Source organism: Cyprinodon tularosa, unplaced genomic scaffold (assembly GCF_016077235.1).
Source record: "Cyprinodon tularosa strain WSP-4 unplaced genomic scaffold, ASM1607723v1 ctg666, whole genome shotgun sequence".
In the NCBI taxonomy this organism is placed as follows: domain Eukaryota; kingdom Metazoa; phylum Chordata; class Actinopteri; order Cyprinodontiformes; family Cyprinodontidae; genus Cyprinodon; species Cyprinodon tularosa.
The window spans coordinates 1-143,676 of NW_024039414.1; the positions used below are offsets into that span (position 1 = coordinate 1).

The window sequence follows — 143,676 nt, forward strand, 5'->3', positions numbered from 1 at the left end:
CTATGCACCTGCCAAATCTCAAATCTCTGTGACTTACGGTTTTCCCCAACTCACGTTAGGCGGCGCTGTAGAGCCATTTGGCCACGCCCATTTTGGATTCCATTATCATACGTAAATTTCACTAGGGGGACAATTTACTGCCAAGTTTGGTGAGTTTTTGAACATGCTAAAGCCTCCAAAATGCTGTTTCTTTTACGCGGAGAAAAATAATAAATAATAATAATAATAACAAACGATACAGGAACAATAGGCTCTCGCAGCGGTGAGCTGCTCGGGCCTAATAACAAACGATACAGGAACAATAGGCTCTCGCAGCGGTGAGCTGCTCGGGCCTAATAACAAACGATACAGGAACAATAGGCTCTCGCAGCGGTGAGCTGCTCGGGCCTAATAATAATAATAATAATAAGAAACTTTCGAAATACAATAGGCCTTCGCAGCGCTTTGCTGCTCGGGCCTAATAAGAAACTTTCGAAATACAATAGGCCTTCGCAGCGCTTTGCTGCTCGGGCCTAATAATAATAATAATAAGAAACTTTCGAAATACAATAGGCCTTCGCAGCGCTATGCTGCTCGGGCCTAATAATAATAAGATTATTATTTTTCTTTCCTAATTTCTGTAGTGTTGATTTACATCACATTGAATGAGATGTAAATCAACAGAAATTTTACAAAGCAACAAAAAACCAACAAAAAAATAATTCACAATGAACTGAATGCATTTAAGTAATAAATCTATCCGTTTATTTCCTGGTACAGTTTAAAATGTTGTTATAACGTTCATTTAGGAATAAAAGAGTGTGCATCACCTTTGCTGATAAGCTGATAGTGTCCCAGTCTGGAGATGGGAACTCCAGTTTCCCTCTGAGGATCTGGTCAAACAGCTCCTCCTGGACATTATTCTCACTGAGAAAAGTTAAATGAATTCCTTAAAGGACTAACAGTTAAAAAACAAACAGTCTATAAAATTTATAATCCAAGCAATGTTTTTATTAAAGTGTCAAATTTCCATAAATAGTACTGAGTCAACTATGAACTGTAACATTTGTTCAAACTGTTTAACAGACAATAAAAACAGACAATTTAATCAAAGATCCTACATAATTATCTAGACAGTATAAAAAGTCGATATATTTTTTCAAAATTTCCTGACTGAATTACAGCTGACCTTCTGAAAGGAGGGAATCCACAGAGCAGGATGTAGGCGATGACTCCTGCAGCCCAGATGTCCACCTTCAGACCGTAGCTACACACAAAGGAAAACAACATCAACCTAACTGTGTATTAACCCAAAATAACTAATTTAATTACAAATTAAAGGAAATAAAACATTTAACAAAACAGAGAGTTCAAGGTAAACCATTTCATCCAAGTTACATTAAATAAAACATTAAAAAAATGACTGTATTGTCTTGGAGCAGATTATATAAAATAAAATCTTCCCCAAAAGAAATCTACACCAGATGTTATCTGTGGCTGATCATGTTTTAATACATCTGCATAAAAATATTTCCATTTCTGCATTTTTATTAACAAAACAAACAACCAGAGAAACATAGACTAGTTTTCATTTCTTCCAGTGAAGAGAAACATTTAATCTCCAACCTAAAAAATATAATTCAGTTCAAATAAGACCATATCTGATTTTCAGTTGCTTAGCAAAAGCAAAGCTGAATAATTTCACTTAGGTACATATTTTGACCGTGTGTAAGCTTTTAGTTTTAATAGTTTTGCACTAAATTTGCCAGAAGTTTAATATTTTAATTTAGCCTTAGATCTTGTAAAAAATGCTGCTAGTTCAGTTCAGTAGCTTTTATTTGTCCCAGTATGGGCAATTTTGTGAAGTAGTAGTACACCTTTCACACATCACATTTCACATATCACAGATAAAGAATAAAAGAAGAAGAACAAGAGACACATAAATATTTAAAAAGATAAAAGTAAGGTGGATAAAAGAGACAGAAATGTAAAAAAAAAAAAAAAAAAAAAAAAAAGTGCAAATGAGAGCATAGGCCTGAATGCATGCAACTAGTTAAGCCAACTCTTTAAAAAATGAAATATCTTTAAATAAATATATCTAAATATATATAACTAAACTTTTAAGGATTATTAGTGATTCATTTTCATGTGTGTGAGAAAATAACTCAGTGAATTAAGTTTTATTTTCAAGCAGATTCATAAATGACTGTTGCTTTTCTGCTTTGTATAAAAGAAATTCAATAGAAATCTTTGTTTAAATACAACTAATTTGTAATATTTTCATAAAACCTATTATTGTCTAAAAAATAGAGTACTTGCATGAACAGAACTATGGAAACAAATCCTTTTACTGTCTCACCCAGTCTCAGCGATGATCTCTGGTGCGACATACGTCGGCGTGCCACAGACGGTGTACAGCGGACCTTCCACCACCGTCGCCAAACCAAAATCTCCCAGCTTCAGGGACTTGGTGCCGTCAGGATACTCACACACCTGTAGAAAAAAACGATTAGTGTTTTATATATACAGTATATATATATATATATATATATATTTATATATATATATATATATAGATATATATATATCTTTAACAGTGATTCACAGGAAAATGGGTTGATGAAAAAGTTTCTGTACCAACAGGTTCTCTGGTTTGATGTCTCTGTGGACGATGTTCATCCTGTGCAGGTACTTGATGGCTCCGGCCAGGTTGAACACCATGGCGCTGGCGTCACGCTCACTGTACTTTGTGGAGGAGGTAATGGCGTCAAAAAGATCGCCTCCCTGAAGGAAAGAGCATGACAAATTATCGCTATAAAAAACATCAGCGCAGTATTTTCCCTTCAAACACAGCAAAAACACAGCAACAGTTCAGGTTAAATAACAGTGTTTTTGAAGGAGGCTTAAAAACTAGAGTTAAAGTAGCCGGTCTTATCTGCAGGGAGCATTCTAGAGTTGGAACCACAACTAAAAAAACAAAATCGCAATTATGCAAAAAAAACAAACAAAAAGAAGGGATCTAATGCTATTGGTTAACAGGAAGTAAGGCTGCGAAGCATCAGAGAGATATAGGGTCCATTTAGGCAGCTATAGTAGGTCCAGTTTAGCATCTTTCCTTTAGTGGCTCCTTGTGAGTCAGAGGGAGAAAAGAAGAGATAAAACTGGTGAAACATATCTAAATTTAAATTTGAAAGGGAAATCTGCTCAACCCAAACATACTGCAATAATCTAGATGGGTTGTAATGACGTCATGGGCCTGTTTCTTTAATTCAGGTCTGTTTAGCACTGAATTAATATTAGATATTTATCTGCGGGGCAAAAAAAGCTTTTATTTACAGTAGAATTAATCTGCTTCTTATATCTAAAGTGTCTAAAATCACACTCAGATTTAGCAAAAGCAACACGACGACTTCAGTTTTTCCTTCATTCAAACAATTTAAAGCCGTCCAAACTTTAATAGCATCTAAGCATGCATGTTTTCCCTATTTAGAAAAAGCTCTGATTTATTTTATTAGGTTTAATCAATGGACCTTAACGAGCTCCATGACCAGGAACAGCTGAGTGGGCGTCTCATCCACCTCGATTAACTGAATGATGCTGGGATGTCGGACCCTCCTCAGGACCGCCACCTCGTTTTCTATTAGGTGTTCCTGTTGGTGTAAAACACATGGTCAGGTTTCCATCAATTCAGAGATGTATATCACTGCCAGTTTTGATGATTGTTGCCTAAAGGTGATGATAATAAATACATTTTTTGTTTCTTAGAAAGATGTAGTATTACGTAGGAGCAATGAAGAATACTGGGCTACCTTCCCACAGCAGCGAGCTTTGTCGATGATCTTCAGCGCGTACTCCTGTCCAGTCGCCCTGCAGGTAAAACCAAATGAGGCAAGTTAAAAACCTTAATTTAATTAGTCAGTTTAATGGAAACACAACATTGTTATAGCCTGTTGTGATAAATTATTAGTATATTTGATCTTTGAGCTTTCTCCCCAATAGGATATTGCAATAAAAAGTTATTTGAAAGAGAAAATTGATTGAAAATATCAGCCCTGTTTGACAAATGTGCAGCAAAGTTTTTTTCTAATCAATGATTTTGATAAAAAGCGATTTGATAGATTTTCTATCTCTTAGCAGGGCGGTTTACCTTTCCACACATTCTTTCACCACAGCAAAGTTCCCATCTCCGATCACTTTCCCCACCTTGTATTTCTCGTTGATGATGGAGGAGGAGACGGACCGGTTTCCGTTCACTGAAAGAAAGAAGAAACTTTGATCTTTACATTTATTACACAGGCTTTATGAATAATTAGGGTTTCCCCATGAAGCTCAAAATTAGAGGAAAGGTTATTAATGATGTTTCCTTTCATAGCGTTTCCTGGATCCTTGTGGGTTTATGTCTGAATAAAAGAAGCTAAAAACTGTTTCATTCTGCTGAACTCGGAGCTTTTAAGCCTCCAAAATCAATCCTTAAGAAAAGCAGATCAAATTCCTTAATAGGAAATTTGCTTGTAAGCAAAAAAATACAATCAGAACCACCAACCTTCCTCAGCGTCGTCTGGCTGCTCGGCTTCCCCGTTCACGTCCGTGGAAGAGGCCCGGCGAGGAGAGATCTGAGGGGTGATGATTGTTAGAAAGAGAAAACAGATGTAAGGAATTAAAATGGCTCATTAATTATAATTTATTAGAGCCCATGTCTGTGATGGTGATGTTAACATAGACATCTTCATCAAAATGTTTTAAATATAAAAAAACGTGTCTAGTTTGAATAGTTTTCCACTGAAACAATGAGACAAAGATTCTTAGTGAAAAATATCTGCTACCTTTTTAAAGGCCTTAATGAGGTGATATTCCTGTAGCTTTATAAACTATTAAAATATCATCAACTTTGTAATAAAACAACTGAGGGCTCAGAAGTTTTATTAGCAGTAATATGATATCATATCAGATTTGCAAAGAATATTTCGCATAAAAGTTTTATTTTATACTTTTTATTATACTTTTATGCTTTATTTTAATGCACCTGTTTTTCTGTCAGGAGGTAAAGTAGCCATCTAGGGTGAAAACTGCAGTAACGCACTGCCGCCACCAGGAGGCACAACTACTCAGAGTTTGAGCTTCCTAACTGTAATTATTTGATTTTATATCTTTTAATTAGGCAACATGTTTCTTAAACGTTTCCCTTATTGTGACTCAGGCGCAGCAGCAGTGAAATATATTACTTTGCATGCTGTTTGTTCTATGTGACTCAACAGGAACAAACAGTTTGCTTTAGTATAATTAAGCTTTTCAGACAAAAACATCTCAAAAGAATTTAGTTTTAGGACATGTTTTTCATTATGCTTTTTATTATATTAAATAAACTATAAAGAGATTATGAAGAGATCACACATCATCCTGACCTTTAAGTTGCGTCGTGCTCCAGGACTGGTAGGAGATGGACTGGATCTGTTTGACTTTCCAGCTGACTGGGATCCTGACGCCTCGTTCCCTACGAGAAGGAAAAACAAGAAAAACTCTAATCTCTTCCGCTAAAATATCAGCTAGATAATGGATGGATGGATGGATGGATGGATGGATGGATGGATGGATGGATGGATGGATGGATGGATGGATGGAGGGAGGGAGGGTTGGACGGATGCACGGACGGATGGAGGGAGGGATGGATGGATGGATGGACGGATTATTAAAATAACCACATTTAAGGCTAGAAAAGAATCTCATTCAGCTTTCTACCTTCCAAACATCTAAAAAAAACTAAAAACACAAAGAGCCCTGCAGCTTCTAAGATAAAGCCCCATTCATGAGAAGGAAACCCAGACAGATAGAAACATCTACTATAACAAGGCTTCCTACCTGAACCAGGTGACTTGGTCCTGGACAGACCTTTAGGAGGAGTCCTGGAGGAGGTAAAGCCGGAGCTGCTGGGAGTCTTTGGAGTTTTCTGAGGAGCCGCTGGACGAGTCGATTTGGTCCTGCATTCTGCAGGGGAATTATATTAGTATAATGCAATAGCAGAGATCTGTGAAAGATAAACGTCTGGCAGCAAACAGATTCTGCTCTGTTGGCTGCAGCTGCTGGGAGTATTTTTGGTATAAACACACAAAGATATTCTACAGATGATCAGGTCAGCAGATTTACATGTGTAGCTAGCTCTTTTTGATTAAGAATACTTCTGGGCTTTTAAGCATTTATTATTTGTAAATACATATGAAAAATATTGTCTTTATGCTTCTTATTTTTGCACATTTAATCTCCCCTGTTTAAATAAGACTTTAAGGCAACAATAAAATTAACCTGGGTTCTCATCCAGGCTTGTTTCTCACGGTTCCAGCTGATTTAAACTTATATACCTGTTGCTCTGGCTGCAGATCCACATCTTTAGTTCCGTTATTTATGGTCAACATTTCTTTTTTTTTTACTGTATTTTAACTCGTCTTTCCCATTTTGTACATTGGCAAGAAGTAGATGTATGTCAGGATCAATTACACCCAGAGAAACAGGAAGGGATGGATCAAATACTCTATACATGTTGAGCATCTTAGAAATGCAAAAACTAAATAAAAAATAGGACGTTGATACTGTTGATTTTGTGGAAAAGAATAATTTTTTTAAATTCCTTTGAATTAAAAGGGGACATTTTCAGAATTAAACTGTTGCAGTAAAACATATTTCTCTTAAATGTGAACAATCACAGCAGAACGATGATGTTTTGGACACTTTGGCACTAATTCAGAAACTAAATCTTTTAAGGTATCATTTAAAGTGTAAATAATGATCCTGTTTGCAGAAAATCTTGTTTTTTTAGTATAATATCTGAGAAATGTATTGAAGTTTAGAGGTTCCCATAATGGATGTGTTGTGGAATTTCTGGGAGGATTATGGTACAAATGGAGGGTATTTATTTTTAAATTTACTGATAGCAATATTAAATGATATTGCACGGTACAAAAAAAATGATAAATTGAAAATGAATACCATTTTATTGGAGGATGTTTTGTGATTTAAAGGATATTGGCTTTTTGTTGTTTAACTGCTGGAAAAATTGTGAAACTTTCTTGTAATCCAAAGAGCGGCTAACAAAAAAAATGGGATAAAAATGGGAACAACTGCAATAATATAAAAAAAAAGTTTGATGCATTTTAAGCTGCAGTTTATATGCGCCTTACTATACTTCCCACTGTGCACTTTCCACAGAGCAACACTGAGACACAACCATATTTTCAGCAGAAGATGCATTCAAAGACATTAAAAAAAGTAGTAAAAGTGGAGGAGAAAATGTTCCACTGAACTTCTGTTATGTCCTCTTACCGCTGACGAAGGCTGCCGTTTTCCCAGAATGCGTGAGCACAAAGTCGTCCTGAGCGTACCGAAACTTCTCCGGACCGCACGCCATGAACACGTCGTCATCCCCGAAGAAATCCTGCAGACAGGTCAGCTGCACAAAAAGAGAAACCCACAGATGTTTATTCAGTGACTGAGGGGTGTTTGTGAGTGTGGAGAGGACAGATGGGAATATTTAAACCATGTCTGCAGCTGACAGCTCCTCAGCAGCCTCTGACAGGCAGCAACAAACACAAAGGGATGTCTGAGAACTGTCTTGAGGATTAAGTACAAAGTGTTCATCAACATGTCCCACATTTATGCAGAGACGAAGCAAACAGGGAGGGAGAGAGAAAAGCTGGGAGAGATGAGGAGAACAGCGGGATCAGCAGATGAATGAAAGAAGGGATTAAACAGGTGGATGTGAAGCTGCTGCACAGTTCATTCACTGCTGTATAAAACTAATCAGGCCTTTTGAAGTGTAGGGCTGCACCTATTAATCATTTTAGTATCAATTAATCTACTGAATATATTTCTATTAATCAATTAGTCTATGAGGTACACTGAAAGAAATAATGCAACCGCTTTTGACATTTACTTACTCATATTTAGTTACTTTAACACAATTGTCCTACCCTGCTAGCATGAAACAATTGTGTTAAAGTAACTAAATATGATTAAGTAAATGCCAAAAACGTTGCATTCTTTTTTTCAGTGTATTTTTAGAGAATTAACATTTCAAAATAAGTGGAAAAGACACTTCTTAGAGCATTCTAAATCAAGTAAAATAAATATATGGGAGTGATCTATATAAGTATACTGTAATCAAGTTTTTCTCTAAAGAAATGTCGTGTTTTAGAGCCTGTGTCCCATTAATCTAGCCGGTTCGGTTTAATTATCAAGTTAGAAGTCGACCTTTTCCACTAATCTATTGATTAATTGTTTCAGATTTTTCTTCCATTTATTTTGTCACTTTAAAACCACAAATTGTATTTCCTCTGGATTTCTCATGACAAAAACAAAAATGTGCATGATTGAGATTGAACAAAACTAAAAAAGTGCACTTGTTATAAAACCCCTTTAATGTGCTACCTAGAAATAAAGTCTAAAAAACGAAACATTTTGGCCAAAATATGAAACATTATTGATAGAGGAAGGTACACTGCAAAAAAATAAAATCTAAATGTTATTTTTTCTTAAAATGAGTGCATGTTTTCTTGAATTAAGGATTGAAGTGAGACACTTTGCCAATGGAACAAGACAATTTACACTTTAAACAAGAAAGAAAAAACAATTGCATTGTCTTATTTCAAGTGTATAATATCTAGATAGCTTATTTTAAGAGTAAAAATACTAATTCCATTGGCAAAACATCTTATTTACCTGCTCAAATTAAGGGTAAATACACTTAATTTAAGAAATTTGCAGTGTAGATGGTAAAACCTAGACTTTGAGATACAATAGAAGGGCTCAGATCACAGCTCATTCACATGATAGATCAGAGTCCAGTCCTAAATCACATAGATGAGCTCTGCATCCAATCTGACTCAGCTTTAATGAGTCAAAATGTCCTTCTATGGGTATGAAAAACTGGAAAAGGCATACCTTAAAGATCAACAGTATACATATACATGTATATATACTGTGTGCATGTGTATATAGACCTACTGTATGCGATAAATACCCCCTTTCCACAAATTACATCTAATTTTGATTCCAATACTTCAAAAATTATGACTAAAAACAATTTTTTCAATAAACAGACTACAGCTCTGTGCTCAGTTAGACAGTTAATTGTGAAATGAGTCCTTTTGAGGTTTTCCAACATAAAAGCCTTAGTATAAATGAGCCAAACTCTTCCTCCTTTGCTTGAGATATTATTATTAGATCAGCTTCTAAAGTAAATTGTTATGTAGTTAAAAAAAACTATTATTCCCAATGTTTAAAATAGAAGCTAACCTTAAACTTCCCCAGAGAATAAAGGGATTATATTAGTCTCCAGTCTATACAGCAGCCCTTCCAAAAGAACTTAATTATAACCCAGGTTCAGTTTTCAAAGCTGTGGATTAAAGTTTCCATGTTTGGTACTTTGATCCGACTGCATTTCAGTTAAAACATTAACCTCACAGCATCTCTGGGGATGAAATAAACCTGTCAAAACATAAACATCTCTTGTCTGGCATCATGTGAGGAGTTATTCTGGGTTGTGGATTTTAGCGGAGACTTGGCAGTGTTTGCAGAAGTACAATGAGATGCTTTTAGACGTGAAGATATGGATGCAAACACCCTCAGAGCTACAATAAGAACTCAGGTTATTTGCTCCCAGGCCTCCATGAGAAGGAGGGCCACAATTGATCCTAAAGCTGTACTTCTTCCTCACTCTTATTATTAAATGTATGCTCTTACATGTATGTGTGCATAAGTTTCTGTATAAAATTGTGGGTTCAAACGTTGTGCATCAGATTTCTTTGGATTTGCAGCGTCTCCTTTCACTGCTTTGCTGTGACCTTAAATTACCCTTTGGAGGCAAATAAAGTTTTCATTGAATTGGAATGGATGTTAAAGCAGTTGTTTCCATGGAAACAGGAACACCCAACAATGCCGGAACTGGAGCTGACATCCATGTTCGGCTGTTACAAGAGGAGTGGTTACTATGGTGACCGTGCCGCAGGGCGAGAGATGGCTTTCCTCTCCAAACAAACCTAACAATCACACACACACTCACTTTGCCCTTGTAGCACCCATCTGAGACCGACAGAATAAAAGCTTCAATAGGTCCTAAGACCTTCAAAATAAAAATCCCACATTAAAATAGAGAAAACCTTTGTATGAATTTTTCCTTCCGTTTGGCTGATTATGCAAAAAAAAAAAAAGAGTGGGATTAACGTGAGAGGAGAATATTTTGGTTTACATTTAGAATAAAACTAAATGATCAAAGAAATTTGTTTAAGGTTTTAATTTGAAAGGTAAAAGCCTTCCTTTTAAAACAAGGAAAACCAAACTATGGTTGATTAGGATTTTAACCCAACTTTGATCAATTAGCTGCTGCAATAGTTTCATTCAACTGATTTTGCTTGGACTGCTTTTGTATTAATTTGCTAAAATACAAAAAAATAGACAACTTCTAGGGAGACCAGATGTCCAGATTTGCATTTTTAATTTGACTTGGTCAAATAAAATAAAAAATTTCTAAAAAAGAAAGAAGAGCTGCATTTATGATGCTTTTCAAACTGGATATTAAACGGCTTTTTGTACAAAATATGATGGAAACTATCATCGAAGAAAAAAAAATGAAGCCACAACAAAGACTGGAAGCGTTTATAACTGGGTGAGGTAAGTGGAAGGTGATTCTCAGGGAGCTTTTTGTAAAGCAACACCAAAAAGAGATGAAAAAGCTGTGTCTGTCCCGCATTGTCCCTCATAACCATCCCAGTTGTCCCATACATATTTGTTTTTGTTCCCTAAGTATAGGGGTTACAGTTTTATATTAATTATTTCTGATTTAAATCCATTTTATATATAACAGTACAGATCCGGTTAAACCCCTAGCAGCAAAATGACATCATGAGAGGAACATTGAATTCTGTACAAAGTAAATCCTACCAAATCCATATTAATTCAAAGCAACTCCATCTACAATCATTCTCTAGCTTTGCATGTCAAATATTTCCATTTCAGAAAGCCTCCATTAAGATTTAAATACATGCAAAACTGCAAGCTGCACAAAAAACTTTAACAGCTGAATTGTACTTTTTATTGCATGCAGGGGTATGAGAGCTTCTACAGCAAGGTTTTAATTTGAACAGAGATTTTATAGCTGAAACCAAACGACTGCTGCAAGACTGTAGCCACTGATGCTTTTATTTTGAAGGCAGTAAAACTTGTTTTTACTATCCTTTTAAGTGGAGGTTGCATCGACATCAACAGTCAGAGCGGCGCCCTGATGAGCTTTCTGCTGTCTCTGCTTTCCTTCAGCTCTCTGCTCTGATTGTCTCGTCCGACTCGTTGATGTGACTTCAAAAAAATAAAAACTGGTGTGTCGGTTAAAAATAGCTCTGCCAGTCGGTGTGTGATAAGTTTAAATCCTCAAACCAATACAAGTAGTCAGAAGAGCTGCAGAGCGGATCAGAGCATATTCAGAGTGTGTTTAACACCTAAACTTTAGCTGACTGCTGCAGTTCTCAAACTCTAAGCTCCAAACTCCACAGCTTGACCTTAAACTGTAAATTAGAGCCACAGCCTTCTGCCGCTTCTTTAGAGAACTAATCTCTGTAATGTCCTCTAATTTGATTTCTGCGCTCTGATTGATAGAACTTAGCTACTGTTGTTCGATTTCACTTCATCTAAGCTTCTTTATCGCCGTCATCTTTCTTAATAAGGACTAAAACACGACAGAAACAGTGAAATTACTTTAATCAGGCCGCAGTTATTCATTTGGAGGACAGGATTTAAATACAATAATAAAATACTGTCATTTAATAGGCTGGAAGTTTGCACAATAAAAGAAAATATGAGATAATTAAATCATTTTTCTGCTTAATTGGTTTTGAGAAATGCAGTACAGATGTTGGTAAATTATGCAAATCTAACAAGTCTGAGTGTTGATTCATTAATTTCTAATCAAGTTCTGTTTGATTTTACAATGTTTTACTCTGCTGAGTTAGATAAGTCGCTGTTTTATGGGTAAAGGGTTTAGAAAATAACGGCCCAATAAGCACTGAATGAGAAATAACTGATGAGTTCATCCTTCTGAGGCTGAGCACCGAGGTGAGGAGGTTAGAAAGGCACTGCTAAGCAGAGGCCGCTGCTGCAGAGCAGGTTATAGCTGATCTCATTTCTCATGTGGGGGGAACTAATTGGTTATTAACGAACAAATAAATCATCTATCGGATGTGAAAATGATCAAACCTGACAGAATACGAGGGAAAGTGGTCAGCATCCACTGTGCTTTTCAGTCATTTGATTTGTAAAGATGACCAAACTTTTTATAAAGTACAATAATAACTAAGAAACATAATTTAGAAAAGACTTGAAATTGGTTGACTCTTCTAAGGCTACTAGAGACCAGGGCTGCAACTAATGATTATTTTGCAAATAAATTAATCTGTCAATAATTTTTTCAATTAATTGATTCATAATTGGATAGCAAAAGATTCCTTAAAGAAGACTTTTTACCTAATTAACCAGATGAAACTAAAACTTTTCTACTTGAGAAGTTGTGGATAGAACATACTTTATTGACAGACAAAAAACTATTTGTCATCTTAAATGCAAAATGTTTATATATTTCCTTTTACAATTTTGCTATAATTACTTCTCTATGTGGGTAACTCTGTCAGCTAAAGACATGTTTTAGAGTCCTACACTCCAGTTAACAATTAACCGATTACTGAATTAGTTGACGATTATTTCAATATTCAAATTAATTGCGATTAATCCGATTACTTTTTTCAGCCCTACTAAAGACACAAACTTAGCATTTTTAAAAAACGGCTACAGTAATACAGCGTGTTACAGAATGATCCACACTAGATAAAGCTCTGAAATATTTTATCAGTTTCTAACAACATTCAGTTCAATCCATTGATTTTATTGGAACAATTAGTGAAGGCCAACATTTAATAGTACATTTTTGAGAGTTAGGATGTAAGTTTTCAAAGGTTAAACAAACAAAGATTTAAAAAGAAGGGCCTCCATAACTATTCAGTCTCTAAGTCTTCAAACCACTTTCTCTGAGAGCTCATTCAGCCAAACTAAGGTCCGCAGACTAAATATGGCCCTCAGTGTTAATATATCTGCCTCACAGGAGAACTCTAAATGTTTAGAGTTGGATTACTGGTAGACAAAACATTCACCAATAATTCTACCTGAATGCTCTCCTATTCCGCGGAGGTACTGCATGGGGGTCGCGAAACTTTTGGTTGATTCATTTTTTTTTTTTTTATATTCCCTCCTGAATTGAAATGTCTTTAAATCCACATTAACAAATTCAACACACTGTAGTAAACAGATAAATGGAGGCAGAAGATGCCTTTCAGTCATCAATGCTCACATTCAGAGACACACAGGAGCTCTTTCAAGCTGGGCACCGTTTCATTCACAACACCTGTCCCATCAACCAGGAATCAGAATCAGAAATACTTTAATAATCCCAGGGAGGAATGACTTTCCTTACATTACTCCATCTGTAATAGAGTCACTATAGGACCAGGTTGATATACTGTAACACAATTTCATACAATATATACAGTATAACTAGGGGGTCCTCGCTCCATCTTGTCATCAGTTTGGGGGTCCTTGGCCTGGAAAACGTTGAAGACCCCTGCCTTAGGCTAATGTTTCTCTTACTCCATTTAAACCAAAAAAAAAATAAAAAATTAGGGCAAATTTTAGTCTTAATTTAGACAGAAAGAAACCTTTATTAACAAATCAAAGAAAATGTTAACTAATATTAACCTTGAGATCACTAATTAATTGTAATTAGTGATCTCAAGGCATGGCTGCTAAATTGATAAAAAAAAATTCCAAGCATGCAATGAAAAAACTATCTAAAAATAAGTTAAAATTTCTTAAAATTAGTGCATTCACCCTTAATTTGAGTAGGTAGATAACATGATCTGCCAATTGAATCATTATTTTTACCCTTAAAATAAGATAATTAGATATTATAGACTTGAAATAGGACAATACAATTGTTATTTTTTCTAATTTTTTCCAAGTGTGAGCTAATCCGCCAACAACATACAAGAAAAAAAATGCTAATATCTGGATTTGTAGCCGTCTATCCTTATCTATTACTGTAGGTATGTCTATCAGTACCACCTAAACCACCTTCCTCTGTTCACTTTCTCTAGTGACCTCAGGTAGAGAAAGATGGATGAAGAGTGCATGAAGAAAACTGTGCTTTAATGTTTAACATTCCTCTCCCTGCTGGTTTAAAGGCAAGTTAAACTTAGCCTGTAACTATAGAGGACTGTTGGAAAACTTACACATTCATCTTAATATTTGAAGAGGGAAAAAAAGCTTTGAATTGTAGACATGTTTCTGTAATAGTCAAGGCTGACCATGACTTTGTCCATGGTTTTGATTTTGGCAGCTCATGCATTTGGCCTCCATGACCTGAAGCATTGCAAGAACTTACTTAGATTGCTTCTAGAATGAGAAAATCATGATAGCAACAAGACCGGCAATGCTTTGAATTCTTAACTGTTCTTGTAAAATGCACTTCATACAATTCATTCCTAATAGATTCCTGAATACCAACAATATCCATCCCCTCCTTTGTTTTAGTTTTGTTTTTTTACATCAGGCCTGTTTTGTTTTTTTGTTCAGTGTTATGAGACTCTTAGGATTCAACACAATGTCCTGGTTGAGGTAAGAAAACAAAAATAAACCCTTAAAATATCCTTTAAAACAAAAGTCCAGGACCCTGTATTCATTAAACATGCTGAGGAGTGAAACTAAAGTCCATCTCATGCATTAATTAGAGACTCTCTCCTTTTACAAACCTTAAAGCAAACAAGAATAAACTATTCTTTACATGTTCACCTAAACTCTAGTCAACAGTATGTTTGCATGACTGTCACTATTGATGTAAAATTTAAAAAGATCAATACTCCTGATCCACAGAAATCAATGAGAGGGAGGATAATATGAGTCTGAAACTGTGAACAAGTAAAACCAGCTGACAGTTTTATCTGACATCAATGCCTGCATCCATCAGTGGATGATACTCACCTAAACAAAGAGTCTATTTTTAGGAACTTCTCACTTTTGCTTTCTTTATTTTAGATTTATTGCTTATGGCGAGATATTTTCCCACCTGGTGAAATGAGAAAGCAACCAGCATCCTACCTGTTTTCCATCCAGTGTGTAGAGCCTCTTCACAGCCCCAGAGTCCAGTTTGATGGCCTCCGTGATGTCGGCCAGCACTTGATCGAAGGAATGCGCCGTCTTCTTGTTGAGCAGGATCCTTACGGCCTTGCGAGGCTTTACGCCGCTACGGATCACCGTCACCAGCTTGGGTTTGATGAAGTCTTTGCTCTCTCTGCTCTCTCGACCCTCAGGCCGATCTTTGGAGACGGCGCTGGTGCTCGTCGACACTCCGGTTGAAGCCGTTGACGTCCGGCTAGTGGTGGACGCGCCGGTCCCAGACCCGGCGCCGGGTTTCCAGCTCGGGACGGAGATCTTTGTGTAGTCGACCTTCCGGTAAGGCTCGTTTGAGGCACAAACGTAGCACTCACCTTAACAGATGGAGAAAAACATATAGATTCAACAAACATAGATAGCATCTAGAAAAACTAACAGTTCAGAGACTATATGACAGCAACTGTCAGGCTAGAGATTGTAATACATGACATGTAGAGTTGGAAGGACAAACTGAAGGTGACAGCAGATGTCAGATCCTTTCCTCTTTAGTCATCAACTCAAGTTTAAGATCCAAAGAAACCAGCAGGCCTCATTGTTTCATGTCTTATGAGATTATTGATCTGACAGGAGAATACTTCTAGACTCTAGATAAATACCCAATATATTGTTCAGTTTCCTCATTAGCTCTTATTCTTATCTTCTGTGTTCTCTAGATATTCTTAAACCCTCTAAGGAAAGACATGGTGTCTCTCCTCTTATAGCGCCGCAGCTTTAATGTCTAAGAAATCTATTGTTTCAGGGTTGAACCCCTGAAGCTGTGCTTCATGGCAGATTAATAGTAGGGTACATATAACAGGCTGACTACAGCAATTATGTGTGGCTTTGTTTGGTTGACCGAATAGCTATAATATTAACCACTGCCACCAGAGCAAGTGGCACAGTGGTGGCCTTCCCAAAGAGGATTTAATGATGGCATGGGGTCCAACTGCAAGTGGCTATTAGATCAGTTCAAGGAAACAGTTAAAATAAGGGAATTCAAACCTGCAGTTGGTCTAGTTTGCTTTGGCAGTTCTAGTAATGGACTGCCTACCGAGCAAAAACTAGTTGAGAGGACATTAAAAATATGACATGATCTACGTCCAAATGACGTCTACATTTCGTTGAAAAGAGAAAGATGAAAAGATTTAATTTTCAGATCATTGAAAACTGGGTTTGCAACGTCTTTTATTGGACTAAAGTGGGAAAAAATGAGACCGTCCAAACAGCCCAATTTTCAATACCTATTTCTGGACAAGACTATGACGGACCGACCGGATTGGCCTAAATACCAATGTAAATGACGTCTGGTGTTTGGTCGAGTAGAACAAATCCATGAAGAAGAAAGTCTGTCTGTTTGGGGGTTTCTGCCGGTACTTTGGTGTTCAAATGTCCAGCTGTACCTCTTCACAATTGCTTTGTCTTTGTACTGGAAGTTTAACTTTATTTTTCCTCTTATTCTTCTACTCAAATCAGCTGGTTCAAAGTCAAATTCTCTCCTGCTATTGATACGCCGACCTGGCAGGCACTCCCAAAGTCCTCCAGGGTCCAGACAAACTCTTCAGTGACTGGGATTATAATCTGGCCAGGGTACCAATCCAGGATCCATATCAATGATCTGCACCAGAAATCTGCTGTGATTAAGGCCCCGTCCACACGAAGTCAAAACGAACACAAAACGAACAGAACGTTTGTCGTAAAGACGGAGACGTAAAATAAATGTGATCGTCTGTAAGTGGCGCTGTCGTGCCACAGCAAAAATAGGCGACGAAATGTTGGGCATGCGCACTAATATTTATACATGGTTGCCCTGCGGGACCATTTTCGTGGTTCAGTCAAATTCAGGTGCTGAACTTTGTCGTCGATATTGCTCTGTTCTTCCTGGAGATATTCCAGAAGAAGAAGATTCTGTTGTAAGCCCGACAGCAGGGTGAGTAGCATTAGCAGCAACGGCGCCATTGTTGTTGTGATACTGTGTCGCGCATGCGTGTTTAGAGGCGACGCTATGACGCATGCGTGTAAGAAAAAAAATGCGGTTAGAGCTTAAAGATGGAAACACGAAAACAGCTTTTCAAAATCTTCCCACTCTGAAGGCTGAATAAAAAAAAGATTGTTTACAGACCCCGAAACGCCGGCTTCGTGTGGATGAGAGGCTGGTTTGGTGAAAAATGTGTGCGTTTAGGCCAGGGTTTGGCTTCGTGTGGACGGGGCCTAAAACCCCTCCAAACATTTGGTATTAAAACATCCTAAGAGGGGCCTTTACTCCACGTAAATAATATGAGGTATGTTGACAAAATTCCTAAAAGATTTGAAAAAAAAAAAAAAAACTGCAAATGCATCTGAAGGAGCACTAAAATACCACCTGAAATAAGCCACACAAAATAAGCCAATATCAGTTATGTTGGCCGAATAAATGAATAAAGCTGCAGGAGTTGCGCAACTTACATTCTAGAGTAAAACACATTTACATTAAAACTCCAAAACATCTGTAGCCACAAATTACCAAAGAATTAACAGTTCAATCTGATCCGTTTATAGAAACAATATCAGACTATTAGGTTTGTAGAAATATTGCACCGTTCATCAGGTTCATCAAACTATCTTATTGTAAGAAAACTTTATCAATAAATGCAAATAAATACTCTAGCTATACTTGCTTGCTTAGAAATAACAGAAAATTAAATTCAAGATAATTTAAAGGAAGTGCCAAGGAGCCTTACTGTTTCAGTATCTTGTGCTGTTAAACAATTTAATAGCAGACAGAATGAATTCAGAAGGCTGTGATCTACTCCTTTTACAAATAACCAGGTTAGGTTGGTGCTGCCGTCATTAATACACTAGAGACTAAGAAATTAGTTCAAGTCGTCAAGCCTCACTAAATAGCTCTGTTATGTCTCCACTGTTATAAACATATATGATAAGATGACAAGAACTAGACAGAAGAAAAACTAAGTCTGCAACCTGCGGCTCCAGAGCCAAAGGTGGCTTTTAAGGTCCCTCAGTTAGGCTACTGATTAAATGAGATAAACTATTATTGTCGTTGTATCAACCCTACAGTGTGTGACAGAACAATATAATTGGTCCTGAACCATGTGACACGAATAGAGAGAAAATATAAAAAAAAGTGCAGAGCAAAACTACAGAGCATCAAAGAAGCAATTATGAATCAGAAAAATAACATTTACACTAGTGTACAACTAATGTAAAGTAGTGAGGCATTAATTTCCCATTTTGGTAAAAACTGTCCCTAAGTTCATTAGTCTATGACCTCTGCACTCTGCATATGCAACCCGGGGACAGCATGGCCATCACGTTTTGGTCAAAAATTGCAAAGAAGGCAGGTTTTAAATATAAGGCTTATAATTTGAAGGGTTATGTTTAAAGGTTTTAATGACTAATATGGGATTGGGACATCCCTAGACTACAGTAGTACAATAAAGGTTTTTGTCACAATTTTTTAGTGTTATAAACTCTGTATTTTGAGTGTTCAAGATAAATGTATTTTACTTTTTTTCTTCTTTATTATAAAATCTAAAAGTAAAGCATTTCATTTCATCAAAATGTATTTTTCTACAGCAGGTTTAACAGGACTACTTCTTTAAATGGTTGTTGAGCTTTTTTTGCAGATTTAACAGATTTTATTCATTATAATCAAAGGGATAAAGGGCCATTTTTTCGGTTACTATAAATTAAATCTAACCCAACATGGGGAAATATATGAATATCAGAAACCATATTTTTATGTTAGCTGATAGTAACTGGAGGACTGAAGAAAACCAGAATGATGAAAAAGGGATGAAATTAAAATGAGCTCAACAAAGCTTTACAGAAGAGTCTAACCAGTGGACTATGACAGATTTATCTTCTAGAAACTTTCCTCCTCCTCCTCTCTGTATCTCCCTCTTATATTTCCGCCTCCAGACATAAAAAAAGCAACTTTCCATATCAGAGTCCTCCTCCTCTCCCCAGGCTTTGTTCAGTGACCTTGTCTCTCCACATGCTGACTTTCACTTTGTGATTCAAACGAGCTGGACAGGCCTGCTCTCAGTTTTTATGTTATTACGCAAACACCTGAGTGACTAAACACAAAAACACTCTCAGTGTTATTGTGTACTTTTATTACTTCAGTCTGTATTTTCATTATGTCTACTGTTGTCCTTTTCACCGCAGTTATTGGGATTTATATATATCCATGGATGCTGTTAATGAAGATAGGTTTCTCTTAATGGGGCTAATGTCTATTTGAAGGAAATGTATCTCGGTTTGACTGTTTCCTCCATCAATAATCCCTGGAACTTAACAGCCTGTTTGCTTTGTGTAGGTGAAATGTTAATTTATGTTATATATATAATAGGGATGCACGATATTGGGATTTTGGCCGATATCCGATATGCCGATATTTTAAAACTCATGTAGCCGATAACCGATATCGATACCGATGTTAAAGCTGGACAAAAATAAGTAGTCATTGAAAATAGCAGTTTTGTTATCCATTTCTGACACTTTGAGAAATAATATACTCAAATATATTTTCATATGCTGATATCAAATAGATTTTTAAAAACGCGGTATCGATCTATTTTACTTTCAAAATCTTGTGAAATTTCATCGTTCTGTTACAAACTCTCGTGATATTTTGCAAATTCTTGTGAGATTTTGTTAGTAAAATAGATCGATATATAAAAATATGGCAAAATTTCGTGGATTTTCGGGGGATTTCGTAGCATAACGATGACATATAGCAATATTTCATTAGTAAAAGAGATTGATATGGTGTTTTTAAATGGCAATATATCAGCATATGAAGATATTGGGATATTTTAATGTATCAATATTTTTTCCCTCGTCTTTAGATGTTTTTAAGTCTGAAAAAAAGAAGTTTTTGAGGAAGAAGAAGAAGTAGTTTTTTTTTTTTTTAGACTTTAGAAACTCAGAAGCGATCAAATATCGGGTTAAATATCGGTGTGGTGGCCGATGTCCGATATTCAGTTTTAAGGCCGATACCGATAGGGGGCCGATTATATCGTGCATCCGTAATATATATATAAAAAAACACTATTAGAGTTGAATCAGATATCAGCACACCCTGCTTTTCATCAGTCTTTAACAAAAAAAAATGAAAGAATCAATGAGAATCTTGACATTTGGATTATTCTGTAATGTTCCCTTTTGTTCCTGCCCACTCATTTCATAAGAAAAGATGCAGGCATTTATCTATTTACCTCTTACATCATTGTGATTCACTACAGAAAAAGCGTTTGGTGTTACAGCAGCTCATGGTTCTTATCATTCATGAATACCAGAGAGCTGACAAAACGGTTCGTTTTGCAACTTTTTCCTCCATTAAATCCACACTTTCTTACAGGAAAGCAGCGTAAGGTGGGAAGCAGCCAATCATTCATTCATGAGAGAAGTTGTAAATGATGAGTTTCCCACTGTGGACACTCAAAATTAAATCCGTCACGGTCCATCCTGTGTGTTAAGTGCTTCAGAGTGACGCATCTGTCTTTTAGAGCATCTCTGGTTGAAGGGCTTCCTGCCACTAATGTTCATTAGAGGATCTTAGAACCAGTCCAACATCAATATTGATGATAAACTGCTGATACTCCACTGCAGCTCAGTTTCTCTCTACATCACTTTATGCCAGAGAGGACGAGCAAACAGACTGGACATTAGAGACACTGGTAAATTACCCAGAAATATGATTTAATGGCTGCCTCAAAACTGAAAGAGGAGACCATTCCTGATGTTTACAGATTAATGTTGGATTTTTATGGTTTAGTTTGCTGCAAAAAAAAACTAGAAATGTTTTTTTAAATGGAAATACTTGAAGATGGGGAAGATTTTGAAACAGCCAGTTTGAGGTCAGATGTGGAATAACTGACTGCATGCATGCGGTGTGAATGTTTTACGTCCCTTAGGAGGTTCTGTATTGATTAGGAAGTACTTCTTCCATGTTTGATGTACACAGATATAAATAATGCATAATGTGTTTCCAAAACAAATCCAGGTGAGGAGGAGAATGACAGCTGAAGGCTTTTAGACAATGGAGAGACCGCATGGACAGTTTAACTGAAGATTACAGTCTAGAAATTTGGCAAAAAAAAAAAAAGTTTCACAGATGTTTACATAGATGAAAAAGAAAAAACCCCCACTGCAATCCAGAAACAAAACTGTATCAACTTCTTTATTGAATGAGGATTAAATGATAATTTTGCAGTTTTTTTCCTGTTTTTTTTTTTTTTTTTACAAATTCAAATTTTTTTTTTCTTTTTCAGATTGACTTTCACAAACTCTATTATTTTCGAATCATATTCTCTTCATTTCAATCCCAATACAAAAACTCACTCTTGACGCAAATATTGACCGATAAAGATTTTATTGCTAAAGTCCATACTGACCAATAGAAATGCGTCTTTGCTCCTCTGTCCAGAGGAAATTAAAGAGAATGGCTCAATCCAAATACCTCAAATTAGAGCTCCTACCTCCTGCTTATAGTTCCTAGCCCTTCACTTTTTCTGGGGTCAACAGTAACTCATCTAACCAGGGTCAGAAATTTGATTTTTGGTGAATCCAAACAAGCCACAGCCTCAAGTGTATAATCATACACAGACGTCGTATCGGGACTACAGGCGGCCAAAGACACAAAGGATTGTGTGCAATTTTATAATTTCTAGCAGCAGCTAGAGACATGAAAAGCTCCCTATGCTAACTGCAGTGGCACTAGGATGCATAATGCTTCCTGGTCCTAGCTCCTTCCTAAGCACTATTCGGATAGCACTTATTGGCAACAGCAAACGCTTTCCTGGCATGGTTTTAGTGTCCTTTCAGATTTGAGGTATTCAGATTAAGCCAGTGTGATTAATACAACTAAATCTGAAAAAAAGATATTTGAAGAAACAAAAAGACAAAAAAAACATGAAAAAAGGAAATAAATTTTTATTAGTTTGAGAGAAATTATGATAAAAAACCTTTTGCGGATTTTGTTGATTAAGACACTTTTCTGTTTTTTTCTGGATTTTTAATTTTTTGTTTCGTTTGTCGTTTTCAAATTTCTATTTACAAAAATGCTTTTTTTGTTTTTGTTTTGTAATAATAATGGAACAAAATTCCCTCCATAGAATACCGTCAGACTAATATTAATTCATGCAGTAATATGTCATCTAAAACCTCAGATTACGATTGTCACGTCTTGGTTGTAGTTAAGAGGACCCAAAATGCAGAGGCAGAGAGGCTGAGGTGAATTCTTGTAGTTTTAATGAAAACACTAATAACAGAGGCAAAATCCAAAAATCCAACTAAAATGTAACTCAAACCAGAAACACGGAGAATCAAGGGAAACGCGCACAAGGAGCCAGGGAGAGACGAGGTGTGAGGGCGACGACAGGACCAGCAACAAAAAGGAACCAACAAGGAGTGACTGCAGAGGAAGAAAATACAGGTGCTGGTCATAAAATTAGAATATCATGAAAAAGTAGATTGATTTCAGTAATTCCATTTAAAAAGTGAAACTTGTATATTATATTCATACATTACATACAAACTCATATATTTCAGATGTTTATTTTGTTTAATTTTGATGATTACAAATGACAACAAATGAAAATCTCAAATTCATCATATCAGAAAATTAGAATATTGTGAAAAGGTTCAAAATTGATGGCCCCTGGTGCCACACTCTAATCAGCTAATTAACTCAAACCACCTGCAAAAGCCTTTAAATGGTCTTTCAGTCTAGTTCTATAGGCTACACAATCATGGGGAAGACTGCTGACTTGACAGTTGTCCAAAAGACGACCATCGACACCTTGCACAAGGAGGGCAAGACACAAAAGGTCATCGCTAAAGAGGCTGGCTGTTCACAGAGCTCAGTGTCCAAGCACATTAATAGAGAGGCGAAGGGAAGGAAAAGATGTGGTCGAAAAAAGTGTACAAGCAAGAGAGATAACCGCACCCTGGAGAGGATTGTGAAACAAAACCCATTCAAAAATGTGGGGGAGATTCACAAAGAGTGGACTGCAGCTGGAGTGAGTGCTTCAAGAACCACCACACACAGACGTATGAAAGACATGGGTTTCTGCTGTCGCATTCCTTGTGTCAAGCCACTCTTGAACCACAGACAGCGTCAGAAGTGTCTTGCCTGGGCTAAAGAGAAACAGGACTGGACTGCTGGTGAGTGGTCCAAAGTCATGTTCTCTGATGAAAGTAAATTTTGCATTTCCTTTGGAAATCAAGGTCCCAGAGTCTGGAGGAAAAGAAGAGAGGCACTTCATCCACGTTGCTTGAAGTCCAGTGTAAAGTTTCCACAGTCAGTGATGGTTTGGGGTGCCATGTCATCTGCTGGTGTTGGTCCATTGTGTTTTCTGAGGTCCAGGGTCAACGCAGCCACATACCAGGAAGTTTTAGAGCACTTCATGCTTCCTGCAGCTGACCAACTTTTTGGAGATGCAGATTTCATTTTCCAACAGGACTTGGCACCTGCACACAGTGCCAAAGCTACCAGTACCTGGTTGAAGGACCATGGTATCCCTGTTCTTAATTGGCCAGCAAACTCTCCTGACCTTACCCCATAGAAAATCTATGGGGTATTGTGAAGAAGAAGATGCAATACACCAGACCCAACAATTCAGAAGAGCTAAAAGCCACTATTAGAGCAACCTGGGCTATCATAACACCTGAGCAGTGCCACAGACTGATCGACTCCATGCCACGCCGCATTGCTGCAGTAATACAGGCCAAAGGAGGCCCAACTAAATACTGAGTGCTGTACATGCTCATACTTTTCATGTTCATACTTTTCAGTTGGCCAACATTTCTATAAATCCTTTGTTTTTATTGGTCTTCAGTAATATTCTAATTTTCTGATATGATGAATTTGAGATTTTCATTTGTTGTCATTTGTAATCATCAAAATTAAACAAAATAAACATCTGAAATATATGAGTTTGTATGTAATGTATGAATATAATATACAAGTTTCACTTTTTAAATGGAATTACTGAAATCAATCTACTTTTTCATGATATTCTAATTTTATGACCAGCACCTGTATGTAGCTGACAGACAATGGCAGGGCTAACAAGCTGATAAGGAGCAGGTGTGAGGAGACAACGAGGGAGCCAAGGGGAAACACACAAGAGGGCAACAGAGGAAAACAGAAATAACTAGAGAACTAAAATAAATCTAGAAACTACAACAAAATAGGAATTAAACCAATAAAACTAGGAAACATGGAGCAAAGTAAAGCACAACAGAACCAAAACCATGACAACGATTCTTCAAATATGCCTACCCGCTACATTAAGCATAACTTCCTACACTGACATTAATGTCTAATTATGTTTTCATGGTCTGTCAACTTTGTTGGTTTCTTTGCTTTTTTAAATTGTGTTTTTAATGCAAATAATATAATATCTAGATTTCTTTTTACCGGCGGGGGGGTTATTTTTTTGGTTTTAAGAGATACAATAGGAAATTGAAAAATTTTGCACTTGACCGGCCAACAACAGCTGAAAAAAAGAATACATATTTATATGTATATATATATATATATATATATATATATATATATATATATATATATATATATATATATATATATATATAGTTTTGCAGCGGGAGCATGACTTTCAGCAGATAACAGGAGCAATGAGGGTTTTACGGCAGTGTTGCTAGGATATTATCTTGATCTCTGTACATTTATACCAGGAAATGTTCAGGATTTAGGCATGTTGGAAATTTCCCCCATTAGTTAAGAGTCTACAGTCTCTAGGAAATAAGCAAACAGGATATTTACAGATAATAAAGTTAGAAATCTCTGACATAAGATGCTTGAAATGTGGTGATACAACCTTCTGCTTTGCATTATGTTCCTTTCAAGCAGCATCCTGTCGCCTGTAATGTTGCTATGTTGGAAAAATGTATAAGTCGTGTTAAATAGGATTCTTTAAGACAAATCTAAATTATCTATTTCAAACTTTGAAAACAGCCATTACAATCAACAGACAGAAAATTAGCTTTTATACATTACTAGTCAAAGGCAAGTCATTTAGTTCTGGTTTGGTACCACCTTTCTTTTTTTTATATGAGTTAAACTGGATACTACTGATATCAAAATACTCTTCATTTATGGGCCAAAAGGGCTAAAATACAACATTCCTGTTTACTGTACAATTCCTTGTGGATGTTCAGTTAACAAATATGACATATTTCAGAGAGTTTATCTTGGTCTCTTCATGACAATAATCCCATTAGATGCTAAATTTTTTAAAGTTCTATTTTTTTTTTTTATGAGAGGCCGCTTTGACCTCCGGGTAGTTATTTCCTACCAGACTCTCTCAGTTAGGAACTACTAGAGTAATGTGTCTGTGCTTGAGCCTTACTCTGGATGTGCTGCTTCTGGCATAGACAGCACATGTTACACTATGTTTGTGCAATGTTGCAGTTTTATGCAGCATTATATTAACCCTATACTACATATAAATTTGTTTTTTCTTGTGCATTTCACCAAATAATAAACATGTTGTCAATCAATAGAAGCATTAAAATGGAAGAGATTGTCCTTCTGAGCAAACAAATACAGGTGCAACAAAGATGTTAGAGAAACAGAGAATCTGGCAGAGAAGTGGCATTCTTTTTCAGCTACTAAAATCAGTAAAATGTTTGCAGGAACCGACATTAATCAGTCATTGGGGTTCATATGACTGTTTAGGATGAAAACATTTATTTGATGTAAGTTGAACTTATCCATTCTGGAAAGTATAAATTTTATGTTCTTGGTGAGAGTAAAACTAAGTAGAAGATGCACTCATCATCGCTATATAAAGTGCGAATCACAGGACAGCTTACATGCAACATCTGGTAGGCTTTCAGATCTAAAGTGAAATGCATTTAGATTATGTTATCAAAACGAATATGGCCGTCTGAATGCACTCACACTCTCTTTGATGGCCACATCTGATGGTAATGACAGCGGCTGCACTGTAGCAAACTCTTCAGCTAGTGAAGTCCCTACAGGCTGTCCTACAACTTGCTAGAAGTCGCTAGATTACATCATCATCTAATTTGTGGTGTTAATTTGCATAATGCCTTGGTCTGATAAGCATAAAGTTGCTAACGTGATGAGTGGGACATTGCTCCTCCCCAAATGCAGGACCAACAGACTGCTGAACTCCTTTGTTCCTCAAGCAATCAAGGGCTCTGTTCGAAAACCTAGGACGCATCCTTAGAAGACCGGACTGGAAGGCCGATTACGTCATTGCGCGGCGCCGAGGTCTGGTCGGATTCCAAGAGTCCTCGTTATGCGGCCTTAAAATGCGTCCTTCTTTTTGCCCAATTTGAAGGATGGGTCCGATATATCCTCGGTATTCTTGGATATCCCAGGATTCATTGCGAGACCAAGCAAGCCGTGATCAGAGGAAAGGTTACTTGGCGCCGAACAGTGGTGAAAATTGGAAGTTCAGTTTAATATAATACAACTCTGTGAATAGTTCCGTCTGAAATGAATGAAAATAGTTGTTTTAATGGTTATTGAGTCAGATATGTGGCTGTAATGTTTGGTTTATCTAAAGGTTTTTATCTGTTACTGTGTAAATGAGTTTGGCTGTAATTTAAGGACAGATTCTAATATATTTGCAGGGGACTATAAATCTGATAGGATTTTTATCTTTTTATTGCTGTTTTGCACAATATGCTTAACTTTGTATTTTTTGTTGTTGAATATTAGAGATTTTGCAGATATATTTTTTGTAAATATATTGTTTAGATTTACTTATATCTTTCTACCCCTTTTATAGAATAGAATAGAAAATCCCTTTATTGTCCCACAATGGGAAGATTTACAGCAGCAGAAAGATTATTGAAAATGGTCACACAAATGTGGACCTTAGAAAAAAGTATAAGAATAACATAATAGGGAAGAGTTAAAATATAAACAATAAAATACTGTAAAGTGTTTTAACAATATAAAACTGGAGAATTAATAACCAATATGCAGCTATGGACATTTTTACAGTAATGGATATTTGAAAATAGCAGCAGCATCAGAGATGTGCAGAATGACAGCAGCAGGTTATTTAACTGACTAAGGTTTCTATCATTACATTTGATTTGATTTGTTCCTGCTCCCGCTGGTTGGAACCTTTATTCCACTCTGGTTCTTGTGAGTGTAGTCTTTGTTCACTTCACAATAACAAATAAATAAATAAACAGTTTTGAAAACTTCTGTATTCATTCTTTTCCTGCTTTGTGTGTCAACGTTCACGGTTGCTAAGCAACCGTGCATACGGCGGTAAAACCCGCTAAAGGGTAGACCTGGTCGAATTTACAGCCAAAACTCTTCCGGTCTCCTTATTTTCAAGGACTTCGAAGGATCCAGTCTAGGTAGACCGCGTCCTTGGAGGACCCGTCCTAGGTTTTCGAACAGAGCCATGCTGTACAACTCCTCACTCGGTGGAAGGAGGAGGTGATAGGAAGAGGGGCAAGGGTCAGCCCCGCCTCTCATTGGACGTGTCATGCCAAACATTACCTAATGTCACTCGTGCAAGATTCTTCTCTCTCACTGTGCAATAAAACATGCCAACTACTGTGTAACCTGTGTAATTTTTTACTTATTTATAAGGTCAGTACTTTTCTGAAGTTCAAGTGCAATAACCTTAATCAACTACTAAATAGTCTTCCTTTAGCTCTCTACTGTGCAGATATTTTTATATCTAAGGGAAACATATTCAAGGACATTACAACTTTTTATTTTTTATTTTTTTGTTGCTTTTTTTGTACTATATACACTCTTTTTATATTGTCTGTAGCATTTTATCTATAATGGCATTTTGCTCTTTGTACTCTAAATTAGCTACTGGAACTAGAATTTCCCTGAAGGAGTAATCCCAAGGGATAAATCACGTTGAATCTAAGTCTAACTTGTCAACGGTGGCTAGCTGAGAAGCTACAGATCAAATGGAATCATAAAGAATGTCGAAAATGTTATTAAAATCACTTGATATTGTCATTGTAATCGCAAGCATTGATCACTCCTCACAAAATGCTAAAACCAACCAGTTTATCTGACCTTAGCCTTAGTATAAACAGCGGTGGCTTCTCAGTAGGGGTTGCTATAGTGCCGCCCCATCAAATTGCAGGTAAATAGGATAGACAAGTAGCCTGACGTAGTCCGACTCAATTCTAGTCAGAATATGAGTCTGATACTGCTCCATAGAGCTGTGATTATGGGGCGTGTTTCGAACGAACCAGGAAAAAAATGCCTCTGTACTCAATTGGATAGACCTACAACCAATAAGAGCAACGGAGTGCGTGACGTATGTTAAGCGAGGCATAGTTGTTGTCCACAAAAATCAAAGCGTGCAGTTTCACGCCTAGAATAAGAAGATGAGCCTTGATCGCGTTTCTCTGTTCCTCTTTTAAAATTAATTTGCTGTCGATATCTTCTAGAACAGACCTAATAGCAGAATCTACTCACCCAAACTCTCCAGCGGCAGCCATTATTGTTGTCACCCAAGCGCGCTTTGGTCACATGGTTGATAACGTTACTCTTGATCATCTGTCCATCATCGTATAAAGCCCGCCCTGACAATTTGATTGGATTGCCTGACAGTGGGCTTTAATACTCACGCTACTATGGAGCAGAGCCAGACCGAACTTCCCCGAACTCAAACCTTGTGGGCGGGACTAAGTTCGGACTGGCACCCAGGCTAATAGACAAGGTCATTATAAAATAAAAAGAAATAAATAATACAAAAAGAAATTAATTTATCTGTTCACCCATAAATATTTATTTATATTTCTTTGTTTATTTGGGGCTTCGAATTTATGTTTTTCGCTTACTTAAAGCAGTATCGGGCGGTCTAAAATGCTCTAAAATGGTGGTATCGGTATCGGAGAGTACCAATAGGACTCTGCATTTGGAGGAAAAGAAGACTTTTCTATTTTAACAATAATCCTGTTAAAGTAAATCATTACCTCTGCCATAACACTCAAGCTTTTGCTGCTAAATACATGTTTTGAACATGAATTCACAGGTTAGAAATTCTGTAAAGGTTGAAAATATGTGTAAAAACAGACATGAAGCCCAAACTAAAAAAAAACATATTTCAATATTTTGAAAAAAAAAAAAAAAAACATCACATAAGTAATATATTGGACTTCATTAACTTTCTTAATGCTAAGTTTTAAAAAGAAATCGCTAAATCTTATATCTTGAAAACAGTAAATCTAAATCTTTTAAATCGTTTTATAGCTTGACAAAGCCATGATGGTAATTATTTTATATCCAAGTAGTATGCAGTTCTTCATTTATACACACACACATCAATTTCAAACAGATGGTATCGATATGATATCGGCCAATACTGCACAGCCAGGTATCGGGGCCAGAAAATGGCATCAAATATTCTAAACTTTTTATTTTTCAGCATTCTTGTCATATTTCTTAGTTTATTTGGAGATTCGATTTTGTGTTTTTTGCTTACTTAAACCAATACTCATAATAGAAGTAATGAACATGAGCTGGGAGCCACAAATTGAGATATTTTAATCATTCCTAGGTGTTTATGGGACCACTAAGGGCTTTGTCATTCCCCTACTGGCTTTGGACGGAAAACTGCACTTGTAACGTTCTGCACCACTGACCACTGTTCTTGCTCTAATGGTAAGAAAAACAGCTTTACTGCAACGTAATGTAAGGCCATTGGAATCCCTTCATTCGCTTCTGACAGGCAATTATAGAATAATGGGAATTTGGAGGTTTATGTGTTGGAGCCGTCAAAAAAGGCCACCGTACAGTAGTTTACAACAGTGCTATATTCAAATGTTGGGGAAACGCCACCCAACAGTTCGTATTGATTGAAAGATTCTTACCAAGGTGCAGAAAGCTTGGCTAATGTGCACTTTTTGTCATTCTTTATCCAATCATATTTATCTATATCTGTCAATAAAAGTAACTCCTGGCAGCTCTGATGCAGAGCTCAGAGACACAGGCATAAATGGAAGAGTCGGATAATAAGAAGACAGAAAAAAAATGGCTTAAAACTCCACAAACCCCACAACCTCCTATTTCCAATAATAGGAAACCTAATTTTAAACCAAGAAGTAGTTACCTTCCACAAGCTCGTCCATACTGGTGATCTTCTTGCTGCCATCTAGGGTGTAGATTGTACGAACTCCTTGCGGCAGATGAAGGTTGTCTGACAATGATCGGGTGAGCTCCATCAGCAGAGCGTCGTACGACCGGAACCTGTCGCTAGAAACGGCGTACACCAGGCCCTTAAAGTACCGGTCCCCGTTGCGAAAGAACCGGACCTTCTTGGCTCTCTTCTCCGAGGTGAGGGCCTGCAGTGTCCGGGTCCTGTAGTAGCTACAGTTGGCGCTGTGGGCAGGACTGGGAACCAGGCTGCTGCCTCTGGAACTGGGGCCGGATCCCCCACCGCTGGCGGTGGAGTCATCTCTTTTAGGTCGGGTAGAGCGTCCCCGGCGGACCTTGTTCCGTTCGTCGAAATGCTCCAACTCAAGGGTCTTACTCAGAGACATGATGAAGGAGCTTCCAGTCGCACTGAGAGTTAATCCAATCAGAGAGCCATATTCAAATGGAAGAAAGATACTTAGGTCCTCAAAATGTATCAGGAAGAACACATTCCAGTTATAATTAAGAGTCTATAATGTGGTCTATAGAGTTTTAATGTAGTTCAGAGTAGATCCACTGGTCCTCTACTAAATAGGGACAATTAGACCTTAAAGCGTCCCTTACTTTACTATATCTTGTTGCTAATTCAAGGTAGATTCAGATTTGTAGAAGAATACTAAGACCTGTAAGAGTTTCAGACCTTCTATAGTAATCCTCTGCTTTATAATTTAGCCCTGTCCCTGAGGCTACTACACTGCAGTGACCCCACCACAACCTCACTTGTCTGGTTTTTCGAAGGCAGACCAAGGGAAACAAGTCCAGCTTTAAACCCAAATCAATAAACCATTATCCCTGTGATCCGGTCCATTTTGGGGATTTTTGTTCCAGGCAACAGTTTAATCCTCCACAGTCATCAGCAGTCCATCCATCCCTGAAAATACAAACCCCCCCAAAAAAAAAAACAATCACATGGTTGGTACTGACAAGGCAGACCTACAGGATTCAGAGATGACACAAGGGGAACAGTCAGCCTTCCTTCATGCAGGAAATATATTTAAATCAGTCAGTGAGGGATGCAGAAGTGCCAGATTTGCATCCAGTTAATTGCACAACATAGTATTTGATCTTTTTGTGGGTTTTTTAACAGTAATGGTGCAAAAGAGGTTGTTTTAAACACCAGACACGTTTTAGAAGGGCATTCTGCAGAGCCTGTGGGGAAAACCATTCAAATGTAGATGATCTGCATAAGAAGAAATGCTGACATGATTATAAAACCTGAGCAGTTTGTCTCTCTCTCTTCATCACATTGACTTTATCCATCAATCCGCCCTGCTGCTGCTGCTGCTGCTGCTGCTGCTAAGCTCTGCTCACATTGACAGACACAGAGGGAGGTACCTACCAATAATGCCGGGTAACCGGTTTGTTGCTAAGGAGGAATTCTCCTCTTCCTCCCCCTCCTCTCTCTCCTCTCACCCCCGCCGCGTTCCGGACAGTACCGGCGGATCCAAATGGGGCGAACCGCTACGGCCGAGCCTAACCGCAGCGGGCCTGTGCGTTAACCCGGGCTGCGGGGAAGCGGTGGCGGCCGGTTTCACCTGCGGAGGAAGGGGATGCGCGGCGGACAGCAGCAGCGGAGACACCGGCTGGATTCACCCCGCCCTCCCCGTCCTCTCCTGGGCTGAACGGGAACAAACGTCCCTCCTCCCTCTCTCTCTCCGCTCCATTGTCTACCTCTCTCTACCGCCTCTCGCATTTATGTCCTTTTTCCGACTCTTATTTCAAATGTTTATTTAAAAAAAAAAATTATATTTTTTTTAAATAAACACATTATTTTAAAAAAATCAAAAGTATAAAAATATTTTTTGACCAAACTTAGTGAATAACCAAAAAAAAAAAAAAAAAAAACACTCAATCATATACGTCACATTAAACTTGACTGACTTTTATACAATAGAATAATAAAATAAAATGTATTTTAAATATAAGACAAAAGGAGAAAGAGACGGTTTAGTATAACAGCTCTCCCTGCTGGCCATTACTCGGCACAGCACTGATGATGGGTCTGTGATACAGCCGCCGGCTGGAGACAAGATTCAGCTCAATTACCTTGAAATAAAAACCTGATTATCATTCAAATTGGATGAAATGCATATTTAATTGTAAGTAATCTATTCCAGCTGTAGGATCAAAGGAATTTTGTGGTTTACAAAGAAATTTAATATAAGAAAAGAAAATTATAATTCTACAAGCTGAACAGTTTTTCTAATATTTTTTTATTTAAACCCTTAAAAAATAGAATAACATTAGATTTAATAACACAATCATGTAATCTTTTGATGTTTATCTAATGAAAAATGATAAAATAATAACTATTGATTACATTATAATTAGTAAATTTAATAATAATTTATTATATTTTTATCTGGAGCTTATATTGTCTAAACAATGAGGTAAAAAAATGCGGCTCTCTATGTATTACATCTTTGCTTCTATTTCATATGTTTTCTATCAGGATAATTAAACTACAATTTTTTTTCTTGTAAATTCCCTTAGTTAAATATGAGAACCATCCTTTATGTACAAGGGGATAAAACTGTTAAATATTAATGAAATTACATTTTTTAACAGATATTCTGTAACTTTAATGTTCTATCTTTGTCAAACAGGGACAGTATGACAGTTATACCCGTATTAACTAATGTTCTGTCTATAATGTTATGTTTAAAAGATGGATAAGATGTAAAGATGTGATGTTCAAAGACTTTTTATCGTTCTTTTACATCAGTTGGTTAAGATTCTTCTAAAATGCATCATTGCAAAGTTTGGAAAAGTACTGTGTATCACAGAAAACAACAAAAATAAGTCTTCACATAAAAACTATTCCAATTAATTAAGCTGACTATCATTAGTTAAGAAAAAAGTGATTTTGATGCAGATGTTTCTGGATGAAAATTCACCTTTTATATTGTTGGCCTTGATTTCTTTAACTATAGTAAAAATACCTAAAACTCAACCTGATAGAGTTTTTAAAATTGATCTTATAACTATTGGCAATCCAACAATATAACTGTATAAAACAAATGTGTTGTGGTTGTTTTTTTTATATAAAAGATAGAATTTCCAGCAAAGTATATTTTATTAGTTTAGAAAATAGAAATAAAAGGCATCAATGATGGACAGCTGTACATAATTTTGCTATATTAAAAAGGGTGGTTGTAGGTTTTATTAATTTTTTATATATTATTTTTTATATATTATATATATATATATATTATTTTAATGAGTGTTCTTATTAATCAGGCTAATTTACCAATCAGGTCTCAGCTACAGCTGCTCACTGTGTTTAACACTGTATCTGGATCACACCTGCTTCTTTTGTCTCATTTATGCTTTTTTTCTGAGTACTTTTTTTCTTTGTTTGGTTGCCCTACTGGATGGAGGCCTGTAGGCCCCACCCTGATCTGAGGATTTGGGGAGAGGTGGGGGGGTTGACAGCTGGGACCCGAGGCAGACAGAAGGGACACACCCTTCACTGTCAGCCAAAGCACTGAACCATTCATGACAAGGTGAACAACAATGATGTTGTTCTACAGCAGAAAGAAAACCTTATCATTTAAACAAACCAGCCATCAGGTTTATCTTTAGTCTGGGTCTAACTGGTATGTATTCACACCTTTTAAAGACCAGTTAAACTCTCATGATCAGTTATGTTGGAAGAAAATCACTCTTTAATTTTCAGAAACAGCAGCATTAGAGAAAAAATCCTGGAAACAGAATGGAGTTACTGTACTGTTGTGATATAAATAAAACGTCTTCCAGAGGAGAAATAACCCAAACATAAGGAATCAGATATTTAGCTTTTTCAAAACTTATATTTCGCTCATTTTGCAAATAATTTCCTTATAATTACCCTTATTGTTTATTTACCAAAGGGGACGTCTTAAAGCAGATTTTTTTATATATATCTCAAATTCTAATTTAATCATTGATTAATCTGACTGCAAGATATTGAGTATAACTTTTGATGCATTTAAAACCAAAACAAGTGTTCAATTTAGCTAAATCTCTAATTTGACCTTTATTTTGTTTCCAGACAACAATGCACTGTGATTGCCTCTAGGCCATACTCATGTAATCCAATGCATTTTTGTTTACTTTTATTGTCTCCTTACTGATTTTAAAAGACATTTTTAATGTAATAAGGCCATAATTATATCTCATAATGCAAAATAACATTTTCAGAAGATCTTAAAAAATGCTTTATTTACATCAAGTGTGAATGTTTTCCTCTGGCTGATCCAGTTGATCCCAATAAAATGTGACAGATTAAGACTAAGAAAGCCAAACTACTCAGAGCTGCCCCCTGCTGGTAATAGATATGTATTGACTGGATATGTTCCTATACAATACAATGGAGATTTCTGCCTTCATTTAACTGTTATCCATGACAAATGAAAGTCAGAAATTATAATGCTATTCATGAAAATGCTAAAAAAGAAAATTACAGAATGAAAGAAAATGAAAAAAAAAAATCAAATGATGAAACATACATTTTATTTTTTCATATTTATTATCAAAACTTTAAAACACAAATGGTAAATTATAAAAACACAAATGGGATTCCAAAAAAAAAAACACAGAGCACTAATAAAGCTGTTTAAAAATAACTTTTACAATCTTTTATTCCCTGAAAAATGCCTCCTCTCCAAGGTTATGCTAACAGATGTTTATATAGAAAATAAAAACCAACAATGGAGAAAATAATCAACACAAAGCAGCACCTCAGAGCCTCTGTAAAGCTGCCTTTTATCACTCAGACAGCAGTCAGAGAAGATGCATGATACGGAGTCAAATGTGTTGAAAGAAGACCCCCAACCGTCCCTTTAGGTTCGATTGATTTCAGGAGCGCTCATTAATATTAAGCACCACAGAGTTAAACACACTGGTTGACATTATTTGATCAGATGTAGCACCAATTATCTTTCACAAAATAACACCAGTTGGTTTTGAACACATTTGAACACAAAAAAACACATTAAAATGTGTTAAAAGCACCTTGTTACATTATAAAACAAACCATACAAAGAAAAATAACATTTGATCCTCTGTGACTGATTTCTGCCCTACTTGTTAATTTTCAATACAGTCCTGAAGTTAGATGTAAAACAGAGATGCTGTATGACACAAATGTTATAATTAAAAAAAAAAAACTCACTAAAAATAATGTTAATAAGTCTCCATTTTGTTTTGTGCAAATAATTGTTTGTTTCATAGATGCTTTATAAAACAATCAGTCAGAAGAAATGCTGCAGAAGTTGTAAGATGAGCTTCAATGTAAATTATAATTTCTTTAATGAGACTCGTATGTACAAATGCTCTAATTCGCTTCACATCAATAAAACACATAATGAGAATTTCAGATCAAATGACATCATTTGCACTAACAGAAGCATGTTGCATAGAAATACTGTGATCATAATCCCCAAAATATCCAGAGCTGCCATTTTCAGTGCTAAACAATTAAAAAACAGCTGCTTGGACCTTAATTGTTTTTCTAAAATTTAGTGATAAATATCTGGAGAGTTTTTTTTTTCTTAGCTGTATGGCTTCATCCATTAAATTCAACAAAAAAACAAAACAAAAGGTAAAGCAAAAATCACACAGAAACCAACAAGATACTTAAATCTAACTGAACCAAGCATTTTCTCAAAAATCTTTAACAGCTAAAAGCAATAACCTTAATATATGAAAATGGAAGCACTCCTTTAAGTTGAAATATAGATTTAATCTGACAAACATGCAGCTTTTGTGTATTAATGCTTTCATATAGGAGAGATGTTTGCTGCATTTTGCAACATGTTAGATGTAGATTACCAAATTCTGAAAAATGATATTGCAGCTTCTGTTGAACTGGTTGCTGTTAAACATGTTAAACATGTTAAACATACAACCTCTACATCTGCTGATCTCAAATAATTACTCTTAAATACTGTCAGATGATTCAGGAGCTGCCTGTAGCTCCACTGCATCAACAAAGTCACCATTTAGGCCCTCTGGAGTCAGTTCTAGATGCTTCAATTTAATTTAAATGTAATAGTTTTCCACAGAGCTGCATGAGCGCCAACTTACATCCAAACTGAACTACTTGCAATACTTTAAAAACCAGAAAAATGTTAAAAGCAAACCAAAACATGTACCCACCTGCTACCTTAATATGTATCCCCACTGCCGACACTGCACACCTAAAAACCAAGCCCACCTCCCACCAATAAACCCAACTCCACTGAACTCCACGCATAATTAAGTTGTCTTTCAGAAAAGAAAAGAAAAAAAAGTCAAACTGAATTTTCATTAGTATTGATACATTTCATTCCGGCTTATAGGCTAAGTATGTAATTCGAAATTAAGATTAAAAGCAATTCAAGGTGCAGTAACACTGAGAAGCAGTTTCAAATAATAGTAAACATCTAAATTAAAAACCAAATCTTTTTCAAATGATCGCCCTGATAATTGAGAACACACACAGGCATATGTAAAGTGGCCCATTTAGTTTAATTTAGATGACAAAATACGGCGGATGACAGGATGTTAAGTTCCACTGCAGGATAAAGAGGCTCACTGAAAGCCCCTTTGAAAGTATATAGATGGATCAAACTGTCAGAGGAAACTCTGTAGAAAGACAAAGTACCATTAGGCCAGTCAAGATACACCCCCAACCGACTGGTGCGCCATCCAAGGGAAGGCACGTCTAGTCTGTGGCTGTGGTGCAAAACATAGAAACCATCATAGGAACAAACCAAACACCAGGAATCCTTATCATGCCCCATCCTGAAATCCCCCATCTTCCCTTTCTTTAACGCATCCTCATGTGTGACCCCAATGCTTAAAGTTCCACAGACCTCCACCTCCCAGTAATGGCGCCCTGTTAGCGCCTGATTACAAAGCACCTGTTGGCGACGATCAGAGTGTTCTATGGGATGAAGATGAGGCGGATCATCCTCCAACCAAGTCACCTTTCTGTTTCCCTCAGACAGAACCAGGTTCTGGTGGGCTGCATCAGAGCTAAAAGTGAGTTCACAGGCATCTGGGAAAAAAAATATTATTAAAACACAAACTTTTAGAAGAAATAAAAATAGTAGAATGTTCATTATGGTCATAATAGAATATATTTTTGTACAGAGATTACATACATTTTTTAAAGCCAGCCTTTAATCTGTGAGTCCCAGCATAGTGAAGGCTGTAAAGGTAGAGAGTAACACATTAAATGGATTTAAAGCCAGTTTAAGTTTTTAGTTCTAGTGTTTTCTGACTGATAATTACTTGAGCTTGCTGAGCTTGTACTGTGGATCATCCTTCAGCTCAGACAGCAGCTTAGCTCCAGAATCTCCTGGATGGTTGTAGCTCAGGTCCAGCTCCATCAGGTGGGAGGGGTTGGACCGAAGGGCCAGAACCAGATGTTTGCAGCCATTTTCTGTGACCAAACAACCAGACAGCCTAAAAAAAGTGCATGAAGATGAAAATATTGTCTGGTTTCAGAAGAGTATACACACAGCCAACATGTCCCATTGTAATTTAAGACTTTTGAAGACGTATTCTTTTTCTTACAACATGTAATTAATGACAAAATAATTAAGCACCAAAAATAAGTGGGATACAAATAATAAAACTGCATGTATTGAAGTTCAAGAGTCTGCGGAGCAAAGATTACAATATCTGATGAAATGGTTGGTGAACTCTGTGTCAGGAATCCAGTTTTTGTTGGTTGTTTTTGTGTTTCCTTTTCTCCTCCACCAGGTGGTGCCCCATCCTCATTGGGCCCCCCTGCACATCTGCAGCTCTTTGGACCACTACCTGAAGACTCTTAAGCTGCTGGCTGCCACTACCTTGACGCCAGAGTGTCTGCCAGTTTGGGGTACTCTAGCCAAGCTGAGTTTTGCTGAGTCAAACTGAGTTTTTGTCAACCTGAGTTTTAATCTTGCTGTTTTTTTGTCATCCTGCAAAACTGGATGTTTTGGACCTTCTCCCCCCTGGAAGGATTCTCTGAGCTCCAAACTGAGCTGAGGAATCGAGCTTGTGGTTTGGATCAACTTTTGCCCCAAGGATTGTTTGGGCGTCTCTCTGAGCAGGGGATTCATCTTCACAAGTATCGTTCAAGTACCACAGGAAAATTAAGTGGCAGTCAGCTCCTCCGTTCCTCAAGGAAAAAAACGCATCTGGGTAAACCCTGTCCGCCCTCCAACGAGCAAGTCATTCACTGCAACAACCCACACCGACTGGATTCAACAACTTTTCCTGGAAACGTGAGTCCTGCTGCCTTAATTCCCTTCTTCATCAAGAAACACAAATTTCCCACTGAGCCTGAACTAACCGCAGAATCTTCCCCTTCACTTTTCAGTCCCCGTTCGACAGTGTTCAGAGCAGCACTGGACTCCTCTCTACTTGCTCTAAATAAAACCTGTTAAACTTTTCCCTGGTCTCTCTGTTTGGTCTTCTGCATTTGGGTCAGAGCTCTAGATAAAATCATGACACTCTGCAGTATAGGCACACTGAGGATTCAGGGTAAGCTGAGTACGGATATTCTGTTGGCATGGATACCAGTTTTAACTTGATTGGTTTATTTTCTCTATCCTTCTGCTTCAGAAAGTGGCTGTCAACATACTGGTCTGGTTTGGACTGGAATCAAACACAAAGGTGTTCTCAAACATCTTTGACTGAGAGAAGATGGGGTGACCTCTTTACCACAATGCAGGAAGTCAACAGATACAATATATTGCCAATAGTCATTGTCTAAATGACTTAAGATCGGGTGTTTCAGTCACTTCTATGGCAACATGTCTATAAAATCAAACGCCTAGATATGTAGACTGTTTCTACAAACATTTGTGAAAGAACAGTTCATTTGCAGGAGTTCAGCGAATACCAGCCTGGTTCTGTGATAGGATCCTGCTTTCTAAATACCCCCTAATCTGGGGTAATAAAATAACGTTTTTTGATGTTTTCTTTTCTTTTTGCTGCTTGTTCTCGCCATATCTGTGCAGAGCTCTTTTTTTCTTGCACTGTGTCTGAAAACAGCTGTGCTATTGATCAGGATATGGAGACGGACTGTTAAGTATGAAAATAAGGTGAACACCATTGGTTCTTGGCACTCTGTTTTTAACGTGTGATATTCAAGATCTAAATAGTTCAAGTAAAACATTATCATTTCACTTTACATTTGTTACCTTAGTATCTCCAGTTTGCAGGACTTACTGGAGAGCCCATGACAAAGCTGCTCCACTCCTGAATCCCTCAGGTCATTGTTGCTCAAGTCGAGATCACGCAGAGCTGAGTAGGAGAAGCTAAGAGCATTGGCCAGGTGTTCCATCCAATGGGCCGTAACTTTGCAATTTGCAAGCCTGAGGAAAGGTGTTACAAGATGATTAGTATCAGTATTGATACTGCTAATATCTCAGTGTATCTTAAGGTTACATGGGAGAAATAAGACATGTTATTTTACTTGAGAACCACTTTGGTTTCTCATCTCAAGGCTTAATTAAATGGTTTGTTAAAAACTTTCTCAGTAGTAGATAGTATGCATTTGGATCAGACTTGCTGAATCAAAGAAATGTCTAAAAATGTAGGACTTGAGTCCCTGAGGCTCAGTGTTGAGCAAATTTTCAACAAACCCAGAATCATACCCACTGACATTTGAGGAATATTGTAAACAACATTAAGACAAGAGATGGGCTTACACTGCTTTTTTGCTGCTCGTCACAGCTGGTATCAATCTCCTTCTACCATCATCTGATGCTTTGTAGCTCTTTAGATCTAGTAATTCCAGATCATTCTTGGACACCTGAAGCATGTAGGCCAAAGCGGAGCAGTGCAAAGGAGCCAGTTCCATGTCTGAATGGTCAGAAAGTTGAAGATATTCCTGAATCTCATCTTTGACCCTGTGATCTCTCATTTCAATCATGGTCTGGAAGATGTTGATACAGCTGTCTGGAGAGAGAGTTTTTCTTCGAATAGATCTCAGGTAAGTTAGGATTTTCTTGTCAATGTCATCCCATTGGTCAAGTGGAGTCAACAGACCCTGGAGGAATATCTGGTTGGGTTCAACCATTAGGCCAAGAAGAAATCGCAGGAAAAAGTCTAAGTGGCCGTTCCTCTTCTCCAGAACTTTGACAACGGTCATCTTCAATAAATCAAGTACAGATGGGTCTTTTTCTTCTATAGAAAGGAAATCCTTAAGTTCATTGTTTTTCTTGTTTTTCAAACACTCATAGACATGTAGAGCGGCAAAGAACTCTTGAAGAGTAAGATGGACAAAGAAAAAGACCTTTCTCTGGGAGAAGACTTCCTCTTCCCGGAGAACAGTGTTGCATAAACCGGAGTAGATCGATGCTTCTGCAACGTCAATGCCACAGTCTTCCAGGTCTTCCTCGTAGAAGATGAGTTTGTTTTCTAAAAGCTGGACAAATGCAAGCTTTCCAAGTTTCAGAAGGAACTCTCTATGAGTCTTTAGGAGCTTCTCTCTGTTTTTCTCTGGGTTCTGATCATATTTTCTGCTTCTACGTTTTGTCTGTGCAAACACAAAATGTGACATCAACTCTGTCAGAGTTTGGGGAACTTGTGTTTCTTCATTTTTGCCAAAGACTTCTTCAAATAAGACAGCGGTAATCCAACAGAATACTGGGATCTGGCACATGTTGTCAAGGTTTTGTGACGACTGAATATATGATGTTATTCTGTTAGCAACAGAATTATCCCTAAATCTCCTTTGAAAATATTCACCTTTCTGAGCATCAGTGAATCCTCTTATCTCTGTCACCATGTCAATGTATTCTGCAGGGATCTGACTGGCTGCTGCTGGACGGGAAGTTATCCAGATGTTTGCATCAGGAAGGAGGTTACCCTTGATGAGGTTTACAAGAAGGTTACCTACAGATGTGACATCCTTTAGAGAGGTAACTTTGGTTGAGGAACCAAAGTCCAGCTGGTGTTTGATCTCATCTAGACCATCGAGGATCACTATAACCTTTGCTTTGGCATATTCTTGATGATCTTTTAATGGTTGCAGTTCTGGGTGAGACTCAGTCAGCAGCTCATGGAGGCTTTTTTCTCCTGTAATCAAGTTCAATTCTCTGAAGGCAAGGCAGAGAATAAAATCAGTCTCTTGGTTTGCTTCCCCTTCAGCCCAGTCAAGGATAAACTTTTGGACTGCAAATGATTTTCCAATACCAGCAACTCCCTTTGTAAGGACTGTTCTGTGGGGTTTCTGTTGTTCAGGCATCAGTTTGAAGATCTCATTAAGATTGACTAAACAATCAGATGAAGGTTGTTCTCTCCGAGCATGTTTGAGCCGTTTGTATTCATGTTCTTCATTTTGTATATCATTCTCTCCTGTGGTGATGAACAGTGTTGTGTAGATGCTTTTAAGGGGATTGCGTTGATCACCGTTGCCTTCTGATGTTAATGTGAATTTATTTTTCAATGCATTTTGGAGATTTCTCTTTGCTTCCAAAATGACATTGTTTCCTGAAATCAAATGCAGATCACATGAGTTTTAAACAAAGGAAAAAATGTCCTAAAATACAGCCGCTGGTGAATATTTCCAGTCATCCAGGTCGTAGCCATTCCAAAAAAAAAAAAAAAAAATATCCACAGGACTTTTTTCCCCCCAAGTTTAAAGATGTTTTGCCTCCCATCCAGGAAGCTTTTTCGATTCAAAATGTCTGGATTAGCGCTGAGTTATAAGCGTAGACCAAAAACAAAGCCTTGATATAGCTTAGAAAACATGCAAATTGAATTTGAAGAACAGGTCCGCCCCTTATGAATGAGGAGTCGTTGAGGTCTTTGTTAGCCTGCAATACCCCATACTGGCCTGTGCCTCTGAAAAGGGGGGAGTCGTTAGCGGCATTTTTTGCCTGGCTGACCAGGCGAGATGTCTTAGTTCTCTGCATGGCAATGAGGATTATGATGGCTGGAAGGAATCAACTCCATCGCTGTGTCGTAGGTTTTTGAGAGCTGAAACCTGAGTCCACCCCCTCTGTGTAGGTTCAATTAGAAAAGCTTCCTGGATGGGAAGCGAAACATCCTCAAACTTGGAAAACAAAGTCCAGTGGTTTGGGTTTTTTTTTTTTTACTTTTTTTTTTTTGGAATGACTAAAATACAACCGTTTCAGGAAAGCAATGAACTTTCAACTAAGCCCAAAGCCCGCTTAAGGATACACATTAAGTGAAAGAAATGAAGTAATCATTAGGATCACTATTCAGCATTAAATAAATAATATTCATGGATATATTATCAGACAGCACCAAGTTATGAATTTCCATGTGATAATATCAGATGACAACAACTTAATGAAAATCGGAGAAGGACAAGAAGCAAGCAAATACCCTCAGAACTTGGCTACTACAACAGTATCAAAGCCTGACTCATGCTCTGTGTAAATATAACTCCAAGTATTTTATATTGCAAGACCATTTTTGACTCTGATCTTGGTCTGTGGGTGTTGCAGATGTATGAATTATCTCAACAAACAGTTTTTTTAGTTTTTTTAAGTCATTTCAAAATTAAACAAATGTATTAGAGTTTCATTAATCACAAATCTAAAACATATACACATTACTGATAAAAGTATTAAACTGGGCCTGTGTGCTTTCTGCCTATAAAAAAAAAAACTTTGAATATTTTTGTTTGGTATTGCTTATACAGTAAAACATCCAATGAATTCTAATATAAGTCTGTAATTGGCTTTTTAAACTTACCTGTGTCTTTATCTGTGTCTTTTGATAATTTCTCACCAGACTTCAAGCAGGAGGAACCTTTTGGTGATTCAACCTGTTCCAATACCAAAGTGCCACAATGCCCACATGACAGGTGTCCACACATAGAGTTCGCTGAATCTGTTAGTGGATCTTTAGATAATGCACAGCCTGTAAGCTCTTCCCTGGGTTTCTCACTGTAAAAAAAAAAAAAAAAGCAGGAATGGCCAGATCAGTAGAAGATTTATATTACTTTTAAGTTATTATTGTAGTTATGATTGAAAATGTAAAACAAAATGCTTATATCATTAATCAGCATTTCCTTTACTTAAATCTGTGCTTTAGTTAAATAATGTTTAAATATTACCTTTTTTTCTTTTTTGACTGTGTCGTGCATTTTTACAAAGTAAAATTATATTCTAAACCAAAATAAGCACTATTTTTACTATTCTATGGTGGGGTTCATAATTATCTCCAAACCTCCTGTTTGCCCTTGTTTCTTTAGTCCCCTGGTTTAAATTAAAAAAGAGTCATACATGACAGACTTATGCATTTAAAATAATCTTTAATAATCTTAAAATCCAAGAATTGAAAACATGTTTCTGTAACACCTAAGTATTCTTTCTTAAAGAAAAGTCAAAAATCTTCATCACCTTTGCACCATTGTGTAGCAGAGGAGTATAAATTGTATCTTGCACATGTGTATTTTTTAATCACTTGTTTTCCTAAAGTTGAATACATAGATATGATAACATACAGAAAGGATTTATTGTTTTTTCACAAACTTTCCTGAACTATTAGATTTTACATGTCAATAAAAAAGGACATTTAAAAATTTTCCTCTTTGTCTTGGGTTTGTCTTGGAGCATTCCTGTCAGAAAGTGACGTCTTTTGCCTAAATTAAAAACAATTATTTTAAAACTAAAGCAGTAAAATCTAAAGCCTTAACTGCACATATCTGCACAAGCAACCCCCTAAAAAACTAAACCTGCTTTCGCAAATTCCCCCTAAAATTCATATTTTCAACTTCAGTGGTTACTGCTCAGCTCTCACCGCATGCTGATTGATGGCACTGTGATGTTGTCAAGCAGCGGTACCACGAAGAGAGAGCGGATTGGGGAATCCTCTCATCGTATCGATGTCACTGTTGGCCCTGTGGCTGCTCTTGCCCCTGTAGTTTGCATTGGGATGCCATGTAAATCCACTGTCCTTGCCAAGGACCTTGCGCTCAGTGTTAATGCACCCTAAGAGTTGGAAGTAAAAACTATGCTATTTAGCACACACTGACAAGTTTCTTAACTACGGTAGTTAATTTCATTGTTTCCCTGTTACACTAACGTGACATTTTTCTTGGTACTTTTATCATGGTCCTTATTTCAGTTTTCTTTTAATCAGCAATTTCAATTTTAGACTTCTTTTCTCTATTAGCTTTTACTTACCTTTTTAACCTGCCTTCCCTGAAGTCAAATGGCAAAAACATGGAAGTGGCGCTCTTAAGAGAGACACAGCTTGGGCTCGTTGAGCTCTCAGCATCCTTCTGAGGACTAGAAACAGATTTTATTTTCATATTATTCACACACAGATTAAAATTATGCAACAGGAGCAGAATCATAAAATTCTTGCTAAACACACATGACAACTCTAAATCTGTTCTAGAAAAATACCTGCTGGCATGGTAAAGCACATTAATCAATTATTACCAAACTGTTGACTCATCAGAGGCCGTGCTCTCTGTTGCAGACGTCTTTCGCCTCTTCTTGTCAGACATTGTTGATGCTGCAGAGACACAAGGAAAACTATATGTTTGTCTTTTGTTTGGAACCGTATTTTAATGCAGGTTTGGAAAGAAATACATGTTGTAAAGGATTGCTGTAGTAAAGCTTTGATAATATGAATTATAATTGTGCCTGTCTGTGTATGTGCACTGCAGTGCACAGACTCTGCTACACTGCAGTAGAGCCTTACACCTGGTTAGTTGTGTCTCAATCTTAAATATCTTTCTCATTCTGTTACAGAATTGGAATTGTATTAAAAAGTAAATTTTAAATCATACGTCATTATATTTTGTTTTTTTAAGTTGTGTGTCATTACAAAAATGTAAGATTATTGAATTTTGAATAGTTGTTTCCTTTCTGTTAGCTGTTGTTCTGCTTTTTTATTAAGGGAACCTTTAAAATCAGTGTCATTGCCACATATACCGTCTGTTAAGCCATCTGCTTCCTTTTTATATATAAAGGAAGTAAAACTGAGAACTTTTACTCAACAATAGTACAGGGAAAGATTGGACCATGGTATACCTTTCTTGTCCAAAGAAATCTACATTAAGCTCCTTGTGACCCTGAAGCGTTAGTGCTGGGGGAGGAGTGTGATAATAGATTGGATTATCAACTGCTATTAGAAGCATATAGTTGATTTATATAGAGGACTGGACAGTAAAAAAAATAAATATTAGCAGTTACTCACCAGTGGTATTGTTAAATAGTCTTGATGATAATATGGCCTTGTGTTGTTCTGTTGATGATAATTTAACAATAGAAAAACAATTGGGATTTATTTTTTTCAGCTTGCGGCTAATTCTTAATTCAGGTATTTCTGGGGATATGATATAAAACATTTGTTCACTGTTTGGAAATCTCAATTTTATTTATTTAATAAAAATGACCCTCATCTAAGGATCTCAAAATAATTTAGAGTGTAAACTGGAAAAAGCAGCCAGAAAAAAATCAATCAGATAGGATGTTAACCCTAGTTCAATTTGAAATTAATTTGAAAAATATTATTGAGATATCTGAACTCATTTTGCTTTCCTTCTTTAAAACAGGTCCAAGGTGAAATTTAGTTTTGCTTACAGCCTTACTGAGTTATTGTCCAGCCACTGGGTCCGCTTGAATTGTTAAAATAAAATGCACATGGTTATACTCTTGGGTCTTTAGCACAGGATCACAGTCTTGAAAATAGCTTTTTAATTGTTGGCAAAATCTGTAAAATGTGTAAAAAGGTACTTTCACTATTGTTTTATTGTCCTTTCATACTGCATCCAACTTTCAAATTCTGTCCACTAAACACATTTTATCATAAGTGAATATTAGTTATGCATCTGAAGGATGATCAGTTAAACACAATGCATTAATGTCAGATTGGAGCTGCATAACAAAGGGCTATCAACTAAAATCAGTCTTTAAAAAAATGCAGTTTAAACAGAAGGGTAGTGACATGAAACACTGTTATTTATTTTCTATCTTTGTATTTTTAATCAAATAAATGTCAGTTTGCAAGACAGGCATTTATACAAATACATTGAAATTCAGAAACAAAACTTTATCAATCTATTGTTTCATTTCTTACAATTAACTTTATTTAATTTATACGGAGCCCCTAAAGGGACATGGAGGGAAAAAATAAACTTTTGCAAGATCCAGCAATACTTTTGCGACATCTCGCAAAACTATTGCGGGATCTTGCAAAAGTATTGTGGGATCTCACAAAAGTATTGCAGGATCTTGCAAAAGCATTGCGAGATCTCGCAAAAGTATTGCGGGATCTTGCAAAAGTATTGCAGGATCTTGCAAAAGTATTGCTAGATCTCGCAAAAAATTAACTTTTGCGAGATCCCGCAATACTTTTTCAAAATCTCGCAAAACTATTGCGGGATCTTGCAAAAGTATTGCAGGATCTTGACAGGCATTTATACAAATACATTGAAATTCAAAAACAAAACTTTATCAATCTATTGTTTCATTTCTTACAATTAACTTTATTTAATTTATACGGAGCCCCTAAAGGGACATGGAGGGAAAAAATAAACTTTTGCAAGATCCAGCAATACTTTTGCGACATCTCGCAAAAGTATTGCGAGATCTTGCGAAAGTAACGCGGGATCTTGCAAAAGTATTGCAGGATCTTGCAAAAGCATTGCGAGATCTCGCAAAAGTATTGCGGGATCTTGCAAAAGTATTGCAGGATCTTGCAAAAGTATTGCTAGATCTCGCAAAAAATTAACTTTTGCGAGATCCCGCAATACTTTTTCAAGATCTCGCAAAACTATTGCGGGATCTTGCAAAAGTATTGCAGGATCCCGCAAAAGTCCTTTTTTCCCTCCATGTCCCTTTAGGGGCTCCGTAAGTTTAGACCAAGCCACTGACTTAACGCAGCAAAAATGTTTTCATGTATCAAAAAAAAAAGGCTCTCTTTGAGATAAAATTTTAATATGTTGATGATCGACACCAATTTAGGAGCAGTTTCATTACTTGTGAACAACAAAGAAAAAATCCAATCAATGAAAAAAACGACAATAGAAAGGATACAAAGTAAGAAAAAATAAGATGAACTGTTCAAAACATACTTACATGGTTAAAATATGTTTTAGCTGCTTCTTCCTTTCATTTCCTTTAATAAAAAATAATTCATATCAGCCTCAGGTCCGTTGGTGATCATCCCTCCATGAGCCACGAGGTTACTGCATGCTGCAACTTTGTTGAATGAGCAAAAAAACTGGTTCAGCCTGATATATGGCGACCACACAAACACAGTCTTTACTAAGTAGAGCAGATGGCAGATGTGGGTGGGGTCAAACCGGAACAGATGCAACTTTTTTTGGCCCCATTTCTACGGATCAGTGTAAATATCTAAAACAGGGAAAACTTTCCTGTCTTCCAGGCAGTTCTTTTAAACTACAAGCATTTTCTTTACTTCTATTCATCTTGGACTGTGAAAATAATAAAGGGTAACCTGAGAAATGATTTAATCTTTTATGCCATGTCAGTTTGAATTTGATTAAAAACCTAATCCTTTGTTTGAACAAAAACCAGATAAGCAGGTGTAGTTGGGTTTATCAACAGACCATTAAAGTCAGACTTTTTCTTTGCTCTCAGACTAAAGACTTTAATTCTATTTACAAAGGATCCTTTAAAAAAAAATCTGGTAATTTTTAACTAGTATTAAACAGGAACTGGTTGTCCATTTCAACAGTTTGGATTACCTAAAGTTATAAAGTAAATAGTGAATTAAAAGGAACACAATGGAAACACAACCAACAGATGTTTCCTCCTGGGCTTTATGGAGCTGCAGATGCAAATTATGTTCATTTAGGCGACTCATCCTGAAAGTTGTACTGATAGAGGAAAGTCTCTTCCATTGATCCTTTAGAGATATGCTCCCTGATCCCCAGTTATTAGAGACCTGAGCTGAGAAACAGCAGGCTAACAGAGTAACAGAGGCAACATAAATCTTTCTCAGTGGTCATACATTTTTTATTCTGTGCCTATTAGGTTAACAGAGTAAAATGTATTAAGAAAAACTTTTCAATAAATATTAAACCTGCTTTAATTAATGCACCTTTTCCTCACACAGTAGCAGACAATTATATATTTCTTTATATGCTTATTTACAGTGGTGTCAAAAGTACCCACATTTGCTACTTAAGTAGAAGTATAGATACTGCAGTTTAAAAACACTCTGGTAAAAGTTGAAGTATCAACTTGACCTCTTTACTTAAGTAAAAGTGAAAAAGTATGTGCACCAAAAACTACTTAAATTATAAAAGTATAAAGTAACCTTTAAAAAAACAGCTAGATGTCGCTATATGAACTAAAAGCTCAATTTTTCGACTATTTCTAAAAATTCTTTGAGATAGGGCCAAGGATGAGGGAGGTCTTGTTGGTCTCCGTCTCCGTCTCCCGATACGCTCTCGCCTATGTCCGACCTTTCAGACATTTCAACATCTTTTTCTGAATCCAACATTGTAGCATGGCATAGACAATTCACGTTTACAGTTTGAAGAACACCTGCTTGCTTCTGATGATTTCCTTTAGCTAACTATAGCTAACCTGCGTTATATGACTCATCTAATTACACTAGTTTTCACTAGATGTGGGTGGAGCCAATGATCTGCATTGGATGGCGCACATGACGTGAAATGAATATTTATAAACATTAAACCTGGGTTAACCAATTAAAAATCAGTGGGGTACGAATAAAGAAAATCAACAACCAGTAAAGGTCCTGAGACACTTTTAATGATCTGTTACTTCAAACATAATTTAACAGTGAAATAAAATTAGGTTTTATGCATTCATGTTACACATTGAATTTTGAAAAAAAAATAAAATAAAATAATAGAAATTGCCAAAAATTGCATCCCGTGCTATCTTAGAGGAGTTGACACTTTATTCCTGTTCATCCATCAGTAGTTAAAGGACAAGGATTAGCAAATGCTAATTCTGCCCTGTAAAACAATGACAGCGCAATTGTCACCGTATGATCTGAAGCCTCATTTGGAGCTTTTAAACAGGCTTTTGAAAAACGTTGATAATTTGCTGCTGTAATATTATAGATTTTTTGAATAAAAAGCTAGCAGATGTGCATAATCAAAAAATAACAGAAATACAATTATAGATAATTCAGTATTGTAAGAAAGCCCACAATGTTTCTGAATACATTATTGTATGAGTAAAGTTCTGCTCTGTTTTTGTCTCTTTTCTTGTAAGTGTCGAAATGTCCTATGCTCCTGAATGCACCATAGCTATCTGACGCTCGTGAATGCATCACACTGGTCTGTGAAAGTTGTGATGCGTCTTTGATTTTCCGCTTAAGACAAAGCTTTGCAGTTTCAAACCTTACGTCGGCTATCACCGTTTATTGTTATGTGTGAATAACAAGAGACTACAACAATTAAATCAGCCGTACCTCGAACAAAATCTTTGGATTTAATGTTGTTCATAACACCCTTACTGGGCATGCATATGTCAGCAGGGAGGCACTTTTCAGCATAACACAGGACCACGGTCCGCTAATTTGGACCTCTGCATTAAACCAAAACCAAGAGTAACGAGTAACGTTTGTTTTAAAAATGTAAGGAATAAAAAGTACAGATACTTGTGTGAAAATGTAATGAGTAGAAGTCAAAAGTAGGAGGAAAATAAGTAATGGAGTAAAGTATTGATACCTAAAAAGTGTACTTAAGTACAGTAACGAAGTATTTGTATTTCGTTGCTTGACACCTCTGCTTATTTAAAAGAAATACATTCCCGATTTCCTTGAAGACATAAGAAGGAAACTAATTTTATTTTTATTATATTAATCCTCTCTCTGAATCTTCTGATACAGAGGACAGCTGTTTATGAGGCTAAGACTCATACTTGACCTTCAGCATGTACTGCTAAGATTATAAGGCCACGAATAAGGATATATAAGGCAGTACAGCTGCTTCTATATTTGGCGAGCCAGCCAGAATATTCTACATTCCCCCTGTAGCTTAGATGGATTTGCTCCGCATATCCATCTGGAAACCTTCTGTAGAAGTAATTTTTGGAAGGGGCGAAAATACTGGTTAGCTAATTGGCCTATGTTGGTGATAGACGGGCCAAATAAACCAATCAGATCAACGAAGCATATGACGTAACAGAGGGACGACGAAGAGGAGCCAATTGATAGATCAAACTCTTGCCGAAACCAGTCGGGAGAAGAGCAAAAACATATTTTCCTCTGAGAAAAGCCTCCAGAGCAGTGCTTTGCTCTTCTTTCAGTGAAGAAATTCTCTGTAATTCCGATAAAACTTGTTCGATAGCCACGCTAACGCTAGTTTCATCGGTTGAAGCCGCCATGTTCTTTAGACTGAACCGTCGCGCTTCTCGTTGCGTCATACCTCAACCCGCCTCAAAGCCAACGCTGATTGGACGTTCGTTTGGTGAACGGCTCCAACGGAGAGTCTCCAGACTGATTAGCGAGTGAAACCTTGAAAGTTCGCAAGATCAGGATGGTCTCACGAGGCTAGTAGCTCATTGCAAATGAAATACTTTGTGATGTTACATGGTGATGTGAATACTACGCGACTAAGTGCACTTACGTGTGTGTTAAGTTTAAATGTAAAACAAAATTTTAATGTTATCGACACAGCCTGATATCGATGTAAGTTGGGAGATATAACCTTTAAATGAAACCATTAACTAACCGTTACTGAGTGTCATGATTAGTAATAAAAGTTAATCATAAGTCAGTCAGTCAGTAGTCCTCTAAACAGCCAGCTATGGATGGTTTACAATGTGAAATAATAAGATAGTAATACAGGTTATTATGCAAATTAATGGCATGTTACAATCATCAGGATTATATTAGCTGCATACAAGAATAATCAATACTTGTGTTGTCTTCTTTCCTGTTGAAAAAAATATATCGTTTTTTCACTTCAGGGCTCTGTCCTTTGCTTTTAAAAGGCATGAACCAAGGAGCAGATGTTCCTGCCTTCAGTATTTTGCAGGCGAGAGTTGAAGCTTTGCAGTCTTATGCCTGGTGTCACAGGTCTTTACAATCCATCCCCTCAAAATGAGTAAGACGGAAAAACCACAATTACTGTTCTTATCAGCAAATACCAGCTAATCATAGACAATAATATTGATATTATTCCAATCCTTCCATTGGAGTATGTAGTGTTTGACTTATCTAATTCAAGTAGAGAAGGATCCCATTCCCCCCTGTGATGCTTTGACCACATCTGGTCCTCTCGGTCGCTCCTCAGAGTTGCATTCCTTCGACGTGTAGCTAGTGTTTGCTGGTCCTCTTGTCCTTTCATTACTCTTTGATGTACCTCCCTTATTATTTGAGTTCAGTCAGTCTGCTCCTATGTTGTCCTGGTCCCCTGGGCCTCGCATATTCTTCTTGTGTCCATGGCTTATGTGGATCCAAAGTGAGGGCAGTCCTTGTCCCAGTGTCCTTAAATCTCCCTGTCAGTTGTGATCCTGAGAGTATCTTGAAACCAAATCTAGAGATGTATCACATCTTCACTTGTTTTTTCATGAGTCCAGTTTTTGTATTCAAGGTTCAAATTAAAATAATACAATTTTTGATTGTCACAGTAATGTCCCATTGTCTCTTGGTTTACGTTCTCTCTGATCTGCAATTATTAATATTTCCAAATAACCTTTCAATAATCTGGAAAACTCAAACCTCAGAGAATTAAGCTTTCTGATAATGATGAAATAAAACATGTAACACAATTGTAGGACTTCAGATCGGACCTCAGGCCAAAACAACAAATAAAATAGTCTATCTTTTGTTGAATCATCTTACCTGTTCAAAGAAACATGAAAGAAATTACAATCATCTTACCTTCCTAAGATAACAAAAACAGTAGAAAACTTTACTCAAAGAAAATGGCGGTCCAATCCTACTGCACAATTGGTATTACAGCTTCAAATCGCTCCACAATTATTTCAGAAATCTTGTATTTTAAATATTTGTTAACAGCTGAGTGTGAGATAAATAAAATCAAACTTCATCACCTTTTCTATTTCTCTGTAAGGTCCTTTTCATCACAGAGTTCCTGGGTCCTTTTTTACTCGAAGTGCATCAATCACCCAATTAGATGTTAATGACACAAGGAAAGAAAAACATGAGTAAAATAATAATTTGAATTTACAACGCAACCCTTAAACAGGTTCCACTCACATGGGAAATAAATTATAAAAGAAAAGACAATAAATAATATGGTCAAACCACTCTCGACTCTCAGGCGTTCTTCTCAGACTCCATAGCGTACCTAGGCTCAACCATTTTGTCACAGAGTGGAGGCATCATCTAGGGGCAATTTGGTGCTCTTTGCCCTGAATTTAAAAACACTGAAAATATTGTCTCCTATTATGTTAGACTTCTGTTCCAATTTTGTTAATCAGGATTTTCATGCACAAGAATAGTAAGAAAGAGTAAAGATTATAGCAGTATAGTAAAAGGAGAATATAAGCAAAAAAAAAATAGAAATCCTTTTCCTCTGGAAGCAAGTTGAGCGCCATCCTACATTATTTGTAAAGACAATCTGCATTTTGACTTTCTGTGCTTTATAAGAACATTTATAAAGACATCTAGATCTAGAATTTATTGGACATTTATGCACTTGGATCACATAATCTCACATTTACATAATATTCAAAGAGAGACAGACAAAAAAACGTCTTTCGAAACACAAAGATATTTGTGTAAGTATTAACATACTTTATTTATCGGGCTCTGAGCTAGAAGTGTTGGTGTTTCAAGTTTTTTGTCATCTGATTTTGAATTCTGATCTGTTTCTATATTAATCTTTAATGCAGTAAACAGTTTTCATTTTACGCTTCTCGTAGAATCATCTAACATAATCCAAAATATAACTAACCTCTTACGTCTCTTAATATAATCGGTTCTTCACTTCTTGAACCAGATCTTTTGCTTTTGTTCTGTTTCAAGCATTAGTTATTAGTTGCCTCAAAAACTTAACTTGCTCATATATTGTGGCAAATATGTGTTACTTTCACTTTTAGGATATCAGAGTTAAGCTAAAATTCAAGTAAAATTTGTACAAAACATTTCAAACATTACTCTCTACTTCTGTATCTTATCGTTAAGTAAATAGCTAGTCCTTACGCTGGGGAAGAGCAAATCCCACTTCAATAAACATCCTGAATTATTATTGCGAAACCAGTCTGAATACCGATGTCTTAGTTTCACAACGTTTTTACTTTATTATTTTAGGATTCATAGAATCTCTAATTTATGGAAATGTATTGTCTTTAAATCCTGCAAAAGCTTCTGTAGATTTCATCCTTTATAAATTATTTTATGTTGAAGACAGTTTCAAGTTAAGTTTTTCTGATGTATTTACTTTTAGCAGCTTCCTTTGCATCCTATAATAGTTGTATCCCATATAGTTAAGGGGTAAACATGTTAATTTTTATGTGCTACTTTGTGGCTAGATAATCACTAGGAGGTTCTTTTTAAATGGTTATATTTAATTAGTTTGAATAATGACCTATTCTAACATAGTCACATAATTTTCATATGTCTCCATCTTCTGATTTAGTACTTAATATTATAGACTGTTTCAAATCACTAAATTTGGGAACATTTCCATAGTATTAGCAGTTGAGCTCTAAATAATCATCAAATGTAATATCCATTTATAGTTTTCCTACCTTACTATGATATTTGGCACAGACCATGAGTCTTCCTTCAGAAAAGGTTTCAAGGCAGGTTTAGCAGCATCTGTGAAGAGAAACTTAAAGCAAGGTAATTAGTACATTGTTAAAGCAGAGTATGCAATTAAAATCTGTCCTGTCCTGTAGTGTTGAGGCTGAGCCTATGTACTTAAATAAAAACTGGTCTGGAAATGTTTGATCTTTTCCATTCAAAGCTTTGATCGATTAATACATTGTGTTTATCAACCTTAACGGAGAATGTAGTGATAATAAAGAAAAGGGATTTCTGATATATAAAATAAACCTGTAGATCCACTGTTGGGCTGAATCTTTACAAATCATAGCTGGTGGTTCTTCAACTTAACTGTTCAAAATTTAAAGTAGCAATAAAATAAAAGTTCTGACAACATCCCATAGGATTCAGGATGTAACCGTTGCAATTATTTACATTGTGGCTATTGGTAACATATTCTGAAATTTTTTTAGCTTATTAGTTAGTGCTTATACATTTCACAATACTAATTCAGTCTTTCTGAAGTAAACATCAGCTAGTGTGCAAAGTATTTCAGTGTGAGTTCTGTCTCCCAAAGCTGGAAACGAATTTTTCTAAAATGAACAAAGAAAAAGAAAAGAAACAACAAAATCTTACTCTGTTATTAACTTATCTAAATATCAGTGTTATTTAATTCTAATTGCAAGAACTGATAAGCATGTTCTCTCTAAGTCCTAACCTATCTCTGCTAAATGTGATATGAGATATTCTGCCTCATGCTGGTTCTAAGTCTAATAATGTGCTCAGAACCAGAACGTAATGCATTATAATGTTACAAAATAGTTTTGCTATAAAGAAAACCATGAAATTCAGTACAGTTTGAAGGAGGTCTGAATTTAAACAGATTGTTTTTTAGTGTACGATTAGATTTCAAACACACACACTTCAAACAGCACTGATCATACATAATTACACATCTCAGAGCTCTTCAAGCATACAAAATTAATACTGTTAAGGCCATGACAACTAGTTTCATGTGCACATCATCATATCTTCATAGACCCAAGCAGCCAATTTAACTAATTTGCACGCAATTGTTAACTATTTTTAACAACTTTTTGTCTAGCAACATCAACACAGAGCCAACCTGCTCTCTGTTTCTTTCTCCGGAGACAATAACAACAAGATCTCAATATAGTCCCTCAACAACACAGCCCTTCAGGCTCAGCCGAACTGTAACTCGGCAACATGTAATTAAAGGCGGTCCCTTAACATATAAGTACTTATTTATCTTAGTTGCATCATTCATAATCAATTATAATCCGTGACCGAGAGTTTCCACCAATTTCTAACATTATCCTGCAACCTCACTTCAGCAGGTTACTCTTAATGATTCCATAACCAACCCAGCTCTGACAGCTCCTTTTTTATCTCAAGATGCCAATTTATGCTGCAGCACAATCCGGTGACAAAAAGGTGAATCGCTTAAATTAATTCAGTGACCAGCGCAAGCTTTCTGCCTATACTGATTAATGCACCAATTGTGAAAGCTCATTGGTAGAATTCACTTATGACACAAAGAAGAACACCTGAACACGATTCACATCATTTTGTCCTCCGGAGGGGGGAAACATTTATTTACAATTCAAATTCCTACAGCTGTCTTCAACAGCTAAGTTCAGCGCCACATCGTCAGACATCTGAGTTTTCCCCCCCAACTCTCATTTTATCTCAGGCTTCATCTCAATGCACATGCACAACGGAATATTATGTCGAAATCTTACCAGAATTCACGTGTGCTGGTGAAAGCCAGAGGTTGCTCTGACACTGGAAAGAATGTTTATACAGACGTTCTCTGTTTATGCCAAAACATCTTAGCCATTAGGGACCTTATTATTGCTAAGACTCATACTTGACCTTCAGCATGTACTGCTAGGATTATAAGGGCATGGATAAGGAAATATAAGGCAGTACAGCTGCTTCTATATTTGGCGAGCCAGCCAGAATATTCTACAATATATAAATTTTTTAGTCGTAATATTGGATATATAGGCAGATCCCTTTCTTACTTTGGAATATTACAGCACCAAAATTAAAGAAACTCGTCACTCTCTACTCCCGCCGGTGCTTTGCACTTTCCTAATGTAATGTTAGCTAACAAAAAGAAGCAGAAGAATGACGATGAAGTTGAACGGCGGGATAGAGGGCCTCACTGAACCTCAGATCTTTGAAGGTGTGAAGACAACTGCGGCTGTCATTAGAAACTTTGTAGAAAGATATGCTGCCAGCCTCATAATCCAGGTACACTCCAACACGAGAGCAGCGCAAAGAGGAGACAAAAGTACTATTGTTGTTATGCCATATGTAGGAACCATGTCCTGAGCAACTCTGGGACCACGACTTTTCATTCATCCCAAACCTGCAGTTCACTGTGTCTCCTTTTCTTTCAATGCTTTTGTATGCTAGGCCAACGGTGCAGGGCTCCACCACATCCACCTCAAAGTAGCAGCGCTCCTGTAGGCCCTGTTCACACAGGACCTGAGCGTAGTGCTCAAACCTTTCTGTGTGATCAGGATAGGGCTGCTCTTTCTCTACCCAGGTCACCTTTCTGTTCCCATCAGATAGAAGCAGATTCTTGTGTGCAGCTTTGGAGTCCAGAGTAAGTTTGCAGGCATCTGGAAAAACAAAAATAAAATCCACATTAGAGTGTAGAGCCTGACCGATTAAGTGGCGGACCAATTTATCAGGCCTATTTTAGCGTCTGGCTCAATATCAGGCATCGATATCAGGCAACATCTGGCTGATATAGAAATATTTTTACTGCAAATAGCCAAAAAAAAACTTTTTCCGCTCAGTTTTACTGATTGGATAAAATTTTTATACCTCATATATATATATATATAAATTAGGGATGGGACGATTTATGAAAACCGTCCGAACCGTTCGTTTCGACTGTCTCGGTTCGATTCGTGTGTGTTACGTTCGGTTCATGCGCTGCTCCTTTTTCTCATAGGCGAAGCGTTTACACTCCCGAGCAGAAGGTGGCGGTACTGCGACCAAAGCCAACCACCAGTAGTAAACAAGAAGAAGAAGAAGCGAAGCAGCTTAGCAGGGAAAAAAAGTCAGTTGGTATGGAGAATTGTGTGGGTATGGCGAGTGGGAAAGAACAGGAGTTGTAAGACTGAGTCCCTTGGAGATGGTAGAGAGCATGCGCGAGATGATTAAATTCAAAGCAGCAAAACATACGGAAATGATCCAGGGTTTCCGCGGATCATTTAAAATAATTACAATCCATTAATTTTGGGGGGATTTTTTCATTAATTTCATACATTTTTATGGGATTTCGGTGTAACAATCAACATATACCGAATCGAACCGAACCGAAAACCGTGACCACGAAACCGTGAATCGAACCCAACCGTGGATTTTGTGAACCATTCCACCCCTAATATATATATATATATATATATATATATATATATATATATATATATATATATATTTATTAAGGGTGGAGGGTTCACAAAATCCAAAATCCACGGTTCGGTGTGAGCCTGACATGTTGGTCATGTTGCTGTTAGCATAAACAAAACGTGTTGCACAATGCTTGCACACTGTTGCACTTTTATCCACAACTTTCTTTCCGCCGTCATCGTAGGTCACTCTAAATGCAAAGCGCTCCCATACAGCAGACCTATAAAGTGCTGCTGGCGCGTCTTCCAACTCCTGTTCTTTCCCACTCGCCATACCCACACAATTCTCCACAACAACTGATTTTTTTCTGCTACACCTGGATACGCTGTTTCGCTTCTTCTTCTTGCTTACTACTGGTGGTTGGCTTTGGTCGCAGTACCGCCACCTTCTGCTCTGGAGTGTACACGCTTCGCCTATGAGCAAAAGGAGCCGCGCATGAACCGAACGCAACACACGCGAACCAAACCGGACGGTTTTCATAAACCGTTCCATCCCTAATATATATATTCAAAATTGCTATTATATGTTCCCCATTTTGTTTCATTCTCATTCTTAGATTATTTACTTTATAAAAAAGTTTTTCATGTCAAACAACTTGTACAGGTTTACAGCACCATTCCTTACATGCTGCACTACTGGGGCTACTCCATTACCTTAATAAATCTACCTATCATTAATACTGAATGAACTGTGTGTTTGGCAATGCTGCAAAATAGCTGGAGCTCCAAACACATAACTTTTTCTATTGTATTTATCTATTTTTTTGATGGGGGGATGAATCCAATAATAATCATTGCACTTTTTCATTCTCTAAAAGCCTTTTTTTTGTGATTTATCTTTGGGTTCAATAGCTGTTTGACACTAAGGTTGGTCTTGGTTTTATTTATGGTTCAAGTCCAACCACATAAGGGCAATATGACATTAGTGATATTGTATTGTTTTTTTTTTTTGTTTGTTTTGTTTTTTTTTTACTCCCCAGAAAAAAAAAGGAACTAAAAATAGAAAGTTATCTACTTACACTTTTCGAATCCTGGTTTTGTCCGATTACTTCCATCGTGTTTAAAGCTTTAAAGAGAGATCAGAGTTAGAAACCAACTTTATTTAATCTACTATATATGGGCATTTTGGACTGGTTTCGGGAATTCAAAGGAGTAGCATTGCAATTACTTGAGTTTTTGTTGTTTAAATTGCTCAGAAATCAGCTTGATTCCTGTTTCCCCCAGATGGTTGTAGCTTAGGTCCAGTTCCACCAGGTGGGAGGGGTTGGACTTGAGAGCTGAGACCAGATATTCACACCCCGTCCATGTGATACAGCAGCCAGATAACCTGAGAACATCCAAGGGTTGATACAACTCTTAGACTGATTGCCACAGACTCTTGTTATTGGTAATTTGTAGAAAATATCTAAACAATGAATACTGAATAAAGTTGCTCTAACACCAAAGGAAGAAATAACATTATTATGGTAGGATTAAGAAAATAGATTGTATTTAGATCTGTATAAATACCTCAATATTTTGAGTTTGCAGCAGGGACTCGACAGCCCGTCACAGAGCAACTTCACACCTGAATCCATCAGATCGTTGTTGCTCAGGTCCAGATCTCGGAGCGGGGAAAATGGGAACTTAAAGCCAAAGACCAGGTGTTCAATCCACTTTGCAGTCACCTTGCAGTCTTTTAATCTATAAGAAATTTACAACCTGATGTTAGTTACAAGTGCATTACACATGTACAGCCCTAATTTAAAACCTGCTACATATCTATCACTATTTTACTATAAAAAAGAACAAAATTGTAGTCATTGTTTGTTTCCCAAAACAAATTCAAGTTTAAATACTATATGTAAAACCAATCAAAGAAAAAGTGACAACTATTGTTTTTTGATAATCTTTCCCACTGAAAATAGCGGGTTAATAACGTTTCTTTTTTTTTTTTTTAAATGGGTTGACTCCTTTGGCGTCTGGGCTCATTTCCCATTGGCGGGGCTCTAACCACTAGCTGGCAAGCTGCATCGCCTCTGTCCTCCTCCGCTGCATGTCTGGTAACACCATCACAAAGGGGGAGTCTTGATTATGTCACCAGTGTAACAGAAATCAGGAAAATAAACAATGGAGAGGAGAGCAACATGTAAGGAAACCAGGGCATAATTTGTGTGCTTTATTGTTTCGTTCTTTTATCTGGCTGAATATCTCTCACCAGTGCCTCTCCATCTTTTAACAAATGTAAACAGAGTTGTTTCGGCTTGTTAGATCAGAAGAAAATGGGCAGTGTTAAAGTCCGTACGTTGCGCTCCCTGGTATTGGGTAATTTAGCGGGTCAACCCTGGTCTGGAGTTCCAACCGCATGCCGGTCAGAGCTGATGAGTTTTTAATATGGATCGGTTGCTGAGTCATTGACTACAACCTTTGGACCCGGCGTTCCCCACTCTGAAGCCAGGCCTGGAGGGGGGGGCACGATGGCGAGCGCCTGGTGGCCGGGCTTTTACCCATGGGGCCCGGCCAGGCTCAGCCCGAAGAGTTAACATGGGTCCCCCCTTACATGGGCCCACCACCCGTGAGAGGGGCCATAGGGGTCGGGTGCAGTGTGTGTTGGGTGGCGGCCGAGGGAGGGGACCCTGGCGGTCCGATCCTCGGCTGCAGAAGCTGGCTCTTGGGACGTGGAATGTCACCTCGCTGGTTGGGAAGGAACCGGAGCTAGTGTGTGAGGCTGAGAGGTTCCGGCTAGAAATAGTCGGTCTCACCTCGACGCATGGTTCTGGTTCTGGAACCAGTCTCCTTGAGAGGGGCTGGACATACTTCAGCTCTGGATTTGCCCATGGTGAGAGGCGCCGGGCAGGAGTGGGCATACTTGTTGCCCCCCATCTCGGCGCCTGCACGTTGGGGTTCACCCCGGTGAACGAGAGGGTAGCCTCCCTCCGCCTACGGGTAGGGGGACGGGTTCTGACTGTTGTCTGTGCTTACGGGCCGAACAACAGTTCAGATTACCCACCCTTCTTGGAGTCCTTAGGGGGGGTACTGGAGGGTGCCCCTCCTGGGGACTCCCTTGTTCTGCTGGGAGACTTCAACGCTCACATGGGAAATGACAGTGAGACCTGGTGGGGTGTGGTTGGGAGGAATGGCCGCTCCGATCTGAACTTGAGTGGTGTTCTGTTGTTGGACTTCTGTGCTCGTCATGGATTGTCCATAACAAACACCATGTTCAAGCATAAGGGTGTCCATATGTTCACTTGGCACCAGGACACCCTAGGCCGCAGTTCGATGATCGACTTTGTCATTGTTTCATCGGACTTGCGGCCGTATGTCTTGGACACTCGGGTGAAGAGAGGTGCAGAGCTTTCCACTGACCACTACCTGGTGGTGAGTTGGCTCTGGTGGTGGTGGTGGTGGACCTGGCAGGCCCAAACATGTTGTGAGGGTCTGCTGGGAACGTCTGGCGGAGTCTCCTGTTAGGCGGGGCTTTAACTCCCATCTCCGGCTGAACTTCGAACACATCACGGGCGAGGTGGGGGACATTGAGTCCGAGTGGACCATGTTCCGTTCCTCCATTGTCGAGGCGGCTTATCTGAGCTGCGGCCGCAAGGTTGTCGGTGCCTGTCGTGGCGGCAACCCTCGAACCCACTAGTGGACACCTCTGGTGAGGGATGCTGTCAGGTTGAAGAAGGAGTCCTATCGGGCCTTCTTGGCCTGTGGGACTCCGGAATCAGCTGATGGGTACCGGCGGGCGAAGTCACATGCGGCTCGGGTGGTTGCTGAGGCAAAAACTCGGGTGTGGGAGGAGTTTGGAGAGGCCATGGAGAAAGACTTCCATATGGCTCCGAAGCGATTCTGGTCCACCATCCGGCGTCTCAGGAGGGGGAAGCGGTGCAGCACCAAGACTGTTTATAGTGGGGGCGGTGTGCTGCTGACCTCGACTCGGGAAGTTGTGGGTCGGTGGGCGGAATACTTCGAAGACCTCCTCAACACCACCAACATGCCTTCCATTGAGGAAGCTGGGCCTGGGGACTCTGGGCTGGGCTCTCCAATCTCTGTGGGCGAGGTCGCCGAGGTGGTTAAAAAGCTCCTCGGTGGCAGGGCCCCGGGGATGGATGAGATCCGCCCGGAGTTCCTCAAGGTCCTGGATATTGTAGGGCTGTGTTGGCTGACGCGACTCTGCAACGTTGCATGGACATCGGGGGCAGTTCCCCTGGATTGGCAGACTGGGGTGGTGGTCCCCCTATTTAAAAAGGGGGACCGGAGGGTGTGCTCCAATTACAGGGGAGTCACACTCTTAAGCCTCCCCAGCAAGGTCTATTCGGGGGTGCTGGAGAGGAGGGTCCGTCGGATAGTCGAACCTTGGATTCAGGAAGAGCAGTGTGGTTTTCTTCCTGGTCGTGGAATGCTGGACCAGCTCTACACCCTCAGCAGGGTCCTGGAGGGTGCATGGGAGTTCGCCCAACCAGTCTATATGTGCTTTGTGGACTTGGAGAAGGCGTTCGACCGTGTCCTTTGGGGAGCCCTGTGGGGGGTTCTCCGGGAGTACGGGGTGCCGGGCCCTTTGATACGGGCTGTCAGGTCCCTGTATGACCGGTGTCAGAGTCTGGTCCGCATTGCCGGCAGTAAGTCGGGCTCGTTTCCGGTGAGAGTTGGGCTGCCTTTTGTCACCGATTCTGTTCATTACCTTCATGGACAGAATTTCTAGGCACAGCCAAGGTATTGAGGGGATCCGTTTTGGTGGCCTTAGGATTGCATCTCTGCTTTTTGCAGATGCTGAGGTCTTATTGGCTTCATCAGGTCGTGATCTGCAGCTCTCGCTGGATCGGTTCGCAGCCGAGTGTGAAGCGGCCGGGATGGGGATCAGTGCCTCCAAATCCGAGGCCATGGTCTTGAGCCGGAAAAGGGTAGAGTGCCTTCTCCGGGTCAGGGGGGTGTCCTGCTCCAAGTGGATGAGTTTAAGTATCTCGGGATCTTGTTCACGAATGAGGGAAGAAGGGAGCGGGAGATCGACAGGCGGATTGGCGCAGCGTCTGCTGTGAAGCGGGCGCTGTACCGGTCCGTCGTGGTGAAGAGAGAGCTGAGTCAAAAAGCGAAGCTCTTGTTTTACCGGTCGATCTACGTTCCTACCCTCATCTATGGTCATGAACTCTGGGTCATGACCGAAAGAACGAGATCGCGGATACAAGCGGCCGAAATGGGTTTCCTCCGTAGGGTGGCTGGGCTCTCCCTTAGAGAAAGGGTGAGAAGCTCGGTCATCCGGGACGTCGGGACATCTCGGACGTCGAGAGGAGCCAGTTGAGGTGGCTCGGGCATCTGTTTAGGATGCCTCCTGGACGCCTCCCTGGTGAGGTGTTCCGGGCACGTCCCACCAGGGAAGACCCAGGACACGCTGGAGAGACTATGTTTCTCGGCTGGCCTGGGAACACCTTGGGGTTCCTCCTGAGGGGCTAGAAGAAGTGGCTGGGGAGAGGGAAGTCTGGGCCTCCCTTCTTAGGCTGCTGCCCCCATGACCCGACCCCGGATAAGCGGGCGGGCGGGCGGGCGGGCGGGCGGACGGACGGACGGACGGACGGATGGATGGATGGATGGATGCTCAGTCATTTGACCTGGTAGACACGTCTGAGTTAGCTGTTCCCACTCTCACTAAAAGTCGACTGTTCCGGAGTTTAAACAGGTCTTTCGACCAGTGGGAAAGGGGTATTAGTGTAGCTACTCTTTATTGTTGACACAAGGTGTTCAACTGTGTGATACCTTTGAAAAAAAGTATATATGTAGAGAACCTGTCCATGGCAAAACTTTTGCTAAGAAGCAACTGGTGAACGGATGGATGAATGTGTCATGCTATAAGCTATGATATAAATTTTGGACAGTGGACACCAATGTCTAGGCTGATTTTAACTACCGTATTTTCACGACTATAAGGCGCACTTAAACGTCTTTTTTTCCCCCTCAAAATGTGCGGTGCGCCCTTTAGTGCAGTGTGCCCTATGTGTGTTGTAACTGCGACTTTTGAGACCACCTCATTGAGGAGATGATGAAAGAGTGGCTGAATGTAAGGAGACCAGGTGTTTTTTTCAACTCATCACTATCGCTGTTAATATGTGACTCCATGCGTGCCCATCTCACAGCTGATGTGAAAAACATGGTGAAACAAATTAACGCTGTGCTCGCTGTTATTCAACCGCTCGACATCGGTGTGAACCGGACCCAGCAGGTGCAGCAGAAGCAGCGAGTTTACATGCAAAGTCAATGGTTGTTGCACGTATAAGTGCAGCAAAAGGTCCCGCGGGGCGTTTGGAGCAGCAGGCGCAGTGCGTCAGGAGCGTTTAAGCATCTGCCAACGCGCTGCTGCTGCTTGAGATGGAAAAATTGAAGTTTTGCTGCTGGACGCGCCGCATCAACCAATCAGAGAAGCTGATCTGGGAGCTGACAGCGAGACAGACATATCGCTCTGATGACATGATATTAAGGCAAATGAAAAAGGCTGGATGGATGAGGAGATGATGAAAGCATGGCTGAGGTGTATGTGAGGAGACCAGGTGGTTTTTTCCACGCATCATCATCGCTGTTAATCTGTGACTGCGTGCGTGCCCATCTCACAGCCGATGTGAAAAAAAAGGTGAATCAAATGAATGCTGTTATCCCGGGGGTCTGACAAATTAACTTCAACCGCTCGACGTCGGTGTGAACCTGCTGTTCAAAGTAAGGCTGCGAGCGGCATGGGAGCGATGGATGACTGATGGAGACCACAGTTTAACGATAAGTGGAAGGCAGCGCCGGGCAATTAACGCCACAGTTTGTGGATGGATTGTTGATGCTTGGGCTAACGTGTCTGCTGGCACTGTTGTTCTAGCTTTCGCAAAAGCCGGCATTATTTCTGAGGAGCCACGCGGCACGGAAAGTGACTCTGACAGCGAAGAAGGGGAAATTGGCATTTCTGATTTAGCGCAGCTGTTTAATTCAGAAACAGAGGATGATGACTTTGATGGGTTTGATTAATACTTTGTAATAAATACATGAATAAAGCACAATCATACTCAGTTTTGCTCCCGCTCTATTTTTCTACCTGAAAACTTAATTCAACAGCAGGCTCTGGGCCGGGTCTCCTCCGGTTTCACCGCGGCGGCTGACAGGTGTTTTTCATCTAAATAATCTAAATCTTGCAGCTATATTTGCAGTGATCAGTGGGAATAAAGTAGTTTTAATATGTTTTTAAGTGAGAATGTCCACCTGAAAACTTAATAATTGCAGTCAGTTCATCCAGATTATTATCCTGCCTATACTATTTCTGTCGGAGGAGCTCAGACCCCCACATACCAGCGGTGCGCTGACAGTAGAAATCCCTTCATCAGCAGCCTCTAGGCTGCGCAGCCTCCGGGTTCACCGCGGTGGCTGGCAGGTGTTTTTCATCTAAATAATTTAAACTGCAGGCACCAGGATACCGGTAATAAAAGCGAACATATTCCGTCGTCAGGTTTCAGGATTTTAAGTTAATTTAGGAGTGATCACTGTCATCTGCGATGTGTCTGTCTCACGGCCAGCTCCCAGGTTTGATTAATACTTTGTAATAAATACATGAATAAAGCACAGTCATACTCAGTTTTGCCCCCGCTGTATTTTTAAATACGCAGTAGAGGTATTTAAAGGTAGTAGAGGACATGTACCTGTATATAAAAAACGCGCCCTATAGTCCGGTGCGCCTTATGTGTGTGTTAAATACAGAAATGGCACACATAACTGAGACTGCGCCTTTTAGTACGGTGCGCCTTATGGTCGTGAAAATACGGTAAAATTGCCAATCAACATAGTTCTAAGTCACTTTTCCCTGTCCTAAGCAATACCATTGAACCACAGGACTCTTTCCCCCTACAGCTGTATACAGCCTTTTTCTGCAATGACATCACATCATATTGAATGCAGTTTCGCATTCAAAATAAAATCCTTATGGTGACTTTTAAGGCCCTTCACCACCTTGCCCCCCCATATTTGTCAGGCCTCCCGCATGTTCCCACCCCCTCCCATGCTCTCAGATCCTCATAGAGTATCTAAGAGGAAAGCACATTAGCTTTCCTCCAGCAGGCCTGAAATGCTAAGCTGCCGAACACTGGAAACAACTGCTTGTTCCAATAGAGCTTACAGAGGTCTCAGTTCAGGCAAAGTTAGGGAAAGATTAAAGTTAAACAAATTTAGGTTTTTGATTATTTTTTTATCATTTCATGTGCTTACTGTTGTGTAAAACAAGCTACCCTATGCCAAAAAATACCTGGCTGCCGAGAATTACCTCCACTCTCGCACATTGATGAGAAAATTGAATTGAAAATTAATGAATTATGACCGAAAATGGAACTCTTAAACACATTCTTAATGTTTTCATATTTCTTATGAAAGGATGCCCTAAAATTGAGAATTTTGGGGAAAGATCGAACAAATACGATTTTTACTTGTATAGAGACAAGCTTTAGAATTTTTTTTTTTGCCAATGGGAAGGGAGCCAAAGGCCAGTTGTTTTTGTCGAGAATTAGGCTTAACTTTTACCAAACCCCTTGGATTTGAAAAACATTCATATTCAACATGCATCTCAAAACAGATATATTTCCTTGATTATAAAAAGTAAACTTACACAGCCTTTTTGCTGCTCCTCACTGCTGGTATGAGCCTCCTTCTGCCTTCATCTGTTGTGTTGTAACTTTTTAGGTCCAACTCCTCCAGTTCATTCTTGGACACCTGCAGCATGTAGGCCAGGGCAGAGCAATGTAGGGGAGTTAACTCTTTATTCGAACGATTGTCCAGTTGAAGATATTCTTGGATCTCATCTTTGAGTTTATGATCTCTCATCTCAACCAAAGCCTGGAAGATATTGATGCAGCTATCTGGAGACAGGTTCTTTCTTCGGAGAGATCTCAGGTAAGTTAAGACTTTCTTGTCTGCATCTTCACTTGGGTCAACAGATGTCAACATGCCCTGAAGAGGTCTTCGGTTGGGTTCAATCATCAGGCCAAGAAGGAACCGCAAGAAAAAGTCAAAGTGACCATTCTTCTTTTCGAAAACTTTGTCAACAGTCATCTTTATGAGGTTAGCTAAAGCATAATCTTTATCCTCCAACTTAAGGAATTCCACAAGCTCTTTGGTTTTCTTGGTTGTGAAACATTCATAGACATACAGTGCAGCAAAGAACTCTTGGAGGGTCAGATGCACAAAGAAGAAGATCTTTCTCTGGTAGAAAACTTTTTCTTCTCTAAGAACTGTGTTGCAAAAACCAGAAAAGACAGAAGCTTCTTTTGTGTCGATTCCATTGTCTTTCAGGTCTTCCTCGTAAAATATTAGATTATTATCTAGAAGTTGGAAAAATGCAAGCCTCCCAAGTTTTAAAAGAAACTCTTTGTGTGTCTGCAGAAGCTTCTCCATGTGGGTCTTACTCTTCTTTTCATATTTTCTGCTTCTACGTTTTGTTTGGGCTAAAACAAAATGTGCCATCATCTCTGTCAGAGTCTGAGGGATTTCAGCTTTCTCATCTCCACCAAAGACCTCTGAGAATAAGACCGAACAAAGCCAGCAGAAGATCGGAATCTGGCACATCATATCGAGACACTGAGAGGACTGAATATGTGATGTTATGCTCTCTGTGACACTTGACTTATTACCAAATCTCCTTCGGAAATATTCCACTTTCTGATCATCGGTAAACCCTCTTATTTCTGTCATCAAGTCAATGTACTCTGCAGGGATCTGACTGTCTGCTGCTGGACGGGACGTTATCCAGATGTTTGCCTCAGGAAGGAGGCTACCCTGGATAAGGTTTACAAGCAGGTTATCTACAGATGTTACTTCTGATAGAGACAACACGGTCTTATTGCTCTCAAAGTTTAACTTAATTCTGCTTTCATCCAGACCATCAAGGATTATTACTATCTTTGCTTTAGTATAAGCTGGAGGATCTTTTAGAGATTGAAGAGCTGGATGAAAATCACTCAGAAGCTCGTTGAGGCTTTTTTTCCTTCCTAACAAGGTTCAATTCTCGAAAAGCAAGACAGAAAACAAAGTCAATGTGTTGGTTTGCTTCCTCCTCAGCCCAGTCAACAATGAACTTCTGAACAGCAAATGATTTCCCAATGCCTGCAACTCCCTTTGTCAGGACCCTTCTGTGGGGTTTCCCTTGGTCCTCTAAAGATTTAAACATTTCAGTTAGGTTCACTGAGGAATCTTCTGAGGACTGCTTTTTAAGACTGCCTTTCAGGTGTCTAAACTCATGCTCATGCTCATCAGAAAGACTCTGTCCTTTGGTTATGTAGAGGGTTGTGTAAATACTTTTCAGTAAAATGTTTGGGTCACCATTGCCCTCAGCTGTAACCGAGAATTTCTTTTGCATTTCTTTTTGAAGTTTCTTCTTCAGTTTTAAATCAGGTTCTTCACCTGTGAAAAAAAAAAAATCAAACTGACATTGATGGAATCATATCAAATGTAATCATCATCTAAAACTCTTATGGCTGCTTAAGCTTTCAAATGTGTTTAGGAAAACTGGGATTTCTTTAACACAGCATGTATAAGCAGTTATGAGCAATAAAAAGTGATAAAAACCTTTTAAAACTTTACCATGTGTTTTTGGGGTTGTTTTTTGGCACTTTGAACACCACTCTCGATCCGTTAAAACCTCTTTACAGACTGAACATTGCTTTGGATGGCTAAAAAGACAACAACAAAAATATCATTCATTTTATAGTATGCATTATATTACACCATATATGAGGATTGGATGGATACCTATAGCTTCCAAGACATGGTAGCGCCAGCTACCATTCATTCATCCTGTCAGCTGAACTGCAGCTAGTTTTACTTACATGCCTGGAGGGTGTCTAGTGCTACTACCACAGATGATGGTAGATTATCACGTCTCCTTCTGCAAACTTGCTGCGTGCACTTAGTTAGCGTAGCCGTCTGTGGCCCGCACTGCCTATTACAACTACAGTCCGGCGCGCGGATGACGTCGTACACAAAAATATAACTGCAGATGTCTGGGAGCAGGGCCGGCGATTGCTACAGGCGAGCTAGGCAATTGCCTAGGGCGACAAATGTGTTGGGGGCGCCCTCTAGCGTCGCCCTTAGGCTTACTTCCCATTAATCATAGAATTAGAAAAAAAAGCGAATTAAACCGGTTATGAAGCGTCCGTCAGTTTCACTTAACCTTACGTATATATAAATAAATAGCAAAATATGAACAAATAAATATACCACCGTTTTTTTATTTATTTTTTCACATTTAAGAGAAAATCGGAAAAGATTCTGATCACTTTTCAAGCGCCCTCCAACCCGGAAGTCGTGACGTCAATCACTGCAGCATGTACACCAATATTTTGTAATGAAATTGTAAGCAAACAGATATTAAAAGTAAAACAAGTGAATTCTGACACTTAACTTTGCTCGCGACTCGAGAATGGCTGAACGGAAAAGACTCCCCTCTCCTCCTCCTGCAGCCGCAGTCGGGCCCGTCTTAATCATCCACTCAGAGTACCACTGGTAAGCGCACACAGACTTTGTAGCTTGTCCGGTCAGTTAAAAATATTAATTGTGAAATCCGTGTTGTAATCGGAAGCATACAAGCTAGTTAGCTTGAAAAGTAAATAACGTTTCAGACGTGCTGCGTGATGATGTGTTCAGATTGGCTCAGTAAAACGACAATTAGGTTATCATGATGCATTCAAGTGTAACGTAAAGAAAACGGGAAATTTTGTTTTTGGCGAGAAACATGAGTAATACAGTTGTATATTGCTCTATATATAATTAAACTACTGATGCCAACATTTATTAAAAATTACATTTAATTTAAAATACAATTATTTATTTGTTAAATATTTTCCTAATCACTAAAAACATGATGAAAAGTGACAGTAGACAATACATCAACCAACAATTGTGAAAATATATTCTAGTTAGTTTTATGTCATTTCCAAGTGGCCTATTACATTAGCCATGTTTATTGAAGGCTAGAAACGTTTTTGTTATGCTCACTTAACTTAGTTCTGTTAAAAAAAATTTGTTGCATCGTCTTTCCACCAAATAACAGAAAAGTATCGATAGTGGTATCGATAAAGACTCAGATAAATAAGGAGTATCGATAAAGGTATCGATATCATTAAATATTAACGATCCCCATCCCTAATGTTGACATCATTTTTTTTCTCAGTATATATGCAGCAGAATTATGTGCTATATTATTAGCTTGAGAATGGGTAGAAGATACTAATATAAATAAAATATTTTGTAGTGATTATCTGCATTGAGTATTCAAAAGGGATGTACAAATAATCATCAAAATATATGAAGTTATGGCTGTTCATCATAGAATATGTGAACAAAAAAAAACAACAACTTCAAACTTTACCATTACAAATTTTGTAATGGTATTCATAAAAGCACTTTTGTTTGTAGAGGGTTAATCCTTTCTTTAATCACTAATCAATGTCAGAAATCAGGTTAAATATAACTGATATATTTTATTTAGAGGAAATTTTTGTTTATCTCATTTCTATTTATGTTCAAATGATTTAATTGAACTGGAACAGAAAATGTAATTTAATGTTTATCAATTACTTTTTTATGTAGTCCTTGGTTGAAGAATTTCTTAAATTTATTATTTTTTATTGTTATTTGGTAATTTCTGAAATTGATTTATTTAATATGTGTTTAATGTGTGTTAAATTTGTTAATTGTCTGAAATAAATTCATTCAATGATTCAATCCAGTTTTTTAGTTATACTTTACCTAAGTGTCCTTACAGATGGTTAAAAGTGTTTTTGCACAGTCCTAACTTTGAGTGTGTAATAAATTATTTAAAATAATAAAAAAGAAAAGGTACTGCAACCTATTCTGGTATTTGTCTATGCATCACTCCATGCTAAGTTAGTTGCTAAGTTACAGTTTTTTCTGAATGCTTAAACACAACCTTGATTCTTATAGCACAATTTCTAAAACTATTAATACTTATAGCAAATCCACTCATTGAGTTCACAAAACTAAAAGAACAAACACTGCTTTGCACTCAATTTGCAATTTTGTAACACACACTTTGCACAACTGTAGGCAGAATTCACCGCACAGGGGGGCGCAAAACTCAATCTCGCCTAGGGCAACCAAAGGGCTAGAACCGGCCCTGTCTGGGAGACAGTGATTCGCCTACATGTTATGAATGCTAGCGTACCATAAAGAATAAATTATGAACAGTTTAGTTTGTGCCTTCAAGTCCTTGCCCATAGGAAGACGTTACTTGAATATAACCCAACGGAATATCTTCCGAACGGCTCCAAATGACACAAAACTAATACGGGTGAGTAGAACATGATGTAATATCGTAAAATCAAGGGCCCAATGTAAAAAAAAACGGTGTTCCCCTTTAAAGCTCTCCCTCCTCTTTCGGTTGTCTCATGACATTGTGTGAGAGCACTTCCTGTTTGGATTAATTGAGTGTGCCGCTGTTGCAGCTGGCCAGAGGAACTCCATCTGAAGATAAGTTATTTTCTCTGTGATATCTCTGTATCTAAGTAACTCTAACTGACTACTTTAAAACATAGCACCTTCTGCTACCCTTTTCTACTGAGCACTTGTCAGTTTCACACGGTTTTATTTCTGATAGCAAGGAGTAGCTAGCCTAGGCTAGCGCTAGCTTAGCATTGCTATGGCTTCTCTCTCTCCCTCCCTTGACTCTTTTCCAACTGTTCCTTCTTCCTCTCCTCTCTACTGCTCTCTGTGTCAGATGTTCAGTTATTCCTCTGCCTCCTTTAGTGATAATGGGATGTGTAATAAGTAGTGCTGTCAAAATTATCGCGTTATTATCGCGTTAACGCGAGGCCATTTTAACGGCGATAATTTTTTTAACGTGAGATTAACGCTATGTGGTTTTATGGTACAATTTTCCAAGTACATCCCGCTGCAGCCTGCGGGAAGGCGGGGCTATTTTCCCCCAGTCTGTGCATTTCTCATAGGCTTCAAGAGCGGAGCTCCTCAAGGGAAAAAGACGCTCATACACTGGGTGACGCTAGTGCCTTTTCTTTAAGCCCCACCACCAACAAACAAGTTGAGTGTCTGGTAACTAGTAGCAACCTGAAATACGCTGAGAAAACAGATTACTGAGGTGAAATGGAATCTGCTACGGCACTCTTGCCGTCTGTGTACGCAACAGGTCGGTATCGTGTGTGTGTGTGTGTGTCTGTGTGTGTGTGTGTGTGTGTGTGTGTGTGTGTGTGTGTGTGGGTGAGTGTGTGTGTGTGTGTGTGTGTGTGTGGGTGGGTGGGTGTGTGTGTGTTCTCATTTTTGTTAAGAGGCTGAAAAGTAACTTTCTAGAGCATAGACTGCCTCCATCTAGTGATGTCGGTCTATTGATTTTGATGTATTGATTGAAAATTGTTCATTATTACCTTGGTTAATTAACATCTAATGTTAACTGTACTACATTTTATAGCAGTAGGGTAAAATGCTTGTCTTTGTTCAAAAGACTGTATTAACTGTAAAGACTGTCTTTTACATCAGCCTGTTTTCAGGGCCTTTTTTTTGCCTACGTATTTGTTATTTTTGGCATAAATCAGTATCTGTGACCTGTTTTCATTTTAAAAAAAGAACATTGGCACAAACCTAGCCTGTATGTATTTTTTTGTATGTCATCGAGAGTATTTAAATGATTTTCAATCAGGAAAAAAATGTGCGATTAAAATGCGATTAATCGCGAGTTAACTCAGGCATTGATGCGATTAATCGCGATTAAAAAAATTTAATCGATTGACAGCACTAGTAATAAGTGTAGGATTTTTGTAGCTTTGGAGGCAAAGGGTGTCAGAGTTAGGGCGTTTCTCAATTCACGAGTCAAGTCCGTTCTTGGCGAGAACGCAGGAAGATCAGACTTGACGAGAACGCGAGCACGCAAGCACGTATGTGTATTGGAGCAGAAGCGTACTCGTGACGTCATCACGTGCAACGTTCTTTAGCATTTCTTTAACAGTCAAAACTATTTATTCCCTACACAAAACATTTTGAAAACAATATTTTTAATTTCTAAAGCTTAAAAAACATTTAAAAAAATTACCGAACCGCAAAAAACCGCCATCAGAACGAGCGGTAGTTCACACATAACTAGACCGAGAGAAGTGCACTACAGACGGGGTAAATTTAGCCCTGGCTGCGCTTACCCTCGGAGGTCTGCTGGTCACTCTGGTCCGTTCAACGTCGGACTTTTTTTAAAATTTCGCACTAACTCTGTAAACAGACCACACAGGGAGGCTTCAATGTATAATGTTATCGCCTCAAACGATTTCAAAACGTACTTTTGAAGAACAACAGCAGCAGAAAAGGGAATGTTTAACTTAACACTGTGAGCGCTGTCTCGAATCAAGCTGCGGCCGTGGGGCATTCTGGGGAAGCGGTCAGTCAGAAGAACGCACAAGTCTGCTCTGATGCGTGCTCGATAAAGAGGGCGGGGTGAGAACAACATCCGGGGATTTGATGCGTTCTCGATCTGGCGTTCTCGAGAATTGGAACGGTACTCGGGCTGAGGCTGATGACGTGTCACAAGTACACGAGCACACGACAATGCTCAAGAACGCATATTGAGAAATGCCCTTAGAATCCAGGCTTCAGGCGGTTGAACATCCAGGAGTTAAAGTAGCCCCCCACGTAGCTGTCCTCCAAAAGTGCCTGAGCAGCCAGGCGATTGGGTAACTGTACGCAGAAAGCGTAGTCGTGGATCTCTGCCCACTGGTCACCACCAACCCGTTCACGTTTCTAACCGGTTTTCCCCACTCAGTGACACACCCACTGAGAAGCCCACTCTGGTGATTGACAGCTCCATATTTAGAAACGTGGCATTAGAGACACCAGGGACCATAGTCAAATGTTTGCCGGGGGCCAGAACGGGCGACATCAAATCCTACCTGAAACTACTGGCTAAGGATAAGGTTAAATACAGTAAGATTGTTATTCACGCTGGTGGTAATGACACCCGGTTACGCCGATCGGAGGTCACTAAAATTAGTGTTGCTTCGGTGTGTAAGTTTGCCAGAAAAATGTCGGACTCCGTAATTTTCTCTGGTCCCCTCCCTGATCTGACCAGTGATGACATGTTTAGCCGCATGTCGTCATTCAACCGCTGGTTGTCTAGGTGGTGTCCTGAAAACAACGTGGGCTACATTAATAATTGGCAATCCTTTTGGGGAAAGCCTGGTCTGATTCGGAGAGACGGCATCCATCCCACTTTGGATGGTGCAGCTCTTCTTTCTAGGAATCTGGCCACATTTATTAGTCCTCCAGAACCCTGTCCACCCAGGGTGCAGACCAGGAAGCAGAGTTGTAGTTTAACACACATCTCTGCAGCTTCTCTACTGTTACCCACTCTTTACTCTATCCAGACAGTGTCTTGCCCACAACCAAAATCTAATAAATTAGCAAATATTCCCAAAGGAGTAAATCATGATAATCTATTTAAAATCAAAATAACTCCAATTGGGGAAAAAGTTAAAACAATTAAATGCGGTCTGTTTAACATAAGATCTCTTTCCTCTAAAAGTCTGCTAGTTAATGACTTGATTTGTGATAATCACATTGACTTATGTTGCCTTACAGAAACCTGGCTGCAGCAAGAGGATTATGTGAGCATAAATGAGGCAACTCCTTCAAGCTATTTAAATTTTCACATACCCAGAAGTTCTGGGCGAGGAGGAGGAGTAGCAACAATCTTCCAGTCTGACTTACTGATTACTCCCAAAACAGTTAATACCTACAACTCTTTTGAACATTTAACCCTTAATTTCCCTGATCCAAATTTCAAGGCAAGAAAACCTTCTCTTTTTGTAACTTTGTATCGTCCACCAGGTCCTTACTCTGAATTTTTAGATGAGTTTTCAGAGTTCCTTTCTGATTTGGTATTAAATACTGACAGGGTCATCATAGTGGGAGATTTTAACATCCATGCTGACATTGAAGGCGATAGCTTAAGAGCAGCCTTTAATGCTATCTTAGACACTATTGGCTTTGTTCAAAATGTGAATAGTCCCACACATTCTCATCTTCATACTTTGGATCTTGTGCTGACATATGGCATAGAATGTGAAGAAATAACAGTATTTCCTCACAACCCTGTCCTCTCTGACCACTTTCTAATAACCTTCAGGATTACTTTAACAGAGTTCTCCTTCCCAAAAAGAAGGTTACATTTTAGTAGATCTTTATCAGATAGTGCAGTAATAAATTTTAAAGAATATGCTTCACTTTCTCTCTCCTCTGTGTCGCTGAGCAGTGCTGCAGAGTGCAAAAGCATAGCTTATTCCCCTTCACAGGTTGATGATTTTGTTGATGGGGTTGCTAGTTCTCTGCGTGCTGCCTTAGACAATACAGCTCCTTTGAAAATGAAAACCATTAAAAATAGAAAGCTTGCTCCTTGGTTTAATGCAGAGCTGCGTACTTTGAAGCAAAATGCTAGGAAACTGGAGAGAAAATATCGCTCAACAGGCCTGCGGGAGTCCTTCCTAGTCTGGAAAAATGGTTTACTGCTGTATAAGAGGACCCTTTGTAAAGCAAGAGCAGCATTCTTCTCCTCATTAATAGAGGAGAATAAGAATAATCCTAGATTTCTTTTTAATACAGTTGCCAAACTCACCCAGAGCCATAGCTCTGTTGAACCGTCCATTCCACCTGCTCTTAGCAGCAATGATTTTATGGGATTCTTTATAAATAAGATTGATCTTATTAAAAATAAGATCATAAGCACTCCTCTATCCGCGATTGAACCTGAGGTAGTCATGGAATCTGAACCGGGTTTAGACTGCTTTGATCCAGTTGAACTTTCTGAATTAGCAAAATTATTGTCTTCATCTAAGCCTTCAACTTGTATGTTAGATCCTGTTCCAACCAGGTTATTTAAGGAGGTATTCCCTTTGATCTCCTCCTCCATTTTAGATGGGATTAATCTATCTCTGTTACAGGGATATATACCTAAAGCTTTTAAGGTTGCTGTAATTAAACCTCTGCTTAAGAAACCGTCTCTTGACCCAGATGACTTGGTCAATTATAGACCTATATCCAATCTTCCTTTCTTATCCAAAATTCTTGAGAAAGTAGTTGCCAAACAAGTTTGCGATCACTTACACCATAATTAACTTTTTGAAGAGTTTCAGTCTGACTTTAGAGCTCATCATAGCACTGAAACAGCTCTGGTGAAAGTCACTAATGATATTCTCATGGCCTCAGATAATGGACTTGTATCTGTGCTCGTCCTGTTGGATCTTAGTGCTGCATTTGATACAGTTGACCATAATATTCTTTTAGAAAGACTTGAATATTTTGTTGGAATTAAAGGAACAGCACTAGACTGGTTTAAATCTTATCTATCTGATCGAATCCAGTTTGTTCATGTTAATGATAGATCTTCAACATGCTCAAAGGTTACCTGTGGAGTACCACAGGGATCAGTGCTAGGACCAATTCTCTTTACTTTATACATGCTCCCAATTGGTAGAATTATTAGACAGCATGGGATTAATTTTCACTGTTATGCTGATGATACCCAGCTATATCTGTCTATAAATCCAGATGAAGCTAACCCATTACATAAATTACAGGCATGTCTTGAAGACATAAAAACTTGGATGACTCTTAACTTTCTGCTTCTGAATGCAGACAAAACAAAAGTTATAGTCTTTGGACCAGAGTCTCTGAAAAAGAAGCTGATTAGTCAGTCACTTCATTTGGATGGGATTAAACTGATTTCAGATAATAAAGTAAAATCTTGGTGTTATTTTTGATCAGGACCTGTCATTTAAATCCCATATCAAAGAGGTTTCTAGAATTTCCTTCTTTCATCTGAGGAACATTGCAAAAATGAGAAATCTCCTGTCCGGGGGTGATGCTGAGAAACTAGTCCATGCATTTGTTACTTCAAGGCTGGACTATTGTAATTCTTTACTATCAGGAAGTCCACAAACTGTAGTTAAAAGCCTTCAGCTGATCCAAAATGCTGCAGCCAGAGTTCTGATGGAAATTAAAAAGAGAGATCATATCTCTCCTATCCTGGCTTCTCTTCATTGGCTTCCTGTTAAATCCAGAATAGAATTTAAAATCCTCCTTCTCACATATAAAGCCTTAAATGGCCAAGCTCCATCTGATATCAGAGATCTGATTGTTCCTTATGTTCCTAACAGAGCACTTCGCTCTCCATCTGCAGGTTTACTAATGGTTCCTAGAATTTCTAAAAGTAGAATGGGAGGCAGATCTTTTAGTTATCAGGCTCCTCTCCTGTGGAACCAACTACCAGTTTTAGTCCGTGAGGCAGACACCCTGTCTACTTTTAAGGCTAGGCTTAAAACTTTCCTTTTTGATAAAGCTTATAGTTAGAGTGGCTCAGGTTATCCTGAGCTATCTCTATAGTTATGCTGCTATAGGTTTAGACTTCTGGAGGACATAGGGACCCCCATTTCATCATTCTGCTTCATTCTCTCTCTGTTCTCCTATTCTGCAGAATCTGTTAGTTCAATCTCTAATGTTCTGCTCTATCTGCTTTTCCTCAGAGTAGCTTTGCCTCGTCTGTTCCTGTTTGGCTGTGACGTCATCCTGGAGAGAAACATCAGCTGTGCTGCTTCCATCAACACCCTTGTTTATAGATGTTGGAGATCGGCCTGTTTTCCAGTGTGGTCCTGTTTCTCTGACCGTGACTGAGTGGATGCGTTCTCTTCATCCTCTGACATGGGAGCTGCCTTGGAGCTCGTCTGCCTGGCTGTGTGTTTCCTGGACGGGGCCGCCTTTTACAACTGCTTTTTTTGTCTCTGCTTCCGTCTCCCTGAACCCTAGTCGGCCTCGGCAGATGGCCGCTCACACTGAGCTTGTTCTGCTAGAGGTTTCTTTACTGTTAAAAGGGAGTTTTTCCTCTCCACTGTCGCTACAAGCATGCTTAGTGTGAGGGATTGCATTCGAGTCAATGCAATCAACTGGTTTTCCTTAGATAGAAAACTTTGTATCAATTTGACTGGATGATCTGGTTGAACTGTAAAGTGCCTTGAGATGACATGTGTTGTGAATTTGCCGCTATATAAATAAACTGAATTGAAATCAATTGAAATTATAGACTAATATTTAAACATTTACAGATACAGACTTTAAAAACATATGTATTTATTTAGTTCAATTGTTTATGTAATTATTCATTTATTTATCTGAATGTTCATTGCAATTCAAGTGTAAAGATATACTGCACTGCAGTGCTATCTAGGTGAGGTTTAAATGTCTACATTGTTTATTTATTAACCTTGAATAAACTTTCTTCAAGCATAATAAAAAAAATGGTCAAACTTACCTTGGAGCAGTTTCACCAGAATAATCAGGCACCCATTCCTTGGATCGATCACTCCTCGTGGACACATTACTGGGAGCTGGAGATCTGCTTCCTGTTACCTGTGGACTACAAAAAAAAGAGTTTTCAATAAACAACTGAGTTAATTTCCAGCTTTTGACAAATTTCAAATGCAAACAACAATCAAAATAGTTTAGTGCTTTCTAGGAAATGAAGAATAATTCTTGCCCAGCCCAGCCTGATGGAGGTGTACAATTTAGTCTCTAGTAGTGATGTTATGAGATGAGCCGAGGCTTCGAGGCGTGTGTCGAGTAATGGAGGGGGCGTTTCCCCGAAGCGCGTGTCGAGGCGTGATTCATTTAGAGGAGGGGCCAAAATTGATGACGTCCGAGGCCTCGCTACCGTGATACCACGTGACCGCTTCGGTAAGCGGTTCGGGAAGCGCAAGAATTTTGACAGGCATCTAGACAGCCTCAGTGTTCAGTCAAGATGTGGGAGTTTGGAGGAGAGATGCTCTCAGCTGGATAAAGTTTGGATAGATTCTAAGAATAAATTGGTTGTCTTTCCAACCAATCTAGTTGCTTAAAGCTAATTTGGTTTGAATAAACAATATAATGATCAAAATTTGAGCAAAACCACCAGACAAAGCCAGTGTTAATACGTCAGGGTTAAGAAGTATTTTCTCCCAGATCAGAATATCTACATGAGTGGCGTCCTCAGTAAGAGGAAGACTCTCACCCTAGAGGTTGATGGTTCAAGACCAGTCTGTCTCTTTTGAAAGTTGCGATTAAACTTAATTATTTTGGCTGATGAGACTAATTTGCATTGTTTTGCCCGAGTAAAAATATAGATTGGGTAAATTAGGTTGGCTTAGCCAAAAGATTGGTTGAACATAACTTCCAACCTGATTAAAACCAAAAAACATGGAAAAACTATCATGTTTGAATAAAAATGACTAACACCATTCATTTTGTTCATCATGCCCAATTTGCACAAATACTTTCACTGTCTGCTTGAGTTTATTTCACTAAAATAGCAGAAAAACTGTGTACCTTAAATGATTGTTATAAGAAATTTTACACTTAAAAAAAAACTTACAAAAGATTTTATTATACACACCAACCATTAACAATTTCAAGGGAACTGAAAAGGGGGGAAAAAAAGAAAAACAATTGCAAAAGAATTCACAGATTTTATTACAAACTGTAGTTCTGCTGTCCACCAGTAGGTGGTGACATGTTCACATGAAGCCTCATGAACTGTGGGGATCGTTGAAGCAATTTGGCCAAACGGTTCAATGCCTCATGAGGCTTCATCTCACCATCACTAGTCTCTAGTATCTTTGGACAGCTCTTTGGTCTTGACCATGTTAGTAGTTGGATTCTTTCTGATTGTATGGGGTGGACAGGTGTCTTTATGCAGCTAACGACCTGAAACAAGTGCATCTAATTTAGGATAATAAGCAGAGTGTAGGTGGACTTTTCATTGACAGACTTTTCATTGTTGGAGGGCCAGTCTCTTTTCTGATTGGCAAATATGTTCAAATATTTATTTGCAACTGTAAATAAAGTAAAAAAAAAAAAAAAAAAATATATATATATATATATATATATATATATATATATATATATATATATATATATATATATATATATTGTGATCTCCGGGTTTTTTTTTTTTTCATTACATTATGTCTCTCACAGTGAACAGACACCTATGATGTAAATGTCACACCTCCATATTTTGTAAGTGGGAGAATTTGCAGAATCAAATGGGAATCAGAGATTTTTTTCTTCTTAAATGTAAACTGCTTCTTGATGGGGTGGAAAATACATCTTTTAGTAAGCCTTTGGGGAATTTATTACATGTAATAACCTTATATGTTATTTGTCAGGTCATTGTAAAAAAGTCTTAATAGATCTTGGACTAATATTTTCTTAAAGTTCTGCAACATTTTTACAAACACTAAGAGGTTATTTTTTTTATCTATTATTTAATTTGTCTGAATGAATATATGAAATAATTGAAATTCAAATAAAGGTTTTCTCATAGTAGATTTGCCTCGTCTGTTCCTGTTTGGCTGTGACTCAATCCTGGAGAGAAATATCAGCTGTGCTGCTGCCATCAACACCTTTGTTTATAAATGTTGAACAATGGCCTGTTTTTCAGTGTAGTCCTGTTTCTCTGACTGTGACTGGCTGGATGTGCTCTCTTCATCCTCTAATATGGGAGCTGGCTCAGAGCTCGTCTGCCTGGCTGTGTGTTTCCTGGACGGGGCCGCCTTTTACAGCTGCTTTTTATATCTCTGCTTCTGTCTCCTTGAACCCCAGTCGGCCTCGGCAGATGGCCGCTCACACTGAGCCTGGTTCTGCTGGAGGTTTCTTCATGTTAAAAGGGAGTTTTTCCTCTCCACTGTCGCTACAAGCATACTTAGTGTGAGGGATTGCATTCGAGTCAATGAGTCCATGCAATCAACTGGTTTTCCTTAAATAGAAAACTTCGAATTAATTTGACTGTATGATCTGGTGAACTGTAAAGTTCCAAGTTGTGAATTGGAGCTATAGAAATAAACTGAACTGAAACTGAACAGATGAAAAATAGTTTAAAATATATCATCACTGCAAAGTTATCTAGGTGATGTTTAAAGGTCTACATACTTTATGTATTAACCATGAATAAACTTTCTTCAAGCTTAATAAAAATGGTGAAACATACCTTGGAGCCTTTTCACCAGCAAAATCAGGCACCGCCTCTATAGATCGATCGCTCCTCATGGACACATTGCTGGGAGCTGGAGATCTGCTTCCTGTTGCCTCTGAACTACAAACAGAAGAGTTTTCAATAAACAGCTGAGTTAATTTGTAGCTTTTGACAAGTTTGGTATGCAAACAACAATCAAAATAGTTCAGTGCTGTCTAGGAAATGAAGCATAATTCTAAATGGCAAATTAAGTCTTTTGTGTTGTTCTCCCTTCCACCAGCAGGAGGCGCCTGGTTCCGGTCCGCCTCCTCACACACCTGCTGACGGTTACCTCATTATCGGAGTGCTCTTAAGCTGCTGGTTGCCACTACCTCGACGCCAGAGTGTTTGCCAGTTTTTGGTACTCTAGCCAAGCTGAGTTTTCATTGAGTAAGACTGAGAACTTAGTTCTCCCTAAGTTTTAACTTTGTTTTTTGTCTTTGCCTCTCAACAGGAAGTCATCCTGCAAACTGGACCTTTTCAGACCTCCTCTCCCAGGAGGGATCAACTGAGTCTTAAACTGAGCGAGGGATTCAAACAGGAGGTTTGGATCCAGTCTCCTTTTGAGGACGTTACAATTACTCTCTGAGCAAGGGAATCATTCTCACCACGACCCTTTCAAGTACAGTAGGAAATCTGAGTGGCAATCAGCGTCTCCGTCCATCTACACCATCCGAGTTCTGGGTAAACCCTGTTCGGCCCTCCACTGAATCAGACATTCTCTGGAAAACCAACACACAGATTGGAGTCAAGGATCCTTCACTTCTCTGGAAACATGAGTCAACAATCAGACCCTCTCCTTAAAGATGAACAAAGCAAATTTCCCACTGAGCCTGGATTAACAGTCTGTCTTCCCCTCGCCTTCCAGTTCCGGCTGAGCACAGTTCAGAGAGACTCTGCACCGAGCTTAAACCTCTTCAATAAAACCCGTTGAACTTTTCATCTGTGTCTCTCTGTTTGGTTTCACTGCATGTGGGTCCGAGCCTTAGATAGAATCATGACAACTGATAGAAAGACAGAAAACAGTTATGCTTATCTTTATTATCACATTCTTGCCACTGGTGAAAGTGGGCAACAGTGGTGTTAGATGCAGTTAGCATTGCAACGAAAGGGTTGTAGGTTACTAATAGGACTGAAATTATTGTTTTTAAAGCTTTTTTTATGTAATTATTAACATCGGTAAAATACAATAAAAAAAATAGTTTAATTGAGTTGTTGATTGTCAGATCAGGCCTAAAAAATGGCCAAAGTCTAAGTCAGTTTAGGGGCCTTAATCGGATTTTTTTTTCTTTGAGTTTTGTTGCAGAACTGTAATCTTTAGAAGTTTCAAAACTGTTCTTAAAGGAATAGTACACCCAAAACATGATTAGCCTTCATTTTCTACTCACCCCCATGCTGAACAAAACTCTGGAGTACTTTTTTGATATCTCAAATGCATCTGGAGATCTGGGAGGCTTCTTGCTGTCTGCTGACATTCAAATAATGGAGGTCTATTGTGCCCGAGGCAGAAAGGTCCATAAAAGTCCACAAAAAACGTGTAAATATTCCTCCATACTGCTCGTCCAATGTATTCCAAGTGTCCTGAGTGGGTAGCGTCCATAATTTACTTGAAACAAAGTCATTTAGAATGTTTTTAGAGCATAAACAGTAGTGTACAGGATTTCCTAAAAGCACGCTCACGACGCTACGGAAACCGCGGCAGACCAAACCAGATGAAAGTGGGCATTCAGCGTCTGCTCTGTCGATAATGCAAGCGTAGAAGAAGAAATGTGCTGTTTACCTGTGCAAAGAAAGAAAAATGTCTGAGGACTTCAGTGTTGAGGAAGAGCATGAGTTCTTTGCCGAGCTGAATGCGCACTTTCATCTGGTTTGGTCTGCCGCGGTTTCCGTAGACTCGTGAACGCGCTTTTAGGAAATCCTATACACTACTGTTTATGCTCTAAAAACATTCTAAATGACTTCGTTTCGAGTAAATTATGGACGCTACCCACTCAGGACACTTGGAATACATTGGACGAGCAGTATGGAGGAATATTGACACGTTTTTTGTGGACTTTTATGGACCTTTCTGCCTCGGGCACCATAGACCTCCATTATTTGAATGTCAGCAGACAGCAAGAAGCCTCCCAGATCTCCAGATGCATTTGAGATATCAAAAAAGTACTCCAGAGTGTTGTTCAGCATGGGGGTGAGTAGAAAATGAAGGCTAATCATGTTTTGGGTGTACTATTCCTTTAAGATATGTAAAAAATCTTTTGTCTTATATTTTTTTGGGAGGGGTGGTGGTACTTCATTGTTATGTTTACTTGATGTTACATTTGTTATGTTTACTTACATTTGTTAATTGATAAGGTACTTGCTTGTTAGAGCCTGCTTCACATCTAAGGTTTGTTCATCAATGCTATATAAAATATTTACTGATAATCTACTAACCTGAACCATTTATAAATAAATATAAGGTCAACAGTACCATGATTAAAGGATAATAAGATATTTGTCAAAAAATTGGGATTAACTTTGTATTTAATTTTTTGCATTGGCTCAGCATTACCTGTGAAACGACTCACTGGAGGCATCCATTGGCTCCATGATCCTCGATGAGCAAGACTCTGACAGTCACCTCGTTTTCCTTTAAGCCATCTCTGCTACAGAAGCTAAACTTAACAAAAACATTTAAAACATTCATCAATGTAATGATTTTGTCAACATTGTTTTCTGTTTATTCTTGTTTAATGCATTTGCACTTGGAATTCAGAATTTATGTTTTTAGTTGAATATATAAAGTATACTGTCTCCTAAAGGTAAAAGTTTGACGATAGAAATTTAGAGTAAATAAATCTAAAATTACTGCACAACAAATGTAGCCTTTTCAGTATATTATTAACATAACAGGATCGAGTTAGACAGTATTTTATATACAGTTTTCCAACATTAATTATCCATCCATATTCTCACACTAGTCCTGTCATGTTCGTGGTGGGGGCGGTGCCTAAAAAAAAAAATCTAGAAAAAACTTGACAGGTTAAAAATTTAAGATAAATCACAAGACAGAAGTCAATGTCACAAATGAATAGCTTTTATTTTAGAGTCACGGTATGTTTATACAAGATATTACTATTAATATAATGTGACTTTTCTAGAGAATCATTATACATAGTTATTTTATACAGTGTTTCCACAGTCTTACATAATTTCAGAATTCCCTGACTTTTAACTCACTATGGATTAGTTTGCCTGAGAAAATAAATGCAGCAACAGGACAATAATAACATAACAGGTCACCAATTTAACATGTTTAGCTCTATAACATTTAAATGCACCTCTCCAATGTCTAAGGGAAAAAATTGAATGAACATTTTTTAATGTATGACCTGCATCACTGTATAGAAGACTGCCATATGATAGCGCTTTCTAGCTTGTTTGTCGTTTTGGTAACTTTATCAAAATTAACGTAGGTGGACAAAAATCACACCATTTGCGGAAAATCACCCGCTTTTTAAAATCACGCACCTTTTTCAAATCATGCGAGAATGTGTACAAAACAACAAAAACGCTTCTGGGTCGTTTTCATCGAATGTCGGTGATATTAAAGTAATTTTGAGTTATAAATAATCTTTTTTTGCGATTGTTGCACTTGCCCGGCGGGTAAATGCAATGAAATTTGTACTCTCCCAACAATAAAAACTACTTGCCCCGGGCGATGGTTAACATCAAGCCCTGTTTAGGGTTCTCAGGTTAGTATGAGGGGTTGGACTGCATGGTGGTACAGAAACCTTTATTACTAAACTTATCTACAATATTAGATCAACTGTAATAGCCTAATTATATATTTAAATGAACAAATCCTTAAATAAAATATTTAGGTGTTTACAAACGCCACTCGTTTGTACACAAACGAAAAAAACAAAAACACCAGGATATATTTTATGGGTTGAGAGAAAAAGTTGATAGAAAAACATATTTATTCCTTCATCAAATAATATCAATTACTTAAAAATTAAAAAAACAAAACAGCGTTTAGACCTTTATTCAAGTAGCAGCTGGTGTGGTTTTAGTCACTGGCTCTGTTCGAAATCCTGGGACGCGTCCTTAGAAGGCCAGATTTGAAGGACGATTGCGTCATAGAGTGGCGCCGAGGTCTGGTCAGATTCCATAGAGTGGCGCCGAGGTCTGGTCAGATTCCAAGAGTCCTCGTTATGCGACCTTAAAATGCGTCCTTCTTTTAGCCCGATTTGAAGGACGGGTCTGATGTATCCTCGGTGTCCTTGGTTTACCATGGATTCATTGCGAGACCAAGCAAGCCGGCTGCTCCGTGATCAGAGGAAATGTTACTTGGCGCCGAACAGTGGTGAAAATTGGAAGTTCAGTTTATAATCCAGTCTGTGAATAGTTCCATCTGAAATGAATGAAAATAGTTGTTTTAATGGTTATAGAGTCAGATATGTGGCGGTAATGTTTGGTTTATCTAAAGGTTTTTATCTGTTACTGTGTAAATAGGTTTGGCTGGAATTAAAGGAGAGACTCTAATGTATCTGCAGTGTGGGGACTATAAATCTGATAGGAGTTAAATTTTTTATAGTTGTTTTGCACAATTTACTTAATTAAGTATTTTTGTTGATGAAAATAAGAGATTTTGCAGATATTTTTTTTAAACATACTTTGTTTAGATTTACTTATATCTTTCTAGCCCTTTTATAGAATAGAAAATCCCTTTATTGTCCCACAATGGGCAGATTTACAGCAGCAGAAAGATTATTGAAAATGGTCACACAAATGAGGACCTTAGAAAATATAATATGTATAAGAATATAATAAGTAAGAGTTAAAATATAAACAATACAATTCTGTTAAGTGTTTTAACAATATAAAACTGGAGAATAAATCACCGATATGCAGCTATGGACATTTTTACAGTAATGGATATTTGAAAATAGCAGCAACATCAGAGATGTTCAAAATGACAGCAGCAGGTTATTTAACTGACTAAGGTTGGAACCTTTATTCTACTCTGGATTCTTGTGAGTGTAGTCTTTGTTCACTTTACAGACTGACATTTTTTCGGGAATCCCGCGGGTCACGTGATTCCCGTGGGTTGGGAGTCAGTATTAGTAACGATCATGTGATTGGGACGGTACAGGATTAAATATTAACGGGAGCAGACGGGAGCAAACCAATAATAACTAAAAAAAAACTAGGATCGATGCCAAAAAATAAAATAGAAAAAAAATCCAGTACTGGCGCTGCCATTTTGTAGTTTTTTTCCTTGAAGCCTACACTATAATGCGAGTCAAAAAAACTACACGACCCAAAAACCAACCGTGCTTCCGCTCTGAGTTTTTCACCCGCGCTCAAAAACAAGAAGGGAGTGGGAGTAATTTCACCTGGAGTGGGATGGGACAGGATTTAGATTTCTACTCTGGCCCGGGATCGGGACGGGACACATTTTTTTCTGTGGGAGTGAGACGGGACAGGAGTGAAAATCCACTCCCGTGTCAGTAGTTCCAAGATGTCTGCTGTTGCTGCTGCAGGCTGGGAGTAGTTAGAAAAAAACACGCACTTACATAAAACACGCATCAACATTTCGATGCTGGAAATGAGTAAAAAGAGCAAAAACATGCAGAAGCTCACCTTTCGCTGCTCATGTTAACTCGCTTTCATCCACTTTTGGATTTCTATCCACTACTAAACCAGTCCAGATAAGCAGCTTAACGATTTAAATGCGAAGTCCCTCCGAGTTTACTGTGTACTTGCAGAGTTGGCTACCTTCTCTTAAAGCAGTGGTTCTCAAACTTTTTCTGTCATTCCCCACTTTGGACAAGGGGGAATTTTCAAGCCCCGCCTGTCCCCATCGCCCCAACACAATGCTAATGAAATATTCAACAATCTTAAAATGTTCCAATTTTATTGAAGTAACAAGTAGTATCTAAATACAAACTATCTACATCAAATAACAGCAAGCTCAAAAATAAAGAAAATAAAAATGCAGCTGTGTCAAAATTTGTATCAAGCTCAAAGATAGAAAAAATTAAAGTTCCACTCTGCAATCTGTTAATAAAAGAAAAGAAGTGAAATCCATCTGGCAATACAGGTATATTTATCCCTGCATTAGTGGCTGCAATGAGCCTGTTTTGCATTGCAGTTTCTCAAAACGGGGTTGCAGGCTTGATACTGCCACTCTCAAGTCATGCTCAATGTTCTGCTGAGATCTGTATTTTGTTTTCATTGAAGCAACAGCTGAAAAGCTATGGAGAGATATTTGTGCCATCGGTTTGAGCGCGCAGGAACCAATCCGAGCGCGCAGTGAGACAACACGCGCGCGCGCAAAACCGGTCTGGCGCGCGCTCAACTCTGAAAAACCCTCTCAACACACTGTTCTCGCGCTCAGTTTCATCTCTGCGCGTGCTCGAATCCGTCTCTGCTCGCGCTTGCTCTCCTGCTCTCTCTCCGCGCTCAACACCAGCTGTGCGCTCGGCTGTTTCTCCGCTCGCTCGACTCTCTGCGCTCGCAACTTCAGCAATGTATGTAAATGAACCATACCATCAGCCAATCACACTCAGCTTCTTTTCATCCAATGAAAGCATTCCTTCCTTCTTCTTCTTTTCTATCATGGCGGTTCGCAAGCAACTTCAAGGTGCATACCGCCACCTACTGTTCATGAGTGTGTAGCAACATTGTTTTACATCTATTAAATTCTATTTTTTAATTTTGCATTCTGAAGATAACTAAATAATGCTTTCCTTAATCTATAAACATCCTTTATATTTCCTTTATTTCCCAATAATCCTTTAAGACTCCATTCTTGGCCTGTCATTTCAACTACTCTTCTCAATTTTTCCCTTTCAGGTTCATATGTTTTACAGTTCATTAATATGTAAGCATTCGTTCCAAATACTACATCCGGTTAGATGAAAAAAAAATAAATAAATAAATAAAAACACAATCAGGAAAATCAAACTACTCTTACAGTTATTTTGTCAACATTCCTAAGATAGTACTATAAAATATCTTGAATTATCTCAAATAAACTTCAGTAAAACAGTTATTAGATCATTGCCTCATCCATCTCTTTTACCTGCTATTGACATGGATTTAAATTTGCTGTTTTAAAAGAAAAATAAGGAGGATATTTCAGGTTCAAGTATGGTTCAACAGTATATAGATAATGTTTTGGATCATATTGGCCTTACTCTTAGCTTTTGTGGCGGGTGTTTCTTCTTTTTGTTGTTTTTTATGGAGGTTGGCAAACAACAATTACCGCCACCAACTGAAAAATCCTGTTTATCAAATTATTATTTTTAATATATATAATAAAGAATAACCCTCTTATTTAGAGTCCATCTGTAAAAGGTCTTCTAAATAATAATTGTTAAATTTCAGATCAGGTCTGCTGTCTGAATAATTGCGTTTAAATTAATATAACAGTCGCTGATCTAAAATCAGAGCAAACTAAACTTCTTAATGGAACGATTTCTTCAATCCATTGTAAGGCCAATATGATCCAAAACATTTCTCCTTTGTAGGCTGAATTCCATCACTGATTCTTTTACCCGATTTAAAAATAAATTATGAAACTAAAACAAAACACCATTCCTAATATTGGAATATTTTGAAGCATCCATAAAAAATTTAACATATCCATAATATTTTTTATCTATATATTGTTGAACCATACTGGAACCTGAAATATCCTCCTTATTTTTCTTTTAAAACATCAAATTTAAATCCATGTCAATAGCAGGTAAAAGAGATGGATGAGGCAATGATCTAATAACTGTTTTACTGAAGTTTATTTGAGATAATTCAAGATATTTTATAGTACTATCTTAGGAATGTTGACAAAATAACTGTAAGAGTTGTTTGATTTTCCTGATTGTGTTTTTATTTATTTATGTATTTTTTTTTCATCTAACCGGATGTAGTATTTGGAACGAATGCTTACATATTAATGAACTGTAAAACATATGAACCTGAAAGGGAAAAATTGAGAAGAGTAGTTGAAATGACAGGCCAAGAATGGAGTCTTAAAGGATTATTGGGAAATAAAGGAAATATAAAGGATGTTTATAGATTAAGGAAAGCATTATTTAGTTATCTTCAGAATGCAAAATTAAAAAATAGAATTTAATAGCTGTAAAACAATGTTGCTACACACTCATGAACAGTAGGTGGCGGTATGCACCTTAAAGTTGCTTGCGATCCGCCATGATAGAAAAGAAGAAGAAGGAAGGAATGCTTTCATTGGATGAAAAGAAGCTGAGTGTGATTGGCTGATGGTATGGTTCATTTACATACATTGCTGAAGTTGCGAGCGCAGAGAGTCGAGCGAGCGGAGAAACAGCCGAGCGCACAGCTGGTGTTGAGCGCGGAGAGAGAGCAGGTCGAGCGAGCGCGAGCAGAGACGGATTCGAGCACGCGCAGAGATGAAACTGAGCGCGAGAACAGTGTGTTGAGAGGGTTTTTCAGAGTTGAGCGCGCGCCAGACCGGTTTTGCGCGCGCGCGTGTTGTCTCACTGCGCGCTCGGATTGGTTCCTGCGCGCTCAAACCGATGGCACAAATATCTCTCCATAAAAAGCCCATCTCACAGAGACATGATGTGGCAAAGGGAAGAAGAATGCACACAGCTCTCTGCCCGATGAGTGGATACTCCCTCTCCACTCCTAACCAGAAACATGAACATGTGGCTGTGTGAATCAAACGCCGTTATTTATTTAAGATAAAATATTTCAAATTCAGTTATTTATGATCAACCTGAGAGGGACTCCTACAATAGCGGGGGAGAACGGGGTTGGGATGGGGGAGGCGCCCCATGGCAGCACCTGCCGCTGGAGGACAAGAAAAGGAACGATACGTGCTTTCACGTAAGAGTCTCCAAAAGGCGATAGATTTGTTTTTTTGAAAAAGAGTCGCTGGAGGGGTCTGAAATATAGCGACAAAGTCGCCGAGTTGGCAACACTGGGGCGCGAAAGTTTATTCTGTTACAAAAATAATATGCCGACGTCACGTCAATCATTATTTTGGCACTTCAGTTCCAGGTGAAATTTTTCTCATATCTAATGTTCTTTTAATTAGACTGCATGTAGGCTAGTAATGATTACTTTGTGGGTTTGATTGGTCTAAAAAGCGGCAACATACAGCCAGGGGCGTGTCCAGACATTTTTGATAGGGGTGGCACCAGTGGGGCACTGACTTATGCAGGGGTGGCATGAAGTATGAGCAGGACCGCCTGCGCACAGACATATACACTCACATATGCACGCACACATGCACACAAGAAAATACACACCCACACCTAGACTTTGGTATATTTATATATTGATATTTGCTTGATGAAACTGTGCAAAACTTGGTAGAGGTACAGACTGTACAAAACAAATATAGCTTACCTTACCATGCCAACATAAGTAAACAATGCACATAAAAAAATTAAAAAAACACAGTCTACCTATAAAGTGCAAACATATTTAAAATACATATGCCTCTGAACAAATTATTTAACCAAACCTTCCTTCCTTCCTCCCTTACTCCCTTCTTCCTTCCCTGACCTAAGGAAAACAGGAGGGTCAAAACAGTGCAATTCGCCTGTTCTTGTGTTTGTTTGCAAACACTTTGATAAAATCATCCATGTTGAGTGCCCTCGCTCTTCTTGACTCAATACTTAGCAAACCTAAATGGCTTAGTCTGTTGTCTAGCATAGTTGTCCTCAAATGAGTTTTAATGAGCTTTAGAGCTGAAAAACTTCGCTCACATGCAGCACTGCTGACTGGGAGGGCTATAGCTATTTTGCATAGCCTGAAGAGCTCAACAAACACCTCCTGGTATGGTTCCAAAAACACAGTTAAATCTAAGATGTTTCCCAACTGTGCTGTCCCACTCTCAGCTTTCCTTGACAAAATTCTTCTAGCCTGGTGAAGCTCATGAGTAAGATCTTCCTCATTACACTCATATATTTTTCCAAAGTCAAAGACCTGATCATCTTTAAGGAATGTACTGCTTTTAGGATTTAAGGCCTGTATACCTCTCATTACTGAACAGTTCATTTTTGAGAACCTTCTTTCTATTTCAGCAACTAAGGTGTCAAGGATGGGGTAGAGTAGTTTCTGCCTGAATGCATCTTTGTCTGCATTACTGTTGTGCAGGCCTATAGTGCATGTCACATACGACCCACAAAGTTTGGTGCTGACTTTGTGTGCTCTTTTATTCTCAACATTCTCAACAGCTATGTTGCAGTGTTTGGCTGTCTCTACTATGTCATTCCACAGTTTATCACTAAATGCCTCAGTCCTATACTCATGAAAAGTATCAAGAAGTGACTCCACCATGTCTGCTGCCATAGCTAAATCAACTGAGGGTGACTGCAACAGGTCAGAAAGCAGCTTTGTGTCACCGAAAACTTTTCGGAAGGTTGCAAGGAGGCCTATGAATGTGAGGTCAATCTGTGCAAGCAGACCTCTAGCATCAATGGACCTGTCTCTGTGATTTTCTGCACTTATATTTTGAAGAACACACAACACAGCTGGTAATCTATCCATCAAATTCCTGCAAGCTAGTGCTCTACATGCCCATCTTGTGTCACTTAATCTTTGTAACTCTCTAGGTGTGCCACCATACATCTCTTTCTGGACTGTAAGCCATTTCTGGTGCACATAAGAGCCTGACATGTATACATAGATCTTCTCAAGTAGCGAAAAGAAACAATCGGCCTCTGGAACTGACTTCACAGTGTCAACCAAGACCAGGTTTAGACAGTGTGCATTACAGTGGACATAAAACGCAGTTTTAGCCTCTGTCTTGATTCTGGCTGCCACACCCGAATGTTTACCACTCATTACTGAGGCGCCATCATAACCTTGTCCAACAAGGTTTGATTTGTACTGAAGGCCATAGCTTTCTAAGCACTTGATGATCATGTCACTAAGCCCCTTAGCATCTAGATTTTGTGCGTGCTGGAATTCAAGGAAGCTTTCATGCACAGCCCCATTATAGTAATATCGAAGTACTAATGACAGCTGTTCCTTTTTTTGGAGATCTTTGGTTTCATCAGCGATGATGGAGAATACCTCACTCTCTTTCACTTCTTTCACAATGGAATCCTGCACCATACTGGCTAAGCACTGTAGAATTTCATTTTGTATGGTATTGCTTATGTATTTGGCATTGCCTTTTGCTTTCATTTTTTTGGCTACCACAGGATTGTGTTTAGCAATCATTTCAAGAATTTCTAAGAAATTCCCTTTGTTGTCAGACTGCTCAGACTCACAGTGCCCTCTTTGTGCCATATTTTGTGTGGCTGTCAAAAGCAATACATCTGCAACAGTTTTAATGTAACTGCGATTCTCTTCGACCTTCTTTTTGTACTCTTTGTTGATCATGTTTAATACAGAAGCATCTGTAAGTGCAGCCCTCTTGTGTTCACTCCAAGCTAACATGGAAGTAATGTGAGAATCTGATTTTTCATGCAACTTAAAGCCAGCATCTTTATACATTGCTTTTTTCCAATGTGAAAAGCCGGATTCTGACTTTTTTGACTTTTAACAACACTTTATTTACACAATTCACACAAATACACAACATATATACAATTGACGTAAAACAAGTGTCAGTTAAAATCACTATTATAGTAGAACAAGTGTCAGTTAAAAATCATTAAATAAGGAGCTTGTTAAAATGCAGTTCTCCATCATCTGACACAGTACATAAAATGTTTTTAAAACCCCACAACTGAATAAAATCCTCAATGTTCTGTGTGGCTCTATGGAAGTGAAACTCCAGCCTGATCCTGGCTTTAAGGTTGCACTTCCACAGAGCCACAGCGTCAAGGTGAGGTCTCTCCTGCAGTCTGTCTCTACGGGACAAATAAATAGCCAGTTTAGCTTCACTGATTAAAAAGTTTAAAAGTCTGGCCTTTGTCTTGTTGCCCTTGTTTTGACACACTCCTCCAATAAATAGAGAAGTTGTAAAAACGGAGCTAAAAAGACTAAAAACATTTGCTAAAAGGCTAAAAATTGTCTTTAGTCTGACGCAGTCCATAAAAACATGAAAAACATTTTCAGACAGACTGCAGAAGGGACATTCGTTTAAAACACCCTGATAGATGACGGATAAAAACGAGTTTGTGGCGATGGCGCCATGCAGAATCCTCCATTGGAGATCACCAGTTCTTTTTTTAATTGGAGGCTTATATAAAGTCCTCCACTGGGGTGCTCTGCCAGCAATTTTATCCGTCCATAAGCAGACTGCGCGGTTCTCAAGGTGTCTTTGAGTCATCATTTTTGAGCAGGCTCGATAAACAGTTTTTTGGTCCATGTTGAATAAAACCATCTTCTGTGGGTCCAGGCTGGAGAGCAGAGGTCCACTTTGGTTGGGGAGCTCGGTGTATAGGGTCAAGCCAGGAAAGGAGTCCGTTGGGTCTGGTTGGCTCAGTCCTTCGCAGTAGTCAGAGAGAAGGCTCCTCTCCTTGGCCGACAGCTTTCCCCTCAAGAGGTCCAGGAAGCGCCGCACCAGCCTGGCGGACCGTACCCCCATCACAGAACCCATGGCCTCGATGTTGGAGAGGGACGGTCCTGCGGTCTCCACCAGCTGTTTCAAGGTTGTCATCTTGGAGCGGCGCAGCGCCTCCGACAGCCCTGGTCCCGCACGGTCGCACACGTCCAGCCTCGACCCACAGATCAAGGGCTCCTGTAGAAGCCAGTGCAGAGAGTTAATCGTTTGGGATGGTTTTAGTTTGAACAGGGCACATGATTTAAAAACGCCCTGATAAAATTTCGGTAACCCCCTTAGGTTTAAAAGACTTAAATCTGTTAAAAACAGAGCCGCATCCAGCCCCAGGTTATTAACGCGTTTTAAAACGCAGCTGGCCACGTCCCTCCACACTAAGTCGAGTGGCCCTGCCAGGTATTTTTGAACAAAACGTAATCTAAAAGCTGCCGTTCTCCCGGCTAGGTGAACAAGGCCCTGTCCCCCCTCTTCTCTGGGTAAAAACAATACAGACTGTGGCACCCAATGAAACCCGTTCCAAAAGAAGTCGACCATTTTGGCTTGTATATTGGCCAACAAATTGGAAGGTGGATCCAGGCAGGAGAGTTTGTGCCACAGCTGTGAAGCAACAAGGTTATTTAAAACTAAAACCCTTCCCCTGTATGACATGTGGGAGTGTAGCCATCTCCACTTTTCAAGTTTACTTTCTATTCTTTGTTCCAGGTTTTCCCAGTTCTTTTTTTCAGTGTTTTCGTTGCCTAAAAACAAACCAAGATATTTAAAACCATCTCTTCTCCATAAAAGTCCTTGAGGGAGAACTGGGAGTCCTTCACGCCATTCACCCACTGCCAAGGCTTCGCTTTTCCCCCAGTTCACCCTCGCAGAAGATAAAACGGAGAACTTATTTGTCATTTCGGTCAGTTTGTCAACATCTTGTTGGTTTCTGGTAAAAACAACAACATCATCAGCATAGGCAGATAAAACCACTCTACTGTTAAAACCAGGTAAAACCAAACCATGAACACTGGAACGTATCTTTTGAAGCAGGGGTTCCAGGGAGAGCGCGTAGAGCATCCCGGACAGAGCGCAGCCTTGCCGAACACCTCTACGCACCCTAAAAGGAGCACACAGGTTACCGTTAATCTTTAACATGCTCTCAATGCCACTGTACATCACCTTGATCTTGGCGATCAGACCGGCGCCGAACCCAAACTTCTCCAGCACTTGCCACATGAAGCTGTGTTCGACGCGATCAAACGCCTTTTCTTGATCTAATGCGATCAAGCCAGTTCTTAGACCCAATGAACCGGAGACCTCCAAAACGTCCCGAATTAGGTAGATATTATCTACCATAGACCTGCCGGGGACGCAGTAGGTCTGGTCCCGGTGGACGACCTGCTCCATAGCTTCCCTCAGCCGGGTAGCCAAGGCTTTGGAGAGGATCTTATAGTCGGTGCAGAGGAGAGACACAGGGCGCCAGTTCCTGATGTCCTGCAGATTCCCTTTCTTGGGCAGGAGGGCGATGACTGCCCTGCGACACGAAAGTGGGAGCGAACCTGCGGCCAGACTCTCATTGTAGACATCCAGCAGGTCCTCTGCCAAGATGTCCCAGTAGGCTTTGAAGAACTCTACAGTAAGACCGTCGATGCCTGGGGCCTTCTGGCCCTGCATACTCAGGAGGGCTGTGCGGAGCTCCTGAAGTCCCAGCGGGCGCGCCAGCTGTAGGTTACTCTCACCCGACACCTGAGGCAGCCCACCGCAGAACTCCTCTAGGAGCCCTTCGTTCTCCTTATACTCACTCTCGAACAGAGAGGAGTAAAACTCAACAGCCCTCCTCCTAATCTGGCCCGGTTCACTCAGCTGCTGCCTTGTGTTGGACAGTAAGGAATGGATCACCTTCCTCTGCCCGCGTTTCCTCTCCAGGCTGAAGAAAAAGCTAGAGGGAGCATCCATCTCTGCGATGTTCTGAACCCGAGACCTGACCAACACGCCTTGGACTTTTGACTCCAGCAGGTTGGCTAGAACTAGCCTTTTGGATTTGAGAGCTTCAATATGCCCTCGATTTCCTGTGGAATCACTTAGATGTTCTAGTTCCACTATGTTCATCTCCAGATCTCTAATAGATCTGGTGACATCACGAGTGACATTAAGAGTGTGCTGCTGACAGAGTTGCTTGATTTGAACTTTTCCATGGTCCCACCACTGCCTTAGACAAGTAAAATCCCCCTTTCTTTGTCTAAAAACAGTCCAAAAATAACTTAGAGCTTCTCTAAAACTACGATCGTATGTTAAAGCCAGATTAAAATGCCAGTAGGCGCTTTTAGGTAAAATGTTTGTGATAAAAACATTTCCTAAAAGCAATGAGTGGTCGGTAAAAGCTACTGGTAAAATCTGACATGTTTTAAACACATTAAAATGGTGTTTAAAACAATAAAAGCGATCAATACGAGCAAAAGAGATGCAGCCTTGTTTAACGTGGGACCATGTGTACTGTCTGGAACCTGTATGCATCCTCCTCCACACATCCACCAGGCCGTGGGACGAGACCAGCTGCCGCAGGGTTTGCTGGGAAGCTTGATGAGGCTCTTTGTGGTTTCTGTCTAACAGGTCGTTTTCTGTACAGTTAAAATCTCCGCCTAAAAAAACATAATCGTCAGACCCACAATCTCCCATCCTCTCCCCAATTTTCTCTAAAAAATTCTTCCTCTCTGCACCGACATTAGGAGCATAAATATTGATAAAAACCAGGTTAAAATGGTCAAAACTAGCTTTTACTAAAAGACATCTTCCCTGGACGATATTTTCTACATTAAAAGAATTTGGGGTAAAAGCCGAGGAAAATAGGAGGCCCACCCCAGAACTCTGGGAGGTGCCATGGCTAAAAAAAATTTCCCCCTTCCACTCTTTGCGCCAGTCTGCTTCATTTTTAAGATCACTGTGTGTTTCTTGTAAAAATGATACACTAATTCTTTTCTGGTTTATCATTTCATAAATCATAGTGCGTTTTACAGCTTTCCTAGCTCCATTGACATTTAAAGAAGCTATTTTAAAATTGTCCATGTTGAGTAAAAGGCTAAAAACAACACCACAATAAAACAAACAAAAATATAAGTTGATACACATCATTGTTTCAAAGTTGTTTTCTCACTTTACCCATTAATTTCCTTAGTCTGTAAATCTCTGTATCAGAAAGCCCAGATTCCTCTTTTCTTCTAATGTAATGTCTTGCTGACAAATAAAAAGTTTTTAGATTGGGAAAGTGTTTTTCTAATTTTATTCCTCTTAAACCTTTTGTCTCCTGGAGAAAGTTAATAAAAGATTCAATTGGATAACGTGCTTCTGTACTGTTGCTCGGAGGGAGAGACACCTCACTGCTGTCAGACAGCTCCCCTTCACTATCACTGCTGTCAGACAGATCTTTTTTCTCTGTGGCCAGCATGCAGGCTTGCTTGCTGGTTTGGACAGCAGCTACTACATTTTTCCTTTTGCTTCTCCTTTGTAATTTCAAAGGAGCCTCCTGCTCCATGACTTGCTCTCCCTCACCTTGCTCCTCCACATTCACCTCCCCTCCATCAGCCACCACCTCACCTTTCCCTCCCTGATCTCTACACACACCATCCTGCTCCATTTTACCCAGATTTTCCCTCTCCTCACCATTCACACAAGTTTTCCCTCCACCACACACCACCGTGCTCCCCTCACTCACCACACAATCAACACTCTGTGGATTCATGGTTCCATCCACGTCCACGCTCTCCCCTCCATCGGCTCCTGATGCCGTGGGTCCCTCCGCGGCTACGCTGGAGTTCCCCGCGGAGCCAGGCTGCTCCGCTGCGGCAGGCTCTCCAGCCTCGCCGGACACACCCACCTCCGCTACAGCAGCAGCGGGCTGCTGCTCCGCCGCAGCCGGCAGGGCCGGTTCGGCTCGGTTCGGGCACATTTTTATCAAATGTCCCTCCTGTCCACAACCAAAACACTTCATGGTGGACGATGTTGCAAACAGGATGTAATCAAAATCATCAATCTTCACCCTGAAGCGCAGGTTGAGCTCCTCGTCACGTTTATTCAGAATCATGAAGAGCTGCCTCCTGTGAGAAACAACATGTTTCAGTAAAGGTGATTTACACCCCGACAAGATCTTTTTAACGGGGGAAACCACCTTTCCGTGACGTGACAGCTCTCTGACAAGGAACTCATCGCTGACAAAAGGAGGGACATTTGATAAAATGATTTTGGTGGCAGGCTGCGTGAGCGGCGACACCTGAAGGAACGAGCCGTTCACTGAAATGCCCGACTCCACTAACAGGTTCGCCTGCTCCACCTTTTCCACAAAAAGCACTGCAGCTCCGTTCATCCGGGCTGCAGACTTGATGGAACTGTGCCCTATTACCTCACCGACAGCCAGACAAACATCCTCCACGCTGCACGGAGAACCAGCACCCACCTTGATGCCGTTCCTCCGAGTCAGCGTGGAGAAACCTCCCGAACTCCCCACCACAACCATGGCGTTCAAAGACGCCGACCTGCCGCCGGGTAGAACCCGACGGCCCCACAACCCACAAAAACCACCAAACAACTAGAAAAACACCAAAAACACAATTATATACACAATATTTACATACACCAAGTGAAAAAAGGAAAGAAAAAGTAAGAAAAATCCACTCAAACAGAGTTTTTCTCACGCGCTCTCTCTTCCACTTCTCCACTCACGTGCTAGGCAAAGAGAACTGCCTGCATGCATAGCAGTACGTTGAGTCTTTTATTATTGAGTACTCAAGCCATGAAAACCTGTTGTACCAGGATGGATTGAACGCCCTCCTCTTCTCCCCTTGCATGGTTTTTGGATACAGCTTTAACTGGGGTTGAGTGGGTCCTGTTGCTCTTGACTGTGAAATATCTGTAAGTGACAAATGTATGGGAATCAGGACCTTTTAGTGTCACATAAGTCACTAACTTAAATTAATTGTTAAGACATACCAATAGGTCCGGGCCGGCTATAAGAGGCTCGCACACCACTATCCCCCTGTGGATGGCCTGTAAGAACATCAGCCCTGGACACACCTGTATCAATACAGAGATTTTATTAATTTAAATATATTTCATCTTGCCACATTTAGATTTTAATCACCAGTATTATTGGTATCCTGATCTAAATAAAAGCAGATACTGTGATGTTAATTTAAAAAAAGGTAAAGCATACATACTTTGCTGCATGTGTGATGGTGAAGGGCCCTCATCAGAAGAATCTTCACCTGATTCTGCAATAACACATAGGTTGTCATTAGAATGAAAATGTGCCAAAGTATATTATACTTCATATGAAAAATTAATTGTTAAGACATACCAATAGGTCCCGGCTGGCTATAAGAGGCTCCCACACCACTATCCCCCTGTGGATGGCCTGCAAGAGCCTCAGCACTGGACACACCTGTAGCAATACAGAGATTTTATTAATTTAAATATATTTCAACTTGCCACATTTAGATTTTAAACACCAGTATTATTGTTATCCTGATCTAAATAAAAGCAGATACTGTGATGTTAAAGGCACACCATGCAACATTTTTCAGTTAATGTGTTCCATAACGTTTTGGATGATTAAATGAGTCATTTCAGGTTGAACAAAGGTATTCTCGGCCGCCCTGGTGGTCTGTGGGGGAAATACCGCACTTGCAATTGCAGGAGCACCGACCCGCACCCACAGGCTCAGAAGTCTCGCGAGAGTCGGTCTTGCTTTACAGCGAGAACTGCTACACCTCCCAGTTAAAAGCATGCTCGTTGCTAGCACAGTGGCGATCTTTGTGCAGCGCTGCTTTCACACCGGACACAGCAAAAGCAGCAAAATCGCGTCTGCTGCTTCATTTTTGCTGCTTGTACCAGTTAGTTCTGACGCGCGGCTGTAGCAGCTTTGCTGCTCTGGCTGCGCGGTGCAAAAGTGTGTCTGAGGCGCGTTGGGCGGAGCTTCACTATCCTTTCTCTGCCTTGCAACTATATTTGCTGTGATCAGTGGGAATAAAGTAGTTTTAATATGTTTTTAAGTGAGAAAATACACCTGAAAACGTAATCAGTGCCGTCAGTTCATTCAGATTATTATCCTGCCTTCAATATTTTTTCTGTCGGAGTCGCTCAGACCCCCACATACCAGCAGTGCGCCGACAGTAGGAATCCCTTCATCAGCAGCCTCTGGCCGGGTCGCCTCCTCGCTGTTCACCGCGGCAGCTGGTAGGTGTTTTTCATCTAAATAATCCAAACTGCAGGCAGCAGGATAATAAAAGCGAACATATTCTGCCGGCAGATTTCTGCATTTTAAGTTAATTTAGGCGTTTAAGAGGAGTGATCATAGCACTCTGATCATCAGCGCTGTGTCTCTCTCCCTGCCAGCTCCCAAATCAGCTTCTCTGATTGGTTGACGTGGCGCGTCGAGCAGCAAAAATTCAATTCTTCCATCTCGAGCAGCAGCACGTTTGCTGCGCGTCACGTGCGTCAGATGCTTAGTCATTCGTTGCGTTCGCCTGTCTGCTAAGCTCAAAACAACCGCGCCTGGCTTGACGGAGAAACCAGGAGAACAGCTGAGCATATTTACAACAGTGCACTTTTACTTTCGCCCTCTGGGGGGAGCCTCGCTGGAAAATCAACACCGGTTGCATAGTGTACCTTTAATTTGAAAAAAGGTAAAGCATACATACTATGCTGCATGTGTGATGGTGAAGGGCCCTCATCAGAAGAATCTTCACCTGATTCTGCAATAACACATAGGTTGTCATTAGAATGAAAATGTGCCTAAGTATATTATACTTCATATGAAAAATGAATTGTTAAGACATACCAATAGGTCCCGGCTGGCTATAAGAGGCTCCCACACCACTATCCCCCTGTGGATGGCCTGCAAGAGCCTCAGCACTGGACACACCTGTAGCAATACAGAGATTTTATTAATTTAAATATATTTCAACTTGCCACATTTAGGCTTTTCACACCAGTATTGTTTAAAAATTGTCTACACACTTAATGGCAGTATATGACACTGTAGTATATTTGAAATATCTCAGTTCGAATCAATGCACATAATTATTTAAAGAAGGTAAATTCATACGTACCCTGATGTGTATGTGATGTTGAGGGTGACTCTATAATAATACATAAGCTGTGATTAGAATGATAATACAATCAGCCTTTCCTAAGTAAACTAAGAGGTATGGTACAATCAAACCAAATTAGTAAGTTCAAACATGAGAACAAACTTGAACTATCAGGATTTCACATACCAATGTGTACAGCTGAGGCTGAAGGCTGGCTCTCATCCTGTGCCTGACTGCTCTGCCCCTGCTCTGGCTCTATCTTAGATTTCTTCCTTGCGAAGAAATCTTTAATATTCTGACTTCTTTTCATACTGTAATAGTCCCATAATGCACGACATTCTTATACAGTATGTTGTACAATAAATAATTGTGTACACACAAGAATGAAAATGAAATGTAAATGATGTTATAGGGGTCTAATATAACAGTTTTACTCAGTACAGAATAGCTAAATGTTAGCGTTAGCATCGTTGACAGTCAAAACAGTGTTTTCTAACGAGATGAGGAGACGACAGCCGTGTGCCAATTACAATAAAACAAATAAAACAAGACAGTTTAGCATGTTTAGCTTATTACCGTTACAGCTTCTAACTACAGGCACAGTAAGTGTAGTAAAATGTAGGCTACTCACATATTTCCCAACGTCGCGCCAGAGACGTGCTGCTTTCTGATAGACTGGAGTATTCACCTGTAGGTTCATCAACGTCTTCTTCGCGTCTTCTTCAACTTCAAATCAAAACAAGAGCGCATTTTACGTTCAGTGCAGTGGCCCGCCTCTGACTGGGCATATAGCCAATCATATTTTAAAATTTTGGGGTGGCACTTGGGGTGGCCAATCAGATTTCAGGGGTGGCCTGTGCCACCCAAGGCCACTCCCTGAACACGCCAGTGCATACAGCTATAAGGACAGTTTGCTCTCACACGTTCTACATTTATAGTCACACACACACACACACACACACACACACACACACACACACACACACACACACACACACACCGGAACTTGGCGCGCCCCACCTGTCACGTCTCAATTCCCCACCAGTGGGTCGCGCCACACACTTTGAGAACCGCGGTCTTAAAGAAACAGAATCATCCCATGAGCCTTAAAGGAATAGTACACCCAAAACATGATTAGCCTTCATTTTCTACTCACCCCCATGCTGAACAACACTCTGGAGTACTTTTTTGATATCTCAAATGCATCTGGAGATCTGGGAGGCTTCTTGCTGTCTGCTGACATTCAAATAATGGAGGTCTATTGTGCCCGAGACAGAAAGGTCCATAAAAGTCCACAAAAACGTGTCAATATTCCTCCATACTGCTCGTCCAATGTATTCCAAGTTTCCTGAGTGGGTAGCATCCAGAATTTACTCGAAACGAAGTCATTTAGAATGTTTTTAGAGCATAAACAGTAGTGTATAGGATTTCCTGAAAGCGCGCACATGCGCGTTCACGAGTCTACGGAAACCGGCAGACCAAACCAGCGCATTCAGCTCGGCAAAGAACTCATGCTCTTCCTCAACACTGAAGTCCTCAGACATTTTTCTTTCGTTGTTTCTTTCTTTGCACAGGTAAACGGCACATTTCTTCTTCTACGCTTGCATTATTGGAAGAGCAGACGCTGAATGCGCACTTTCATCTGGTTTGGTCTGCCGGCTTCCGTAGCGTCATGAACGCGCCGGCGCGCGCTTTCAGGAAATCCTATACACTACTGTTTATGCTCTAAAAACATTCTAAATGACTTCGTTTCGAGTAAATTCTGGATGCTACCAACTCAGGACACTTGGAATACATTGGACGACCAGTATGGAGGAATATTGAAACGTTTTTGTGGACTTTTATGGACCTTTCTGTCTCGGGCACAATAGACCTCCATTATTTGAATGTCAGCAGACAGCAAGAAGCCTCCCAGATCTCCAGATGCATTTGAGATATCAAAAAAGTACTCCAGAGTGTTGTTCAGCATGGGGGTGAGTAGAAAATGAAGGCTAATCATGTTTTGGGTGTACTATTCCTTTAAAAAAATAAAATAAAAAATTACCTGTACTGAGCTGAGATGGAATGCATTTTCCCCCTATATTATCTTAATAAAAATGGAGCCCCTCTGGTGAAATGGGCAGATTTTATTTTTGAAGATGTTAAGGCGTGTAAGGGGTTAAATCATACAGGCGTAAAACCAGGGCTGTCCAGGTGCGTAGCCAGAAGAGTTTTTATATGGGTGGCCAGGCAATAACCAATGTATGTTGAGGGGTGGCCGAAAGTGGATTGGCACCAGAACCTCAGGGTCAATCTACACTGTTCCAACAGGAAAATGAAAAACTAAAGACAAAATATCCTTTCCCACAGCCTTAGCTAAAAATAAAAAAATAGATGCATATATTTAAACAGCTTCCTAGTTAAAAGGTATAGTGTATACAATTATTTCAGGTTTGAGTTCTGGGGTGAACATCTTTTCCTTTGTCATTAGTTAAATTTATCAATAATAATTCTGCAAAAATATATATATTTACAAGTACTAATATCTACATAAATGGATTATTTATTAAGTTTTTATTAAAATAGTTATTTATCTATGATTTCACTGAATACTCCTGTATTACTTGTTGTCAAGTAAATGTTTATGTATAAAAAATGTAAATGTATTGAATATTCCACTTGAGAGTACTACTGTTGCCACTGTATGTATTAGAGGGAAATACATGGCAGGGGTGGCCACAGGGGTGGCCAATGATTGGCTAATCCATCTAGCTCTGCCCCTGCATGGGTTTAATTGCGTATGAATGAGAAGTGGAAGCAAATCATCAATCCAACAACGTCGTCTCGTTACCTATAAGTTGAACATGGGATTATTTACAGAATTACACATAGGCTGCCATGATTTATACTTATAAATCCTCCCCCGCTGTTATGGTATTAAAGGATGTGATATATCCCAATAAATACTTAATTATAAACTTACTTTACAGCATGAAAAGATGCAAAATCCATCCTTCAGCAGCTATAAGACTTTATAACCATAACTGTTCCCAAAATCTCAATACGGTTTTACATTCATGCTGATTTAGCAGTTTCTACAATAGTCAGATAAATAACATGCTGCTGTCTTTTTACACATCTCTGATGTTGCTGCTATTTCAAATATCAATTACTTTAAAGATGTCCATATCTGTATGTTGGTTATTTATTCTCCAGATGCACAGTTTTTTGTATTGTTAAAACACTCTACAGTACAGTATTTAATTTGTTCATTTTTCAAACTCTTCTTTATTATTTTAATCCTATACATTGTTCTAAGGTCCACATTTGTGAAACCGTTTTTTTCTATACTCTTTTTCCTGCTGTAAACACCAGAATTTCCCCATTGTGGGACGATATTATTATAGACATTTTTTTATTCTATTCTATTTTTATAGAAGTAAAACAGTCTCATTGGAATATGCTTTTTTTCTGTATACCAAAAATATTCACCTGCAAAAAATTCAGCTGCAAAAATTCAGCTCCAATACTATAGCTTTAAAATAATTCCCCTGCCAATGTGTTGACCTTTTGGTGAACTCAAGCCAAAGCAATTGACGCTCAATGCATTCAAGCAGCTTCTAGCCAATGAAATGAGCTAATTTTGTCCGAAAAAAAGGAAGTTTGCTGCTGGCGGCTCTGTATCAAACCAGAGCCTTGGCAGACAGGCGTGCCGCACCAGCTGTGATCGGCTCAGTTATTTCACCCTGTCTGATTAGATGAAAAACTCTAATGGATGTCTATCAGTACCTATCTGACGTTTTGCAATCATATCTACCATATTTAAAAAGAAAAACTCCCCATCAGCTTCATTCAGCCTGGAACAAAGCTATGCCCAACTGTTGTGTCACGTGATCAAATTACCTCATTTCATTGGCTAGAAGTTGCTTGATTGCAGGAGTGTAGATTGCTTTAGCCTAGGTCCACCCGAAGGTCAACACATATGCAATCAAAGTTTTTGCAGGCGATTTTTTTGCAGCTGATTTTTTGCAGGAAAATTTTAACCAGATATAAATTCAGTGTAAGGAATTCAGTGTGTAAAATACAGTGTACAAAAAAGGCAGATTCCAATGAGACTGAGATGAGATTTTTCCATATATTTTCTTCTATTCTATCTTATAAAATTCAACTACTTTATATCCAGTTGTATTAAAGCAAATTCAAAATGCTGTCAAAGTATGAGGCAACATTTAAATCTGAAAAACTCACATGAATAGGGAAGACAATTAGGAGAAATGTATTGATATAATTACTTTTGTTAGGAATCTAGTTTGTGTGGGTTGTTTTTGTGTTTTTCTCTCTCCACCACCAGGAGGTGCCCTGTTCCTCGTTGCGCCTCCCTGCCCACCTGTGGCTTGTTGGATCATTACCGGAGGAGTATTTGAGCAGCAGGCTGTCACTACCTCAACAGCAGGGTTTGCCAGTTTTGGGTACTCTAGCCAAGCTGAGATTAGCAAAGTCTAACCAAAGCTTTGTTTCTCTGAGTCTAATCTTGTTTTTTGTCTTTGCTCTTTGGCAGGAAGCCTTTCCTGTGTAACTGGATAATCTGGACCTTCTCCCCCTGGAAGGATTACTGAGTACACACTGAGCAGGGGTAAACCTCCACATGATCCGTTCAAGTACCCATCGGAAATCCGAGTGACAGTCCGCTCCATTACTCCTCCGGGTCCCACGCTTGTCTTACCTGTCCACCCTCCAACTTGTGCACCCTTCTCTGGATTTACCACACAGCCTGGATTCAAGGACTAACAGGCCCCTCTCATACGTGAGTTATCTACTTGCAAATCTGAGAGCTTCCTAGATTCCCACGGAACCTAAACTAACATCTCAACATCCCTTCTCACTTACAGTTCTGGGTCATCAGCTCCCTAAGTACCAGATCCTACTCTGTTTCTCCTTCAATAAACCTGTTAAACTTGTACTCTGAGTGGTTATTTCTGCATGTGGGTCAGATTCATAAACCGATCATGACACTTTCATCCTTTTTAACTAACATTAAGCAGGAACTGATGTAAATTGGAGGAAAGTCTCATCCATTGATCTTTTAGAGATATGATAACTGATCCCCAGTTATCAGTGACCTGTGAACAGCAGACTGACAGAGTAACAGAGGCAACTTAAATGAGATAAAAGAGATATTTTGCCAATGGAACAAGACAATTTAGATTTAAAATAAGAAAAGACAATTCAATTGTCTTATTTAATGTGCATATTATCTAACTATCTTATTTTAAGAGTAAAAACACTCATTCCATTGGCAAATTATCTAATTTACCTACTCAAATCCAGGTTAAATACATTTAATTTAGGAAATTTTTACTTATTTGTAGATGATTTTTCCAGAAATCCATTCACAAATTCCTTGAACACATAAGAAGGAACTAATTTGCTTTTTTATTGCATTTGTGATCTGTTTGAATCTTCTGATACAGAGAGAAGCTGTTTACAAGTCTGCGTGAGTGGAAATGAATAAAAAAACAATGTGAAAATAAAGAGAATAACTTCTTTCAAATGGCAGAAAGATTAATCTTAGATTATTTACAGTGAGCCCAACATTATACCAAGATAACAATAAAATATATCATATATGGTTTAAATGGTGAATGCTGGCATGATCATATGACTGCTATAAACATAAAAAAAAAGGGTTTTAGCAAATGTATTTCTATAACACATTTCAGTTACAAGACAATTCAAAGTGCTGTACATGAATGAAGCTTAACAGTAGAAAGACAGTAGATTATGGTGGCAAAATAGAGATTAAAAAAAGTTGGTTTCAAGGATTCATGTCTTTATGTTTTGGGTTTATAGCCAATGTTAACCTCCAAAAGTCAGTAGTCTATCCAGCTATGCAGAAACATGTAAATTGAAGGTTTTCATCTTTACGTTTTTTTTTTTTTTTTAAGGCTGGCTGACGTCTGGTTCTTTGACTTTAGCTGCTTAAAAGCCAAACACATAACCACCACTTCAGCTTGGAAACTTTTTATGCTGCAGTAAACAAGCATCATTGAGTATAGAGTATTACTGGCCTAGAAAGCTCGACAACATGACAGTTAAATAATTAGCAAACATTTATGTGAGTACACACAGTACTTCTTTATGGGTTTTGTATACAGTGATATTCTTATAAAGGTGCAGAGCGAGTGTATTATATGCCCAACTCCACAACTTCTTGAACAACCTTAGTTTCCTGTCTTTTATTACTGGACAGACTCATTAATCCAGGTGTGTCGGGCTAATATCGTCAGACACTAATATTAACATTAAGCAAGACTACAGTGTTAGACGCTGGAACAAGGATAAATTTAATGTTTAGGAAACATGATGCTCTCCTTGTTTTACCAAAGTGTTTAAACAAATACTGCCTATAAAACCTTAGTATTTACTCATTCAATAAAAGATCACAAATAAAACACCAAACTTGTTTAGTCAAAAATTTACTGGTTTGACAAAACAAATTAATGTTTATTCCCCCATTTAGAGGTTTTCTGGAGAATGCAGCTCCTTTTAACAAATATATACCTTAATATCAGAACTCCTTTGAATCCTGAACTATGTACAGCAATACAATACATACGAAGAAAAAACTCACAGGGATGGGAGTCTCTCTTAGGGGGTCATTGGAGGTCACTTTTTAATTTGAATTACTACAATAGAGATTTTTAAAATTTTTATATCATTTAATTTACGGAAAATAAAAGGATAAAAAAATAAGATTTGCTTTATTATTTAAAAATACAAGACATATTTTAATTTTATTATCTGATATATGGGCAGATCCACTTCTTACTTTAGAATATTACAGCCCTAATAATAAAGAAGCTCCTTACTCGCTCCTCCCTCTGTGCTTTGCACTTTCCTTATGTAATGTTAGCTAACAAAAAAAAGCAGAAGAATGAGGATGAAGTTCAACAGCGGGATAGAGGGCCTCACTGAACCTCAGATCTTTGTAGGTCTGAAGATGACTGCAGCTGTCATTAGACACTTTATAGAAAGATATGCTGCCAGCCTCATAATCCAGGTACACTCCAACACGAGAGCAGCGCAAAGAGGAGACAAAAGTACCATTGTTTTTATGCCATATGTAGCAACCATGTCCTGAGCAACTCTGGGACCAGGACTTTTCATTCATCCCAAACCTGCAGTTCACCGTGTCTCCTTTTCTGTTGATGCTTTTGTATGCTAGGCCAACAGTGCAGGGCTCCACCACATCCACCTCAAAGTAGCAACGCTCCTGTAGGCCCTGTTCACACAGGACCTGAGCGTAGTGCTCAAACCTTTCTTTGTGATCAGGATAGGGCTGCTCTTTCTCTACCCAGGTCACCTTTCTGTTCCCGTCAGATAGAAGCACATTCTTATGTGCTGTTTTGGAGTCCAGAGTAAGTGTGCAGGCATCTGGAAAAACAAAAATAGCTCCAGATTAGAGTATAAAGTCTGAGCGATTAACTGGCGGGCAATTTATTGGGCCTATTTTAGCGTCTGGCTCAATAGTTGACATCTCATTACCATTCATCTGACCCAACTGATTCAACCTCTATTTAACAAGCCTTCAGACAGTCATCAGTGCCAGATTATTTGAGCCTGTGTGGAGAGTACTCTAGCATACCTGTGATTTCTGATTGCCTGATTTTGACCTGTTCTGCCCCTGGACCTCTGAGTCCACCTGTTCCCATTCTGATCTGTTTGCCTGACCTGTCTTTGGGCTCCCGATTAATTTTTGCCTGTCTGTGAATTGAACCTGGAACTGTTTCCGGACTCTGTTCTGGATTTCCCCTCGGCATCTCTGATCTCCTGGCTCTGACTACTTAGCACGTCACCGACACTGGCTGTGGCTTTGCCCTCTGGATTATCCTGCCTTCCTTCATCTGCTCGGTTCTCATCTCCTGCCTGCACTCCGACCACCGATGCATCGGCATCTGGGACACTCTGGGAAGAACCCTTTTCGTTGTGCTGGCAGTCGACCAGCTGGAACCATCCTTACCATTTTTGCTCGGAATAAACTATTAGACTAGGTTAGTGACTCACACGTTCTTTATCATCAACCTCCAGAAAGATGTGGTCACTAACCTGCTCTGTCTCCTCCTGCAGAGGGTCCAGCCTTAGATGCATCTAAGGGGGGGGGGGGTTAGATTTCATCTATAAGAATAGATTTTATTCCATTAGTCCAAATGGGGGGAGGGAATTGGTAACAACCCACCAGTTACTGGACGGACTTCCTAAGCCTCCGCCACTTGTTGCATTTTATTTGGCCATTTCTGTTTTAAATACCGGTCTTTGACAGTTGGAAAGTACTGTTGGTGTTGGTTTTATTTATGGTTTAAGTCCAGCCACATAGGAACAATGTGACATTTGTGTAGTTTTTTACTCCCCAGAAAAAAGGAACTAAAAATAAAAGTTATCTACTTACACTTTTTGAATCCTGGTTTGATCCGGTTACTTCCAACATGTTCAAAACTTTAAAGAGAGATCAGAGTTAGAAACCAACTTTATTTAAACTACTATATATGGGCATTTTGGATTGGTTTCCAGAATAGAAAGGAGTAGCATTTCAATTACTTGAGTTTTTGTTGTTTAAATTGCTCAGAAATCAGCTTGATTCCTGTTTCCCCTAAATGGTTGTAGCTTAGGTCCAGTTCCACCAGGTGGGAGGGGTTGGACTTGAGAGCTGAGACCAGATATTCACACCCCGTCCATGTGATACAGCAGCCAGATAACCTGAGAACATCCAAGGGTTGATGCAACTCTTAGACTGATTGCCACAGACTCTTGTTATTGGTAATTTGTAGAAAATATCTAAACAATGAATACTGAATAAAGTTGCTCTAACATTAAAGGAAGAAATAACATTATTATGGTAGGATTAAGAAAATAGATTGTATTTAGATCTGTATAAATACCTCAATACTTTGAGTTTGCAGCAGGGACTTGATAGTCCGCCACAGAGCAACTCCACACCTGAATCCATCAGATCGTTGTTGCTCAGGTCCAGATCTCGGAGCGGGGAAAATGGGAACTTTAAACCAAAGACCAGGTGTTTAATCCACTCTGCAGTCACCTTGCAGTCTTTTAATCTATAAGAAATTTACAAGGGTAGAACTGGATGTTAGTTACACGTGTACAGGCCTAATTTAAAACCTGCTTCACATGGATCACTATTTCCTATACAAAAGAACAACACATCCGAAAAATTGCGAGTGTAAAAAAAGAAATCTAAAAACCAATCAAGGAAAAAGTGACACCCATTTTTTTTAGCCTATTTCCCACTAAAAAGTGCGGGTTAAAGCATGTTTTTCAAAAATGGGTCGGATAGCTAAAAATCAGCATTTGGCTCCTTTCCCATTGGCAGGGGTCTAAGTAATAGCTTGCAAGCTGCACTGCCTCTGTCCCTGCATCGCTGCATGTCTGGTGACACCATCATGCTGGGTTGGCGTTCTTGATGTCACCCGGGAGTTTAGTGGCTGTGGGAAATGCTCACTGATGTGTCTCTAGCCGTGTCAAACGACTCGGCAAACGATCTGTGTTAAAATCGCCTCGGCTCTGATTGGCATGCTGTTGGAACACCAGACCAAGTGTTACAGGTGGTATGGTGGGCGTGGTCCAAGCAGTATAAAAGCGGAAGCTGCAAACTTTCTTAAAAGGTGTCAGTTTCCATGGGACGCCAGGACGTATCTGGGTTCCACACGTAGATTTGTCAAGAATGTGGGTGAGTGTTTTTAGAGTGTGCTTATATTGAACTTTTATTATGACGAATGTAAATTTTAATCATTCTTTTCCTTGTTAGGAGGCCCTGCGGGTTTTTTAGACCAGGCTGTGTATACAGGCAGATGAGGGTGGTGTACGCGATACAGGTATTTTTTGAGATTTTAAGGTAGTTATTAAAATAATATTTTGATTGTATTATTTTTGTAATTTGGTGTTTTCTGTTTGTTTACAGAGATGTTTTTTTTTGTTGCTCCTGCTGTCCTTAGGTTTATGTTTTGTTTCTTTTAGTTAGTCCGACCCTGTTTGATGTCTTTGGTCCCGTTGTTTACTTGTGAGGGCGGACTAACTGTTTTGTTTTGTTTTTTTCATTGATCTGTTTGTTTTCTCCTTGTTCACTCTCCCACGAGGCTGTGAGCTGGTAGACAATGTTATATTGCATCTGATCGTCTGCAGTGCCGAGTGGTGATTGTGTGCAGTGTTTTTTTCACCTGATTGCTGTGAAGCCTTATACGTGTGCGACTTTTCTGGTTCTGATTATGCGGGTTTGTCCGCCATCCACTAATGTCAGAGTTTAAATATTATATTGTCTACCCTAGGCTATCAGTTTCGTAGAAGGAGAGGTAAAGGATTTTCTGTCTATTTGTTTAATAAAGAACGTATATTTTTAGGACTGAGTTTGTTTCATCCTTGCGCGGGTGGTTACATTTGGCGTTGCTTGGTACTGTACGTTCCTTTCCTTTGAAAAGTTACTTTTTTCTGAAGTTTTTTTCTCTTTTTTTTTTTTTTGGAATTAGTTTAAGGACAGCAGGGGCAGCAGGTGTTTCTGGCTGCTTGCACATTGCAGACAGGCATGGAGGAGGACTCTGAGAAACACGCCATGTCACAGCGTATCAGAGAGCTGGAAAGTCAGCTGGCAGAGCTGCAAGCAGCTGGTGGGGATTCTGAAACGCCAACTACCTCTACTGGAACCACTAGCGGGAGGCCTACGTTTTCAATCCCACAAGCTCCGATTATATATGTACAGCAGGATCGAAAGCTGCCAGTGTTTTCTGGACATTTGAACAGCAATGACGCGTGGACTCTGGAGGAGTGGATAGAGCGAATAAGGCATTTTGCCGAATCGAGGGGCTGTACAGAGAAGGAGCGTGCACAAATAGTGTTTGATCATCTGGAGGGTGCCGCTCGTACGGAGGTTAAATTTTTACCCCCGCAACAACGTGAATGTATGGACTCTATTTTTAACATTTTGAGGGAAGTTTATGGATGTATGCATTCTCATGTCTCATTACAGCGTCGGTTTTATAACCGCAAACAACAAGATGGTGAGTCTTTAATCGATTATTCCCATTCTTTGATGGACTTAATGGACATGATTGTTAAAAGTGATGCTCAAGTTGTTTCGAGAGTTGTCTCTAAAGACTTGCGTGATCAATTCATTGATGGAATCAGGGATCAAACCTTGAAAATAAGACTGAGAGACCTGGTTAATGCCAATCCTAACTGGACAATCCGAGAGGCTCGAGCTGAGGCAACAAAGTGGATGGCTCAGTGTGGTGCTCCGTCTAAATCTGTTCGTTTGGTCTCTAATGAAACTGTTGTATCTTGTGAAGCTACTACTGGTTCATCTCAATATTTAGAATTAATGTCTCTGCTAAAAGCCCAACAGACCCAACTAGAGTTGGTGGTTAAAGCACTGGCTCCACAAAGTTTACCTCCAGCAAGGGGCCGCTTCAATAGGCCCAGGCGCAATGCGGATGGAAAACCTATATGCTTTAGGTGTGAGCAGAGCGGCCATATTGCAAGAAACTGCCCGAATAATATTCAGAATGAAGCTAAAGAGGATAACCAAAATGAATCAAAGTCTGCGGGAAACTAGAGCCCGCCAGTGTGCAGAGCCAGACATTGGTGGGGGGACAGATGGGCTCAGATGACATAGATTCTGAATTTGGTAACCTGGTCGGTAAGTGCTTTGAGGCTGAAATAGACTTTGCTGGAGTCAGTGTCCCCTGTCTATTGGACAGTGGGTCCATGGTAACCACTATAACTGAGAGTTGTTTTAATGAAAACTTTTCTCATTTATCTGATAAGAGTCTAAGGGATTGTGGGTGGTTAGGTTTAAAAGCTGCAAATGGTTTAACAATCCCGTACCTTGGTTATATTGAACTGGATTTGAATATTTTGGGTGTGCTGATTCCTCGTCGGGGGTTGTTGATTGTGAAAGATCCATCTGACATTTACATGAGACAGAAAAAAACCGCTGTACCTGGGGTTCTGGGCATGAATGTGTTTAACCCCCTTTATCAAGAACTGTTAAAGAGATATGGCGCTGACCTTTGGGGGGCCCCAGAGATTAAATCCGCACCACCAGGGCTGAAGAAGATCCTGAGGCATTGCCAGGTGATGGAGGCCATGGCCAGCTCTTCAGAACCCTACCCAGTGAGAGTACAGGGTAAGGATCCTCTGTGTATTCCAGCTGGTAGTCTTAAGTATGTCCCTGTTACCTGTCCAAAGGTATCCTTACACCAGGCTATAGAGCTCATGGTGGAGCCTCTGGGCCCAGAGTACACCAGCCTGCCTGAGGGATTGTTGGTTTCACCTTCCTTAGTGAAGGCAGAGCAGGGAAGGACATTTGTGCCAGTTACTAATGTCGGCACAACTGATGTTCTGTTAACACCACGCAGAATAATTGCAACCGTTCAAACTGCTGAAGTTGTTGAGGAGCCATCTCAAACTCAGGTTTCTGTTGATTCACAAAGTGGTACAGCATTTATTGTGAGTCAAGAGGCCACTAAGAAGTGTCAATTTGACTTGCCAGAGTTTGAAAATTTAACAGAAGGTGACCGGCAGCAGGCCAAATCTCTTTTGCTAAAATATAGCGGTATTTTTGCACAAAATGATTTGGATGTAGGATGCACAAATTTGATTAAGCATGAAATACCCTTGCTGGATGAGAGGCCAGTGCGTCAACCATACCGTAGGATCCCTCCTTCCCAGTATGAATTGGCTAGAAATCACATTCAACAGTTGCTTCAGAGGCAAATAATTCGGGAGAGTAGTAGTCCATACTCTTCCCCAATTGTTCTGGTGCAAAAAAAGGATGGTAATTTACGAATGTGTGTCGACTATCGGTTGTTAAATTCAAAAACCAGGAAGGATGCATTTCCTCTTCCCAGAATAGACGAGTCTTTGGATGCTTTGGCTGGAGCCCAGTGGTTTTCTACTTTAGACTTAGCAAGTGGCTATAGCCAAGTTGAAATGGCAGAGAAAGACAAGGCAAAGACAGCATTTTGCACTCCTTTCGGTTTATTTGAGTTCAACCGTATGCCCTTTGGTTTGTGTAACGCACCAAGTACATTTCAGCGGCTCATGGAGCGTATTTTTGGGGATTGCCGCCACCAGTCTGTTTTGCTATATTTAGATGATTTGATTATTTTTTCTTCTAGTGTGCAACAACATCTGCAAAGACTGGATCAAATCTTTTGTCGACTAGAAGCCCAAGGATTAAAGGTCAAACTTTCTAAATGTAATTTCTTCCAGAAAAGTGTTAAGTATCTGGGTCATGTGGTATCGGCTGAAGGTGTTTCCACTGATCCAGATAAAGTGGCTGTAGTTAGAGAGTGGAAGCGACCTGAAAACCTGGCTGAGTTGAGATCATTTTTGGGGTTTGCGTCTTACTACAGAAGGTTTATTGCTGGGTTTTCAAAGATGGCTAGCCCAATGAATCGGCTGGTGACCAAACTTCTTCCATCTGGTAGGAAGGGTAAAACCCCCAAGAAGCCTGTTGCTGGGTTCTGGGATACGGAGTGTGAGGAAAGTTTTGTTAAACTGAAAGCTGCTCTTATAACCACTCCTGTCCTTGCTTATGCAGACTTTCAGAAACCATTTACATTGGACGTAGATGCAAGCCATGGGGGTTTGGGCGCAGTCCTGTCTCAAGAGCATGAGGGTAAGTTAAGACCAATTGCTTTTGCGAGTAGGAGTTTAAAACCTACAGAGCGTAATATGAATAACTATAGCTCAATGAAGCTGGAGTTGGTCGCCCTCAAATGGGCTGTCACAGAAAAGTTTAGGGAATACTTGCTTGGAAATAAGTGTACAGTCTATACAGACAATAATCCTCTAAGCCATTTGAAAACGGCAAAATTAGGTGCTGTTGAACAGAGATGGGCTTCAGAATTGGCTTCATTCGATTTGGAAATAAAGTATCGTCCTGGCCCTCAAAACACAAATGCAGACGCTCTGTCCCGCCTTAATCACCCTTCTAAGGGTGAAAGGGAATTATATGGGGTACAGGCAGAAGTGAGTACACTCCCTGGTCTAGATATGGGTGATCTCTCCATTCTGCAGTCTCAGGATCCCATCATAGGGAATTTTCTTAAGTATTGGAGGGAGGGCATTATGCCAGATGCAAAGGAGAGGCAGTTGCTTAGTAAAGGCTGCAGAGAGTTGATTCGTCAGTGGGGCCGACTTAGGCAGAAGGAGTCAATACTTTATCGTTGTATTCACCAACCAGATGGGGACGGGGAGGTTGAGCAGTTGGTGTTACCTCAGTGTTTACAGGAGCAGGTTCTTCGCCGTCTACATGATGAGCACGGGCATCAAGGGGTAGAACGAACTTTCCAGTTGGTTCGCGCTAGATGTTACTGGCCAAATATGTACAGTGATGTAGAGAATTGGTGTAGGAGCTGTGAGCGGTGTGTACTTTCAAAGGCCCTCCAACCTAAGGTGAAGACCTATATGGGCTCAGTCAAAGCATCTCGGCCACATGAAGTTTTGGTCATAGATTTTACTGTATTGGAGCCTTCCACGGATGGGAAAGAAAATGTTTTGGTTATGACCGATGTTTTTTCAAAATTTACTCAAACCGTGGCAACTAAAGATCAGAGAGCAAGCACAGTTGCTGAGGTTTTGGTAAAACATTGGTTTCAGCCATTTGGCCCTCCGGGTCGTATTCACTCAGATCAGGGCAGAAGTTTTGAAAGTAGTCTTGTCCAGCAGCTCTGTAAAATGTATAATATTGAGAAGAGCCGCACAACTCCTTATCACCCCCAAGGTAATGGCCAGTGTGAGCGGTTTAACCGCACACTACATGACCTATTGCGAACCCTTTCTCCTGAGCAAAAGCGTAGGTGGCCTCGTCATTTATCTCAGGTAACTTATGCCTATAACACCACAGTGCACCAGTCCACTGGCAGGACCCCATATTTTTTTATGTTTGGCAGGGATCCGAAGTTGCCTGTAGATTTTTTAGTGAGAGAGGAACCTGAGTCGGATATCCCCCTCGAAGAGTGGGTGGAGGAACACCAAAAGTCATTATCATCTGCTTATGAGTCTGTGCAGAAGAGACTGGAGAGTAAAAGAGCAGAGAAGAGGCAGAGGGAACAGGGCCAGGCTATGGCATCAGAGTTTGAGGAGGGCGACCTGGTTTTTACCAGGAATCATTCAGTCAGAGGGAGGAACAAAATTCATGATTTTTGGGATTCTACCCTTTACCAAGTAGTTCGGCCTCCACCTGCAACGGGTGTAGTTTACTCTGTAGCCCCTGTGGGCCAGGAGGGCCCTCTGCGCCAGTTACACAGAACAGAGCTTAGGGGTGTGCCCAAGAGTAGGGAGGATAACACTCCTCCCAGTGTCTGTACAGAAAGGGAACAGAACGAGTTAAGTGAGGACGATGCTGTTCATGTTTCTGAGGTAATAGATTCTGTACCAGGGTTGCTTAATGATGTAAATGGTTCACTTCTAAGTGACAAGGTGTCTGATGTTGAACAGCTTCCAGGTCCGGGTCCCAAGGAAACTGACACCCCCATGGTCTCTGGACTTCGGAGATCGGTTCGGAAAACAGCTGGTCAACATTCAAATCCATACAGACTGCCACAATCTGTGCAGGTCAATGACCCAGCATTGTAAAGTTTGGCAGGGGGGATTTATCTGAGTGTATAGTACATCATCGGGTCGACGATGATCTTTGTTAGGGAGGGATGTTACAGGTGGTATGGTGGGCGTGGTCCAAGCAGTATAAAAGCGGAAGCTGCAAACTTTCTTAAAAGGTGTCAGTTTCCATGGGACGCCAGGACGTATCTGGGTTCCACACGTAGATTTGTCAAGAATGTGGGTGAGTGTTTTTAGAGTGTGCTTATATTGAACTTTTATTATGACGAATGTAAATTTTAATCATTCTTTTCCTTGTTAGGAGGCCCTGCGGGTTTTTTAGACCAGGCTGTGTATACAGGCAGATGAGGGTGGTGTACGCGATACAGGTATTTTTTGAGATTTTAAGGTAGTTATTAAAATAATATTTTGATTGTATTATTTTTGTAATTTGGTGTTTTCTGTTTGTTTACAGAGATGTTTTTTTTTTGTTGCTCCTGCTGTCCTTAGGTTTATGTTTTGTTTCTTTTAGTTAGTCCGACCCTGTTTGATGTCTTTGGTCCCGTTGTTTACTTGTGAGGGCGGACTAACTGTTTTGTTTTGTTTTTTTCATTGATCTGTTTGTTTTCTCCTTGTTCACTCTCCCACGAGGCTGTGAGCTGGTAGACAATGTTATATTGCATCTGATCGTCTGCAGTGCCGAGTGGTGATTGTGTGCAGTGTTTTTTTTCACCTGATTGCTGTGAAGCCTTATACGTGTGCGACTTTTCTGGTTCTGGTTATGCGGGTTTGTCCGCCATCCACTAATGTCAGAGTTTAAATATTATATTGTCTACCCTAGGCTATCAGTTTCGTAGAAGGAGAGGTAAAGGATTTTCTGTCTATTTGTTTAATAAAGAACGTATATTTTTAGGACTGAGTTTGTTTCATCCTTGCGCGGGTGGTTACACAAGGTTGACCCACTAATGCACGTCATACCATTGAACGCAATGTACGTACGTCAACCCACTGTGCCGGTCACTTCTAATCTAACAAGCCGAAACAACTCTTTACATTCACTAAACATGTTGCAGCACATGTGAGATTGATTCGGACAAATAAAAGAACAAAACAATAAAGCACACTTACTATGCTCGGCCTTTCTTACATGTTGCCCTCCATTGTTTACTTTTCAGATATCTGTCACACTGGTGACATCATGAACGCTAACCCAGCATGATGGTGTCACCAGAGAAGCAGCGGTGTGGGGACAGAGGCCACGCCACTTGCCAGCGAGAGGTTATGCCCAGCTATTTAACGAATGGGAAGAGAGCCAAATGTAGATTATTAGTGGGCCGACCCATGTTTAAAAAACATGCATTAATCCGCTATTTTAGGTGGGAAAGAGGCTTAACTTTTACCAAAACCCTTGGATTTGAAACACATTCATATTCAACATTCATCTGAAAACAGATACATTTCCTTTAATATATAATAAAAAAGAAACTCACACAGCCTTTTTGCTGCTCCTCACTGCTGGTATGAGCCTCCTTCTCCCTTCATCTGTTGTGTTGTAACTTTTTAGGTCCAACTCCTCCAGTTCATTCTTGGACACCTGCAGCATGTAGGCCAGGGCAGAGCAATGTAGGGGAGTTAACTCTTTCTTTAAACGATTGTCCAGTTGAAGATATTCTTGGATCTCATCTTTGAGTTTATGATCTCTCATCTCAACCAAAGCCTGAAAGATATTGATGCAGCTATCTGGAGACAGGTTCTTTCTTCGGAGAGATCTCAGGTAAGTTAAGACTTTCTTGTCTGCATCTTCATTTGGGTCAACAGATGTCAACATGCCCTGAAGAGGTCTTCGGTTGGGTTCAATCATCAGGCCAAGTAAGAACCGCATGAAAAAGTCCAAATGACCATTCTTCTTTTCAAGAACTTTGTCAACAGTCATCTTTATGAGGTCAGCTAAAGCATAATCTTTATCCTCCAACTTTAGGAATTCTACAAGCTCTTTGGTTTTCTTGGTAGTGAAACATTCATAGACATACAGTGCAGCAAAGAACTCTTGGAGGGTCAGATGCACAAAGAAGAAGATCTTTCTCTGGTAGAAAACTTTTTCTTCTCTAAGAACCGTGTTGCAAAAACCAGAATAGATAGAAGCTTCTTCTGTGTCGATTCCATTGTCTCTCAGGTCTTCCTCGTAAAATATTAGATTATTATCTAGAAGTTGGAAAAATGCAAGCCTCCCAAGTTTCAAATTAAACTCTTTGTGCGTCTGCAGAAGCTTCTCCATGTGGGTCTTACTCTTCTTTTCATATTTTCTGCTTCTACGTTTTGTTTGGGCTAAAACAAAATGTGCCATCGTCTCTGTCAGAGTCTGAGGGATTTCAGCTTTCTCATCTCCACCAAAGACCTCTGAGAATAAGACCGAACAAAGCCAGCAGAAGATCGGAATCTGGCACATGATATCCAGACACTGAGAGGACTGAATATGTGATGTTATGCTCTTGGTGAGAATAGAGTTATTACCAAATTTCCTTTTGAAATATTCCACTTTCTGATCATCGGTAAACCCTCTTATTTCTGTCACCAAGTCAATGTACTCTGCAGGTATCTGACTGGCTGCTGCTGGACGGGACGTTATCCAGATGTTTGCCTCAGGAAGGAGGTTACCCTGGATAAGGTTTACAAGCAGGTTATCTACAGATGTTACATCTGTCAGAGACAACACTTTCTTATTGTTATCAAAATTTAACTTCAGTCGGCTTTCATCCAGACCATCAAGGATTATTACTATTTTTGCTTTACTATAATCTGGAGGATCTTTTAGAGATTGAAGAGCTGGATGAAAATCACTCAGAAGCTCATTGAGGCTTTTTTCCTTCCTAACAAGGTTCAATTCTCGAAAAGCAAGACAAAAAACAAAGTTAATATGTTGGTTTGCTTCCTCCTCAGCCCAGTCAACAATGAACTTCTGAACAGCAAATGATTTCCCAATGCCTGCAACTCCCTTTGTCAGGACCGTTCTGTGGGGTTTCCCTTGGTCCGCTAAAGATTTAAACATTTCCGTTAGGTTCACTGAGGAATCTTCTGAGGACTGCTTTTTAAGAGGGACTTTCAGGTGTCTAAACTCATGCTCATCAGAAAGACTCTCTCCTTTGGTTACGTAGAGAGTTGTGTAAATACTTTTCAGTGAAATTTTGGGGTCACCATTGCCCTCAGCTGTAACCGAGAATTTCTTTTGCATTTCTTTTTGAAGTTTCTTCTTCAGTTTTAAATCGGGTTCTTCACCTGTGGAACAAATCAAACTGACATTGATGAAATCATATCATATTGTTAATCATCATCTAAAACTCTTAACCCTGTTTAAGGTTTAAAATGTGTATAAGACAACTGGTATTTCCTAAGCAAAGAATTTATAAGCAGTTATGAGCAATAAAAAGTTTTTAAAACTTTACCATGTGTTTCTGTGGTTGTTTTTTGGCACTTTGGACAAAATTCATCAGATGTTGAAGACGACTGACACGACTCTCGAGCCTTTAAAGCCTCTTTACAGACTGAACATTGCTTTGGTTGGCTAAAAGATGAACAACATAACAACAAAATATCATTCATTCTATAGTATGAGTTGTTTTATACTACATACTAGGATTACACTGATACCTTTAGCTTCCAAGACAAGACAAAGCAGTCGTGTTTGTGTTGACAGAGGACACAAACGTGATCAAGGCAGCAGAAATTCAGCACAAAGAAATGTGCATAAAAAAAACAGGAACAAAACCTAGAGGTGTAGTTTTTTTAGTCTATGTTAGTAAGTTACTATATTCAATCATACATATTTCAATCAGAACTCTCTGTGAAACAGTCTTGATAGGTCTTACACCAATATTACAATGGTTTTATAGACTGAAAGAGGTTCTTCATTTATTTATTTATTTATTTATCTGAATGCTAATTGCAATTCAAGTAAAGGTTTAACAAATCAGGCATAGTTTAACATGTACTGTCACTGCAGAGCTATCTAGGTGAGGTTTGAATGTCTAAATACTTTATTTAGTAACTTTGAATAAGCTTTCTTTAAGCTTTACTAAAAATGGTGAAACTTACCTTGGAGCTGTTTCACCAGCAAAATCAGGGACTGCCTCTATGGATCGATCGCTCCTCATGGACAGATTGCTGAGAGCTGGAGATCTGCTTCCTTTTACCAATGAACTACAAACAGAAAAGTTAACAAACACATGAGCTACTTTGTAGCTTTTGACAAATTTGATACGCAAAAACCAATCAAAATAGTTTAGTGCTTTCTATGAAATGAAGCATAATTCTAACTGGCAAAATAAGCAAGACCAGAAACATTGCAGTTTAGCATAAATCTAGTCACCTCTAGCCACTGATAGAAAGACACAAAACAGTTGTGCTCATCTTTTTTCACACTATTGCCACTGGTAAAAGTAGGCAATGGTGGCATTGGTCTTGCTTCGGTTGAAGGGGTTGTTGGTTCAAGCCCCACTTCCGGCTTTCAGCATCATTGTGTCCTTAGACAAGGCACTTCACCCGCTTTGCCTTCTGATGGTGGAGCCTGTGTATGGCACGCTACCTTCATTATGTGACAGTATGCCTGAATCTAGTGTAGAGAGCCTTGGTCAAGTCTTCTAACTTGAAAAAGTGCTGTATAAGTACATTTACCATTATCTTATATACAGTACACGGTGAGGGAAATAAGTATTTAAATACCCTGTGATTTTGCAAGTTCTCACCCTTACAAATCAGATAGGAGTGGTAACTGTGGATAATTCAGGATGATTTTTAAATAAATAATTTGCATGTTAAGCTGCAAATAAGTACGGAAACACCTGTAAAAATTAATGTTAATATTTGCTACAGTAGCCTTTGTGAGCAATTACAGAAGTCAAACATTTTCTGTTCCTTGTTTTCACCAGATTAGCACACACTGCAGGAGGGATTTTGGCCCACTCCTCCACACAGATATTCTCTAGATCAGTCAGGTTTCTGGGCTGTCACAGAGTTTGAGCTTCCTCCAAAGATTGTCTGTTGGGTTTAGATCTGGACACTGGCTAGACCATTCCAGAACATTGATATGCTTCTTATGGAGCCACTCCTTGGCTTTTCTGACTTTGCGCTACAGTGTTGGAAGACCCATCTACGACCCATCTTCAATGCTCTGAGGGAAGGAGGCTGTTCCCCAAAACAAACTCTTTGCTGATTGGCAGGTTTTTAAATACTGAAATAAAACATTACAAAATAATGAAAAGAAACATATTTTAGTGAGACTTTAAGGATTTCATTCAATATAATAACCTGATATGCCATCTAGGAAAAGGGTAATTGAAAAACAATCTTAATAGTTCTTAGACTAATATTTTTTTAAGTTTTGCAATGGTTTTACAGACTGAAAGAGGTTCTTCATTTATTTATTTATCTGAATGCTAATTGCAATTCAAATAAAGGTTTACCAGACCAGACATAGTTTATCATACACTGTAACTGCAGAGCTATCTAGGTGAGGTTTGAATGTCTAAATACTTTATTTAGTAACCTTGAATAAGCTTTCTTTAAGCTTTACTAAAAATGGTGAAACTTACCTTGAGGCCGTTTCACCAGCAAAATCAGGCACTGCCTCTATGGATCGATCGCTCCTCATGGACAGATTGCTGAGAGCTGGAGATCTGCTTCCTTTTACCTGTGAACTACAAACAGAAAAGTTTACAAACACATGAGCTACTTTGTAGCTTTTGACAAATTTGATACGCAAAAACCAATAAAAATTGTTTACTGCTTTCTATGAAATGAAGCATAATTCTAACTGGCAAATTAAGCAAGACCTGAAACATTGCAGTTTAGCATAAATCTAGTCACCTCTAGCCACAGATAGAAAGACATAAAACAGTTGTGCTCATCTTTTGTCACACTATTGCCACTGGTAAAAGTAGGCAATGGTGGCATTGGTCTTCCTTCGGTTGAGGTTTACCCCTTCAACCGAAGGGTTGTTGGTTCAAGCCCCACTTCCGGCTTTCAGCATCATTGTGTCCTTAGACAAGACACTTCACCCGCATTGCCTTCTGATGGTGGAGCCTGTGTATGGCACGCTACCTTCATTATGTGACAGTATGCTTGAATCTAGTGTAGATAGCCTTGGTCAAGTCTTCTAACTTGAAAAAAGTGCTGTATAAGTACATTTATCATTATCTTATATACACGGTGAAGGAAATAAGTATTTAAATACCCTGTGATTTTGCAAATTCTCACCCTTACAAATCATATAGGAGTGGTAACTGTGAATAATTCAGGATGATTTTTAAATAATTAATTTGCATGTTAAGCTGCAAATAAGTACGGAAACACCTGTAAAAATTAATGTTAATATTTGCTACAGTAGCCTTTGTGAGCAATTACAGAAGTCAAACATTTCCTGTTCCTCATTTTCACCAGATTAGCACACACTGCAGGAGGGATTTTGGCCCACTCCTCCACACAGATATTCTCTAGATCAGTCAGGTTTCTGGGCCGTCACTGAGAAACAGAGTTTGAGCTTCCTCCAAAGATTGTCTGTTGGGTTTAGATCTGGACACTGGCTAGACCATTCCAGAACATTCATATGCTTCCTATGGAGCCACTCCTTGGCTTTTCTGACTTTGCGCTACAGTGTTGGAAGACCCATCTACGACCCATCTTCAATGCTCTGAGGGAAGGAGGCTGTTCCCCAAAACAAACTCTTTGCTGATTGGCAGGTTTTTAAATACTGAAATAAAACATTACAAAATAATGAAAAGAAACATATTTTAGTGAGACTTTAAGGATTTCATTCAATATAATAACCTGATATGCCATCTAGGAAAAGGGTAATTGAAAAACAATCTTAATAGGTCTCAGACTAACATTTTTTTAAGTTTTGCAATGGTTTTACAGACTGAAAGTGGTTCTTCATTTATTTATTTATCTGAATGCCAATTGCAATTCAAATAAAGGTTTACCAGATCAGGCATAGTTTATCATACACTGTAACTGCAGAGCTATCTAGGTGAGGTTTGAATGTCTAAATACTTTATTTAGTAACCTTGAAAAAGCTTTCTTTAATCTTTACTAAAAATGGTGAAACTTACCTTGGAGCCGTTTCACCAGCAAAATCAGGCACTGCCTCTATGGATCGATCGCTCCTCATGGACAGATTGCTGACAGCTGGAGATCTGCTTCCTTTTACCTGTGAACTACAAACAGAAAAGTTTACAAACACATGAGCTACTTTGTAGCTTTTGACAAATTCTAACTGGCAAATTAAGCAAGACCAGAAACATTGCAGTTTAGCATAAATCTAGTCACCTCTAGCCAATACTGGAGTTGAGGGAGGATGAGGGGTTATGGCATTCCCCTTCTTAAAAAAATATTAAAAATAATCACCCTTCTTGAATTACCTGTGACATTTTATCACTGAATGTCTAAATTTCATGGCTGTTCTGAGTGTTGTAGCTGTCCAGACGATCTCCATCTGAAGTTAAGTTATTTTTTCTGTGATATCTCTGTATCTAAGTGTCAGGTTTATTCAATGATGATTATAAAGTTAATGTGTGTACATATAGAACATTGAAGAAATGAGATGCTTCACTCTGTTTACTGCAAACTGTCATGCAACGGTGGTAGAAAATTGTTGATGTTTGTGCAAGGATAATCACAGTTATCGGGACACCACTCTATTCTGTGATTCAATCAGAAGGAGCATTTTGTCCTATGACCTGATCAATTGCCTTGTCAGAAGAACACCATTCTGTAACCCACCCCATGTGTTATGATCTGCTAATAAAAAGGCTTCTGCTGAGGAAACCCACCAGAGAGCAGATGTGACTGAACGTGACTCTCAAAAATCCCTATTCTGTGCGGACTCAGTTTCTCTTTTATGAACCTACATTTTTTAACGTAACACTAAGTAACTCTAACTGACCACAACTACTTTAAAACATAGCGCCTTCTTAACAACTCTTTTGAACATTTAACCCTTAATTTCCCTGATCCAAATTTCAAAGCAAGAAAACCTCTTCTTTTTGTAACTTTGTATCGTCCACCAGGTCCTTACTCTGAATTTTTAGATGAGTTTTCAGAGTTCCTTTCTGATTTGGTATTAAATACTGACAGGGTCATCATAGTGGGAGATTTTAACATCCATGCTGACATTGAAGGCGATAGCTTAAGAGCAGCATTTAATGCTATCTTAGACACTATTGGTTTTTTTTCAAAATGTGAATAGTCCCTCACATTCTCATCTTCATACTTTGGATCTTGTGCTGACATATGGCATAGAATGTGAAGAAATAGCAGTATTTCCTCACAACCCTGTCCTCTCTGACCATTTCCTAATAACCTTCAGGATTACTTTAACAGAGTTCTCCTCCGCCAAAAGAAGGTTACATTTTAGTAGATCATTATCAGATAGTGCAGTTATACATTTTAAAGAATCTGCTTCACTTTCTCTCTCCGCTGTGTCGCTGAGCAGTGCTGCAGAGTGCAAAAGCTTAGTTTATTCCCCTTCACAGGTTGATGATTTTGTTGATGGGGTTGCTAGTTCTCTGCGTGCTGCCTTAGACAACGCAGCTCCTTTGAAAATGAAAATAGAAAGCTTGCTCCTTGGTTTATTGCAGAGCTGCGCACTTCGAAGCAAAATGCTAGGAAACTGGAGAGAAAATATTGCTCCACAGGCCTGCGGGAGTCCTTCCTTGTCTGGAAAAATAGTTTACTGCTGTATAAGAGGACCCTTTGTAAAGCAAGAGCAGCACATTTCTCCTTGTTAATAGAGGAGAATAAGAATAATCCTAGATTTCTTTTTAATACAGTTGCCAAACTCACCCAGAGCCATACAGGGTTCATACACCTTTTCCAAAGTAAAATCAAGCACTTTTCAAGCACTTTCAAGATCCATTTAAACTTTTTCCAACACCTTACACCACCACCAGTTGTTGGCCGGAATCAGTTTTGCACGGATGACTGCCGGGAGGGGGGTGGGCTAGAATTACTCCTCTGCCATGGCGTAGTAATATAACCAACCAGAGGGTGTCGCAATTCAGTGTTATCAGCCGTAGAATTATCAATGCTGTTTTAAGGTCTGGGCCTGGCAATGAATTAAAACTTCGTTTTTTTTTTTGGAATGTTGGCGAGGCGGTAGCGTGAGTTTGGCGAGGCGGCCACCTGGCCAAGATAGTGCTGCGGGAAACACTGCAATACTAACATTACATAATCACACTGTACTCTCAGTCACTCAGTAACTTAGCCTGTGAATTCCTAGCTAGCAGTTACTAGCGCAAACAGATAGGCGCTATTGTAACGTGTACTAGGCTACTTCAGTTGGCTTACTTAAAAGTCTATGACTTACCCTTCATGTGACTCGACAGCGCAGACTCGCCCATTGTGAAAAGCTGCACATCTTTTTTGCAGACTTTACAAGAGGCAACTCGTGGGGTTTGTCCCCCTTTAATCCATAATTTGTATTTTTCATCTTCCAGCCAATGTTCATTGAAACGATAACCCGGCATGGTGCCGTAGTGATTTCATGGGGGCGGAGTCACACATGGAAATAGACTGCTAGATCGCAGTCACACGTTTCATTTTCGGGCTCTCCAACATTTTATTTTTTAAACTTTTTAAAATTGTATTTAATAAACAACTTAAAAAACAACTTCAAGCATTTTCAAGCATTTCATCCAAAATATAAGCACTCTTCAAACCTTGAAAACACAACGTCAAAATTCAAGCATTTTCAAGGATTTCCAGCACCCGTACGAACCCTGGCCATAGCTTAGTTGAACCGTCCATTCCATCTACTCTTAGAAGTAATGATTTAATGTAATGATTCTTTATAAATAAGACTGATCTTATTAAAAATAAGATCATTAGCACTCCTCTATCGGCGATTGTATCTGAGGTAGTCATGGAATCTGAACTGGGTTTAGACCGCTTTGATCCAGTTGAACTTTCTGAGTTAGCAAAATTATTGTCTTCCTCTAAGCCTTCAACTTGTATGTTAGATCCAGTTCCAACCAGGTTATTTAAGGAGGTACTCCCTTTGATCTCCTCTTCCATTTTAGATGTGATTAATCTATCTTGGTTACCTAAAGCTTTTAAGGTTGCTGTAATTAAACCTCTGCTTAAGAAACCGTCTCTTGACCCAGAATACTTGGTCAATTATAGACCTATATCCAATCTTCCTTTCTCATCTAAAATTCTTGAGAAAGTAGTTGCCAAACAAGTATGAAATCACTTACACCATAATGAACTTTTTGAAGAGTTTCAGTCTGGCTTTAAAGCTGATCATAGCACTGAAACAGCTCTGGTGAAAGTCACTAATGATATTCTCATGGCCTCAGATAATGGACTTGTATCTGTGCTCGTCCTGTTGGATCTCAGTGCTGCATTTGATACAGTTGACCATAATATTCTTTTAGAAAGACTTGAATATTTTGTTGGAATTAAAGGTACAGCACTAGACTGGTTTAAATCTTATCTATCTGATCGAATTCAGTTTGTTCATGTTAATGACAGATCTTCAACACGCTCAAAGGTTACCTGTGGAGTACCACAGGGATCAGTGCTAGGACCAATTCTCTTTACTTTATACATGCTCCCAATTGGTAGAATTATTAGACAGCATGGGATTAATTTCCACTGTTCTGCTGATGATACCCAGCTATATCTGTCTATAAATCCAGATGAAGCTAACCCATTACATAGATTACAGGCATGTCTTGAAGACATAAAAACCTGGATGACTCTTAACTTTCTCCTTCTGAATGCAGACAAAATAAAAGTTCTATTCTTTGGACCAGAGTCTTTGAAAAAGAAGCTGATTAGCCAGTCACTTCATTTGGATGGGATTAAACTAATTTCAGATAATAAAGTAAAAAATCTTGGTGTTATTTTTGATCAGGACCTGTCATTTAAATCGCATATCAAAGAGATTTCTAGAATTTCCTTCTTTCATCTGAGGAACATTGCAAAAATTAGAAATATCCTGTCCAGGGTTGATGCTGACAAACTAGTCCATGCATTTGTTACTTCAAGGCTGGACTATTGTAATTCTTTACTATCAGGAAGTCCACAAACTGTAGTTAAAAGCCTTCAGCTGATCCAAAATGCTGCAGCCAGAGTTCTGATGAAAATTAAAAAGAGAGATCATATCTCTCCTATCCTAGCTTCTCTTCATTGGCTTCCTGTTAAATCAAGAATAGAATTTAAAATCCTCCTTCTCACATATAAAGCCTTAAATGGCCAAGCTCCATCTGATATCAGAGATCTGATTGTTCCTTATGTTCCTAACGGAGCACTTCGCTCTCAATCTGGTTTACTAGTGGTTTCTAGAATTTCTAAAAGTAGAATGGGAGGCAGATCTTTTAGTTATCAGGCTCCTCTCCTGTGGAACCAACTACCAGTTTTAGTCCGTGAGGCAGACACCCTGTCTACTTTTAAGGCTAGGCTTAAAACTTTCCTTTTTGATAAAGCTTATAGTTAGAGTGGCTCAGGTTATCCTGAGCTATCTCTATAGTTATGCTGCTATAGGCTTAGACTGCTGGAGGACATAGGGACCCCCATTTCATCATTCTGCTTCATTCTCTCTCTGTTCTCCTATTCTGCAGAATCTGTTAGTTCAATCTCTAACGTTCTGCTCTCTCTGCTTTTCCTCAGAGTAGCTTTGCCTCGTCTGTTCCTGTTTGGCTGTGACTCCATCCTGGAGAGAAATATCAGCTGTGCTGCTTCCATCAACACCTTTGTTTATAGATGCTGGTGATCGGCCTGTTTTCCAGTGTAGTCCTGTTTCTCTGACCGTGACTGGCTGGATGCGCTCTCTTCGTCCTCTGGCATGGGAGCTGGCTCGGAGCTCATCTGCCTGGCTGTGTGTTTCCTGGATGGGGCCGCCTTTTACAGCTGCTTTTTGTGTCTCTGCTTCTGTCTCCTTGAACCCCAGTCGGCCTCGGCAGATGGCCGCTCACACTGAGCCTGGTTCTGCTGGAGGTTTCTTCCTGTTAAAAGGGAGTTTTTCCTCTCCACTGTCGCTACAAGCAGGCTTAGTGTGAGGGATTGCGTTTGAGTCAATGAGTCAATGCAATCAACCGGTTTTCCTTAGATAGAAAACTTTGACTCAATTTGACTGTATGATCTGGTTGAACTGTAAAGTGCCTTGAGATGACATGTGTTGTGAATTGGCGCTATAGAAATAAACTGAATTGAATTGAATAAGCTTTCTTTAAGCTTTACTAAAAATGGTGAAACTTACCTTGGAGCCGTTTCACCAGCAAAATCAAGCACTGCCTCTATGGATCGATCGCTCCTCATGGACACATTGCTGGGAGCTGGAGATCTGCTTACTGTTGCCTCTGAACTACAGACAGAAGAGTTTGCAAACACATGAACTAATTTGTAGCTTTTAAAATACGATATGCAAAAGCCAATTAAAATAGTTTAGTGCTGTCTATGAAAAAATATATACATTAAGAGTTTTTAAAGCTTTTTTCTCTAATTACTAACATCTGTAATATAATATCATAAAAAATGAGTGAACTTGATTTGATGATAATCAGATCGAGTCTGATATTACCAAAATAACCAGTTTAGAGTCCTTAATGGCATCCTTGAAAATTGTTTATCTTACTTATTTGATAAGATAATTACTGCTCTCCCTGCTTCAGATGTAAGGTTTGTTCATCAATGCTAGTTAAATTATTTACTAATGATCTACTAACCTGAACCATTTATAGGTAAATAAAAGGTCAAAAGCATTATCTTTAAAGGATAAACACATATTTGTACAAACGTTTTAATTGGTATTTGCTTGTATTTTGATTTTTTTGTATAGGCTCAGCATTACCTGTAAAACAGCTCACTGGAGACATCCATTGGCTCCGTGCTACTCGATGAGCAAGACTCTGACAGTCGCCTCTTTTTCCTTTCAGCCATCTCTGCTGCAGAAGCTAAACTTAACAAAAACATGTAAAAAAAAATTAATTAGTGTAATGATTTTGATTAGTATTTTTAAGAGTTAAACAACAGTTTGACAACAGCTGGTTTCTGTCCAGTTGGACAGTATTTTATGTAGAGAGCCAAACAAAATTAATTATCTCCTTCTGTTTATTAATGTCAAATATTGAGACCCTTCACGCTTCCACCATGAGGATAAAGTAACACAAACTCTTCCTAAAAGTGCTAAAAGTGTAGTGCATGCTCTAAAGCAGAGCTTTCCTAATATTTCAGCCTGTAATCCGCAAACAATGTCAGAGATTAGGATTATAGGCAATGTTACAAATAACAGCGTTATATAATAAAGAAGTTATTAACTGTGTTTGTTTTTCATTGAAAAAGTAATCTAACTTACATTGATTAATTCTTACATTTCAGACATGCTCCTGAACACCTTCTGACATCAACTATAAGGACTGTACACCCCCCGCAAAAAAAAACACACACACACCACTTCCATGTGCTTCTCAGCTATAGCTGTATATAATCTGCAAATCTTTTATCTGCTGTTATATGTCATCATTATGTATTATAACCCCACTAAAATATATATATACAATCCATATCCTAACTTTTCCGTATAGTCTATATAGTTTTTCATATTTATTTGTTTTATAGCCTCTTACAATTATTCTATTTATGTATATCATTTATAGTCCATACATACATACATAGTCTCTGTGCACATGTTAATTAATATTCATATCCAGTGCAGCACTTCTGGATAGATGCAAACTACATTTCCTTGGTTTGTACTTGTGACAGTATAATGACAATAAAGGTGAGTTATATACCAGCAGTGCCGGCCATAAACTTACTCTCTCTACAGCAGGGAGAGATTTACTGCAGGCATTTATTGTCAGAATTTGATAGCCATTGAAGGCTGTCAATATGCAAAAATAGTTTTAAAACATTGTTCCTTTATTGTAAAGAAATAAACTAATCACATCTACATACATAAAAAAATACCACAGTTAATGCTAATTGTTTTCAGATGTGTAGACTTTTAAATGCATGAATAGTGAAACATCTAATATTCCACATCTGAACCTCCAGGGGTAATTGAAGTTCCAATTATTGATTCATTTACTTCATTGATCTCATAGTGGAGAAATTTACTCAGAGAAAGTTTTTCAAATTCTTAAAGATTTTAGATCATAAAAAGTAACCGCATAGTTACTCTGGCTAATAATGGGTTACTTTGAGCAAGAAAGATGTTCTATATAATGCTGTACAAGGATGAGCAGGCAGCTGAGACAGAGGGATGTGTGATTGGCTGAGGAGCGTAATGTGGGCGGGACCTGATCATGCCTTAAATACAGAGGAGAGGACCCTAGAAACGCACAGAATGAGAAAATCACTGATTTAGGAGCTTAGTTACTCTTTTAGGGAAGTAACTATAGATACTTTTTAGTAACATTCCCAACACTGCTGAGAGTAGGGCTGGGCGGTATTCGTTGGTATTTTTAATTCGATTTTTTTTTTTTTTTATTATTATCAATTTATTTAATGTTTCTACGGAAGAGGATTAGGGCCACTGGGGAAAAAAAAAAAAAAAAGTTAACTGATTTTTTAAATTTTATTTCAGTATAGTATGGGAAAAAAGTCAGAATTCTGAGATTAAAGTCAGAATTCTGACTTTTTTTATTGTCAGAATTTTGACTTTAATTACAGAATTCTGACTTTTTTTCTCAGAATTCTGACTTTTTTTATTGTCAGAATTCAGTCAGTCAGAATTCTGAGAAAAAAGTCAGAATTCTGTAATTAAAGTCAGAATTCTGAGAAAAAAGTCAGAATTCTGTAATTAAAGTCAGAATTCTGAGAAAAAAGTCAGAATTCTGTAATTAAAGTCAGAATTCTGAGAAAAAAGTCAGAATTCTGTAATTAAAGTCAAAATTCTGTAATTAAAGTCAGAATTCTGAGATTAAAGTCAGAATTCTGACTTTTATCTCAGAATTCTGAGAAAAAAGTCAGAATTCTGACTTTAATCTCAGAATTCTGACTTTTTTCTCAGAATTCTGACTGAATTCTGACAATAAAAAAAGTCAGAATTCTGAGAAAAAAGTCAGAATTCTGACTTTTATCTCAGAATTCTGAGAAAAAAGTCAGAATTCTGACTTTAATCTCAGAATTCTGACTTTTTTCCCATGTTAAACTGAAATAAAATTTAAAAATCAGTTTACTTTATTTTTTTTTTCAGTGGCCCTAATCCTCTTCCGTATGTTTCCTACTAGAAAGCATTAGTAAAAAAAAGTAATTTGCTGCAATGAAATTAGTCATTTTAAAAAATATGAAAATATACAAAAAAATTCAGAATGGGAAAAAAATTAGAGAAAATATCTATGTTAGTTTTATGATTCTAAGGTTAGTATGCGGGGTTGGACTACATGGTGGAAAGAAAGCTTTATTACTAAACCCAAATAAAATATTAGATAAACTCTAATTACAAATATATTTAAATGAGAAAATCCTTAAAGAAAATATTCAGGTGAGGAAAGTGAGTCATTCTCTGCGGTCTCGGTCGATTTCACTTCCCCCTCGTTTGTAAACATGAGAAAAACAAAAGAAACAGAAAAAAAACAAAAACGGATATCTCTTATGGGTTGAGAGAACAAGGTGATAGAAAAACATATTTATTCTTTCATCAAATCATATCAATTACATCAAAATAAAAATCAAAACAAAACAGCGTTTAGACCTTTCTTTCAGCAGCAACTGCTGTGGTTTTAGTCACTGCGTAGTTCCAAAATGTCCGCTGCTGCTGCTGCTGGGAAGTAGTTAGAAAAAAAACACGCACTTACATAAAAAACGCATCAATATTCATGCTGGAAATGAGTAACAAGAGCAAAAACATGCAGAAGCTCACCTTTCGCTGCTCGAGATAACTACATTTCTCCCACTTTTGGATTTCTATCCACTACTAAACCAGTCCAGACAAACAGTTTAATGGTCAAAATGGAAAGTCCCTCTCAGTTTACTTTCGGTTTCGAACAGATTTGGCAACCTCCCCTTAAAGAAACAGAATCATCCCATAAGCTTTTAAAAATTATATATGTATATATATATATATATATATATATATATATATATATATATATATATATATATATATATATATATATATATATATATATATATATATATATATATATATATATATATATATATACCTGTACTAAGCTGAGATGCGAATGCATTTTTGTCCTATATTATCATAAAAATAATGAAATAAAAAAGAATCAGTTAACAAGTGTTTGGGGGGCGCTATATTGAATTTTACGGTAAATGAATCTCAGGCTGCTCTGTTATGGAGGACCAACTCTGCTATATTTAAAAATAAATACAGATATAAATAAATTCAACAGAAAAGATAGATTTTAACTTAACATTCTGAGTTAAGAAGATGGGCCTCCAAGCAATGGGCTGAAGTTGACCCTTTAAGACACACCCCTTCCTCATTTGCATAATGAGGCAGAAATGCATACAGAAATGTCTACGTGGGGCAGAAATAAATAGCATGGAAGAAAAAAATACAGTAAAACATACAAAGGAAGAATAGACAAAAATATCATATCATGCACATAATAAATACTTTAAAAATAAGCAATAAATAAATTAATAAAATTGAAGATTATAAGGGACAATAAATAAATAGGGTAATAAATACAAAGGCGAATAAATAAAGAAGCTAATTGAAAGAGATTCATACATTTATGTCTCACTATATATTTTTATTTCTACTTACATTTATTAGTTTATTGTATTTTTGGGGGGCAATTAATTGTATGCTTATTTATTTATTGAGCATTTATTTATTTATGCATTTATTTTTCAATATGGCAGAGTTTGTCCTCGATAAGTCCATATTCGAGTTCTTATGAATTGAGAAACGGCCACTTACTTCAGACTTGACTTCTCTCCTCTCCCCCTGTAGATTCGACCGATGCAGTAAAATGCTAACCAACCGATGGGGAGAAGTTGACCCTCAAAGAAACACCCTCCTCATTTGCCTAATGAGGCAGAAATGCATTGAGAAATGTAAAAACGACAGGCAGAAATAAATAGCATGGAAGAAATAAATAGGGTAAAAAAATACAAAGGAAGAATAATAAAGGCAAAAATATTATCACATGCACATAAATAAATAGTTAAAAAACAATTAATAAATAAATAAATAGAAGATTATAAGGGACAATAATTAAATAAGGTAATATTACAAAGGCGAATAAATAAAGAAGCTAATTAAAAGAGATTCCAACATTTATGTCTCATATTTATTTTTAAATATGGCAGAGTTGGCATATTTCTTTGACAGTCTCAAAGAAACTACTAGATCGTATGAAACTACAGTACTGTTCCAGCTTCTGCATTTAGTAGTGATGGTAAGATACGCCTGATGAGGCATCCATACAGGAGCCAAATGCTACAGCCAAGGAGCTTTATGACGCCACCTGCTGGCTGAGTGCAGAATCACTGACAGCAATATAATCTGTGACGACTCAATATATTTGTAACCTTTTAAGTCCCATATAAATTATCTTTAATAACAATAACTATCATTTTCTCTTTATTATTATCACAGGTGTATAATTTTTTTTAACATGTCTTGAAAAGAATGATCTCGGATGTGTATGTTTTTTGTTTATTTTGTGAAATGGAGAGTTCACCATGAATCAACAGACAACATCCTGGACAATCTCCTTTTAATGCACGTCATCAGGCTTTACATATTAACCCTCTGTGTGAAATTCTAACTATAGAGTAGAATAAAATATTTTATAATGAAAATATTATCTTACTTCTAACAGAAGAAATGAGAGCTTCTCATGAACATTGAGCATAATGAAGACAAGTGATTTGTAAAACATATTTTAGCTGTGTCTGAATCCGAAGCAGAGTGAGCTGGGTAGATTATTCAGCATCTTGTAATTGTTAGCCCAGTTTTATTTGTTGTAAACCTGTCTAGAAGGAGGGGCGTGTGCAAGGCAGCAGTCCTTCTATAAACACAATGAGGTGGTCTTGAAACACTACACTAGAAAAAATATCTAGAAATAAGTAGAAATGTCTTAAATTAAGTGTATTTACCCTTAATTTGAGTAGGTAAATGATATAGTTTGCCAATGGAATGAGTATTTTTACTTTAAAATAAGATAATTAGATAATATGCACTTGAAATAAGACAATGCAATTGTGTTTTCTTATTTTAATTGTAAATTGTCTTGTTCCATTGGCAAAAGGTCTCTTTTACCTCCCCAATCCAAGAGAAAATGCACTTATTTTAAGAAAAAATGACTTATCTAGAATTCTATTTTTTCCAGTGTAGCCCCAAAAATGCATGAAAAAAAAAACAAAAAATTTTTTTTAACATGATTTAGTCCGTATGGCATCATATGGACTCAGATGATCCCCCGAAAGGAAGCGTGTACTTTGACTAATCTGAGTGCAACAATTCAAGAAACATTTTTGGTGTAATTAACAACATTTTAATATATTTTTCCCTAGATAAGGCTGAAAGCAAGCGAGAACATAACAGGTCCTTTGACTCTACGGTGGAAAACTAACTCGGATGGAAACGTTTTTACCAAGGAACCTGCTGTTTATGACCCATAATAAAGGAAAAGATGTGCACAAGGAATGGATCTCCATGAAAAGCTTTGTAAATTTAACACAAAATAGAAGTTAACCTACAAATGATTTGTCATAGAAACTATAACAGCTTGATAAAATCAAAGAGTATATTTATTAATAAAGTTTGATGTGTTTGCTTATGTCTGTTTAGAACTAAACTAATGCTAATTTACTATGAAACATATTTAGATGTATATCTTCAATGATCATTAAAACATTTTAAAAGTTGAATCAATAAAATCAGGGTTATAACCATTGTCTAGAGAATATGCTTTCTCATAATCAGTTCTGTAATTCTGACCAGTTTCATGCATGTTTCTACTGGTGATTTTAATCATTTAATTTATTTGACGAGCGGCTAGCTTAATCTCCCTATTGTGAGATTTAAATCAGACTTTTTCCAGACCGTAGTGAGGAAACCTGTCAAAGTTTTATCATTTCTAACTCAAACGTTAAAGTAGCTTGGTTGCCTGGTCTGACCTTTGTTAATCACCTTTCTATGTGCAAGTAAAGCAGATAAAAGAACTAACCATTACTTACAGTCTGAATGAATCATGTGTATTTTAAGGTTTATCCATCGTATTACCATTGTAATTTGGTACTGAGCAGCACTGTAAATACTGTTGACTATATAGTCTGATCCTTGTCTTATTTTACACTGTTTATGGTGAAGGGTGTAATTTTACTGTATGGCTTGCAATTTTATTAATTTAATTTATATTATTCTGTTTTATTAGGGTATGGGTTAACTTAACTTACTTTATATTTACGTACTTAGAATCTTATTTTTCTCTCTTCTGTAAACAGTTGCACTGCAAGAAAAAAAAATTCCTGTAAGGGATTAATAAAGTCATTCTTATTCTGAATCAGAAATGCATATTTATTCACTAGTTAATAACTTGATTGTGAATGTTTGATCTCTAACTGTATTTATTTGTTCTTTAGAGAAAGGCCTCAATAAATAGAATCTCATGTGTTTTTGTCTCTTTGTCTTCCTAAAAAAATTAGTAAATATATTTTTGCTGTTCATAATTTGGATTCCTATTTTTTTTTGTTTTATTGATAAACTGTTGGGAAAAACATTAAAATTCACAAGACCAAGTGTAAAATGGGCAGAAAATCCAATCCAATCCACTTTATTTATATAGCACGATTTCAATAAACACGAGGTTTCCAAAGTGCTGCACAAAAAAGATAAAATAACTAAAATAAATAAAAATAAATAAAAGTAAATAAAATAAAAATAAAAGCACTGCCCGCACAGGATAAAAATATGCATGTGTATACATGACTTCTGTCTTTTCTTAATTAAAATTCAGAAAATTTAAATACATCCAAGCTTTAAGAAAAACAAAATATTGCTGGTAGAACAGCCACAGAAAAACAAAGAACAAAAAAGTTGGTGAAGATTTTCAGTCATACTCATTCTAAATAAAAGTTAAAAAGCAAACCACTGGACTTTTTATTACAAGTTTGAAGACATTTCACTTTCAAGCTTTCTGGATAGGAAGCAAAGACATCTTTAAACTAGTCCAGTGTGTCATGATGGGTCTCTAGTGTTTAAACCCACATGCAGAACACCACAGGAAACGGAGTAAAAGTTTAACAGTTTATTAATGAGAAGCACACATGAATAATAATGAGCTGGTTCTGGTACTGGTCCAGGACTGGAATCACTGAGTATCTGCAGAGATGGATAGTTTGGTTAGCCAGGCAGCGGTGATGACTTGTCAGGGGTTAGGTTCTGGTTTGTACCTTGATGAGGTTCAGACTGATCGATGGAAAGAGGGAACTGGTTGGGTCCAGAGACGGTGGGTTCAGCAGAGTGCTCAGCAGCAGCAGCGTCTAGCTTCTGACTAGTGAGGTTCAGACCTTGAGTTGGTGTCCTAGCTCTCCCTTGAGAGCTGGCTGGGGAATCCAGACTGATTGTCTTCAGGTTTGGCTCCCTAGGGCAGGCAGGCAGGTTTCCAAGCTAGCTCCTCCAGAGCTAGAGACTTCAGTCGGGCTTTCCTGTGAGCAGAGAAGACAGAGGCTGGTTAGAATCTAGTTACTCTCAAGAGCAGACAGAGATTCTCAAAGTGAACAGAGGCTCAGGTTCCGCTAACCAAAACTGGTCAACACTCCGGCGACGAAGACAGGTCTGGCTGCTGCTTATGTAGGAGGTCCCCTGATGGGCTGATGATCCTCAGGTGTGCTGGAGGCTCCAGCCCAGGAGACCCACAGCGCTCTCTGCTGGAGACAGGTGGCAGATCTCCAGATCCCAACAGTAACCCAAGTCCCAACAGAAAAACATACAACAGGAGGGGATCCTTGGCGCCCTCTGGAGGGCAAGCCTCTGGATCCCAACACAGTGGATTGTTTTTTAACCTTTTTTTTATTTGAGGTTCTTTTTAGAATAACCATTGCTGAGAAAAACAGAAACTTCTAAGAAAAAGTTTCACTCTGAGTTTATAGAATATTTCAAAACTAGTGTAACTTTGACCAAACAGCTTAAATGAAGAAAAAGCAATGTCAAACCTCTCGCACTTGTCATGATCTGGCCTGTTTGCTCTCCCTTAATTAGTAATTCCTTTCACCTGTCATTTTCCCTCCCTGCCTCAATTATAATTTATTCCTCTCACCTGTTTCCTCTTGGTTATATTCAGTTCAGGCTGAGCATTCAGGGCCAGATCATTACTTGTCTTTCTATTAGTCTGTCCGTTCAGTTTTTGATTTCATGGTTCATGTCCTGGATCCTTGCGGCCAGTGGAAAGAGGGTTTTTGTGTTTGTCTCGTCTCCTGATCGTCCACTGTTCCTCCCCGTGGAGTTCTCTGGGTTTTTGGCTCAATATGTGGAGAGGTTCAGTTTTTATCTCAGTAAGCCTGGCTCCAGGGAGGAGACCAGTTTAAAGGTCCTGCATCAAGTTCTGGTTCCACGTCCTGTCTCGGCTACCCTCTTCCACTGAGCCTGCTCAGCTGCACCTGATCCTGTCTATTCCTGTGCGTGACCACCTGGTCACTCTTTTGGACCCTGTCAGACTCTGAACCTGTCCCGGAGCTTTGTTATTGCCTGGAAGCCTGGATCCTGCCACCTGTTCTGTTCCTGCCTGTTCTGCAGCCTGTTCTGCAACCTGTTCTGTCCGTTCCTGCCTGATCTGTATCCCTGATCAGGATCGCCTTCCTGCAACTCCTCCGGAGCTGCAGCATCGGGGACACTCTGGGTGACGTGAGCCACGTCAGCTGTCAGCCCATTGGCTGGATTGCACCCCTCTCTAGGGGTATGGACTGAACTGCTAAACCAAGTAAGTGACTCACTCAGAACATCATATTCAGTCAGATGATCGTGGTGACTTACCTGTGTTTCTCCCTTAGAGTGTCTGAGATTTGGCAGTGCCCCACCCCCCCAGCTCCACTTCAGTTTTTGTTTTATTTTAATAAACTTTTTGAACTTTCCTACTGACTGTCTCTCCTTGAATGCTGGGTCCTTCTGTCCTTGGCTCATGACAGCACTATTTGATGCCAATATTTTAAATTAATATCGCTCATGCTTCATTAAAGTGAGCACAGATTTTTTAATAAATTAGTCATGATACATTTTTAACAGGTACTCCGCTACAATTATTAAATGAAAAAAAAAAAACATAGAAGGTTGTTTTTTTTCTCACCGTTTTTGTTACTGATTATTACTTTCTGTTTGGACAGTGTGTTTGCTTCTCTGATTGTATTCAAATCACACTTCCTTCAAATGCAAAACACATGTAAAACTGAAGTTGTGTCAAGAAGTAACAAGAAGTCACATGTTCACCATTTCCTTTAAATGGGCGTAAGTCACTACTCACTAAGTGCCATTGACCTGAAAAGTCAAGCAAGTGATATATCTCAAATTAAACTAATACTTGGGTCAAACCTTGCATAGTGTTGCTTTACCTTGTATCACTGTATTTTGTAAGTATTGTAAACATATTGTATCATTTCTTTAACTTCTTTGTTCTGTTTTTCTTTGTTCATTTTTATGTGAGGGTTATTGATCAAGTCAAAATCAATGAGATCAATGACCCTCTGGGTCCAACGTTAGTCTGCCTGTCCGCTCTCCAACGAGTTTATTATTCTCTGGATTTAATCCCACAAACTGGATCCAAGGAATAACCAAGAACCCCCCAAAACGTGGGTGCGTCTCAAGCAATATACAAGCCTCTGTCTTTTTTCCCACAGTACCTGAACTGATCATTGTGATCTTCCCTTCAGAGTTTCCAATTCTGGTTCACCAGTCCGCTGAGGTCCAACAGTATTACCCAGCAGAATATCTTTCTCCATCAGTGTTTTGCTAACCCTCAATAAACCAGTTAACTTTTACCCTTGGTTTCCTTTTTGATAAAGCTTATAGTTAGAGTGGCTCAGGTTATCCTAAGCTAGCTCTATAGTTATGCTGCAATAGGTTTAGACCCGTACTCGTACTCGTCGTCTCCCGCTTTATCCGGAACCAGGTCGCGGGGCAGCAGACTAAGCAGAGACTCCCAGACTTCCCTCTCTGCAGACACCTCCTCCAGCTCTGTTGGGGGAAGCCCTAGGCGCTCCCAGGCCAGCCCAGACATAGTCTCTCCAGCGTGTCCTGGGTCGTCCCTTGGGCCTCCTCCCAGTGGGACGTGCCTGGAACACCTCCCAAGGGAGGCGTCCAGGGGGCATCCGAACAAGATGTCGGAGCCACTTCAACCGACTCCTCTCGATGTGGAGGAGAACCGGCTCTACACTGAGCCTCTCCCGAATGACAGAGCTCCTCACCCTATCTCTAAGGGAGAGCCCAGCCACCCTGCGGAGAAAGCTCATTTCAGCCGCTTGTATCCGGGATCTCGTTCTTTCGGTCATGATCTAGATTTCATGACCATAGGTGAGGGTAGGAACGTAGACCGACCGGTAAATTGAGAGCTTTGCCTTTTCGCTCAGCTCTCTCTTCACCACGACAGACCGGTGCAGCGTCTGCATTATTGCAGCAGCCGCACCGATCCGTCTATCGATCTCCCGCTCCATTCTTCCCTCACTCGTGAACAGGACCCCAAGATACTTGAACTCCTCCACTTGAGGCAGGGACTCTCCTCCAAACTGAAGGGGACAAGCCACCTTTTTCCAGTCGAGAACCATAGCCTCGGACTTGGAGGAGCTGATTCTCATCCCGGCCGCTTCACACTCGGCTGCGAACCGCCCCAGCGCATGCTGTAGGTCTTGGCAGGAGGGAGCCAGCAGAACTACGTCATCCGCAAAAAGCAGGGACGAGATCCGCTGGTCCACAAACCAGACCCCTCCGGTCCTTGGCTGCACCTAGAAATCCTGTACATAAAAGTTATGAACAGGACCGGTGACAGAGGGCAGCCCTGTCGGAGTCCAACATGTACTGGGAACAGGTCCGACTTAATGCCAGCAATGCAAACCAGACTCCTGCTCTGCTTGTACAGAGAATGGATGGCCCCTAATAAAGGGCCCCCGACTGCATACTCCTGGAGCACCCCCCACAGGGCAGCACGAGGGACACGGTCGAATGCCTTCTCCAAGTCCACAAAACACATGTGGACTGGTTGGGCAAACTCCCAAGAACCCTCAAGCACCCTGCAGAGGGTGTAGAGCTGGTCCACTGTTCCACGGCCAGGAAGAAAACCACACTGCTCCTCCTGCAGCCGAGGTTTGACAATCAGCCGGACTCTCCTCTCCAGCACCCTGGCATATGCCTTTCCGGGGAGGCTGAGAAGTATGATTCCCCGATAGTTGGTACACACCCTCCGGTCCCCCTTCTTATGGAGGGGAACCACCACCCCAGTCTGCCAATCCAGGGGGACTGTCCCTGACCTCCACGTGATGTTGAAGAGACGTGTCTACCATGACAACCCGACAACATCCAGAGCTTTAAGATACTCAGGACGGATCTCGTCCACCCCCGAAGCCTTGCCACCTCCTTCAGCCTCACAGCATCCCTTACTATCGGTGTCAACCACCGGGTTCGGGGATTGCCACCACGACAGGCACCGCAAACCTTACGGCCACAGCTACAGGCAGCCGCATCAACAATAGAGGCAGAGAACACATCCCATTCGGACTCCATGTCTCCAACCTCCCTCGGCACCTGAGAGAAGCTCTCCCGGAGGTGGGAGTTGAACACGTCCCTGACCGAGGGTTCCACCGGATGTTCCCAGCAGACCCTCACTACACGTTTGGGCCTGCAGTGTCTTTCAGGCTTCCTCCTCTTCCAGTGTATCCAGCTCACCACCAGGTTGTGGTCGGTGGACAGCTCCGCCCCTCTCTTCACCCGAGCGTCCAAGACATGCGGCCGAAGATCAGAAGATACAACTACAAAGTCGATCATCGACCTTCGGCCTAGGGTGCCTGGTGCCAGGTGCACCGATGGACATCCTTATGCCTGAACATGGTGTTCATTATGGACAATCCGTGATTTGCACAGAAGTCCAATAATGAGACACCACTCGGGTTCAGAGCTGGGGGCCCGTTCCTCCCGATCACGCCCCTCCAGGTGACACTGTTGTTTCCCACATGGGCATTGAAGTCTTCCAGTAGAATGATGGAATCCCCGGGAGGGGCGCTTTCTAACACCTTCCCCAAGGATGCTAAGAAGGCCTGGTACTCTGTACTGTCGTTCGGCCCATAGGCTGAAACAACTGTCAGAGTCCTCCCTTCAACCCGAAGGCGAAGGGATGCGACCCTCTCATCTACCGGGGTGAACTCCAACACAAGACGGCTGAGCTGGGGGGAGACAAGCAGCCCCACCCCCACCCTCCGCCTCTCCCCGCGGGTCACTCCAGAGAGTCCAGCCTCTCTCAAGGAGCTGGGTTCCAGAGCCCTGACTGTGCATAGAGGCGTGCCCAACTATTTCTAGCCAGTATCGCTCCACCTCCCGCACAACCCCGGCTCCTTCCCTGCCAGTGAGGTGACATTCCACGTCCCCAGAGCCAGTTTGAGCACCCGCGGATCAGGTTGCCAAGGTCTCCGCCTCTGGCTGCCGCCCAATCCTCTATGCACCGGTTCCTCTGCTCCACTCTCCCCACACTCACACAATACGTTACATGCTCAACCAGGAACAATAAAACGCTGGACCTTTTTTATGCAAATGTGAAGGATGCATACACCTCCGCCCCTCTCTGGGACGTTCAGATCACAACCTGGTCTACCTGCCCCCCCATTTCATCCCACTGGTGAGAAGGACAATAGCAAAGAAGAAGTCAGTGAAAGTTTGGTCGGATAACGCCACTGAGGAGCTGAGGGATTGTTTCAGCACCACAGACTGGAGCATGTTCCAAAGCTCTCATGGTGAGGACATCAACAGCCTGACTGAATACATCACTGACTACATGACCTTCTGTGTAGAGAGCATTGTGCCTACACGACGGCTACGATGTTTTCCAAACAACCCTCCCTGGCTGACCCCTGAGCTGAAAGTCCTCTTGAACCGGAAGAAACAGGCTTTCTACTCAGGTGATAAAGCAGAGCAGCGTAGAGCTCAGCGGGAGCTCCAGTGGAGGATCGGGGGCAAAGAAGGACACCAGGTTTGCAGATGAGTTAAACAGCTTCTTCACGCGGTTTGACTCCCCTCACACTGGTCCCCTCCCTGCCCTCAACTCTCCACACACCTCCAACCACCAGTCCCCCAGAGACCTTTCCCCCCGACCGCCGCCACTCCCACCAACCCCCGACCCATTCACACCTCCAGTCGTGCCTTCCTCCCCCCTCACAGTAACACCAATTCAGGTGAGAGGGCAGCTGAGGAGGCTGAAACAGGACCAGACGGCCTCCCCCCTAGGCTGCTGAGGACCTGCGCAGATGAGCTCTGTCAGGTCCTCAGCTACATATACAACCTGAGCCTCAGCCTGGGGGTGGTCCCCACCCTGTGGAAGATCTCCTGTGTGGTTCCGGTTCCCAAAACACCACTAGCCAGGGATCCGGCCCACTTCAGACCAGTCACCCTGACCTCTCACCTGATGAAGACCATGGAGCGCCTCGTCCTCGCCCACCTCCGCACCGTGGTGAGCTCCACCCTGGACCCGCTGCAATTCGCCTACCGGCCCAACATCGGATTGGATGACGCCATCATCTACCTGCTGCAGCAGGCGCTCACCCACATGGAGACCAATGGGAACGCTGTGAGAGTCATGTTCTTTGACTTCTCCAGCGCTTTCAACACCATCAGACCGGTGCTGCTGAGGGGGAAGCTGGAGGATGCTGGGGTGGACAAGCACCTAGTAGACTGAACCACCAACTACCTCACTGACCGTCCTCAGTACGTACGGCTGCCCGGCTGCCAGTCAGAGGTGGCACTCTGCAGCACCGGGGCCCCCCAGGGCACTGTCCTGTCTCCTTTTCTTTTCATCCTCTACACCTCGGACTTCACCTACAACACGGACAGCTGCCACGTCCAGAAGTTGTCCGATGACTCGGCCATTGTGGGCTGTGTGTCTGAGGGGAACGAGCTGGAATACCAGTCTGTCATCATGGAATTTGTGGACTGGTGTGAGAGAAACCATCTGTCTGAACACCAGTAAGACCAAGGAGATGGTGATCGACTTCAGGAGAAGACCATCACCCCACCCCCCCGTGAACATCCAGGGACAGGACATAGAAACTGTGGAGAGCTTCAAATACCTGGGTGTTCACGTCAACAATAAACTGGACTGGACTCATAACACTGACGCTCTGTATAAAAAGGGCCAGAGCCGCCTCCACCCCCTGAGGAGGCTGATGGCCTTTGAAGTCAGCAGGCCCCTCCTTAAAACCTTCTATGACTCTGTGGTGGCCTCAGCCCTCCTCTACGCTGTCATCTGCTGGGCCCCTGGCAGCTCAGAGCGGGAAAGAAAGAGACTGAATAAGCTGGTGAGAAAGGCCACTTCTGTCCTGGGCTGCCCTCTGGACTCGGTGGAGGAAGTAGCTGAGAGGAGGATGCTGTCCAAACTCACATCCATCATGGACAACACCTCTCATCCCCTGCACCAGTCTGTAGAGGAGCTGAGCAGCTCCTTTACTCAGAGACTTAGACACCCTGTCTGTAAGAAGGAGCGCTACCGCAGGTCATTCATTCCTGCTGCCACCAGACTCTATAATAATGCACTATAACCAAAATAACTCCTGTAACAACCACTGTGCAGCTACATTATAGTTTTTATTTATTTATTGACTGTGCAATATCCTGTGCAATATGCTGAATGGGCAATATTTCTCCACCTGTATATAAGCCATCCGGATTGTACATATTTTTACTTCTTTTTTTTTTTTATTTCTTATTTTTATCTTGTTTTTCATTGTGTGCGATACATGTACACTTGCGCCTTAATCCTATTTATCGTGATATACTGTATATACCTGGATATACGGTATATATATTGCTTATTCTTAATGCACCTTTTTCCTCCCTGTTTGCACCT

General features: G+C 39.5%; 3 protein-coding genes, 1 long non-coding RNA gene and 1 pseudogene across 11 annotated transcripts; 1 reads left to right on the forward strand and 4 right to left on the reverse strand.

The window, feature by feature from the left end:
- Positions 1-778: 778 nt before the first annotated feature.
- LOC119771357 (serine/threonine-protein kinase DCLK2-like) lies at positions 779-32,016 on the reverse strand (the record flags this gene model as incomplete). The annotated part of the gene is made up of 14 exons (XM_038267226.1): positions 31,740-32,016; positions 30,318-31,271; positions 15,157-15,545; positions 7,291-7,417; positions 5,836-5,961; positions 5,382-5,470; positions 4,523-4,592; positions 4,127-4,232; positions 3,789-3,846; positions 3,510-3,629; positions 2,617-2,763; positions 2,339-2,472; positions 1,169-1,246; positions 779-906 (listed from the first exon to the last, which is right to left on the reverse strand). Coding segments are annotated over exons 2-14 (2,002 nt in total), but the record flags the coding sequence as incomplete, so codon positions are not given.
- Positions 32,017-35,129: 3,113 nt separating this feature from the next.
- Positions 35,130-54,091, reverse strand: LOC119771366 (protein NLRC3-like). Of its 2 annotated transcripts, none has more exons than XM_038267245.1 (9): positions 54,025-54,091; positions 44,788-44,863; positions 44,527-44,631; positions 43,091-43,284; positions 40,072-41,857; positions 39,562-39,735; positions 37,661-37,834; positions 37,531-37,577; positions 35,130-37,424 (listed from the first exon to the last, which is right to left on the reverse strand). In XM_038267245.1, the coding sequence occupies exons 2-9, from the start codon at positions 44,853-44,855 to the stop codon at positions 36,892-36,894; spliced, it is 3,081 nt and encodes a 1,026-aa protein (XP_038123173.1). In that variant the 5' UTR covers positions 44,856-44,863; positions 54,025-54,091; the 3' UTR covers positions 35,130-36,891. The 2 variants fall into 2 exon arrangements, with proteins under 2 accessions (XP_038123173.1, XP_038123172.1); XM_038267244.1 differs by lacking the exon at positions 54,025-54,091 and adding an exon at positions 44,141-44,331 and having other exon boundaries at positions 44,788-44,801.
- Positions 54,092-56,149: 2,058 nt separating this feature from the next.
- Positions 56,150-83,171, reverse strand: LOC119771365 (annotated as a pseudogene).
- A 22,809-nt stretch (positions 83,172-105,980) lies between these two features.
- Positions 105,981-131,675, reverse strand: LOC119771364 (NACHT, LRR and PYD domains-containing protein 5-like). 7 transcript variants are annotated; one of them, XM_038267238.1, is made up of 11 exons: positions 131,523-131,675; positions 131,355-131,423; positions 128,508-128,610; positions 127,917-128,021; positions 122,767-122,871; positions 119,104-119,222; positions 117,154-118,936; positions 108,991-109,164; positions 108,650-108,808; positions 108,501-108,547; positions 105,981-107,488 (listed from the first exon to the last, which is right to left on the reverse strand). In XM_038267238.1, the coding sequence occupies exons 3-11, from the start codon at positions 128,594-128,596 to the stop codon at positions 106,968-106,970; spliced, it is 3,102 nt and encodes a 1,033-aa protein (XP_038123166.1). In that variant the 5' UTR covers positions 128,597-128,610; positions 131,355-131,423; positions 131,523-131,675; the 3' UTR covers positions 105,981-106,967. The 7 variants fall into 7 exon arrangements, with proteins under 7 accessions (XP_038123166.1, XP_038123168.1, XP_038123167.1 ...); XM_038267240.1 differs by having other exon boundaries at positions 128,508-128,615; XM_038267239.1 differs by having other exon boundaries at positions 131,355-131,420; positions 131,523-131,674.
- Positions 109,663-110,807, forward strand: LOC119771369. The gene is made up of 3 exons (XR_005279140.1): positions 109,663-109,796; positions 109,875-109,941; positions 110,590-110,807. It is a non-coding gene; the product is annotated as an uncharacterized LOC119771369 (long non-coding RNA).
- Positions 131,676-143,676: the final 12,001 nt, after the last annotated feature.

Bases quoted from the DNA above. Each gene is read 5' to 3' on its own strand.
- LOC119771366 (XM_038267245.1), bottom strand. From the start codon at position 44,855: ATGTCTGACAAGAAGAGGCGAAAGACGTCTGCAACAGAGAGCACGGCC. The intron at 37,835-39,561 runs GTAACAAATGTA...CACTTTTTTTAG, and splicing joins TGCAAACTGGAGATACTAAG to GCTGTCTGGTTGTTTGGTCA. The intron at 37,578-37,660 runs GTAATTATCAGT...CTACCTTTACAG, and splicing joins TACAAGCTCAGCAAGCTCAA to CCTTCACTATGCTGGGACTC.
- LOC119771364 (XM_038267238.1), bottom strand. From the start codon at position 128,596: ATGGCTGAAAGGAAAAAGAGGCGACTGTCAGAGTCTTGCTCATCGAGT. The intron at 128,022-128,507 runs GTAATGCTGAGC...TTCTGTCTGTAG, and splicing joins TCCAGTGAGCTGTTTTACAG to TTCAGAGGCAACAGTAAGCA. The intron at 107,489-108,500 runs GTAAGTAGATAA...TTGTTTTTCCAG, and splicing joins CAAACCAGGATTCAAAAAGT to ATGCCTGCACACTTACTCTG.